This window comes from Rhinolophus sinicus, chromosome 15 (assembly GCF_057876585.1).
Source record: "Rhinolophus sinicus isolate RSI-liver-muscle chromosome 15, RSI-T2T, whole genome shotgun sequence".
NCBI classification, from domain to species: Eukaryota; Metazoa; Chordata; class Mammalia; order Chiroptera; family Rhinolophidae; genus Rhinolophus; species Rhinolophus sinicus.
Window position 1 is genome coordinate 133,433,761 of NC_142515.1, and position 121,896 is coordinate 133,555,656.

General features: G+C 45.4%; 3 protein-coding genes across 9 annotated transcripts; 1 reads left to right on the forward strand and 2 right to left on the reverse strand.

Moving 5' to 3' along the window:
- Positions 1 to 23,383: 23,383 nt before the first annotated feature.
- NEUROG2 (neurogenin 2) lies at positions 23,384 to 25,086 on the reverse strand. Its single transcript, XM_019723586.3, has one exon. It carries the CDS (start codon positions 25,084 to 25,086, stop codon positions 24,349 to 24,351), a length of 738 nt encoding a protein of 245 aa, XP_019579145.2. The 3' UTR covers positions 23,384 to 24,348.
- Positions 25,087 to 40,354: 15,268 nt separating this feature from the next.
- ZGRF1 (zinc finger GRF-type containing 1) lies at positions 40,355 to 101,877 on the reverse strand. Of its 3 annotated transcripts, none has more exons than XM_074338577.2 (30): positions 101,539 to 101,877; positions 98,742 to 98,831; positions 97,539 to 97,619; positions 91,508 to 91,567; positions 89,916 to 90,101; positions 87,714 to 89,379; positions 82,697 to 82,770; positions 80,502 to 80,567; positions 78,866 to 78,949; positions 77,266 to 77,427; positions 72,654 to 72,759; positions 72,474 to 72,571; positions 69,299 to 69,422; positions 66,917 to 67,545; positions 66,100 to 66,238; positions 65,225 to 65,409; positions 63,948 to 64,144; positions 62,760 to 62,899; positions 57,751 to 57,894; positions 56,436 to 56,550; positions 54,821 to 55,083; positions 52,900 to 53,059; positions 52,208 to 52,285; positions 51,430 to 51,577; positions 50,660 to 50,787; positions 48,409 to 48,532; positions 42,642 to 42,818; positions 42,387 to 42,521; positions 41,424 to 41,685; positions 40,355 to 41,265 (listed from the first exon to the last, which is right to left on the reverse strand). In XM_074338577.2, the coding sequence occupies exons 2-30, from the start codon at positions 98,760 to 98,762 to the stop codon at positions 41,108 to 41,110; spliced, it is 5,910 nt and encodes a 1,969-aa protein (XP_074194678.2). In that variant the 5' UTR covers positions 98,763 to 98,831; positions 101,539 to 101,877; the 3' UTR covers positions 40,355 to 41,107. The 3 variants fall into 3 exon arrangements, with proteins under 3 accessions (XP_074194678.2, XP_074194677.2, XP_088648764.1); XM_074338576.2 differs by having other exon boundaries at positions 87,174 to 89,379; XM_088792638.1 differs by lacking the exons at positions 97,539 to 97,619; positions 98,742 to 98,831; positions 101,539 to 101,877 and adding an exon at positions 91,657 to 91,931 and having other exon boundaries at positions 87,174 to 89,379.
- A 174-nt stretch (positions 101,878 to 102,051) lies between these two features.
- On the forward strand, positions 102,052 to 119,138 carry LARP7 (La ribonucleoprotein 7, transcriptional regulator). Of its 5 annotated transcripts, none has more exons than XM_074338578.2 (13): positions 102,052 to 102,187; positions 107,398 to 107,601; positions 108,150 to 108,250; positions 108,323 to 108,406; positions 108,543 to 108,707; positions 108,788 to 108,881; positions 108,969 to 109,322; positions 109,407 to 109,551; positions 111,142 to 111,290; positions 112,085 to 112,206; positions 115,077 to 115,236; positions 115,500 to 115,591; positions 118,793 to 119,138. In XM_074338578.2, exons 2-13 carry the CDS (start codon positions 107,400 to 107,402, stop codon positions 118,871 to 118,873), a joined length of 1,749 nt encoding a protein of 582 aa, XP_074194679.1. In that variant the 5' UTR covers positions 102,052 to 102,187; positions 107,398 to 107,399; the 3' UTR covers positions 118,874 to 119,138. The 5 variants fall into 5 exon arrangements, with proteins under 5 accessions (XP_074194679.1, XP_074194682.1, XP_088648765.1 ...); XM_074338581.2 differs by having other exon boundaries at positions 102,057 to 102,219; positions 112,088 to 112,206; XM_088792639.1 differs by having other exon boundaries at positions 102,076 to 102,219.
- The last annotated feature ends 2,758 nt before the right edge of the window (positions 119,139 to 121,896 follow it).

Genomic DNA, 121,896 nt, shown 5'->3' on the forward strand with positions numbered 1-121,896 from the left:
GGGGACAGGAAGTCTCATGCTGATGAATCTGAACGAGCTACATTGTCTCCTTGCCTCTTCCTCCATCCGTGCCATCCCGTGTGTGAGCACCTGTCACTGCACCTCTGCCCCCCACTTCGCTGACTGGGCCTCCCAACCCTGGTCACCGCATCCCCCAGGTGGTCCCCTCTGGCCCTACCCCAGACCTGTGGGCTTATCTTACTTTAATTATTTCCTCTCTCAGTCTCTCATTCACCCAGCGCCCTGGTCACGTCATTGTAACTGTGTCCCAAAATGCTGCATTACTTCCTCAGGGTTCACATTGGTTTTTCTCCTCAGAGACGCCTTCTCGCCAGCACTATTCTCCCTTCTTTAAGGTGGAGACTGTCCTTACTTTTCCCATAATCTTTTCCTTTTCCAGCTGAGTTTGCAGTTTTGTACAGTGGCTATGTTTTCTCAAGTAATTCCTGGACTTTCTGAACTTACACAAGTGAGACAAAATTAGGGTGTCTTTAAATGTGGAATCTGGGCCCTGGACTTACCGGGAACCTCTGAGGTGAAATTATTGGATGTGCTTCTGTCTGCGTGATATGGCGTGGGTGTAGCCTCTGTCCCCTGCAGCCCCAGATAATTGGAATTGGAAAAAGATGCAAGCAGGTAGCCACTGTACAACATGGTCTCTGGGCTCTGCTGTTTAAAAAGTTTTCTGCTCCACTGCTTTCAGACAGAAAGCCTGGCCTTATCTTAGTCCCTTGCCATCACAAATGAGAGGTTCTGTGAATCAAAAGCTATTCTTCATTATATTGGTAAAACTACTTTCTTATTGTACTTCACTAACTTCCCATTAGTAGCCATAGAAGGGGCTAAAATTTGAGAAATGCATAAAGAACTTGAAGGTTTCAGATAAACTGGATTAGGACCTGTGTTATTTCAACTTTATTCATGAATTGTGACAGCCTTTAGAAAATGGAATCCATTTTTATCTTTTCTTCCAGATGCTCTGTTGTTGAAATATTCTAAGAAATCCGAATTGTGGACAGCCCAGGAAACTGCTGTATATTTGGGGGGCTGCCTGAATGTGAAGAAGAAAGGCAGAGAAAGAAATGCGATTTGGGTTCATTATCTTCATCAAGAAGAGACTCTGGGCAGGTATTGTTTGGAAGCATAGATGTCACTAATGCAAAACGGGCTGATTTCCTTTCTGTTGACACAGCTGAACCCCCATCCACTGTTCTGCTCTCTGCGGTTTCAGTTGCCCCTGGTCAACCATCGTCAGAAAATTCCAGAGAGAAACAATTCATATGTTTTAAATTGCATGCCATTCTGAGCGGCGTGATGAAACCTCACGCTACCCCACTCTGTCCCCCCGAGACGTGATTCATCTCTTTGCCCAGCGTGTCCCCTCCCACCCGCTGGTCACGTTGTAGCCGCCTCGGTGATCAGATAGACGGTCATGTTTGTGTTCAGGTCGCCCGTATTTTCTCAGTAATGCCACATTCACATACCTTCTATTACAGTGTATTGCTATCATTCTATTTTACTGTTAGTTATTGTTGTTAGCCTTTACTGTGCCTAACTTATAAATTAAACTTCATCACAGGTGTGTGCATGTAGGAAAAATCACAGTATACACAGGGTTTGATGCTGTCCCTGGTTTCAGGCGTCCACTGGGGTTCGTGGAACATGTGTGTCCCCCCCCCGTTACAGAGGGACGACTGTAATTATTTACAAGGTTTTGAAAAGGCTGAAAAAATTGGCCAAAATATATGCGTTTGGATTTCTTCTCCTCTCTCCTCATCATTACTTAATTGGTGACAGTTACCACATATTGACCAACGTTGCCAGTGGTTTGGCATATATGCGTAACCCCAAACCCATTAGGAAAACATTAGTATCCCAATCGAAAGATCAGAAAAATGGACTTTCTGCCACATGGCAGGACAGAGAACATTCTACTCTCACTAAAATGCTAGAAAAAGTCAGTGAAACCACATTAAACTATGAAAGCCACACTTTGAAGTGAGTGAATGAGACTGTAGAAAAGGCAGAAAGACCTCTGAGGCCAGAGACGACGCATATCAAGGTAGATACGGGAATGTGACCCCTAAGATGCCTCCACGGCAGCTCTGGGCAAAGCAGGATGAGGGAGAAGCTGGTGACCCAAGTTCTGGTGGATGTGAACAAGTTAGGGACCAGTCCCATGAACGAGGACTCAGGAATGGCTTACAAATTCCACCCCACTGAGGCAAAAGCCTGGAAAACATTCTTGGCCCTTCATGACAACTTTAAGCAAAAATTTGCCCCCAAAAATCAGTGACCACAGGTAGTCCTCGTTGGGCTTGAAGCCTAACTTTACACCATTTGTGTATTTTTAAAGACCTGTATGTCAAGACTTTTAAGTAAGCCCTGTCTTTACCCAAATCCAACTCATATAAAAGATAAATAGGAAGAGAGAGACTGGGTGACCCTCAGACAGTAGAGAGAGTTTATGGATGGGAAACGTTAAGAAATTTGCCCTAATCACATGTTTACGTGGTGCGGCCAGGTGTTGTGGGGTGAACTGTGTCCCCTGAAATTCCCATGTTGAGTCCTACTCCCCAGGATTTCAGATGTGACCTTATTTGGAAATAGAGCGGTTGCAGATGTAACTGGTTAGGACGAGGTCACACGGGAGCCGGTGGCCCCAATCTACTACAGTGTCCTTGTAAGAGGGGAGCCTGGACACAGACGTGCCTGGGCAGAGGGTCAGGCAGAGACTGAAGCCAGGCTGCCCCCAAGCCTCAGAGGGAGCCGGCCCGCTGACACCGGGACCTTGGACTTCCAGGCCCCAGAACTGGGAGACAGTCACTTTGTGGTGTTTAAGACAATGTGTGGCACTTGCTGATGGCAGCCCTAGGACACGAAGACACAGCACAGAAGAATCTAGATGGTAAATAAACGAGCTTAAGACACACAGAAGACGACAAGCGCCCAACATGCATCTGATGAGAAGCAGCAAATAGAGAATTACTGTTGGAATAGATAATTTCCGATAATTTTCCAAAATCGCCAAAATACATTGCTCTTTACATACAGACGGCTCCTGACGGGATGATTAGACCGCCGTTTCCCGCCTCCCGACGGTGGGGAAGCGGTGGGCATTCCGGGACGCAGCGGGGCCAGCTCGGATGGCGGGGGGTGGGGGGGGTGGGGGGGGTGTTAGGCGCGTTTCCGCTCCTGACGGCTGATTGCGGACGTGGCCCCCCGGAGGTCCAGGAGCGTCTGTGGGACTCGGTGGGATAGAAAAGGGAGGAGGGAAGACCGGGGAGGGAGGGGGGCAATCAGGGCCCCTGCACAGAGGAAGCCGCAGAACGCCAGGGACAAGCAACAATCCTAAAAGCAGCGGCCTCACCACTGACAACTGGCTGCGAAAACACGATCCCAGGACAACGGTACAAGAGGCCCAAGGAAGGGCCGTTCCCAGGCCGGTGCCGCGACCCCCGGCTGCAGGCCCCGGGACGCCCAGGAACCGGAGGACTCGCTGCACGTTCTCAACCGGCTCGGCCTCTGCCGCCCAGATGCGTCTCCGTGGCTACGGCGCGGGAGGGGCGCCCGCAGGCCCCGGTCCCGTCCTGGTCCGGCTGCAGCCCGGCCCTCAGAGCCCTTCTGCCCCTCAGGATCCTGAAGGCCAAGCTGGATCCTGAAGGCCGCCAACCTGTTCCATTAGTGGATTCAGAAGTTTCTGGAGAGCGCCCACACTGGCCGCGGTCTGTGACTCTGCCAAGTCCCTGTGAGCTTTGGACGTCACTCTGGACCCGTGAATTACCATCACCAACGCGCTTATAACGAATAGAACCAGGTCAGAACACTGGGTCAGGGTTCCGTTTGTTCCTCGGCGCCCTCCCTGCGCGCTCCCTGAAGCCACGCGTGAGCCGTGCAATGCCCACGTGAGCCTCACGCTGCCTGACCCCAGGACCCGCACAGAGTGTGCCCGCAGCAGGTGCGGCGGGACAACAGGTGTTTGCAGAGAGGAAGTGACCGTGAAAGGACGGAAGGCTGCAGATGGTTTAGCCCCGCTGCCTGCACTAGGCCGCCAAGCCAGCCCTCTCCCGTCTGACCCAAGAAGCCGCGGAACTGCCAGTTAGCGACACTTGATAGTCAGGGTCGTTCTGGGTCAGTGTTAGTCAGGGTTCTCCAGAACCAACAGGATGTACATGCAGAGACCAAAACGCATCATCGGGATTTGGCTCGTGTGATCTTTGGAGGCTGAGTCTCAAATCTGCAGTCGGCAAGCTGGAGACCCAGGAAGACCCAGCGCTTCGTCCCAGTCCATGGGCAGGAGGAGACCTCACCCCAGCTCCCCCACAGGCGGACTAGAGGGTCAGACGTTTGGTTCTATTCAGGCCTTCAAGTGATTGGGTGAGGCCCACCACACTGGGACGGTCGTCTGCTCTACTCACCTGCTGATTCAAATGTTAAACGCACCGAAGGACGTGCTCAGAGAAAACCCAGAATAATATTTGACAAAATGTCTGGGTCCCCGTGGTCCAGTCAAGATGACACTAAATCAACCCTCAGTCGGCTGGCCTGCATGGTGTCCCACTGTTCAGGTGGCTCTAAGAAAATTATTTGAGTCATGAGCTAAATCAGGATAATTAACATTGATGGTCTAGGGCAGAGACTGATGACCATCTTTCAAGCATTTTTGCGTCCCTTTGGTCTCGCCCTTCCCCCGTGCTGTACGTACAGTCACCATCTTGTTTCTCTGTGTGGCCGTGCCCTGTCTGCAGGTATGTTGGGAAGGTGTGCTCCTTCACGCAGGTTTGGGGGCAGCTCCTCTGTGATGTAACGTACTAGCAACCCAAGGGGGGCCATGGGAACCTCAATTTATGGCCTTTCAGACAGAAGTACAGGTGTCAAGCTGGGACGTAGGGGCTGTGTTGTGGGCCTGTGGGCTCTGACGCTGACCCCACCGAGAGGGGTCAGCCCTGAGGTGAGCTGTGGGACTTCCCACTGGTGTCAGCTGTGCTGAGGGCAGTAGAGGCATCTGTGAGCACAGAAGGGATGACAGAATTAGCAGCCACCACATCGCACGCACCCTTCAGTGAAATAATGGACCTGGGCAAAGACCACCCGTAGCTGCTCAGCGGGGAGGACAGCAGTGCGTGGGGCCCTTTCGAACGGACGGGGCCTGTCGGCCGGTGCTGCTTGTACCTTAACAGCCCTGAGTGGGTTAGTGAGCCAGTGACAAAACCACATTCGGGGATGATTAGGGATTTTTAGTGTGAGCTGGCTGTTAGATAAAATTAGTGAAGTGCTATCTTAAACTTGTCTAATTTCCTCCCCATTCTTTAATGTTTATTTCTCACAGTAAAATGGATACTGGGAAATTTTCAAGTAATTTTTAGTAAAACTCCATTATCATTTTTATACATTGAACTAAGTAATTGATCTTAATTTTAATTTTTTGCATGTAGTGTTGTAAAATCACAATATTTAAAAAGCTGAGTGTTGGGAATCGAGTCCAGTTTAAAGAGACAATTCTTGGCCTTTCAGACATCGGAAATGCCAGGCTTCTGTTACCGTCTGTCAGCAACACTGTTGCTGTGAAGGCGAAATGTGCCTTCCGCAGTTTGGAGGCACACGTCCTCGGCCTGGACAGCTCCGTACAAACTAGGTGTACAGTGCAAGGAGCAAGAGAGAGTGGGAGAAACAAACAGATCTCTCTGTGATGGGGCCCAGTCCTCCAGTGAGGGAGCTCTGCAGCTGCACGACGAGAAAAATGCTTCCGGAGCGCTAACGCCAGTGCGAATAATCCTTTCTCGAACGCCCCAGCTTTGTCAGGTGAACGCTGGCCAGGCCTTCAGACTTGCGGTCCCCACTGCACACTCTGTCTGTCCCCTCAGGGCACACAGCATCTTGATTGTTGAAAGAGAACAAGCCATCCATCATTGAACCAGGGAGTCCCTCTCTATAGAAAACTGAAATCAGCTGTGACACTGCTCAGCCCTCCTGTTTTGCAGATTAAAATGATACATGGCAGCTCACGTGTCACGAGGAAGATTAACTCGGTCATCTTGTTCTGCGGCCCAGACAAAAGAACTCCCCTCAAGCAGTAAAGTGGGAGCTCTACAGAAGCCGGAAAAGTTGGACTCAACTGTCCAGTGTAAAACAGAGAATTTAACAAGAAAACGGAAAAGACTGTTACTTTCCATCATCGCCGCCTCAGAGCTGGGATGCACAGAGAGCCACCCTGAAGTCTGTACAAGGCGCTGCCGCTGGAGGTGCCATTTTGTCACCAGAGATGGGCACACAGCTATTGTGACCACTTTCGCGACTGATTTGAACGTGGCACAGTCACCAGGCAGCCGTACCCCAGGGGCTCGCAACGGGACGGTGGCCTTGCATCCTGCAGCCCCAGCACGGTTGTTCCATTGTGAGGCCTGCACAGCAGTTATGAGCCCTAAACGAGTCTCTCGTACAGAAAGGAGCTCACGACAGCAGGCCTGTGAGGCCCCAAGCCAAGGCAAATCGTCAGATGACAGAAACTCGTCCTTTGTGAATACATGAATCTGTGACTGTGCTATATTTGCTTTTGAAAGTGATTTTCAAAAGGAAGAAGAAAAATGAGTATCATAGTGTTTGATTTTATATTAAATAAGTGCATTCGTTAAAATTAATGTAAGAAAAATCTTTCTAATAAAACAATTTTTAAAATTTACAATAATTGTAAAGTTTCCTTTGCGTTCTGCAGATTAGACCTTACACTGGAAGTGACACAGGCAAGAAAGAGAATTCTGTGATTCTCTCGGCTTCTCAGGAGCTCTTGGCAGCACCGTTACTGGAAGTGCCTCTGCTGTGTACACTGTGTGCGTCCTTCATCACACCTAATCCTTTCTAGAAGAACAGACCATTACTCTAGTCTAAGACAAATGTTACTTCGCAGTACATTTTCGGTTGTTGCTTATCAATAGCTGGCTATCTGCTGTGCAACTACGGATGAGGGCTCTGGAGCCTGTTTTCTCTGCCAAGGCCTGACACCAGTTTTCACCTTCTTTTCCTACACAAATCACTGAAAAGGAGAGGGGCTATTTCAATACGTTTGTCACCCATTTGCCATGGTCTCTTCCCAATGACAGGACCCATGGCGACGGGCTCTCCAGGCCACGTGCCCAGCATGTTTTCAATGGGGGCATTCTGTCTGAACTGGGCACCTGGTCCTGTGCGGGGTTCCCTTGGGCTGGACGGGACGGTTCTCTCTGAGCCAGCTGCATCACAGAGGGTCTGGATGGGGCCGGAGCCTCTGGCCAGCTGTACCTTCCCCAGCCGCCAGGCCCAGCCAGGCCAGCGCACAGGCACCCATCTGAGTGGCCGGCCTCACTGCTCACCACAGACGGGTAGGCAAGACCCTTCCATGGGTGCAGATAGAGGCTAAGAGCATGAGCCCAGGATCTCTGAGGCTTGCCTTCTGGGAGACGCAAAGTCATAAATTGTTCTGACGAAAGCAATTTAAAACAGCAAAGTCCTAGGGCTTTCAGACAAGCGTCAACGAAAAGAACCTGAGACTGGGTTGGGTATTAGAGCCCCGCAATGCAGCTCGACCTCACCCTGCCACACCAAACAGGCCTGGCTTGTCCCCCCGCCACTTGTGGCCCTCGTCCCCACTGCGTGCTCCCTGCACTATCTGAGCTGAGCCAGGACCCACACAACAAAAAAAGCGTGTTCCTGAGCATCTTGACTCAGGAATCCTGAGCCAAATCACATGTCACATCTCCAAATTACATTGCCAAGTGTCAGCGTTTATGACATTCAGCCCTTGGTGACCAGAGGGGGATGCCCAGAGCAATGCTGAGGACTGCTGTGTATGACTCGCCCTAAAGAGGCCTGCTGGGCTGCTCGCAGCTGACGGTCAGGACGCAGACAGCTCCAAAGGCCCCGTGTCAGGACAGTGCCTGTTTTTTCACCAAGAACTTTAAAAACTCAATTACAATACAGACCAAGATGAATGAAGTGCATTCCAAGCGTGTGACATCCTAACGGTGCTGGCAAATATGCCCAAACGCTGTGCTGAGGAGATCTGCCCACCGGAGAGGGTCTCAACCACCAAGAGGCGGACTGAGCAAGTTAGGGTTTTATACACGTCAACAGTCAGTCCAGTTAGCAAGAAAATCTCGTTTCAGGAAGCCTCTCACAGTTCAGAACAGCTGACATGCAACTGGCCGCAGCCATCCCTGCACTCACTGGAGGATCTTCCCTCGGAAGTCTAAGTTCACGTTCCCTCTGTTGAAATGGCTTCCCTTTGGCCCCTGCAAAGGAACCCTAGGGTAATTTTCTCTTTCCACCCTCAAAAAAATTGTATGTTTCTTCTGAAAAGAGGAAAGATTCAGAGGCACAGGCACCTGACTGTACATTCACAAGTGGGACCTTTAAGGTGATACACCCACCACCTTTGGTTTTTTTGAGAAAACTTTAAAAAAATCCAGACTGTGGATGGCTGCTTCTCAGCAGGAAAGGTCCCTCTGAATGCACCGTCCCTGACATTAGCTAGAAATGACCGTTATCATGGCCGTCAGCATGTGGCACAGAAGAAACATATGAAAGGACACGCCCGAAAGATGGTTCCCTGAATAGGCCACTTGGATGGCAGAGGAGATGCTGTGTCGTGGCCGCACGACCTCCTGAGGCTTTGCTCCCACATGTCCGGCCCTGTGCTGGTGGCTCCAAGGGCCATGGTCGCTGGGAACTGCAGTGTCTGAACTGGACTACACGCCCAAGTGACCTCAGCGTTTCCCCGCTAAGAACCCCGGCAAGGTGACCTGCCTCAAATGCAGCTGTCGTAGACTCTTGATTACATCCTCCTTTCTATACACGTTTTTGGGGAATAAGCTGAGGAAAAGGTTGTCATTATACACTGTCCCCACGATCTCCCTGCTGTGCAGCTGTTTCGGAAAGGACTTTGCTAAGCAGAATGGGCTCTGTTCTTGCAGAAGAAACAGTTAAATTACGAAGTTGGCTGGCGGCTTGCCTGGAGATCGGGGAGAAAAGTGTGCCTTCCCTGGTCTTCCCGTGTCACCACCAAACTGCTTCTTATACCCCCCATCCTATCTTCTTCCTCCTTTCCCCCCACCCTAAGCCCACAAAGATTAAAATGAAAAAGCACAGACTTCTGACACTGAGGTCACGCATGGGGCTACACCCACTTTCTGGCCTTTCCACTTCTGGGCAATAGCTTTGAAACATCAGCTTGGGGTCAGGGCCTCCTGGTTCTACCTGCAGTCACTCTCCTTGGGTCCTTGAAGGGCCTGGGGCAACCACAGGGGCCCCCCTAGCTCTCTGCTTAAGAAAGAGTGGCGCCCAGCCCCTCAGAGCCTTGGGGTTCCCACACATCAGTGGGTGGAAGACGACCCCTTGGGTGGAGCTGTGAGGATCAGAGCTGACACTGTGAAGGACCTGGCATGGTGGCCGGCACCTTCTGGCGTTCAGTAAAGGATAGGGTTTCAAGCCATTGTAACCCAAGCTCCTCCCCCCAAGGCAGTCGTGTGGAATTCATTTTCCCGTTCTCACTGTCACTAGCTTTGGTGGCCAAGACCACTTATCTGCATGTAAGCTCAGAATCTCCCCGGACACAGGGGACAGGCATGGTCGCAGGGAGAAGTGATTTGTGACTAGGGTGGGGGAGGGAAAGCAGAGTGCCATCACCAATAGTCACAGGTTCAGTTCACGTAGCTCATTCGTTACTGATCTACATTCAGCATTATCATGTCACCTGGAAATATTATTTCAACCACCTATCAGTTTGCGTTTTTGTTTTGTTTTGTTTTGTTAGTCAAAATAGCCTAATACTGGCAAGTTCATAGGGTACAACCTAAATGACACTCAAACAGGGTCCTCTCATTATCAGGTAGTCCCACAGCCTCCCTGCCTCACCTGGGAAACTCTGACTTGTCCTTCGAGACTCAGCTCCAGTGTTACCTCCCCTGACCTCCTCCTCCTGCCCTGCAGTAACACACACACACACACACACACACACACACACGCACGCATATGCACGCTCATGCACTCACGCAGAGATGTCATTGCGCCATCACAGACCTTCGTGGAAGAACCTCAATTGCACAGTAATCACTTGTTTACGTATCTGCCTCCCCATTCGATTACGGGCACGTGAAAGCAGAGACTGTGAGTTGGATTTGTCAGCCCCAGTGCCCTGCCCGGCACTTGGCTGGTAATAAGGCCCTGCTGAATGAAAGAATTAAATCATTAAAAATCACAAGATTAATTAAGAGTGTAGTTTCAAGGTTGGCCCACTGTGGCACAACTCCTGCTGCAACACTGTTTAACACAGTGCCAGAGCACGTGTTCCAAAGGTTTGGGAGCTGAATGGATGAATGATGGCAGGTGAAAAATCTCTTAATTAGATGAGAGGGTCCTCTTTATTTGTAGGACCCGAATAAGAAAGGCCTTCTCAGACACTGAAAAAAGCTATGCCGACATCTTTGTTTTACAAAAGACTCATCTGAATGATAATGACTGTGGAAAATGGATTAGCTCCTGGGCGGACAGGGGTTTTTGTTTGTTTGTTATTTGTTTTTGTTTTTTTGTCTGAGGAAAGAAGTAAAAAAGCTTGAGTGCTTCATTGCTTATGGAGATTCAGTCCCCTCTTATTTTCCATGATTTTGATTTTAGTGCTTATTTAATAAAGAAAAACTATTTGTGGCACACAAGTTCAAATAGGTAAAAAATAAAAATTGTTCTTAGTATTGTATTAATGTTGATTTTTATCATTATTTTTTGTATCTGCAAATCAGATAATCTGGAGAAAGTGATTACCATCTGTTTTTGGCCTCCAGTGATGAGCATAATTATCTCTAGGAGTACCTTACTTCAGTGGCCAAAATGTGTTAGTGATCTAACTTTCTTAAGATGATCAATAAACGCTGCTACCCTACATCATATACATTATTACTTACTATGCGTCAGATAAAGCATGAACTATTTTAAACATAAGTGATAAAAAAGGCCTAATTTATTGGTCTTGGCTCAGAAGCCAGGTGTTTTTAAGTGGAATAAAAAGGGTGTTTTTCAAGTTTCATGTATTAAAGAGTGTGGCTCCTCCTTTAGACAGACAAGCATTGCTGAGACTGAGGGCCCGTCCACCAAAAGGCAACACAGGCACATAACCTTCCCGTAACCAAACCTCTGCCCTCATTTACTATTTCTTCCCTCAATCTCAAGATCATTCTTTATTACTACCACCCCAGGGTTACGAGAAGATTGACAGGATCGCCCTAAAAGACTTAGAAAGAGACTGGTGAGGAAGCTGCAGAAAGAAAGTTTGAAGCTAGCAGAGGTTTGTTCACAAGGTTTAAGGAGAGACGTCGTCTCCATAACATAAAAGTACAAAGTGAAGCAGCCAGTTCTCCAGATGTTTAGTAAGATAATTCACAAATGTGGCTGCACTAAACAACAGGTTTCCAATGTGATGAAGCAGCCTCATATTAGAAGAAGATGCCATCTGAGACTTTCACAGCTTAGAGAGAAGTCAATGCAAAGCTTCAAAGGACAGGTTGACTCTCCTGTGAGGGGCTCATGCAGCTGGTGACTTGAAGTTGAAGCCAGTGCTCATTTACCATTGAGAAAATCCCAGGGCCCTTAGGAATTATGCTCAGTCTACTCTGTCTGTGCTCTGTCAATGGAACAAAAGCCACGTCTGCTTACAACATGGCTTACTATTTTGAGCCCACTGTATAATTTGGCTCACATATATAGAGACCTACTGCTCAGAAAAAAAGGATTCTTTTCAAAATATGACTGCTCAGTGACAATGCACCTGATCACCCAAGATCTCTGACGGAGACGGACAATAAGATTAATGTTATTTTCATGCCGCTAATTCTGCAGGCCAAGGACCAAGGAGTACTTTTTTTTTTTTTTTAAAGATTTTATTGGGGGAGGGGAACACGACATTATTGGGGAACAGTGTGCACTTCCAGGCCTTTTTTCCAAGTCAAGTTGTTCTCCTTTCAATCTTAGTTGTAGAGGGTGCCGTTCAGCTTCAAGTTGTTGTCCTTTCAGTCTTAGTTGTGGAGGGCGCAGCTCATCTCCAGGTCCAGTTCCCGTTTCTAGTTGCAGGGGGTGCAGCCCACCATCCCTTGTGGGACTCGAACTGGCAACCTTGTGGTTGAGAGGATGCGCTCCAACCAACTGAGCCATCTGGTAGTTCAGTGGCAGCTCAGCTGTGTTCAACCTTATTTGCAGGGGGCGCTGTCCACCATCCCTTGCATGAGTCGAGGAGTTGAACTGGCAACCTTGTGGTTGAGAGCCCACTGGCCCATGTGGGAATCGAACCAGCAGCCTTAGGAGTCAGGAGCAGGGAGCTCTAACTGCCTGAGCCACCGGGCCGGCCCCCCAAGGAGTACTTTTGACTTTCAAGTCATATTATTTAAGAAATACATTCCGTTAGGCTACAGCTGCCATGGACAGTGATTCCTCTGATGGATCTGGGCAATGTGAATCAAAAGCCTTTGGGAAAGGACTCATCATTCTAGATGCCAGTAAGAACATGTGTGATTCATGGGAAGAGATCACAATATCAACATTACAGGAGTTTAGAAGTCAGCCAACCCTCATGGATAACTTTGAGGGATCACAACTTCAGTGGAGGAAGTAACTGCAGACGTGGTGGCAATAGCAAGAAAACTAGAATTAGAGCCTGAAGATGTGACTGAACTGCTGCAATCTTGTGATAAATCTTTAACTGATGAAGAGTTGCTTCTTACGGATGAGCAAACAAAGTGATTTTTTGAGATGGACTCTACTCCTGGTGAAGATGCTGTGAAGACTGTTGAAATGACAACAAAGGATTGAGAACTTAGTTGATAAAGCAGAGACAGGGTTTGAGAGGACTGACTCCAATTTTAACAGAAGCTCTACTGTGGGTAAAATTCTGTCAACCATCATCACATGCTGCAGAGAAGTATTTGGAGAAAGGAAGAGTCCGTCAATGCGACAAACTACATTGTTGTCTTATTTTAAGAAATTGCCACAGCCACCCAGCCTTCAACAGCCACCATCCTTACCAAGGACCACAGGCATCCTGAAAGGAAGTCATGGCGTCACCCGCAGCTAAGCTCTCACGCAGGGTAGTGAGGGGCTGGCTGGCAACGCTCGACATCAGAAACATTTCAGTGACCAGGTGGATAAATGCCTCATCCTCCTCCCGAGCCACACGTCTGAAGTCAGGTCGACCCGCTGCTGGCCACGGCTTGAATTGTATCAGCTACAGTTCTTATCTGTAAAAATGCCGCTCTGAAGTCAATGGTAGTTACGATTATTCTGATTTCTAGTGATCTGGATTTTTCTTTGATACTTCAAAGAACTCATGTTATTTTTGAAATAACTAAAAATATAAACCTATAAAATTCTTATAGTTAAACACACCATGTACATTAGATACTCATCTATTTCGAGAAACTAATAAATAGCAACCATTTATCGGGACTTAGTCTACACCAAGCACATGACCTGTGTTAGCTCAGTTAACTCTGTTTAGACAGAACTAAGGCCAAAGTTGAGGTGCTCCAGCTCACCCAGCACGTAAACACCACAAGTGGCACTAGGACCCACACTGACGGATGCCCAGGCATGTAATCCTCAGTGTATTCAAGTGTAACTTTCCTCTTCTGTTGTGATAGAGCAATGGAAACCAAAGCTCAAGTCCGTTTCAATACTTGTAAAAAGCAATTATTCTTGTCTCTTAATCTATTCAAGCAATTGTGTTTATATAGAATATATTCTGAACCCCTAACTCCTACCTCATCCAGTACCTCACAGAATTATTAAAGTATGTTCTTCTCAGCGGTGGAAACTTCTGGGTGCAGCTTGAAAAGATGAAGTACTGTATAGAGAAATGGTTGTTTAGGCAGATCCGTCTATGACAAATTTGGGGGAAGGGCCAACACTTGAACAACCTTCTTTCTTCTTATCAAAGAAAAAAAGGGTCACTGAGATGTGTCTTAATTGGGTCTGCATATAAATAGGAATTGAGAACTGATTGTTCTGTGTCTATGAAAAATTCCTTCATTCATCAACATGAACTCAACAAGTATTTGCTGAGCTCTCACTGTGTGGGAGGCATGTCGGGTGTTGGAGACAGCAGCGTGGAACAAAGCTGGAGCTTCCCTTCTAAGGAGGGATCATGTGAACACGAATGAGACGCTCTGCTTGGAGGTGGTGAGTGTGGGAAAAGTGAGGATGGCCGTGCGTGTGCAAAGCAATGTACCTCACAACTGGACAAGAGTACAGGAATCGTGTGCACCCCGTACTCTGTCTCTAACTAAAATAATACATAAAAGTAAGCCATATGCTTATAAAGGAAAAGGTCATTTGCTGACTTGGCTCTCCTAACGTCTGTGTGTCACATGCTCGCTGGAAGATCAATGCTTTCTACATGCTCTGGAGCTCAGTGACAGAGCAGGACAGTCCACCCAGCCTTTGGCACGATTCTGAGGCATGATTCTGAGACAGTACCAGGAGGGCTCTGGTCTTGCTGTGGAGTGAAACACTGCTGCCTCCGTGTGCTCTGAGCTCCCCACCCCCAGCAACCAGACGTCATGTTAATAAGCCTCGATTTGTAAATCGCAGCTCCCTCGCGCCAGCCCAGCCCCCTTGGCCAGGCTCCTACTCTCCGCTCAATGGCACAGATGCGGCTTTGAGCTGCCTGGGATCAGGCAGCTATTAGCAGCAAATCCAGTGAGGGAAATTAATGAAGGGGACAGCTAATAAAAGACAGCTCAGGACGGCCAGACTAACTTGCTCCAAGCAGTAATTAACTTTTTTCTTTTTTTTTAAGCTCATGAAGGTAAATATGCCATGGGCAGTGGTCCAGGCCAACTCTTCTTTATTAAGAAGGCGAGGGCAGAGCCATTCACGGGAGCTGAGGCTTAGGCTGTCCTGCCCCGAGAAGGACAATTTTCAGTCAGGGTCTGATGTGTACACAGGGTCAGGAGCCCAGAGCAGAGGCACTGTAGTATGAAGGAAGAGGGGGGCCTGAGTGTGAATAGAGGGACGGTCACCCGATGACTGAAAGCAGCTTCACACGGCTTCTGCAAGTTCTTAGTATCTTTCTTAAGGTTTGCTTTTCTTCCCCACCTAAAACAGTCAGTGCAAGTGCCAAATGAAAACCAAGACTGGATTCAAGGTACATAGCAAGTCCTAGGTGTTACTGAGCCTGAGCCTGGTGTGACAGACAGGTCCCCTGCCTTCCCCAAGCCCAATTTCCATCTTTAAAGACACAGCTGTAAAAGGCAACTTAACACTTGGTTTTTCCATCTATTTTTTGGAAAATCAATATGGCTCTTTTAAATCTTTCTGAAAATGCAAGGTGTGATCAATAAATACAGTGAATGTTTAAATTTTAAAAGACACATTACCATTAACCCCCTTCAAAACACTCCCCCTTGCTTTGAACACTTATCCCATCATTCCTGCTACTTTCTGAAGCAGTTCTGGAAGTCCTCTTTCATGAGTGTCTTTAGTTACGCTGTCATGGCTGCCTCCATGTCCTGAATCACTTTGACTGGGGAAGAACCAGAAGTCACATGGTGCCAGATCCGGTGAATAAGGTGGATGAGGATACACTTTAATGTTTTTATTTGACAGAAGTTGCTGTACCAGAAGTGATGTGTGACATGAAGCCTTTCCATTATGATCACAAAATACAGTGAACACTACAGCCGAGTGCCGTCCAACAGAAAGGCAGGGGGATCTTCAATATGGGAAGCAGTGGTCAAACCTTAGTAACAGTATGTTGTCGCGTCCAGCGCAACACGGGCATTGAGGGTGTGAGAAGGGGCGGTTTGGGTTAAGTTTTTAAGAAAGAAAGAAAGAGAGACTTAATGCAGTTAAATCTCTCAGAAGGCCAGGGGTCTCAGTCTCAGAGGACTGGAGCCCAGAACAAGGCCGACTGAAGGTTTTTATTGATAGGTATACAAAACAAGAAAGTAACATTGTTTCTTACACGGTCTGTGAGACTCATACATCATAATAGAAAAACGTTTATTCTAATCACCCTTTGTCTGTCAACAGCCGAAGGACAAGGTCCCATGATGTCTTACCTAAAGTATGTACCATCTCAGGGTCAAGTCTCTCATATTGTAACAACTCCGTTGAGCTAAGTGGAGAGAACCGATCTTTATTGTTTTTGTAACTTCTCTCACAATTAGGTGAGAGGGAAAAGGCAGAGCCGGCAACAGCTTTTCCCAGGCAGGGGGAAGGGGAGGCAAGGCTCCTTCCCATATTCTTCTAAGGCAGCTCATTGGGGGTCCCCACTCGGTTCCGCCTGGCTTAGGTTGTATCTCCCGTGAGATATCTTACCTGTCTTTGGCTGAAAACCATCTTTTGGGGACCAGACAGAGAGGCACAAGGTGTAAACACAAGGATGGAACAGAGTCCCAGAAAGGCACAGTCTCACAGACTCTTCTTTCCTTAAGGAAAGACACGGGGGGACAGTTGGCTAGGCTGTTGTGTGACTACAGTATGTGACAAGTTTCTACTTGTTCAGTGCAGTCAATCAGGTGTGAGCTATGGTTGAGAGAAGGTGTATTTTAAAGTGTGCCGTAAATCATCCTCCATCGTGACAATGCTTTATGTCACACATCGCTTCCAGTACATGGCAATTTCTGTCAAATAAAAACATGACGGTGTGTCCTCATCTACCTTATTCATGAGATCTGGCACTGTGTGACTTCTGTCTCTTCCTCACAGTCAAAATGACCATGAAAGGTAAACTTTTTTTTTTAAAGATTTTATTGGGGGAGGGGAACAGGACTTTATTGGGGAACAGTGTGTACTTCCAGGCCTTTTTTCCAAGTCAAGTTGTTGTCCTTTCAGTCTTAGTTGTGGAGGGTGCAGCTCAGCTCCAGGTCCAGTTGCCGTTTTCTAGTTTCAGGGGCACAGCCCACCAACCCTTGCGGGAGTCGAACCAGCAACCTTGTGGTTGAGAGGACACATTCCAACTAACTGAGCCATCTGGGAGCCGGAGCCATCCAGGAGCTCAGCGGCAGATAAGCTCAAGGTGCCGTGTTCAATCTTAGTTGCAGGGGGCGGAGCCCACCATCCCTTGCGAGACTCGAGGAATTGAACTGGCAACCTTGTGATTGAGAGCCCATGTGGGAATTGAACCAGGAGCCTTAGGAGTTAGGAGCATGGAACTCGAACCGCCTGAGCCACCGGGTCGGCCCCAAAGGTAAACATTTTGAATTGATTCAGGACATGGAGGCAGCCACGACAGCACAAGTAAAGACACTCAGGAAAGAGGACTTCCAGAACTGCTTCCAGAAAGTGGCAGGAATGATGGGATAACTGTGTTCAAAGTGAGGGGGAGTATTTTGAGGGGGATTAATGGCAATGTGTCTTTTACTGTAATAAAATTTTTTTTAATTTAAATATTCACTGTATGGTTACATCACACCTCGTATATCAAGATAAAATGGTTAGGGTTTGTCCAAAAGTGTTTCCAAAAGCAAACTATCATATTTTATAAAAACATTGAAAATGAGACCTAAAAGAGACTTTGGAAACATCTAGTCTTAGGTCAGGCCTGTGAGTCATGGTCACACAGCCGGTCAGTAACAGGGGACTCTCACCGTAAACTAAGCCTCTTACTCAGTGCAGTGCTCTGGCCTCTCCAAAGTGACAAGGCCACCACTTAGCCTGAGTGGACAGGTCCTTATCATACTTCAGGCAAATGGTACTTGAGTCACACTGTCCCCTTGTAGGCTTGGGCACAACTGGAGCAATTGACATTAATTATCACAGTGAGTTTGGTCCATGCTGTCCCAGGAACCGACTCCAAACCAGCCTCCAGAACCGACTAAAACAGCTCGCTCCCATTCAGGAGAGAATCAGCTCCCTGCAGGGCTCCCCCAAGGACAGGTGCCCACGAGTGGGTGCTGTCTTGCTGACTGCCCCGAATCAGAGATGGTACAGGACAGGCAGCCACCTGACATTACTTCCACAGGACAGCAGCGAGGCTGTGTGACGTGTGACAGAAATTTACATGTGCTTGCTTCCATGTCAGCAGTGTGGAGAAATGGAATCAAAGTTTGTTACAGGGAGATAGAAGGAAACGGGGACAGGGGCACTATTAAAAATAAAACACCTTTTATTATATAAGGTATGTAGGGGAGTCAAATTCATAGATACAGAAGAATAGGGGTTTCCAAGGCCTGGGGAGGGGAAGGGGAGTTGGTTGATGGATAGAGTTTCAGTTTTGCAGAATGAAAAAGTTCTGGAGATGGGATGCAGGGCTGTGTGAATATACTTAACACGGCTGAACTCTCTACCTAACAATGGCTGCAATGATTTTTTTAAAAATCACTTTTAGGATAGTTATAGACTTGGAGACATTAAAGCTTTATTGCATAGCCAAAAATAAAAATAGCTGTTTTAACAGAATCTTCAAATTCTTCAGATGTGAACCACTAAGTTTGGGGCAATTATAAGCCTTTTTTTCCTGCTACAAATAAGTGATATGGTCCTCAAACAATTCTGCATCCGTGTTAATTCAAGTAGGATGTTACAATACATGACAATCACCAAATGTTTCTGGCTTTTAACTCACAAGGTTTTTCTCCCTCAGTCAACACCCACTGTGATTTTTGGGGACTCAGAAGGACTGCTGCTCCTTAGATGGTCACTCAGAGCCGGACCATCTCGACAAGAGGACACGGAGACCCCAGGAGGCCCCAGCAGGAGCGGCCTGTGCATGCCCATTAGGGCTAGCCCGTCACGTGGAGACATGGAGACGAGCTCCATCCTCCACAGACAGCAGCGGGTTCTCTGGGTCGGAATGAATGAAATTGCAGGCTTTGGACATGAGCTGCAGAGGAGTGACAATGACATGTGTCCCCTGGAACATGCAGGAATATTGCCTCGTGTCAGGACAAGACAGTCCTCCAACAGCCATGCAGGGCTCAAGGGCAGCCATCCACAGCCGCCAAGGTCATGGGCTGGGGAGGCACGTGAGGATGGTGTGGGGTGCTCAGTGTGGGTTGGAGACTCTGACTCCCCTCGAATATGCCAACAAAATGTCTAAAATTCAAGTGTGCCATGAACGCAAGAATCTGAAGCCTGATGTTTACCAACACCCCGTCTCAGATCTTGTAACAGCACTTATTTTCCAGGGGAGGAAAAGAGAGCTATGTATAAAGAAGGCGCAACTGTGGTCTCCTTTGGGGGCCGTGATAGGCAGTAGCAGCTACCTGGGCAGGTGTGGCCACAGGGATTTGCTCCCGCGGCTGCATGTGCTGTGCTGTTCCCACCTCACACATGCTGGTATGGAAGGCTCGCTTGTCGGAGAGCAACCATGAGGCCACTGCGAGGAGTGCTCAGCGCCCTCCCCCATCAGCGCAGCTTCAGCTTCTGTAGTGTAGAACCATTTTGCGAAGGAAAACGCTAGGAAGTTTAGAACGCTCTCCCCAGTGCAGCAGAGCAGAATCTCCTGAAATTCCAGAGCAGTTCTGTTCAAGTAGAACTGAAATCCTTTTTAAATTATTTGCTCACAGAAAAATAAAAGTCACTTTGACTAGGCTCTTTCTGATGCTGACAAGCATGCCCCTGGAAGCCTGGCCTGAGCACACACCCAGGGTCCTGCAGGTGTGGTCACCGCATTTCCTTGTAATTCAAGAGAAACCTAGACTTGAAACCCAAGACCCTTCGGTTGCTTTACTGCTCTACCAGCAGAATCATGTTTTCTTCCTCGTCTATTTCTTAGCTGCTGCCATGCAGTTTTGAGAGTTAAGAAAAATATTTTAGTTTAGATAGCTTTGATTAAAAAAAAACATTTTTGACCATTCTAGACACTGCAATAAGAAAGAAGTATGAATGCATTAATACAATACTTGTCTGAAGTTTATGGTTAGACTTCCATCCACATAGTTTCAAAGATATGCTTCAGGTTGACCTCATTTGATTTCCAAAATTACCTGGAAACTAGGGTAAGAAAATAATCATAACCTCACAATGAATCAACCCCGTGTATTGTATGTGGTGTTTCAGTAGAAGTAAAAGAAAAGGTTGAAAAAACAAAATCACGTTAAAGTTATCGTATGAGCCCTCATTTTAAAACTATTTCAACGCATAGCAAGTTTAGGTCTCGCAGGAAGAAAGCTCCGGCCGCTCTGGGCGCCTCCTGTCCCCCTGGCACTGGTCTGTCTCCTCTCAGCTCATCCTACACCAAGGAGGCAATAAACCCCCCGAGAGCGCAGCGCTGCCCTGGAGCCCTGACAGCGGCGAGAAGCTTTATGCCAGAATACAAAGCATGAAGCGATCATAAACACATCTGGAAAGGAAGATGACCTCTTTGTCACAGGAATTAGGCTTTACCGCAAGCCGCTGCCATGGGAACCAGTCCCAGTTCTCTGCTTATTTTGACGGTTCCCGTTTCCATTTTACGCGGACTTCAGTACTTTTGCTTAGTTGCTTCTCATCAGATAAAGTCGGTGAGAGGTTTGGGTTCTTTGCTCCATGGTTTGATGCCCCAGGTGGGGAGGGGGAGGAGCGGGACAAAGAGAAGGCGACGATGGGATCATTAGAAAGGAAGGAGAAAGGAAGGAAACGCGCGGGGACACGGCCTGCTCTGCACTCAGCGGGATCACACGCGGGACACGCTCGTCACGGGCCTTTGGGGGCTAGCTGCAGCGCAAGCGGCGGCGTGGGGATGCTCGCTTCCTGCCTCTTCCCGCAGTGTCCACCCCGCACCACGATGTCACGCGCTGCCCCCAACTCCAGCGGAAAGGAAAAGCGAGAGGGCGCTTGGGTCAGGAGCGACCATGGATCCCAAGCCGTTCTATTGCTTAAGAAATACGACTTTTCGAGAAGCGTGATGCGAGGAACCCGAACGCTTACAGGGGTACAGCCCTGAGATGTGAAAGGGAAAGATGAGCGAAAAGAGCGTCGCTATTGAGGGCAGGACGGAGGCGAGACACCCCCAGTGACCCGAGCTGACTGGTCCCCTCGCGCTACAGTGCCTCGAGAACCGGTGCGAGGGCTGCCGGCGCCCTCCCTCCTCCCGCGACCCCGGCATAGGCGGACCAAGAGCCGTCAGGGTCTAGCCCCCGTCTGTCCCTCGACTCAAATCACCTGTGGGGGATTAAGAAGCCCGACGACCCTCTGAAACGACCCAGGCCGTTCCCAGGGGGCCCAGACCCCAGGACTAGGCCGCAGCTCACGTCGGAGCCCAAGTGACACGGATGCTTGGCGCGCGACAAACGCCACCCGGAGGAGGGCGGGACGAGGGGACCCCGGGGCTTTGGGGACGAACTGCGGGGACCGGCGACCTCGCCCGCGTGTCTCCCCTCCCCTTTTGGGGAACATTGCTTAAGTTTAATCACTAACGTGGATCCTGGAAGAAAAGGAGGCGGCAGGAGACAGCACTCAGCCCGCGACGGTCCGTCACACGGCGACCCCGCCGGGTGGGACGCTAGATGGCACCGCACGCCCCACGTTTCTCGGTGGAACCTAGCTGCACACGTCCCTTCGCGAACTCTGCGCCCGGGGGTGACACCCGCCGCCTCTGTCCCCGTGTGGCCCGCGGGCGGGTCTACTCCGAACCCGGGGGAGGGACGAGCCGTCCCCTGGCCCCGCCCGGACCAGCCGCCGAGCATGACCGACGCCGGACTGTCACCGCGAAGCACCTGCGCCGCTGGGTCAGAAACCTCTGGAAGGGCAGTGGCAGGGCAGGAAGAGCCCGCTCGTGGGCGCGACGTGGGTCTGGGACACAGGAGCGGCGACGACGGCCCGGCCCGGGTGGGGGAACGCGCGCGACGCGAGGCAGGTCCCCGAGGGGCGACCCCCCGCCGAGTGTGACGCGCGGCGGACATGCACGCGACCAGCGGGGAACCTACCTGCCAGCTCCGCCGAACGGGCCTCCATCCCCGAGAAGCTGCCGGGCGGCCGCCGGCCCCACTCTGCAGACCACGGCTGCGCCGTCAGAACCACCGGTGGTTCTGCGTGGGGGAGCGACTGCACCTGGGGCGGCCGCCACACCTGTGCGCGGACCGTTTCCGAAAGACGCTCGCGGCGTCGTCATAGCAGCGGCCTCAGCCGAAGCACAGTGGTTTGACGTTCAAACTGCTGTTTTAAAACGCTCCTGCTGCAACTGCTTTGCTCACTAGCTGGGCTTTTGAAACGCCAGTGACATAAGGTGACATAAGGGAGGTCTCACTGCGCTCACCAGAAAATCGAGAGCCTAAGAATTACAGTCTTTCCACTAGAAGGGGTTTCCAGCAGGTCTCTCCCACTCCAGCCGTGGAAACCTCACCCGGGGCTGCTGCTTCCTTCGATAAAGCCGGAGTCCTGAAGACGTTGAACACAGCATTTCCCAGGGACCGAAAGTTGCTGCAGAGACGTCTCAGGGAACAGCACCTTCCTTTATGCGGAGGCCCCGAGGGCTGACCCCAAACCAGAAGCAGATAGAAAGCTGGGGGCGGGAGCCTGGGAACCACCGACTTCTCTGCGCTAACGTGATTTATTTTTAGCTCGTGTTGTCATGGACACCCTCCCTCAAGGGGCTTAAACCTAAAGTGTGGTCAGCCTTCGCTCGGTCATCTTTGACCCAAAGCCAAAGGTCATTGATTTCTGCTTGGGAGATTGAGGCGCAAGCTACAGTGACTATCTTGGAGATTACGAAAACATTTTTGCTTTTTCTTTGAAGGGGTTTTGACTAATCATTTTAACAAAAATTGAAAAGCTCAGCGATTCTTTCAGTTCACTCTGAATATTGTCTTTTCTCTGGGAGTTTGCTTTTCAAACCAACAAGCTTGTTAAAATGGCTGATACTTAATCAGCTTCCAATGATGAATTTACAAAGGCTGAGCTGCCTCACAGGTGTTGGCGCTGCTCCGGACCCTCAGAGACCTCTGAAAGGTTAAGACCTTTCAGCTTGCAGATGGTGATTGAAACTCTAAGAAGTTAAGTGTAAGGACCAAATTTCAACACACTTCACCAAGAAATTTCAACTTCACTATTTTTTAAAGTCAGTGTTTCTGAACTTAGGAGCCTATCGTGACTTAATTGTCATTTAAGTCCCCCCTTTTTAAACGAGTCTAGTTTGCTCAAGTGTTGTTTGTCCCGAGAGTTACACTCATGTCAGTGTCAGTGTCTCAAAAAATTTAGCTTTTGGTGATTTCTTAGGCCTTATGCATTAGTGAAATTCTGCACACACACTGATGAAAAACGCAATGTGGTATAGGGAAAATTTCAGAAAAACGCAACTCATTCTTCTAAAAACCACACAAGCAAGGAAAAGGTTATAACGCAACACAAAAATTATGAAAATTAGATATTTTATTTAAAGTTTAATCACAAGAACAACTTTCTCGTGTTTCAAGAGGTAAATACGTACTAGAATAAACTCTGTAGAATATACAAAAAATACATACTTTTCCCATGAAAATTTTCTTTATAATAAATAGAAGGGAACACGTGTAGCTGATCGGTCGGTGCTTGGTGTCTGCGGAGGTTTTCAGGCTGTTGATTTATTTTTAGTCTCTTGAAAGAATGGGGGAGTTCCTCTCCCCTACAAGGTCGAGATAAATAATGCATGACGCACCCCCCCATTTTCCCCTTTTCCTCCACATTTTTCCTTTTGATAGAGAGTTCAGCCTCGATTTCCACGCTTGCATTCAATCACTACAAAGCTTACAAATTATACAATGACTTCTAACCTGGCCTCTAACAAAACAACTTTTTTCCCTATAAATCATAGGAGACAGATGGCAAAATGGAGGAGGAGGGACAATAGGCCTTGCGACGCATCCGGGAGGCAGAACAAAGTGCGCGTCAGAGGAAAGTTTGGTTTGACGGGTGAGATTCCCACAGCCCGCAGACGGCAGTGGGAAAAAGGCAGATGCCCGCCGCTGCGAATCTGCGGACAACGTCATTACCAGTCGCGTCGTTCAGATGCTAAGACACTTCTTTCTACGGGACGTTAACATGTCTATGCAGAAGCAAAGGTGGAGGACCGCGGGACCCTCTCCAACTGCAGAGTCCTCGGTGCTACGGCGGGGGGGGGGCTTTACGGGGCGGGGGACGTCACCACCACGCAAGCTCTCTAGACCCGCCACCTGCACGTCTTCCCAGCGTCTCTGTAGCCTTAAGAAGCGCCCCCCAAATTCTACCATTCGCTTTGACAGTCAGCTCCATCACACCTTCCACAACTCAGAGCTCGCCTGAACAAGGAGGCCCTGAGCCAGGGGACGCCACACGCAGCCGTGGAGTCGGGGAAGCGAGCCGTTTCCTGGGGGTAGAGGGTGGAGGAGCAGGTGGGGAAGCGGGGGCCGCAGAGGGAGCCCAGCGGACGAGCCGGGGGCGCGCGGCGGGGACGCTGCCCTACATGCAGTCCCTGGGCACTGGGCGGAGAGGCGCGCAGCGGCGCTGGTCTGGGGCCGCCGGCGGCCAGCAGTCCCCGTCCGAGCCCGCGGGGCTGGCGGGGGAGAAGGCGCAGCTGTAGGGCGACGTGGACGCGGACGGCGCGGGGCTGCCGGTGCAACTGCAGGTGGACACGGGCGACAGGCTGTCGGCCACGCTGCCCAGCGCGCCAGCAGGGCTCAGCAGCGCGGCCTCGGGGCGCAGCGGGCCCGGCAGGCCGGCGCCCGCGCAGTGGTCGGCCAGGCGCAGGGTTTCCGTGAGCGCCCAGATGTAGTTGTGCGCGAAGCGGAGGGTCTCGATCTTCGTGAGCTTGGCGTCCTCGGGGAACGTGGGCAGCACGTCGCGCAGCGCGTCCAGCGCGGCGTTCAGGTTGTGCATGCGGTTGCGCTCGCGGTTATTTGCCTTCAGCCGCCGGCTCTTCTGCAGGCGCTGCGCCGTCTCGGCGGCCCTGGTGCCGCGGGGGACAGCCCGCGCCCGGGAGGGGCGCCGCCGGCACTCGGGCCCCAGGCCCGGCAGCCGCGCCCCGGGCCCGGCCCCGCGCGGCCGACGCGCTCCGCCCGACGCGGCTCGCTCCTCCTCGTCCTCGTCGCCGCTGGACGACAGCGGGGTGAGCGCCGCCGCGCCGGGGGAAGCCGCGCCCAGAAGCACCAGCACCTCCCCGTCCTCCTTTACCTCCAGGGCCTCGGATTTGATGAACATCCTACGGAGAAAGCAGGGAGGGCGGGGACCAAGCGAGGGGTCAACGCAGCAGCGGGGGACGTTCCGGTGTCACCCGGACGTGTTCCTGCGCGCGCCCAGAGGACTGGCTGGGAACGGCGCCCAGGAGGAGCCCAGATGGGGAGGAAACCCCGCCGGCGCTCCCCAAACCCAGGGCGCTCCTCGTGGGGACCCCGCCGCCAGCCCGCTGGGTGCTGTGTCCGCGTTGGAAGGGACTGAGGTTCCCACGACAAAGATCTGCGAGACAAAGGGCGTTCGGACGCGGTGGGAAGGAGGGCGGGCAACGGCCCAGAGCTGGAGCCGCGCGCGGACACTCACTTAGCTCACTGTCCTCCCGCGCGGTCCCGTGCGTGCGCTGGTGGTGCGTGTCCGCCTGTCACTCAGCCCCGGTCGGCGGCTCCCGGCACGCGACCCCCGGGCACTCCAGTTAAAGCGGAGCTGCTTGTGGTTCAGTGGCTGCGTGTCTGGCACACGACTCTCCTTAAAACCCCTTATATACCCCCCGGGAAACAATCGGTCTGCCCCGGGGCCGCCGCCCCCGCCCGTGCCTCCCGCGTCTCCTTTTCATCGCATTATCATCACTCATCCTCCCCACCCCCCATCCCGCCTGCCATCCCTCCTCCCCTCGCGTCGTCCCCCCGCCCCCTTTATCTAATCAGCAGAAAAAGGCTCTAAAGCTGCAGCCGGATTGCGGGGCCGGCCGGAGCCGCTGCGCGCCCGGATTGGTGGCTCGCGCTCGGCTGGAGCGTGCCGCTAATTTATTAATGAATGGAGGTCGCGAGGCGCAGCTGGCCAATCCCGGCGCCCCGGACCCCGGGAGGCCCGGGAGCCACGCGCACCGGAGCCCGCTCCCTTTCAGCGGCTCGGCAGGGGCCGGGACGCCAGGGGGGGAGGGAGACCCGGGCACCGACCCGCGCTCCCGGCCCGGAGCTCCGGACTCGGGGTCCGAACCCCGGGAACGCGGGCAGCCCCCTGGGAACTGCCTCGTACAGTAAAAGTTTGAAACGTATTCATTCTTCCAAGGGACGAATGGGTGCAGGTGGCGCGCTGCGGGCACGTGGTAAGCAAGCGTGTTCGTTCCCGAGACCGACGCCACTGGGTGCAAGACAGGACGTCACAGGATTTGTGGAGGCGGCTCCCGGAGGGGACTCGGACAGGGCGCGGTGCAGGGGCTTTCTGAGGACGTGTGACAAACTGAGGCTCCGGGCCCGACTCGGCTCTTCTTTCTCGGGTTCACTCCAGTCGATGGCAGGGCGGGACAGCAAGGGAGCCACCTTTGCGCGAGGGTGGCAGCGAGCCCAGCCGAGGCGCCGTCGGCTTGCTGTCCCTAGAGCTCTGGGGCTGCACTGACATTTCCATGACCCCTGCTCCGCGCTGGGGGCGTTGTAGGGACATGGGGCGCGTCCTCCCGGTTCTCTGGCCTTTCAATAGGAAAAAAGAGCTCAAGAGCCCCTGGACTGGGGAGGAAGCTTGTCTGAGTTGCTCGCCGGCCCTCCCTCTCCAGCCCTCCCCGCGCTCACACCCACCCTCTGGGGCGCTGGGCCGGGTGGGGACGTTCGCGAGCCAGGCTGCATCCGGGCTCCAGCCGCTCGCAGGGCAGTCCCTTGAGATCCATTTTGCAAATTAAGTTTAAGCCAGGCGCACTTGGAACGTTAGGAGTTGAAAAGTGGGGAGAGAAAGAGTATTGTCTGCAGTCTCGTCTCATTTGGTCTGTAGGAAGTGGGAACAAGCGGTAGCGCAGAGAAGCGGGAGGAAAGCGGCTGTGGTGTGTTGGCATCCCCTGGATTTGTGTAACGTTTTCTGCAGGGAGGTAACGAGCAGGATGGAAGGCACGAAGTAAAATGAAGGTTACAATCCCGGGAAAGACACCCGAGCCGGCGCTCCAACCGCCAGACTTCCTTCTGTCGTGACCTTATTTGAAAAGTGCCACGACTGTCAGTTTCCTGGTCTACATTTGTGTTTTGCATCTCCCCCCACCCCTTTAGAAACCAATTCCCTAACTTTAAAAGCATTATTCTTCCAGCTGTCTACGAATCCTTTCAGAACAGCTTGTTTTCATTTGTTAGAAGTGCAGAAGTTTACAAAGAAAGGCGAGACCCATCACGCACCCCTGTCACACTCGTCTGGGTCTGTCTGTATGGTGAGCCTGCGAGTCAGAACTTCACAGAAGACTTCGATCAGCAAGAGACATGTCAGTAGCGAGACAGCCAGCAGTGCTGGCTCCGCCCCGTGCACTTTATTTTACAGGCCATGAGCACTGATCACACACAAACAAGTAAATACTCTTCAGGCCCCCTCAAAGAAAACCCGCAAGGTGTTGGCGAGCTGGGGAAAGATTGAAGGAGCATGTGGCCCTGCGTGCAGGACTTTTGTGTCAATTTGAATGAAACAGTGAAAGAGAAGCTAGATTCTGAGGAAAAGATCAAAGACTGCCGAAAATAAATACGGGGACGATGGCAGGAAGCATGAAGTGTCCCCTTCGGATCTCTACATCTCAGCTCAGGTGTTCCCTGCGAAGAAAGACAAGCCCATAGAAAACAAAGGAAGGCTTATTGTACCTCTTTGCACTGGCTGTGTTAAAATGTTGGTGTAGCTAGCAAGTGCTGGGTTGGTTTGATGTTGGAATATATATCGGGAAGAACAGAATGGGAAAGCAGCCAGGAGGAGGCCTAAGGAAAACCTGACGAGCCTTGTATAACCACAGACCCACCATTACACCAGGTGCGATGCTCAGTGCTGGTGAAACACGCAGTGGAGCTCTGTCGTTGGTTGTTAACAGCATTTGGGCGTCTGACCCCCAGTATTTACGTTCTCCCAATATTTTATGATTTTATGATGCACTGAAAGGTACACGCTTTCCTTTGTTAAAATCCAACCTTCTACGCAGTCTGTGAGTACGAAGTTTATAATGAATATGCCGTGCAGATATTTAGCACTGGCAAAATATTATCAGGGTAAATTGCACGTTTCCGCCTCTGGAAAGTTCCTTCAAAAGGAAAAAGTATGCCAAGAAAGTTAAGATCGTGCACATCCTCTAACACGGGCATGAACCAATCTCCATGCAAATATGAAGATATCGTGGAGTTTATAGCATTTTATTTTTAAAATAAGGGCTTCTTCGCATATATGCAGTGTTGTTTGTTAGGTTACTGTGCAAACTGCAGGTGCCAAAAAATCACCCTCTATATCATGAATTTGATTCTAAGAGTTTGGGTTGTGTGTATTGTAGCTTTCAAGAGAAGCATCGTTCTTGCTGACAGAACACTTCTGGAAATAGTTCCTACCATGAAGAGTATTATTTTTTGAAAGAAAAGAAACAACGCTAGTGCAACCCAGAAGCCAACCATTCACTCAGTCAGAATTCTATTTGTTCAGCATTTTGCTCGGTTTTGCTGAAAGAAAGCAGTTTGGGTTTGTTCTCAGCTTTGCGACGACGTGCCCAACCCCAGTATCCTTAGCTGGACGCTTCTGGCACTCTTAACTTAAATTCAAGAGGCATTTGTGTGGTCTAAAAGATTGTCCAGATGAAACGAGGCTGAAATGTTATGCGAAGGGGGAGGGGCACGTGAATAGCCTCAGCGAGGGTGGTGATGAGGGCGCTGCTGTCCACGGCGTGAACTGTCCCAAAGGGTCAAGCTGTTCATCTTCAGCCCCTTTCACTGTGCAATCCTACTTTAAGAGAACAAAAGCTCAAAGCAGGCAGTTATCAAGAAATGGGAAGACAATGATTTAAACTCATCCCCAAGCCTTAGGAAGAAAGGGGGCCGAGTGCCTGTCCCCAGAGAAGGGGGAGGGGTGGGGACCTTTAGAAAGCCTTTGTCGCTTCTAAGAAGCTTGAACTTTGAGACGACCCCAAAGCCCTAAAGTTTAAGGTAGGTGTTGTTGTGGGGCCACACGCTACATCCCATCCACACTTCGACCTCACAAGTGGCCAAAGAGGACAATGGTCCCTGCGCCAGACTCTGGCTGTTTCAGGAGAATGGGGAGTGGGGTGGGGGGAGCGCCCCCCCCTTGCACTTTCCTTGCAGTACAAGCACAGACGTCCGCCTGCCTGCGAGCCTGTCCCCAGTTCACAAACCGCGGGAACCGACGACGCGCCAGCGTGGGCTTTGCAGACCCCGCGGGTGAGCGGAGGTGGCTGGCCCCGCGCGGCGGGAGCGGTGTGAACTCGCAGTTCGGGCGCGAGCACCAACCCGCGACCGCGCGCGTGCCCGCCTGCGCGCTGGACCCCGCGGGCTGCGCTGTGTCGCCCTGCTGTCCCCCGCGGGTCCTGTCGGGAAAGGGTCTGCCGGGTGCTGCGCCGCCCCTTCCGCGTGTCCCCGTCCCTGAGTCCCCCGTCCCCGAGACCCTGCCCCAAGGCCGCACAGCGCGCTTCTACCCCCAGGAAACACTCAGGGCGTCGGTCTCGGGAGGAACAGGAGGCCCCTTCCCTCTGCGACCCGCTCCCCAGCCCTCATTCTTTCCCACGCAGGAAAGAAGTGGCTGCAGGAGACTTTGTCACCCCCATCCCTAGCTCTCCGATTGTTCCCTCTGGTGACGGGAGGACGACCCGCTCGGGATGAGGGCTGGGGGGCCACCAGGGAGAGGAGGCCCGCCCCCGTGCCTGCAAAAACGGACCAGTGGTCGCAAGCCGTACACAAACGCGGTGGCCGCCCCGCGCCTGAGTCAGAAAGTCCCGCCGGCGCTGGGACGCTAATCCCCGGAGTAACCCTTCCTTTGCGTGTGCGGACAGCGCGGCCACAGAGCTGCTTTGTCGCTTCTATTGGCGTCTAATAACCCAGCCCGTGTTGAATGGGCAGCCCAGTCTGCGATGGTAATTAAGTCCCCATTTCAGTGACCCGATTGTCCCGGGACACAGCGCAGTCCCGCTTCGTGCGGCGCGGCCCCGCTCTCCATCAGCGACGGGAACGCCTCCTTTTGATGTCATTCAGGCGCTTGGCTTGGGCACCTTCTAATTCAAGGCCCTTTTCTTCCTCCGCTTCTTGGAAAGTGAGAGCTTGGCCTCCGCGGGAGCAGCGACTCGGCGGAGGCCCCGGGCTCTTGTGGGACTCGGGCCTCCGCGCCGCCGCGACCGCCCGAAAAGCCCAAACACCGAGTTCTTTCCGGAAGTAAACGCACCGTTTTTCGCTGCCGATACGAATACAAAGCGCGCGGTGGGTAAACTAGTTGGACTCGAGCAGAGAAAGTTGTGTCATCTGTGCCTTTGGGGACAGGACATTGGGTGACTGTGACACGTCCCCGCAGTCCTCCTGCGCCCCACCCACACTGGCCCCGGTGAGTAGGGTGCCCCGCACGCGGACCTGACACGCAATGAGCGGAAAACTAGGTCGCGGGTGCTGTGTGGACAAAAACGCAGGCGGCGTGAGTGTCTGCACCAGCGAGGCCACCTGTTACTTTCACCGACCCAGAGCATTCGGGGTGGGGGTGGGGCTTGCCGCTGATTTATTTCGTTCTTTCGTCCCCAAACGTTTTTCCAGAGCCGCCTGTGTGCTAGGCGCGGCGTGGGCCACTGCTGCTCTTGGGTCCGGTCACTGTGATGACGCAGCAGCTGACGTCACATCGCGTGTGTGATACCGCTGACGTCACGCTCCGGGCCGCCAGCGCGGCGTCTGGGTCCCCAGGCCCGGGGCTGGGGGCGGCGCGCGGCGCACAAGCCTTTGGAAGCTGAGCTGAGAACTGCGGGCTGAGCCACGTGGCCCGGGCGTCCGCCGGTTTCCTCGGGACAAAGGGGGCCCGAGACCAGGGAAGGAGAAACGCCCCTGACCTGAGGCGGCGACCCCGAGTCTGCAGGCTTCATCCGCTGGGACGCGCGCCATTGGCGCGCCTCACCCATCGCGGGCCACGATCCCTGCCTGTCTCACCTGAGTGTTCGGGTAGCGCCGCCAATCGAGGAGGCGGGGCGCTCCCCTCGCCACTGCCACAGACCAGACTTGGGCGAGCACCACCTCGCAGTTCCCGGGATCCTGCTAGGGCCTTGAGCGGGGCTACCCAGCAAATGCGCCGCCTCCGGCCGCGTGCACCCTTCCGACTCCAAAACGGCAGTGGCTTGCGCCCGGGAGCCGCAACCCAGGAATAGAACAGCCGCCCAGCCTGGTGGCAGCAGTTTGAGAGCGAGAGGGCCTGGGTCCCTAGACCTTCGCTTGAGGATTTCGCTGTTCAGCGCTGGAAACGACGCCAAGACGCGACCACAGGCGCGAAGGGACCCCTGTGTACTTAGGTGTAGACTGTGTCTATTATGTAACGTGCATTGCTACATACTCCTCACCCACCCACAGCCACTCTGCACACTCGTTCTCAGGCTGCGTGGTCGCCAGCCTGGTATCTTTATTATCTTCCTAAGTGGCAGTTGACGCCCATTTTAGCAAGACGTCACAGGTGTGAGATGGGGGGTGAGGCGCACAGTGCGGTCGCCTTGGGCCCCACCCCTGGATCCAGATGCCCCAACTCCTATTTCCGCCTCCCATTTTCATCTTTCCCGCTAAAATTTACGTGTCCTTTACTTTCTCAGGCAAATTGTATTTTCCCACGTGTCAAAGGGGACTTAGGGACTTAGACTTCCTACACTTTACCTGGGAATCTCGAAGCTGCCACATGTATCAATCGCGACCGCCTCGTACATAAGTTAGAACGCCACAGTAACAAAATGCCACGCAGACTTTCAAATATCTTTGATGGATATTTAATTTGAAGACTCATATGATGCTTAGTATGACCCCAATTTGTAGACAGTATGCATTTCTGAGTGATGGAGGGAAGTGTAAACACACACATTCTGGAAAGAAAAATATAGTGCTTATCTTTTTGCCATTGGATAGTTGTAATTTAAAGTTTGTTTTTTGTTTTCCAAGTAAATTTTGGAATATTTATAATCAGAAACTATTCCTTTAAAAACACTGGCCTTCTCTTTTGTAGTCTTCATCAAAGATTGGAAGTTTCAGATCAGGTGTCTGAAGTGGGGGGAGTTATATCATACAACTCATCCAGTTAGAATTAGGGCTTGGGAGTTGGACCTTTGGGTCCACATAGGATACTGTAACTTAAAAATAAACATTTAAAAATTGTCCTTCGCGCCGGCCTGGTGGCTCAGGCAGTTAGAGCTCCACGCTCCTAACTCCAAAGGCTGTTGGTTCGATTACCACATGGGCCAGTGGGCTCTCAACCACAAGGTTGCTGGTTCAACTACTCAAGTCCCACAAGGGATGGTGGGCTCCGCCCCCTGCAACTAAGATTGAACACGGCACCTTGAGCTGAGCTGCCTCCTGGATGGCTCAGTTGGTTGGAGCGCGTCCTCTCAATCACAAGGTTGCCGGTTAGACTCCCGCAAGGGATGGTGGGCTGTGCCCCCTGTAAATAGAAAAACAGCAACTGGACCTGGAGCTGAGCTGCGCCTTCCACAACTAAGACTGAAAGGACAACAACTTGTTTTGGGAAAAAATAAAAAATAAAAGGCCTGGAAGTACACACTGATCCCCAATAAAGTCCTGTTCCCCTTCCCCAATAAAATCTTAAAAAAAAAAAAAAAAAAGTCGTTGAACTGGAATAGAAACATAGTTGTATAGGACAGAAACATTCAATGCTAATTTTAAATTTTAAGATTTTGTTAAATCACAATTCCTGGGATGGGAGAGAAAGGAAAGCTTCCAGTGCTATGATTTTTATGTTCTGGTTAATCACATCTACTTTTCCAGAGAGATCACATCATAGGGTTCTGACGGATTTCTAAAGGATTTCCCCCCAATGTCTCAAAGGAACATGTTCCCTTATTTAATAACACTTGCTAGTGGGAAATTCTTTGTGTCTAATCTTTCTTAAATGTGTTTCCTCTTGACCTGTCCTCAGTAGTGATTAAAAACTTTCCTCCCCTTTCATTCTGTGCTTCAAAATACAGCATCTAATACTTTCTATTTACAAAATAATCAGGATCCAGAAAATGCTTAATTCTGAGTTTTGCTTTCCTGTGCTTTTAGGCTTTGGCTTTCTCTGTTGGCAGAAGCCATCTTTCTCCTGAAGAAGGCTACTGTGAGTTTCTATTTAACTGCATTTTTGTAGCACCAATCACAACACAGACTATGTTGTATTAGTATTGAGCATGAGACAGCAGGACTGAGAATAAGAGAAAGGATTTGCAGGAGGATAATGGCATTCTCCTCGGCAAATTCTCCTTCTCTAGGGTTTTTATGTTTGAGGATTTGAGAGTTCATTTTCTCTTGAAGGATAAGAAGGAATAATTTCACAATACAATATTGTGCAGGAAAATCAAGAGATGTTTTCATGGTAGATGTGTGTAAGAAATTCTAAAAATAAACAAAATAGCCTGGAAATTAAAAAGTAAAGCTCTATGCTAATATTAACCCAAACCCGAACTCCTGTTGTTATCCTAAATAGAATATAGCTTTCAATCTCCTTTTTGAAAATTTCCCAGCTGGGGAGAATCTAAATGTGCCACCAAAAAGTGGAGAAAATGCCACTTAATTATTTGCATGAATCTGATTCTACAAATGACGTTACATCGGACTTGAGACCAACGCTGTTCCTCAGAGACTGAGTCACTGGCGGCCTGAGGAAGCCGTCTCGGGGCCAAGTGCGTGTCGCTCCCTAAGTTAGTAGCACGTGGCTCCCGCAGAGCGACGCAGTCGTTCAGTTTCTCCTCCGAATCTCCCGTCGGCCTCACGCTCATGGAATTGCCATCAGCAATGCTCACTTTTCCCCATTCTGACGCTTGGAAACAATTCATTTGTTCAAAATAAACTCAAACATCGCCTTCTCCTTCCCTCGGTTCCCAAAAGCTCAAAGTGTTTTTCTCTTTCTTAATAAACTAGGGATGAAATAAAAAGCCACGCAGAATTTTAAAATAATACACACACAGATGTGCAGTCTAATGAGAAAGCAGGGATACGTTTCTCGGTTCCACGCACCGGCCAACAAAGAACGCTAGACAGGGATTTCAACCCGTTTGCTGGCAACCGGAAATGCTCTTTAACTCAATATTTTAAAAAGGCGAACGAGTTATACGATCTGAAGAGAAACCACAATATTTTAACTCAACATTTAAGAATAAATCTGGAGCTACAGCGCACAGAGTGAATATAATCACTGTGGCGAGAAGAGCCAAGCCCAGGCTTAGGAGGACACGGCCTGCACAGTGCGAGGCCGCCACATGCGTCACTTCCGCCCGCAGGGCCAGGCCGTCACTTCCGCCCGCAGGGCCAGGCCGTCACTTCCGCCCGCAGGGCCAGGCCGTCACTTCCGCCCGCAGGGCCAGGCCGTCACTTCCGCCCGCAGGGCCAGGCCCGTCACTTCCGCCCGTCCCCATAATGAATGCTGATTGGACAGCGCGTGCGTAGCACCCGTGTGTGCCAAGGCCGTGTGCATCAGCCCGTGCCCGGACAAAGCTTCGAAAAGGATGGCTTCTTTTGCAGTTTTCCTCCACTTAGTCCCGCATATCTTTCAGAGGCAGTGAGCGGTCGGGGCTTCTGGAGCCTCCTTCAAGGCCGGTGGGTGGCTGGTGCCCGGGGAAACTGAGGAAACAGAACTACGTCCTGTGGAGGGAAGCGGCCCAAACGAGCGGGCCCCGTACCAGGCAGGAGCGTCGAGCGCGTCATTTCCTGCGTCTTCACACAAATCCCAGGGAGCACATGGCGGGCTTCACAGAGGACCAAACTACCGCCCACGGCCACACGCAGGTCGGGGTCCTGAGCGCTGTCTCGCCCTGTCACACTGTGCACCCAGACTTGACGGTTCCAAACCTGCACCCTTTCCGGGGTAAAGCAGAGATTCTCTGTGGCCCCTCAGTGCACAGGCCGTTATTATGATGCTACCTAAAGATGTGCACATATGCATCTTGGTGTAAATTCCTAATGGCCATATCTCATGCAAGACAGCAGCATTTGCAAGTAAAACACAAATGTAAAGGCAATTCCATCCAAGTGAATATTAACTTGATGTGACAGATTACACACAAACACGTATTTTTAAACGACCTAAGACACAACACAAATTTTACACAACCTACTATTGTGAAATTTCAAGCTTGGGTGCCTTTAGTGTCACATCAAATATGGTATGTTGTCACCCACCACTTTTCTCTGCTAGATGTTTGAGAAATGTTTGTACAGCATCATTCTCTGTCATTAAGTTTCAACAAATAATGTACATATTAGGTTGCCTTTGTTTTCTTATTGCTTTTAAAGCACTACTCTAAGCCAACATGATCAGAAACATAAATGCAAATAGGGCACTAATATCTCATGTAACCAGTGGCCACAAAGAACCCGTGTCCCCACAGACACCTGCCCTTAGGTCCATAGCTCCACATCAAAGCTGGGACTCACCCCATGGGATGGTGGGAATAGCACCACCTGAGTCTGTCTGGACTTACAAGGAAATAGATCCATGTCAATAAGATGAATGGGAATGTCTCTAACATGACACTTGGGGAAGAGACTTCCAATGGGCCTCCACTAGTCGTCTTGTCCTTCTTCTCTAGTGATAGGATCCCCAACTTTTAGCTGGACACATAGCTGCCTACAGTAAAGACTACATTTCTCATTTCCCTCGTAGCTAGAAGTAGTCAGCACAACCCAATTCTAGCCAATGAGATGTAACAAGAAATGGTACAGGTACAACTTCACATCCTTCTCTCTCCTTTTCTCCCACCTGCTCCTTGGAAGATGGATGTGACATCTGGATGTCTGTCTTGAGTCAAGAGGAAGAGCACACCTGGAGATGGTGGGACACGGATGCCAAGCCAGCTCTCCATCCCTTACTTCCAAACTTGTATGCCTGAGAGGAAATACTTTTCCTTAGTCAAGCCACTGTGGTTTTGGGGTTTTCTGTTACTCAGAACTGAATCTAGCAGCAGCTCCAAACTCCCAAATCCATGGAAAGCAACAAAGGAGATTTTTTGCCTCTCTCTCAACCTTACCTTGATTGCTGGACAGTTAAAGGAGGTAATCTTGGTATTGGAAGAAGGTAAACTAGTGAACATCTTAGGTGGCCCTCACAGTTTTAAGCAGGGCATCCAAAAATACCTAGCAGGCTATAAAACTGGAGATGAACTAAATGAGCAGACGGAAGAATGCCTCAACTGGCATGGGAGAATCGCTAATGAAAACCTTTGTAAGTTTTAAGAATTTGAGATGACCTGAGAAAGGTTAGATGGCACTTAGTAGCTGAACAGAAGCAGAACGGTGAAGAGGCAAAGGTAGACTCCTTTGGGGGAGTCGGAAATTACAAGCACAAGCTTAGAAATGAGTACAGCCGAGTCTTAGAAGAAAAAGGGTGCATTGGTCATTTGCTTGGGGTTTTTTTAGATGAGATACGTTACGTGAAATAGATCACCCCATTTTCATGTATTTCTATGAGTTTTGACAAATGTCCAGACCTGTAACCACCACCACAATCAAAATATAGAACAGTTCATCACTCCAATCCCTCCCAACCCCCCCATGCTGCTTTAGAGCCAGTCCCCCCACCCCCCATGGTCCCTGGCAAACACTGACCTGTTCTCCATACCTGTGTATTTCCCTTTTCCAAAGCGCCGTGTGAATGGGGTCATACAGAACGCAGCCCTTTGAGTCTGGCATCCTCCGTTTAGTACAATGCATTTGAGATTTCACATGCTGTGTCACTAGTTTTCTTTACTGCTGAGTATTTCCCTGTATGGATGTATCCATTTATGTATTCACCAGTTGAAGGACATTTTGGATGGTTCCGGTTTGGGACAGCTATGAATAAAGCAACCATGTGAAAGTTTTCATATGAACATAGTTTTCATTCACTTGGGGACAGGAGTGGGATTGCTGCGTTATTCGGATACATGTGCATTTATAAGAAACTTCCAAACTGTTTCCCAAAGTTACTGAACTCTTTCTATTTCCATTAGCGGAGTCTGAGTTCCACATGCTCTGCATCCGTGTTGGCACTTGGCATTGTCAGTTTGTTTTTTAAGTTGTCTGTGTTAAAACCACAGTGGTTTTAAGTTACATTCCATTCACGACTAATGGGATTGACTTTTTTCATGTGTCTATTTGCCATTTCTGTCTTTTCTCATGAAGCATCTTCGAATCCCGTGCCCATTTCAATCACTGGGTTATTTGCTTTCTTATTACCAAGTTCTGAGATTTCTTTATATATCCTGGAAACAAGACCTTTTCCAAATTTTTTTTTCTGTGTATTCCTTGTCTTTTTATTCAATTAGTTTGTTTTGAAAGCAGAAGTTTTAAATTTTGATGAAGTCTTATTTATCAATTTCTTTTTCTATCGATAGTGCTTTTGGTATATTATCTAAAAAAGTCTTTAACCAAATCAAGGACACAAGGATTTTCACTTATGATTTCTTCAAGAACTTCCATAGTTTTACATTTTGGTCTATGACTCATTTGGGCATATGGTACAAGGTATGGATAAGTTTGATTTCTTTGAATATGGGTGTTAATTTTTATAGCATCATTTGTTGAAAAGATTCTCCTTTCTGCATTGAATTATCTTTGCATCTTTGTCAGAAATAAACTGTCCTTACTTGTATGGGTTTATTTCTGGATTCCTTATCGGTTTCCATGTCTACGCTTTTGCACAACTCTCTAGATTACTGGCACGGGGAGGGGAAAGGAAACCTTTTGAATACGTCAGCATAGTCTGTTTTTAACAAGGCCTGCCACAGGGCAAACTAGCTAACCAGAACCTGTGGGAGCCTGACTGACCTGGGGAAGGGAATCCCCAGTCCCAGCCCACGTTAGCCATCCTGTCCCACCTGAGGGGGAGAAAAACTGGGAAACACAGTGAAGCTCACCACCCAGGGCCCTAATCACAGGCCACAGAGCGCGCCTTCCCTCACATCTCACCACATCACTGAAGGCCTCTGACCCCGGCCGTACACCATGTCCGCTTACCAGGAAATGAGGACAAACCACACTGGAGTCAAAAACCAGAGTTTGAAGAGACAGAGCAGCATCAGAACCAGACATGGCGCGGATCTGTAATTATCAAACAAGGAATTTTAAACAACTATGAGTAATGTGCTAAGGGCGCTCGTAGGTGACAGCTTCCTTATGCAGTACGCCTGGTGCATAACCAAGCCTCACATTGCAAGGTCGACACTCAGTTACCCTGGACTGCTGTTCACTGCACTTTGCCGGCGCCCTGAACTGTATTCATGTGATGTCACCATGTGGGTCAGAAAGGTCGTTTTCTCCAAACACTGGGGAGAGCCTATGACACCTGAAAAGTTACAGACCAGTGAGATGTCATCTGGACACACACACACACACACACACATGCAGACACGTGCACATGCACACATGTATACACATGTACACACACACTCCATCTGTGCTGAAAGACCTGAGATCTTTTCATGCCTCACAATTTGTCAACTATGGGCCTTCCCCTCCATGTACCTCCATGCATCTCCATCTCTGTCCTACTTCTCACTACCTCACCTGGTCCCCAGGGTGTACCCTACACCCCAAGCCTGACACTGACACAGAGATAAGGAACCTGAGGACGCAGGAGGCAGTGACCCTGTGCTCCCCACATCACCAAGGCCACGTCAGTTCTTGGTTTATTTACAAGAACACACCCTAATAAAAACTGGTCAAAGCAGCCCGCTTTTCTCACCTCAAGAATTCCCCCAAGATTTTTCATCAGGGAGAGCTTGAGCTTGTCCCACACAGGGGAGGGCGGTGTGTAAGCAGCTCATCTACACTCCATGCCTGGGCTGACAAGTGAAACACGCTGCACACACGTGTTCCAGAAGACTGAACCAGACTGCTCACCACATAACACGGGCAGCCACAGCACAGATGTGAAACCACGTCCATCACGGTTCAGCCGACAGAGTAAATGGATCCCAAGTGTTTGTTTTAAAAGGAGCAATCAGTGCCCTAAAACTTCACTGAGGAAGTCTTCTGTGCTGGTTCTTTAACCCCAATGATTTTCTGATTTTCACACACACACACACACACACACACACACCTTCCACTTACTGTATTGTCAGGACCAGATTCACCCGGAAGTACAACAGTAAGGAAAATCAGTAATTAAGAGACTAATAGAAGAGCTGAAAGCATCAACCTAACTTGTGTTTCAGGGTAACAGGAACTCCGAGACTGGCAGACACACAGGGTTGTATTTTTCCTTTACTTTATAATCAACTTATGCTAATATAAACCAAAAGCACAATTTGAACTAAACATACATTTCACTCATGACTAATTACAAAGCAGGCATTTCAAATCAGCGTTGAGCTCATGTTTTTAGAACAATTATTTAATTTTCAGGGTCCAGTATCTGTCAAGTAAATCACCAATTTCCACTTAAGTCTTATTCAATACAAAGAAATTGAGTTAGTACAAAGCTATTTCACAGCTGTCTTTAAAATCAAACTGCCAAAAACAAGCAGCATTTGGGGTTTGCTTTGGCATCCCCAAACCGAACATTTTTGTTCCACTATTAAAGAACAATACCAGAAGTTACATTTTATTATGAAGTTTCAAGCTGGGCTTCAAAATCTCAGATTTTAAACTGCGATTTTTCACAAATATTGAAATGTATGTTCACAAGGATAGAGTTGGCTGCAGAGCATGAAACATTATTTTAAAATATAAACATGTATTTTTAGCTACTAATACATTTTTGTTAATCAGTTTTTCTTCCAACAAGTAGCAAACTGGATCTCCTACTAGCAAACACAGACCTTCAAAGAAAAGACAACAACCCCATTTCTCTAGTAAAATGTATTTACCAGGGAAGTACAGACTGCTCAAATAATAAATGATTAATAAATTGTTACTAATAAATTAACCAAGGCAAATTATGGGGAAGTGAGTCTGGTTGGTTGGGTCAGACAGGGTTGCAGGATTTGGGCATCTGTCACCTGTTGGTGACATAATTGAAAGGAACTTACGTGCGGGTATGCAGCACAGCAGAAGCACATCAGTCGGAGCGGGCTGGGTTCCAGCCCTGCCTGGGCCTAGTTCTGGTGGATCACTTCCATTCCTGGCCCTTGGCTTCAACATTTCTAAAATGGGGAAAGCACCTGTCCCCATCACTGGGGATTAATGTCATGCTTGTGAATCCTGGAAAAAACCCAACACGCTTACCCTGTAAAGCAAAGGCAACTGATGAACAGACTAAAGCCTAGAAATTTCATTCTATTGCAATGTGATGCAGAGACCTTTTCCGTAAATAAAAATCTAGAGAAATGATATTACACTGTTATATAATTCTATCACTTCCTGAACACTGAATGGAAGACCAGTTTTAATACTGTTGCCATCTACAGAATGCGAAGGGTCTAGTTGTAAAACTGGCTTCGTACTTTTGAGTGTAAAATCATGAGATTTGTTGATTGAATGGGATACTCCCAAACACTCAATTTGAGCCATCCGGCTGCCCCTCTGGAAGCTCACCGGCAGTTTGTTGTCTTCAATCTAGTTGTGGAGGGCGCAGCTCACTGGCCCATGTGGGAATCGAACTGGCAACCCTGTTGTTCAGAGCTCGTGCTCTAACCAACTGAGCCATCCAACTGCCCCCCTTTTGTACTTCTTAAGTTTTATTGTGAATAGGTTTTTAGTTATAAAATGATCAGGCATTATATTTATTTTTAGAAGGTTCTGATGGAGCTGCAGCTCAGAAGGAGTGTGTTGGTGTATCAGTGTACCACATTCTGGCAGATGAGCTTTGAGATCCACGGATTTTTGAGGTAACACTGAAAAAGCATGAAGGCTTTCCCCCTGCCCCTTGTGAAATTCATTTTCTTAGCAAACACAAGCCATGAATTTTAGAGAAAAAGAAGTATTTTCATTAGTAAGATTTTATAGTACCTTCAACATCTGCCTATCTTAAGTAATGTACCCTTTAGTGAAGAGCAAATTTTTAATATGTATTTAATATTATTTAAGTATCATAAAGCATGTTTTTCAATAACAAGTGTTTTGGGGTAATAAAAATATAAAAAATACATCATGGAAAATGAATCTGAATTTCTATAAATACAAAAGATCTATACCATGCCTTTTTGTAAATGAGTTTTATCTTTACATTTGTCTTTTTCACTCTTTTTCTTCTGTTTTTCTTCTGCTTGTTTTTCAAAATAATCCCGAAGGAGGTGGTCCAGCTGTGCTTCACACTGTCTGGCATGCTGCAGTCCATCTTCCCTTCCTTAAAAAGACACAAAGCATGAGACAGCTAGATGTCCTAATGCCCCCATTGGTCAGCTCAGGGGCAAACTCAGCCGTTCCTACCTGAACCCCTCCAAGCAGTAACCCAAAAGTCAGTTTTAATTCAAAATGCTTAACTGAAACGCCTTTTTATTTTACCTTCACAATGCTGGATCACACGCCCCCATAGGCGGTTTTTTCTCAGGCAGGCTAAATTGCCCACGATCAGTAAGTGCCTCCTTCCTCTGGTCAGTGCAACATTCATTCTTTTTTCTGAGTCGATGAACCCTACTTGTCGTGTCCTCACACAGGACAGAATGATGATCTCCTTTTCCGCCCCTTGAAAAGCATCTACTGTGGACACCTGTACAGCTCTCACTTCAGGCTGGTCGAAGTCCACCGCGCTGAGCAAGTGACAGAGCTGTGAAGGAAAGAGGGATGGGTCACGCAGCGCAGTGGGCACGAGCACCCTCAGCCCGACCTTCCTCACAGCAGCCACCCTACATTAACAGTGGATTTTCATTTTTTCTCATGATGTGTGTAGGTTTGGTTAGCTTCTCAAATGATAGGTAAATAACAGGACGACAATATAAACCATGAAACACAATCAATTGATGATTTATCAATTCCTGGGGCACTCTTTTGGATATGCTAATTTAATTGACAAATAAAGTAATAATGAAACATGAAAAATATGAAAAAATTTAAAAAGCATAAAAACCAGTTATAAGTAACTGGCTCACGTGTACACTAATATCTGGTATCTATCTTTGATTTGCTGATAAAATGTAATAATAATGAAAGAACATTTTGGGAAACACAGATTCATGCCATCTGTCCCCAAACACAAAGCATACACCACATGTTCTTCCCTGTAATTTGTTTATTTGCATTTGTGCCCCAACAGCTGTAAACTGAATTCAATTAAACCTTGTTAGGTTTACATTTAATTATACAGAAGAAAAGCCAGACCAGACAAAAGTCAGAATGTTTCTTTTTTAATATATTAATTACAGTCGGGAAAGTTTTTCAAACACCAAACCAAACTATGGCACATGTATCAAACACTGCAGTATAAAGTCGTAATATTTAATATGACCTAGTCACCTATGTAGCACCAACCTTGTACATCTGGGCTTTGTATAATGTTATCACACCAATCACAGAGCCCGCCACTCCACTCGCGATCAGTGATTGAATCAGCTTGAGTGTAAAGGCAGCCTCTGCCGCATTATGAAAGCTGTTACCTCTCTCGATCTGGAATAAAAACCAGATCCTAATCACATTTCCCAGAAATGCTGCGGAAGGACCCCGGAAACCGCAGCAACAGGAGTAACCTCGGCCGTGCTGACGCGCACCAGCAGTGATGTCACTCACCTGCTCGGCTCCCGAAACGTGGTAGAAGCACAGCGTGGGCAGCCAGGCCAGGAGGGGGCCCCTCTCTGCCTCCGACACGCCGTTCCTGAGGTTTCCGGCGTAGAACAGATCATTAGCGACAGCGCTGATTGCTGGGTGACAACGGTACTGAGTTCTCAACAGAACTGGCTTGTGACCCTAAAGAATTTCAATGCATGCAGAAAAGTAAGAAAACCGCATTTTTTTTCCTAATGAGAAAAAAAGGTAATATTTTAAAATTTAGAAGTATTGCTTTATTGTCTCTTAGTAAATGAATTATAAACATGACAAAATAGACTATAAATAAAAAAAATTTAAATTACTAAAAATCCTTTCATGGTAAACTACTATTATACCACAAAATTATAAAATATAAAACAAGACTTATCAAGTAAGTTTGTTACCTAACAATCTGCTTTCATAATCTATGTGGAGTTGGCCTAACATTCGACTGGAAAGGAATCTTTAAAAAAACTATGAAATGTTGTTGATAACTCATTTATTAACTTTCCCCCTTGGGTAGAAGCCATTTTCATTCTGAATCTTCAAAGAAGTTCCCAGTTTTGTTCATGCATCATAAAGTCCCATCTACCTTAGGGCTCTTCTGGGGCATGATCTTTCTTTTAAAAGTGCTCTGTAGCACTGTTTGAACATTCTGAATAGTTATCAGGTACTCTAATAATAATACATAATAAAATGCAGGATTAATGATCATAGACAAGGTACCGTCTATGGGAGAAAAGCGTTTAAGAAAAGAATAAATTCTCAGTCCCTTGAGGGCAAAGTCTGTGGATAAGTCAAAGTCAGGGGCACATGAAACCTCCAACAGAAAGCTTTAGGTATAAAAATGCTCAAAGGGGGGTGGGGGTGGCCAGTTAGCTCAGTTGGTTAGAGCGTGGTGCTAATAACACCAAGGTTTCCGGTTGGATCCCTGTATGGGCCACTGTGAACTGCGCCCTCCTTAAAAAAAAAATAATTAAAAAAATAAAAAGTAAAAATCCTCAAAGGATCATTCTTTGTAACTAGAAACAACTAAACATTCAATGTTAGAGAAATGACTAAATTATGGTATATCCACACAATATAATACTTAGTGATTAAACATATTTATGACAACAGTGATGATTATAAAGCTATAATAACACAAGGACTGATTTATTATAATGCAAAGTTTAAAAAAGACAGGATAGAAACTATATATTTATGGGATGGTCTTGACTATGTAAAAATACATATATATTTTCCCCCCGTTTTATTGAGACATAATTGACATATAACATTGTATAATTCTAAGGTGTACAACGTGTTGATCAGATGACATACATTTGCAACATGATGACCACCAGCGCCTTAGCTGACACCCCCATCACCTTACATAATTACCCTTCTTTTCTGTGGTGAGGACATTTAAAATCTAGTTTCTTAGCAACTTTCTAGTATACGCTACAGCATTATTAACGATCAGCACCATGCTACCTGAGACCCCCGGAACTTACTCATCTTCTCACTGGAAGTCTGTACCCTGTGACCAACATCTCCGCTCCTCCAGTAACCAACCACCACTCTAACTCTCTGTGCCTATGAGTTTGGCTTTTTTAAGGTTTCACATATATGTGAAGTTACACAGTATTTGTCTTTTCCTGTCTTAAGGTCCATTCGTGTTGTTGCAAATGGCAGAATTACCTTCTTTTGTATGATTGAATATTCCATCATATATGCCATAAAAATGCATGTATTTGGCATATGCATACACCTCTAGGATGAAAGCTGGAATGAAAAATACTAAAATATTACAAAGGGTTTTCTCCTGGGGGTAGTGAGGTTATTATAGATGTATTATTTTTTACCTTTTTACTTTTCTGTAGTTTCTACACTTTCTATAAGGAGTAATAGATATTACTTTTATTTCTTTTAATTAATTCAGAACCAATTCAAATATACAGAAAAGCCAGAAAATATGACACCTATTTAACCCACCACTCAGAATGACATCAGTATTTCATCATCTTCAGATCTCTCATCTGTTAAGAAATAAAACGTGACGTATGTAGCTAAGCCCAACCTCATCTCTCTCCTACCTCTTCCCCAGAAAGAACCTCAACGCCTACTGCATGCCCATGCAGTTTTGTACACCGACTACACTGGCAAGTACCTATGAATAATATATATTATTTGCGTACTTCTGAAATTCACATAAAGGGCATTTTACTGTAAGTGTCCCTTCGTGCCTCACTTCTTTCAACATATGTGGTTTTAAGAACTATCTGGATATGGGATACGTTAACTCACCTTAACTGTTTTCTGTTATTCCATTCTGTCACTAAAGCCCTTTTTAGTTTAGCCTTTACTTTCCCTTTTAAAATTCCCTGGAAAAAATCTACGTCACATTTTAAGCGACGGACGGCAGACAGTGAAAGAGGAAGGGCGTAACAGCACATAGTCAGCACCATTCGTGAACATGGACGACAGTTCATGCACTTGCTTCCATGGCATAAATTATCATCAGGAGGGTACAAGAAAGACACAAGAAAGATGCCAAACACTTCCAGGGACAGGAGCTGAGCAGTTGGGGGACAGGAGGGGAAGTCTTTTCACTGTCTCTATACTTTTTGGTTCCTCTTGAATTTGGAATCATGTGACCACGTTACCTATTCAAATCTTTTTTAATAATTTAAATAACTTTTTAAATTAAGATTTTAAAAAGCCATTCAAAAGACCTGATTCAAAAGAGGTTGGACTCTGATTTATCATAGAAGGGGTAGAAAGTTTTGCTTTTCAATTCAGTTACAATTAAAAATTCAAGACAAACGAGTTTGGGTCTTTAAAAAATTGTGTGCAACTCAACTCAAAACTCACTGCAACTTGAAACTCACTGTTAAGGAGGAACTTCGATATTAAGAAGGTAGAATAAAACTGCCTTGCAAAATCTATTCTCTAACATCTAAAGGAACAACAACAAAATCCCACTAAGAACAACAGCAAAGAAAAATTCAGCAGGGATGCAACAAAGAAAGGTTTACAGCCACCCCAATCCCATAAATTGTTAAAATGTGCTTGTCAGCAAAGAGACAAGACTCTGGGTGGAAGTGAGAAATACAGTACAGTGAGATTCCTAACGTCTCCAGAAGTCGCTTAACAAATGGCTCCTGAGAAGAAGCCTGAAACAGGGAAAGTAAACGGAACAGTTTTTAGTGGACGTGAAAGCTCTGAAGACCAAACACTGAGCTGATGGGATGTGCATCTGAGTCCCAAGAATATCCCCTCATGCTACCTAGCTCTCAACTATGGCCAGTCAGCTCAGGTAAGAGAAACCAAACACCTGGGCTACAGCGCCAACTACTGACAAACAAAAGAAAGGCCTCTAATTTCCAACCTGTTCAACAATTAGAATCAAAGTAAATAAAGCTTCACCTGATGCACCAGCAGAGGAACAACTCATCAAGTAGCACAAAAAATCATGGTTACATGGTTATCACAAGAAGAAAATGACACTTCTTCAGAAACCAAACTCAAAGTCACGGAAGACTGTCATCTAACTGACAGAGAATTCAAAATCACTGTCATGATGAGATACAAGAAAACTCCGCAAGGCAGCTCAGTGAGCTCAGGGATAACATTGACGAACAGAAAGAGGACTTCACCAAAGAGATCGGAACTCTAAAAGAGGACCAACAGAAATTCTGGAGCGGAAGGCTCAGTAAGTCACATGAAGACGGCATGAGAGGGCATGGAGACAGAAAAGCAGAGATGGTTCGGGTGGGAGAGAGAGACCTAAGGTTCGCAAAAAGCAGCAGCTGTATGAGAGCTGTCCCGCTCCGTGAGGAAGGGAAGACAGGCAAGATGCCCAGGAAGAACAGATGGGTCAGCTCTGTGATGAACTCAGTGTGTCCCCCACACAATTCATGTGCTGAAGCCCCAGGCCCCAAAGTGGTGGCGTTAGGAGGTGGGGCCTCTGGAAGGTGACGAGGGTTCGATGACATCATGAGGGTGGAGCCCTCATAGATCAGTGCCCTGTCAGAGAGACACACATCAGAGCGCTGTCTCCACCAGGTGAGGTCACAGCGAGAAGAGGGCCCTCACCGGGGGCCGGTCAGGGCGCCTTGGCCTTGGCCTCCCAGGCCCCAGAACCGTGGTACAGAACTGTCTGGTTTGTCTGTGGTGTTTTGTTATAATACCTGAGCGAAGACACTGACAGAGAACTCAATAAGCAGAACCAAAAAGAACAGAATCTCCAGTGTGAGAGAACTTCTACTACAGGATGAGTAGGTACAGAATGCTTTAAACTGAGATAGTCTATAGTCAATTTATAAACTTGAAGGTTATAGAAAGAGTTCTTGCATCCAAAGAGAAAACAATCAATCATTACAAGGGGAAAATACGCAGGCTGGTCTATAGTCTGTGCAGCTTTCCAGCAAGCCAGAATGCCATCTCCATTTAAAGGCAGCTAAGACATTGAGACATGAAAAGAACTCAGGAAAGTAGTCCTCTACAAGCCATTCTGGAAAAAACACATTTTTGATGAATCATAGTCACTCAGATGAACGAAGAAGCTAAGTACTGAATCTCTGAAATACAGAACTGATTCCAAATAACTGTACAAATTATGAATGTAGAATAAAAATAAAAGTGATGTAACCAAGAAAATAGGAGGTGACAAGAAAGGGGGGAAGAAGCACGAGAGCATGAACATCTCTGCCTGTTAGCAGAGCCCTCCATCCATTCCATCTGAAACCTCTTGTGACAGGGAGCTTTTAGGAAATAATATCTCTTATGGGTGAAGAACTATTTATTTGAGATTTAATAATTCTTTAGTTTCACTTCAGTTTTTCTTCCTCTGTTAATAAAGAACAGATTATTGAAAGTTTAAACAGCAAAATAATTGCTTAAATGCAATTTAAGCTAGCAATAATGAACAATTTTTTTTTTTTTTTTTTGCCAAAAGATTTTTAAAAATTCTTTTGGCTATAACACTTTAATCTTGTTTATAAAAATGGCATGATTTAAATTATTGCATCAAAACAACGGTAATGATGAAGAGATAAGCTCATGTGGCGTGTCCACATAGATTGTCCAGCCATGAAGAGTAAAGAGGGCATACAGACAGGAAACAGAAGAGAGGGCTCAGAAATAAACTCCCACAGGTCAATTGCTTTTGACAAGGTGCCAAGACCACTCGACGGGAAAGTGGATATCTGCATGGAAAAGAATGAAGCTGGAACCTTACCACACACCACACACAGAATGTTCTGGAAAAGGACAGAGGTGGTGGTCGCAAGGCACTGGGAATGTACTAATTGCCAGAACTGTTCCTGTTAAGATGGTTAATTTTATGTTATGTGAATATCGCCTCAATTTAAAAATATGTTAATGATTAATTTAAAAAATTCAAAGTGAAGCAGAGCTTGACAAAGGAGGGTATGGACAATAGAGACATTACAGGTTTTCTTGGTTTTAGAGCAAAAGCAGTATGCGTACTATCTACTACTGAAATGCAAGGGAAAAGATTCATTTTACAAAGAGGCACTACAATGACAGGGTTCTACTTATATTTGAGATGAGTACTTTCTAAACTCCAATTAAAATTACATTTTAGTTTTTTAGACAGGGACCAGTCTTCCAACATTTGCATTTTTTTGTTTGTTTTGATGTTATTTATTTATTTATATTTTTTATAATAAACATTTGCATTTTCCATCAACCTACAATTTATAATCAATACATGATAACGGTGTGAACCTAGCGATAGTACCATTAAGCAAAGTCGATCGAACAGCGTTTGTTCCAGTCCATTCTCATGAGCCGCTTCAGAAGCCTGGATAGTAGGCGGAAGCTGTTTGGGGTCTCCAACAAGAATCAGCTTTTCACACTCAAACCTAAACACAGAATTCCAGAAATTAATCTCAGCGGTGGGAAAAGCATGCACTGACATTCTCTACACCATTTTCTAAAATGTATTTCAGAGAAGTCACACACCATGAAGCGCTCTGATAAGTGACAAGGCTTCCAAGTGCCAACAAATGGATTACAAGGCTTTGAAAAGTCATGCAGTAAAGAATCCGTTCTATAACTTTATTGTTTCCACAGAAAGCCTATTAAGTGTCCCCTGCCTCTGCATGAATTAGCATTCACAGAACACACTAGCAGAAGCAGTGACTGTTGGAATCTATAAATGTGCACTTCGGAGCTTTCTTAGAAGTCATTTGGCTTAAACTCTTGCTTCAGAGATGAAGTAAATTAGGCTCTCAGGGGCTAAATAGCTTTCTAAATAGGAGAAGGATAGAGTGGGAAAACACCCAAGTTTTATTAAAAAAACTGCAATACTGTAATTTATAAGAAACACATATTTGGTCATTCAGATGACCAAAATCTATTTGTCACATATATTTGGTCTTTAACCCGTTTCTGGCTCATAGCTCTAGAAACTCTTGGAGAATGATGAAACTGCCTTTGGTCCTGTGAATGAGGTGACTTTTGGACACAGGTAAGGATGGGGGCTGGATGCCAGGGGAACCCACCACGTGATTAAAGGGTTGGGATTTTCCCTCCCAACCCTGAGCTCCGGCGGGTGGCGGGGGCTGGAGGCTGAATGAGTCACCATCTAAGTTCATCGGTGCTGCCTGTGTGATGAAGCCTCCAGAGAAACCCAAAAGGACGGGTTCCGGGGGGTTCCAGGTTGGTGACCGTGTGGAGATGGGAGAGTGGTGTCTGGAGAGGGCACTGAGGCCACGTGCCCCTTCCCACACCTGGTCCAATGTACCGGTCTCTTCCATCTGGCTGTCCTGAGTTACATCCTTTCACAATAAGCCGGTGACCGTAGGTGATGTTTTCTCTGAGTTCCATGAGCTGCTCTAGGAAGTGAAGGGAGCCCAAGGAGGGGGACGTGGGGACCCTGATTGACAGTCAGTGGGACAAGAGTGCAGGTGACACTCTGGACTTGGGATTGGCATCTGAGTGGGAGGGGTCGTTGGAACCTCCCACGTGTACCCAGGTGGTCAGAAGCACAGGTAAGAGCCTGGGCTGGTGGCTGGAGTCCAAAGTGTGTGTTTGGGGGTGAGGAGCGGTCTGGTCAGACCGGACCCTTAACCCGTGGGGTCTGGTGCTGTCTGTGGGTGGGTAGTGTCAGAAGTGAGTTGACTTCTTGGCCACCTAGCTGGTGTTCTGAGAACTGCTTATGAGTGTACTCCCCCACCCCACATTGGAATTGGGTCCAGGAATCCCTATTTGAAAAACCTCATGCAAACTGCAGCTCTACTATATTGTGTGGACACAGCCAGCTGCTGAATCTTTCCAAGCTTCAGCATCTGTATCAGTGACTTGGCTGTGACAGCACCTCGCACGGCTGCATCTGTCTGTCACGTGTCCAGTGTAAGAGTGAAACCCTTGGCCCTCCGTGCAGGGCCATCAAGGTCCTCCAACCCGGCCCCTGACCAGGCTCACCAGCTGTCCCATGTAAACACTGAGAGTCCCACCACGCAGGGACCCACCAAGCCCAGGCTCAGCCATGACATGGACCCTGCTCCTTGTCACCTGGCGACAGGCCCAGTGAGTCCAAGTCTAGCACTCTTCCCCCCACCTCAGCATTCTCCAATTAGACTGCACGGTCTTCTACATTTTAACACAGATTTTCATTTTCAACTTACTTTTCTTTATATACTTTATATCCTTTCATAATCTAAAACTTATTTTCAGAAACTAAACACATGAAGGTAAGGCAACTGAAGAACATTCTTCAGTAGAGTTGGGTTCTCAAACTACGGCTAGAGAGGAACCTTTCGTCCAGTTAGAAACCTGCAAGGTTCTAGAAGAATCCTAGCATGACAGCTGTCAAGGCTTTGAGGATCATGTGACCCAGGCATCTCAACTGCGATCTAACAAAATTTCCCTCTGGGTTCTTTTAAAAAATCCGCTTAACACTTGACTTGCTAAATTCCGTACGAGTTGGAATTGAGTTAGTGATGGGAGTGGCCGTGGCAGCTGCGTGCCCTGTGCAGGGGCTTTACCTTGCGATGGGGAGGAGGGCGGTGGGTTCCGTCATCTGGCTGCATTCGTCCAGCACAACTATAGGAAACTTAAGGTCGTTCATGCACGGGAACGGGCAGGCTGCACAGGTGACTCCAACGACGCGAACCTGTTACAAGAAGACCGTTAGTAGTTACCTGCTATTTAAAACAACAAGAGGACACATATACCAAAGGCCTTGCAGGCTAAAATCAGAAACGAGCTAGTCTTAATTCCTGGCAATCCGAAATCGTAGGTCACCTTATTGCCATGTTTTCCTTATTCCCACGTAAGAAATGGAAATCACAGAATACGGCTATTTACGCCACAGCCCATTAATATGGAGAAAAGGCACATTTGACATTCAGAAGGAAGGAATGATAATATCCAGATTTTAAAACTACCAGGGGTAATGTACATACTTTTTCCTTATAAATGGCGCTGGATAAAAACAACGCAGGCCAAAGCTCTCGCAAAGCGCGCTGAACGTGCTACCAAAGTACTTGGCATGGCCTTCCAGCGGATGCGCACTCCGACGCCAGGGAAGGTGGCTGCTAACTCGCACAGCCGCATCACAGCGCACGCACCTGCAGCCTGTAGGTTTCCCTGAGTCTTACAAGAATTGTGTATCATACCAGAAGACCACTGATCTACCGCAAAAAGCCTGATAAAAGCTAATGTTCTTCTCTGGTACTTACTATAAACAAGGGGAAAATCGATGAGTTTTCTAACTGGACGTGCCGTTGGCGGCACGGAAGTTGGACCCCCTCACCTGCTTCAGCAGGGTCCTATTGGTCCCCAGTTTATGCTGCTCGATACTTTTTCTCACGTAGACTCTTTCCACAGGAGTCAGGTCTTCTTTCATTAGTGCATGTAGTTCTTTTAATTGTTCACTTGCATTTTCTGAGCCAGCATGCAGACTAAGAAAAAGAAATACACAAAAGGGGCAGCCAGTTAGCTCAGTTGGTTAGAGCGCAGTGCTCTTAACAAGGTTGTCGATTGGATCCCAGCATGGGCCAGTGTGAGCTGCGCCCTCCACAACTAGTTGAAACAACTACATGACTTGGAGCTGATGGGTCCTGGAAAAATACACTTAAAAAAAGGAAATACATAAAAGAATGCCCCTCTTTATTCCATTTTCATAACATCACAGAAAAGTTAAGTACAGATTTTCTAAGTTAACCAAGATAAGGCTTTCTCCACTCTTCTTCAAAAACCTAATTTAAGGACGGCGGGATGGCTCAGTTGGTTAGAGCGCCAGCTCTCAACAACAAGGTTGCTGGTTCAATTCCCGCATGAGATGGTGGGCTGCACCCCATACAACTAAAGATTGAAAAACAGCGACTGGACTTGGAGCAGAGCTGTGCCCCCTACAACTAGATTGAAGGACAATGACTTGGAGCTGACGGGCCCTGGAGAAACACACTGTTCTCCAATATTCCCCAATAAAAATTAAAAACGAACAAAAAACCTAATTTAAGGTAAGACATATAATAAAATTATTATACTTCTGTGAACATTCTGTGACTTTTGGAATTTAGCATTCTTACCTGTAAGGTAAAACTGGCTTGGCAATCTTCCTGACACTCCCAACTCTGACAAATTTTTCAAATCCAAGACTGAGAAGCCTGTAAAGAAAACAAGGTAAACGGATTCTGATTATTTAGAAAGGAGAACATAAAACAAAGTTTCATATACTATTTGTCATCAAAATTAATTTTGTGTAACAGTGTATTTTACAGTTATAAAATTGAATGTGAAGTGCATAAACTTAAAGTAAATACAGTGCAGCTGAGGGTGTAATGTACTTATTCTATAGAGAACTGTAAAACACAGATTGTCTTCTGTTGAGGGCCCGTTACATGTTACTAAAATATCGATGTTAGTATTTATCACAAATAAAATTGCCCCTCGAGACACAATAATACGGAAAGCAATAGCTACCATATATTTAGCACAGAAATTTATGCGTATTAGAAAGAGTGTGGCTCTTTATCTAATAGTAATTACAGCTCTGCGAGACACATCATCTTAGAGATGAGGACACCGAGAGGCAGGCGGGAGTCAGCCATTCCTGAGGCCTGGCGAGTCTGGCTGACCCCACGCCATCTGTGATCACAGGCACACGGCCCCAGGACTCGGGACAGTGCAGGCCGCTCAATGTGAAGTACGTGGTCCTCTGAAGCATCAGCCACTGCAATAAACCTAACCCACAAGCTACTGAAACGCTTGTCACTCCTACCCGAGAAGGACTCTGTCAACGGCTACGTTAGTGGAAGAAGAGAGCAGAACCTTCCAAGGTCTTGAATTTCCAACTGTAGGAGCTTCACTCTTTTCAAACAGCTGCACAAAAAACAAAATCACCACCGCCAACAAATAACTCTTTCCTGCTCCAAAAACACCTAATTATTTTGAAGGGGAAAAAAAATAAAGGCAGTATCATAAATTTCTGAAAGAGCAAGAAACATTTTCCCATCTCTGTGCCTCTCCTTCATTTAACTAATCTATTTAAAAACAGTAACTGGGTGTCCACAACGTGCTAAGCACCAGGATAAATAGGTAAATAACCAAAGGCCTCCACACTTAATGAGACCAGCGTGTACTCAGGAAGACAGACCAGTAAAGGAACAGTAATATAATAGCGTGGTGGGGGAAGGTGGAGTGGGTAACGCCGTGAAGCACATGACGGAAGAAGCGCCTTCCAGCGGCGAGCACACAGGTATGAAACTATAATCTTGTGCACCTAGAAATTACACACTGTCACCCGAGTAAATTAATAAGAAGTAATGATAACATGGTAAGCTCTTCAGAGAGCGAACACAGCTCTCCGCCCTGGTGGAGACGGGATGCTTCCTAAAAATCACCAGTAGCAGAGCTGTCTCCGAATAAAACGCCCAGGCTGCTCAGAGGGGTCCTTCTAGGCAGCGGCAGTGAGGCACGGAGCTGCTGAGTGTTTCTACGCAGCCTGTGACAAAACAAGCAAGGGGTGCCTCACAAGAGTCCTCCCGCTGGGCCTAAAAGACTGATTTCGGCCCTAAAGGCCCGGGAAGGTCACTGAAGGTTTAAGCAGTGGAACTGACTTGGTCAGATTATTTTAGAAAAACTCCTTCAGTGAAAATCTAAAGAAAGGTAAAAGTAAAGGGGACGCCATTACAAGCACTGGGACAATCACATCACCCACATGCCAGCCTATGGAGTGCTTCACAGGTGCTGGGACCGGCCCAAGGCTTCACCTGTGTGAGCCCAGGTAAACCGGCACCCCCAGGCAACAGGAGCCGCTATGAAGCCCACCTTACAGAGCAGGAAATTAAAGCAGATGCGTGGCTGCCCAAGATTGCCGAGTTGGTAAATAATAGACAGGACACAAATCCTTAATTCCAGCTCTGAGGCCCACATTCACCCAGAACGGGAGGGGGCTTGGAGGTAGGTGTGAAGGGGCAGGGCTAGGTGTGGAGGGGGCTGGGCTAGAAGGTGTTGAGTGGGCGGGGCTAGACGGTGTGGGGAGGAGCTAGAAGGTGTGGGGAGGGGCTAGAAGGTGTGGGGAGGGGCTAGAAGGTATGGGAGGGGCTAGAAGGTGTGGGGATGGGCTAGAAGGTGTGGGGAGGGGCTAGAAGGTGTGGGGAGGAGCTAGAAGGTGTGGGGAGGGGCTAGAAAGTGTGGAGGGGGATGGGCTAGAAGGTATGGGAGGGGCTAGAAGGTGTGGAGGGGGCCAGGCTAGAAGTAAGGTGTTGAGTGGGTGGGGCTAGAAGGTGTGGGGCGGGGCTAGAAAGTGTGGAGGGGGATGGGCTAGAAGGTGTGGGAGGGGTTAGAGGGTGTGGAGGGGGCTGGGCTAGAAGTAAGGTGTGGGGAGGAGCTAGAAGGTGTGGGAGGGGCTAGAAGTAAGGTGTGGAGGGGGCTGGGCTAGAAGTAAGGTGTGGGGAGGGGCCAGAAGTTGTGGAGCGCAGGCACAGGGGCGGGGCTAGGAGAAGGAAAGCGGGGAGGGCGCTGTGGAGGATGGAAGACAAGCTGACTAAGGGTTTCACAGCAGGTCGCTCATCCAAGCAGGTGCCGGTGGTGGACAACGGTGCGCACTGTCCCTACCCAATGCGAACGCTCCGCGCTGTTACCCAAGTGGGAAGTTAGAGAGTCACAGGCGCCCACGAAGCCGCCTCCCCGCTTCTCACCCTGGATGACCGTGATGGGGGGCACTCGCGTGGGTGGCCCGCTCGTGTCTTCGGCACTGTTGTGGGATGCCATCATGTGGGCTATCTGGGTCAGAGCGGCGGCTTGGTCCAGGTTTAGCGTGTGTACCCGAATTAACTCACGAGCTACCTGCAACGTCGCTCCTAGGCTGAGTACTTCCAGGTTTGTGTGGATAGTTGACAAGGCTGGTGGGATAAACTTTCTCTTACTGACTCTCTTGTTGCTAACTGTAGCTGACGAAGACCTAGTAAAAGGCAGCAAATGAAGAAAACGAGGGGCTTTTGAAACAGGTGAGTAGACCTGTTCATAACTTAACCGTCACTTTATAAGCATCACAGAGAACCTTTTTTTGCCGACACAAATGTCTAGTACCTGAATTTGGGGGAGGGTGGGAGAGAAGAGAACCACGCTTGATGAATACCTACTCCGAGGGAACACTAAGCATTTTACATGTTATTTGACGTAATCTTCACAACAACGCTAGGAAGTAATTTACCCAAATAGAGATACAGAAGATATAAACATTTTTCCCGAAAAGCACACAGCTTAGAAGTGGTATACTGACTTTAAAGCCTATGCTCTATTATACAAAGCTGGCTTAGATAATTAATATAGCCTCTGTTTTAAGTAAAACGTTGATAAATTGTTTTTATTTCTATAAAGACTGAATTTATTTCAAAATAGAAAAATAACATAATGGATTTTTTTCACCTAGGACTTCACTGTGTTGAGAAAAATGAAACACTACTAGATAGACCATAACATTCCAAATTAGAAACTAGACCTTTTCTGTCATTTTAATGAGTTTAGTAAAATACCACTTCCAATTTTTTAAGAGGTGGTATGGTATTTGAGAAATTAAAAATGAGATGCAGGTTATGTCAAGAATAAAATTAATATCAATATATGTACTGGACTCAAGCTGTAAAATTATGATTTAAAATTTTAATTGAATAAATTTGACATATGACACTAAGGTATACAACTTTGATATTGTAAAATGATTCTTGTAAATGTTGAATAATTTGTGGCATAAACATACAGATGAATAAGAAAGTCAACACTCAAAAGATCCTTAAGAAATGTTCCGGGATCAAATATATGGTGATGGAAGGAGAACTGACTCTGCGTGGTGAACACATAATGTGATTTATAGATGATGTAATACAGAACTGTACACTAGAAATCTATGGAACTTTACTAACAATTGTTACCCCAATAAACTTTAATTAAAAAAATAATAAATAAATAAACATATTTCCTAAACACAAAAGAGGCATGTAGACAATATCTCCTTTAAACAAATAAATAAAATTAAAATTAAAAAGAAATGTTCCCTGACAAAAGGAAAAAATCTGCAGTAACATTTACTAGCCCCAACCACAAAAAATAAATAAATGATGGATTGGTGAATGGACGGACTGATGAGAAATGATGCATAGTTCCCTTTCGCTTTTGATTTTCAACGACCGACAGACAATAATCTCACGGTCTCTGAGAGGTAAGTGAAACTGTGTTGAGGACATTTACGTGATGTGCATTTAGTGCACTTTCACAGTCATGGGTAATCGCTGCTTCTGAACAGCCAGGACTTACAGTGTCAGCAGGTGCCATGTGAGAGGCAGGGTGGCTGGATTAAAGTGGTCCTCAATGTTCTTCAAAGTGGTCAGCTCTGTGCTGGCATTACAGACCAACAAGGCGTGGACCACTGCTGCAGAGGAGGCAGAAAACGAAATTCCATGTAAGACAGGCCATAAGCAACTCTATTAAATGTCCACGTGACTCAGGCCAGTCACTCCCGCAACGTGAACCCTGAGGGCTTGCAGGGGTCCTTTCACTCGGTAAACCACACTATCATCTGCTCCATCACACTTCACAGACGGGTCCCCCAGACTCTGCAGCCCAAGTCAAATCTGGACTCCGCACACCAGCTCGTGGATAAGAGCGGCTGTGAGTCAAGCTTGGTGACACTGCCTGCAGCTGGCATCCTCCCCTACAGTTGGCATACCATGTGTGCCTGCAGTGGGACCTATGTAGCTTCTGGACATTTTCTTGCATGTCTTCCTCAATAATTTTATGAAAATATATGGAAAGCAGAAAGCTAGAATGCTGATATTGGTGAGGAAACAAGTGCAACTAACATGAAAAGACGCATCGAAAGTGACAAACGCTCCCTTAACTGGGGTTACTGGACTCAAGCTGGTTGACTAGGACTAACAGAACAACCTGACAACCTGACAGAAAAATATCAAATTAAAAACATATAATACTTGAATGAGTCATTAAATGCTGTGTGTAAGTGGTTATGGACCAAATTCGAGCAGAAGTTCCTCCCGACATCGAAACGCATGGAGAGGCCCACGCGTTCCCAGGGTGGATGGGGCTCAGCTTCCTTTACTGAGAGAAAAACAAGCCGCAGCCTACTGTCTTCCTGAGAACTTCCCAAGGCAGACGATAAAACACCCTTGGAACAAAAAACACACTGTCCTTCCTGCTCAGCTGCTCGCAAAATCTCTCGTAAAATCTGTGAAACCTTTTTGGTGTAAAAATAAACAGTTTGATTACTAAATGCACCCTATTAAAATAAAAATCAAGAGAATCGAATAAACTAAGAGAATTAGAACTTGATACAAAACATTATTTGAGAAAGTTCTTACACGTTTAATGTTTGTATTTTTAAAAATCAGGTATATGCCGTGTAGAATTCAACTTTAACAAAATACTTGAGTGAGGGGTCAAGATTTTGTTGCTAGCCCTCTGGGACTTGCACTGCAGAAATATTCCTATATTAAGTTTCCACATGCACCATCAGGAACACACTGTACACAATGTGGGAAGGAGGGGTGGGTGTCTTCGTGGGCCTCTGACGTTCATTTTTAGTGTACATGAACCCGGCCGTGGTGACACTTACTGTTGGTGGGCCAGTTAGAGGGGCAGTAGCCTCGCAGAGGCAGTATCTCCAGCTCATTGGTAGATGATGGTCCAAAGAAGGCACTGCAAGCGATGAAAGTGTCCAGTTCAAAGTCCAGGGTTTTAGAGACCACCCAAAGGTCATCTGAAAAAACAGACATTTGGCAAAGGGCTCAGTGTATGCTCAATCCAAGGCTATTTTGAATTCTTTATGTGCTTAGTCCTACATTATTTCTGAAAACATTATTTCTCTTTGTTTGCTGAGAAATATCTGCAAGATTCCATCCAAACTAAGATGACCTGGACAGAAAACATTGCATTTCCACGTTTTTAATTGGACTACTTTTATTTTATATTTATGAAAAACAGTAAACAAAGCAAAGACAACACGTAACTCATCTTTCTCTTATAAAATGGGTTCTAGCTATGCCAGCCTTTCCAAGGTGGGCTCGGACATGTTTGGTTGCCACGCTCAGACAAAGCCAGCAATGCGTTGGTCCAGCCCAGGTTCTCTTAGTAGGCCTGATGCTCTGGGTTAAAGACGGGCGTGCTTTCTCTGCGTAATGCGCCTACCCACCTCCACAGCACACTGAGCCCGCGGAGCCAGCAGGCGACTTCCCACAGCACCTGGGCACCGAGTCCACCCCCAGCTGAGTTTACACTTACAAAGTGTCAACTGTATTGGTTCTAAAATGTACTTACACCAGCCCTGTCTGTTATTATATAATTCAATCACGGGGTATTGGAACCATTATGAGCATGAAGAAAAAAACTGTTTTAAGAAAAACAACAATTTAGAAAGACGTAATTAAAAAAAAATAAAAAAGCCCAAAACACAAAAAACTGCTCTGACTCAAGTACAGATGAGATAAATGTAAAAGACTAGAAAAGAGATTTAAAAAAATTCAAACCATTCTCCACTTAGATTGCTTCACAAGTGTCTTTAAGTTCTTGGTCCATGTTTACCAATTTGAAACAGTGTATCTATATGGGCAGCGCATGTGTGGGGATTGTTATCAGAAGAAAAGTGCAAAGGATCTCCAGTCAAAAGGCATTCTGGGGCTAAAAAAAAGGAATGGATTTTCCCAGCGAACTCCCAGCAAATCCCACTCTCGCCAACCACAGGAGGAAGAACGGTGGGAGTGGGACAGGTGGGCCAGTGACCGGTGAGGCGACAAGCCAACACTCGTGAGCAGCCGACTCCAGTCTTGCGCTGAGGCTGAGCCTGGGAGACAGCACGGCCTGAGCGGCAGGAAGGGGAGGCAGCCACAGAACCAGAGTCACGGACAGGGCAACAGGTCAGTCCACGCAGTCTCGGATCTACGGGAATCAGGTCACGGGTGAAACATAATAACCTCTGTCATTTCTGGGTCAACAGATACTTTGAAAGTCAGACTGGTACTATTACCGTGTTTCCCTGAAAATAAGACCTAGCCATCAGCTCTAATGTGTCTTTTGGGACAAAAATTAATATGACCTGGCATATTATGTTTGATATCATATTATATACTATGTAATGTTATATTATATTATATTATGCTATGTTATATGATATTATTTTATACCCGGTCTTATAGTAAAATAAAAGCAGGTCTTATATTGATTTTTGCTGTAAAAGACGCATTAGAGGGCGGGCCTGATGTCAGGCAGTTAGAGCTCCGTGCTCCTAACTCCGAACGCTGCCAGTTCGATTCCCACATGGGCCAGTGGGCTCTCAACCACAAGGTTGCCCCCACAAGGGATGGTGAGCAGCGCCCCCTGCAACTAGCAATAGCAATTGGATCTGGAGCTGAGCTGCGCCCTCCACAACTAAGACTGAAAGGACAACAACTTGAAGTTGAACGGCACCCTCCACAACTAAGATTGAAAGGACAACAATTTGACTTGGAAGAAAAGTCCTGGAAGTACACATTGTCCCCCAATAAAGTCCTGTTCCCCTTCCCAATAAAATCTTTAAAAAAAAAAAAAAAAAGATGCATTAGAGCTGATTGTTCGGCGAGGTCTTATTTTCGGGGAAACAAGGTACTGTCACCACTTTATAGGCAAAGGAAGACGGAGGCCCAGAGAACTAGGGTAAGTCAGCCACGCAAAGGCTGAAAAGCGGCAGCTCTGGCACTGAATACAAGCCCCTGAGCTCTCTGCAGCTGCCCAGACCGGGGCCACCCTCCCCAGAGGCACTGCCAGGGAGCACAGCGGATGCCACCAGGGAAAATTACTCCTCGGCCAAACTAATGAGACATTTAAGGGGCACAAAGACTTCAAAAGAAAAACGTACTAGATTATAGAGTGCTTCTACAGGAAAGGAAACACCAGAACAGATGGACAAAGAATGCAAATTCAGCCTGGCAAAGAGATTCACTGAGGTAAGGAAAGACAGCAGCAATGCAAACTCACAGCGAGAAAATATGAAAAGAAACGAACAAATATTATTTGCAAAAATATACTTGAAATAAAGTTATAATTGATGGGATAAAGAGCAGAGTGGATACATTTGAAAAATATGCAATTTAGAAGGGTATTGCCCCGAAAGAAGGACAAAAACCCAGAAAATATAAAGGAAATGTGAAGAGATTTAAAGGAGTCAGGATTTAGAGAATACATTCAGAAGTGTTAACATCTGAATAATAAAAGTCCTAGAGAGAGAAATAAAAAGAAAGGGTAAGATTATCTGAAGAAATAATGGAGATCAATTTCCGAATTAAAAAAAAAAAAATTCACTGGGGCTGGCCCGGTGGCTCAGGCGGTTAGAGCTCCATGCTCCTAACCCCGAAGGCTGCCGGTTTGATTCCCACATGGGCCAGTGGGCTCTTAAGCTCAAGGTTGCCGGTTCAACTCCTTGAGTACCGCAAGGGATGGTGGGCAGCGCCCCCTGCAACTAAGATTGAGCATGGCACCTTGAGCTGAGCTGCCTCCCGGATGGCTCAGTTGGTTGGAGAATGGGCTCTCAACCACAAGGTTGCCAGTTCAATTCCTTGAGTCCCACAAGGGATGGTGGGCAGAGTCCCCTGCAACTAAAGATTGAACATGGCACCTTGAGCTGAGCTGCCGCTAAGCTCCTAGATGGCTCAGTTGGTTGGAGCGCGTCCTCTCAACCACAAGGTTGCCGGTTCGACTCCCACAAGGGATGGTGGGCTGCGTCCCCTGCAACTAGTAACGGCAACTGGACCTGGAGCTGAGCTGCACCCTCCACAACTAAGACTGAAAGGACAACAACTTGAAGCTGAACGGCACCCTCCACAACTAAGATTGAAAGGACAACAACTTGACTTGGAAAAAAGTCCTGGAAGTACACACTGTTCCCCAATAAAGTCCTGTTCCCTTTCCCCAATAAAAAAAATAAAAAAAAATCTTAAAAAAAAAAAAAAAAACAATTCACAATGCATATGTCAACCAATGATCATGCTGTCCTTCTTACACTTATACAGAGAACTGGGGGAAAGAATAGAAATGTTCCCTGACAAAGGGAAAATTCTGCAGTAACATTTACTAGCCCCAACCACATGCACATGCACACACACATGCATGTGCACACAGACACGCACACACACAAAACTCCAAGTGGGCTGACAATTTTCTCAAGCACCATGCCAATAAGAAATCCTTAATAAACTTGAAAGAAAAAAATGATCAAACACAAAACTTTAAAGCAATTAATAAAAATTACAGGTGAATAATTTTAGACCTGAGCATAGGGATTTTTAAAACAAGACAGAAAAAGCATTTCATTTTTGACAATGACTATTCATCTGACTATATTCAAAAAGAATTTTTGTTTATCTAAAGATACCTTCAATAAGTGAAAAGACATGATCCAGACTGGGAGCAGATAGTCATGATATACATGATGAACAAAAGATTAACATGTACAATAAAAACGATAAACAAATAAGTTACAAACAGCACAACAGTAAAATGGGTAAGAACCCACATAACCAACACGCATATGAAGGAAGAGCTACTCACCACCACCGGTGGGCAGAAAAATGCAAACTAAAATCAGTGACATCACCTTAGGCCCATCCGAGTGGCTGACCCAAGACAGTGGGAGTACAAGCACGTGGGACATCAGTGTGGCACTGTGGCGTCTCCATCCTGTGTAATGTCCAAAGAGACCCCACACTTCACAGGAGATACGAGAGCATTCACATGCACTGTCCACACAGCGTGGAAACAACGACCACAGGGAAGAGTGACAGAATGAGCTGTGGTGCAGTCACAAACTCACACTCACACACACGCAGCCCAAACACGCCATCTAGATGCAGATTTAGATCACGCCCACAAGCTATATACGTTGCAGCAATATGCTGTGAAGAGACAGAGGTAAGTTCCAGGAGATACATACAGAATTGCATCATCTTAATAGTGTTAAAAAAACAACATTTTAAATGGTTCTTTAGGAATTCATGTATGTGAACCTACAGACAAAGGGAAGATGCTGACAAACACAGGGATTTAAGGGACAGTCACCTTAGGTCGGGAAACAGCCAGGTAGTGGGGTTACTGTGTATGAAATGCATGTTGCTATAAAGGTTAAAGCTAGGTGACAACCAGTGACAAGAACAGGTCATGAAACCAAAGATGATGATTACCCAATTTAGTGCATCTAAAGGCTTTACTAAAAAATGTTTTGGATTTTATTTCCAAATCCACAGAATTTGGGGTCCAGTGTTGTTAAATTGTGCAGACAATGACAGAAGTATTGATAAGCTCATTACATTTTCAGTTTGTTTTAACATTAGGTCAGAATGCAGTTGAATCAATATGCTTATTTATAGGATGCCGATAACATTGTGACTTTTTAAACAAAATTAAACAGTTATCCGTAGTCTTTAATAGATTTTTAAAAACCAAAAATGTATAACATGCTTTGTGAAATGGTCCAATGTACTATACAACTCACAATATAACTCTATTAAACTGTACTTTAAAAAGTCTCTCTAATATAGAGAATTCAGAGCGGCATGAGAATTCAGAACAGACACAGGGCAGCCCCTGCCACCAGCTCACCTTTGCTGTAAGTCGAAGAACTTTCCTTCCGACTCAGCTTAAGATAAAGTTTGCTGTTAGGCTCACTGTAAAATCCAGGATGTACAGTCGTGAATCTCTTTAATTTGCCAGACTGTTTTCTCTGAAAATCAAATCCTTTCCTGCAAAATAAGTAAAAAGCAAAAATGAATTTGAATACCGCAGTACACATTTTTTCTTAGTTGAGATATAAGTGACATATATAACATTATATTAGCTTCAGGTGTACAACAGTGATTCAGCAAGTCTGTTGTGAAGTGGTCACCATGGTAAGTCCAAGTAACATCCATCACCACATAATTATAAATTTTTTCTTGTGATGAGAACTTTTAAGATTTACTCTTTTAACAAATTTAAATATACGATACAGTATGAAACACAGTCACCTGCTGTACATTACATCCCCAGGACTCATTTATTTCACAATCAAAAGTTTGAAGATACAAATGTTTTTTAAAATCTTTAAGGAAAATCAAAGAACCAAGGTCTCTGTGTGTTTATACACTTTATACAGATATACAGAATGAAGACATACTGTGTCAAAGGAAGAAAACAGCAACCCTCAGAGTTATCATTAAATGTTTTAAGAGACTGTGACAGGAAACCTATCTAAAACCTCAGCTGCTATAACTACCAAATGGGAACAAGGAATTATCCCCATTATTTCCGTATGTCATAGGTAACTGTGATGATTAAAGGAAATAATACATGCAAAGTGCTTAGAAGCCCCCAGCTCATGTTATTCTTACATTATCACACAGATGCTCATGACGTCTGCTTCTGGGGTGGTCCTGTTCCTATGGGACATGTTCCCAAAAGGAGAATTTCGTTATCCCGGAAACTCTAGCCCGGGCATGTGAATGACCATGACCCTCCTCTCCTGCACTGATCAAAAATATTCTTGTGGTTTGTTCAATATGGTTTGACGTAGGACACTAATGACATAATAAGGGTCAGAAAAACTGCATTCCTGCCAGTTACCTGCTTGATGTTTAGAGGGGCCAAAAAATAGCTTCAGAACATCATTCCCATGTTCTAATTAGAAAAACTGAGGTCCTCTACTTTTTACATCTTTTTTCTGTCACAGTCTCTTTTCAAACTAATGATAATCTGTGAGGTTACTATTTTCTGACCTAATTAGAGGCCATTATTTAGCATCATAACACAAACCTCACCAACAGCTGGCATTCCTCATAGAGGGGTATGGTTTGACTTCTTAAGTACAAGCCGATACTCTTTATGTCACTTAAAACCATACTGGCTGGAGATTCTTTCTGCGTTAAATTTCCTGGGGTCATTTTTTCAAGCCACTTGAAAAAGTTACATCGGTCAGCTTTGGGTGCATCACAGGTATAAAAAAGACGGCCCTGAAGGGAAGAAGATACTAAAATTTAGTGAGAAAAACATTGATCTAAGTTTTACTGTTTCTGTGTTATGTTTGTCAAAACTTTCATAAAGTTTGCTCGTCATCATGTAGCCTCAATAAGTTAGTCCCTAAACAACCTAATCTCTGTTAATTTAAATAATAAATTAAAATTTAAAACCACCTTGTTTTCCATCTGTTGTCTCATCATCAAAAAAATTACATTATCCTGAGACTATAAGCTTATTTGAAACATAAAATGTATTGTTTTTGATTTAAAATGGTCACCACCGCCAACCTGAAAGCCGCCCGGAAACAGCGCATTTTGTGCTCCCTTTTCTCTCACGTAAGTGCATGTGCGACACACAGAAGGACACACGTGTGGAGTTGTTTCAAAATGAAACTCAGGCAACAACACATTTCCTGTCACCTCAGCCTTGTGCCCAACAGCACATCGTGTATGACAACCCTGTCGTCAAACAATCTTAGGAAGACTTTTGGTGCCTCTAACGTTTCATCCTACGGTTCTAATGACTCATGGGCTCTTGCTTCTGACAATTACAGTTAAGGTTTCCACACTCAGCTAAGGACGAGGCAGAATGCGCGAACAGTGGAGGAAGCTGTTGTGACGCATGAAGCGCCGTCTTCCACTGAGGACACGCCGTGAATCAACACACAACACACACTAACTTCCTTCACAATAACACGCGTTCAGCACACCAATGCAGTCCGGACGCCTGTCTGTCCCTGGCACTGGGGGCCACCGAGAGCTCCTTGATGCTGGGCTGGCACTGCGATGGGCATGACCCCCTCCGCCCCCCGGCTGGAGGATCACACAAGGTCCCGTCCGTGCTGGTCTCTGCACCACTGGGTGCATAGTTAGTGCTGGGAAACCTGAAGGTTGATCATCAGTCCTGTTTCTGTACCCTGAGCACAGGTCGCCCTCCAGGAACAACGCGCTGTGAGCATGTTTGTTACTGAAGGCTCCTGGAGACCTCTTCTTCTGAGCTTCTCACAAAGCAGCAGGCGCCCAGCCCTTTACGAGACAAGCGGCGGTGGCACAGGAGGCGAGAAGGAGCCGCACCTTGTTGGGACCGTCCTTCTGAACCATGACAAGCTTGGCAGGCTGATGATGATGGCAGGATGGCACACTACTTTCTACATTTTTCAGTTTCTCTCCTTTTGACGACATGTAAAATGATATGTCAACTTTCGAAAGAGCTTTGTGCAACCTTTGTGCCAGCCCAAACAGCAATATATTTAGATGTTCTACAAAAAAAGATACAGAGGAAAATTAAATACAGAATAATTTCGTGTTTGGATCGCACATGTGCTATTGGTTAGCTAAATTTGAAAACAGCCTTTTAACAGAGTAAACTATAATCTCATACTAATACCCACTTTTTTTTAAACTAAAGTTTATTGGAGTGACAATTGTTAATAAAGTTACATAGGTTTCAGTTGTATAATTCTGTATTACATCATCTATATATCACATTGTGTGTTCACCACCCAGAATCAGTTTTCCTTCCATCACCATATATTTGACCCCATTTACCCTCTTCTAGAATCCCCCTCCCCCTTACCCTCTGTTAACCTAATACCCACTTTTTAAAGGCAAGTTTTGCCCTCTACAACAGAACAAACTGTCAAAACTAATCATGCATCATATTCAGTATTTCCTACTTAACAGAACCATTTGTGACACTTCTACTTTAAAAGAAAATGAAAACTATCACTGGAAAAAGATAATACTGTCATTTCCCACTTTTGAAACTCAACTTGATCTGAATTAAGGTAAGTTACTGTCAAAAACTGGAATGAACACACAGAACATAACAAATCTCAAGGAGAGACTTTAGTATGGAAATCCACAAGTCATCACACTCTTTCACAGCTGTATCTACCACTTATTTAGTGGCGGTCAGTCGTAATGGAACGCAAAGGTAACAGTCATACCTCTGAGACACGATGCAAAGACCTGCTTGTACTGAGCAGGAGACTGAAAATCGGCTGGTATGCGTACGTGCCTTTGTGGGAGGTGAGAGGATTTTATCTTCTGCCCACTTGGGAAGCACAGCTCAGAGCTACTTATCTCCTGAAATGGAATAATTCAAGTTATTATAATAACTACAAAAAAATGCTGTTGGCTAGTGAGTAAATTATTTGCTATAGATATACTTAAGAAAATAAACAATTAAAAAAAATTCCAGAATTCTTTAAAATAATTTTTCAACTTTAGATGAGAAACCACTATAGCAAGAATAGCTATGCATGACACTTATTAACAAGTAAGACTAACTGTCCCTTCGTAAGTGTTTAAATAGTTTTTGCCAGGAAAAACTCAAACTGATGTGAATGAATCATTACGTATTGCTCTTTCTGATTACAACTATAGTAAGAATTGCTCACAACCAACGTATAGAAAGATGTACTTTACTGATACTGATCTGATCAGCAAAACTGAACTGATTGTGTGAAATAAAACCAATGTCAGTGACAGCAGTAATGAAGTGGCTGTGGGACCAGGGGGAGCTGTAACGAATGACCTGTTATGGGCCAAATACCACACCACACACTTGTAAATACAAAATTTCACTTCATGGTCACAACTACTAGGAAAGATCTTAAATCAAAGATGTGACTAGCTAGAGTCATGGAAATTCTAAAAAAAAAAAAAAGAAGCCATTGGCTTCAAGAGTAAAATCATTGCTCTCACTGAAATTCTGACAATAACCACTGGAAAAAATGTAGAGACACAGGTATGTTTCCTCACCTGTGCACCTCCTGTTACATTGTGCTCATAGCGGGCAGGCTCTCCCGACAGGTTGGGAAGTTCCTCCATCTTTGAAGTCTGCTTTAAATTCAAAGACAGTGCTTGCTTTCTGCAAAGTGGACCCTGGCCGCTAAAATGCGGCTGCTGTTGACGGAGCACGCTTTTGATCACCTGCAAACGCACGGCACCTAACGGGCTTCCCTTCACAGCATCGCCGTGGCGATCACCCGTGTCACCAGAACATGGCCCAGAAATGGCCTCGGCAAGGAAGCCGTCTGTGAATTGCCTATCAGCTCTGCTTGGAGCCATCGAGTTGCACTGGGGTAAGTTCTGATATTTCAGCCACTTGCTTTGAGAAGACACATGATCAAGAAGTGAAGTGTCTGCTGGTGTCACCTCCCTGGATTCTCTGGTTTCACTCTGGTCCTCAGGCCCAAAGCTGAAGGAAGGTATCGTTGCACCTTCATACACAACTGTGGGAGCAGCAGAGGCTTCCCACTTGTCACAGCCGGTTGCATGTGAACGAGGACCCACGTCAGCTGGCCCAGTAATAAGCGGGAGTCGCGTCCTGCTTACTGATAGAAGCCTCTGGAAGTTCTTAGTCTCCACAGAACTGAATTGTTTCATCACTGAAAAACAAAGCCAATTAAATAAAAACATATTAAGGTCATTATCCAGGCTCTAGAAAACGAGTATCTATGCAAGAGAGCAAAAAGTACCAATTTGCATTGGGAAAAAACAACAACAAAAAGAAAACACATAATTTTGAGGCAGCTGGATGGCTCAGTTGGTTAGAGCGCGAGCTCTCAACAAGGTTGCCTGTTCGGTTCCCACACGGGATGGTGGGCTGTGCTCCCTGCAACTAAAGATTGAAAATGGCGACTTGACTTGGAGCTGAGGGGCCCTGGAGAAACACACTGTTCCCCAATATTCCCCAATAAAAATTTAAAAAGAAAAAAAAGAAAGCATATCATTTTATTTCTTTTTTTAAAATAAAAAAAATTTAATGGATTTAGTCTCAAAAAAGAAAATCACATTTCAGAGCTTAATTAATAGACTGAAACTTTTCTAAGGTTAATGAACTTGAAACCATCCTTTTCTTGTCCCCGTTAGCTAAGGACTTGCCCCCAATTACTATGCCATGTTTACTCAGCACTCAGGTGTTCAGAGTACTTTGAGCCAAGAAGCCCACCCGCCCGGCGCCCCTCACTGGGCAGCGAGAGGTGAGGCCTGGAGGTGACAGGACCGTGGCTGGCAGCCCAGTCTGGTTCCAAGTTCACACCCCTTGTCCAGACTGCGGCCATGCTGTTTGCCTGGCTGTCACACTTCTATTCCGTCACACTTCTATTACACTTGTGAATTAATATTGTTGACTTTCAGGGTCAAGGAGGTTCTAGCCTTATTTTGATCTATTGATGTGTGATAAGCATTCAATCCTGGTCAATATGTTTTGGCCAATTTTGGCTGAGGGTTAGTAACAGATATATTCCTGAAAATGTAAAAAGCAACAGTAAGTGTTGGTTGATGAAAAAGTGCATGATTGATGCTGCATGGGAACGAGCAAGCGTGAAGTTTTCACCTGCTTTGTAACAACGGACCTCCCTGGCAGTATTGTCTTTGTGGGAAATAAATTCGAGACCACAAGGAAGCTGCCAGAGCAGCTGTGAGCCAATGACATCCTTTTATAAAGTGTCAGGTTGTGATTCTAGTGAGTCCACCAAGCAACACTGACAGGACAGGTAAAACCCCGCTGGCAGGAGCTCCACGGAGTGACTGAGAGTCGGCACTTGACACAGCCTGCATCCCACGGACTCACTTCCTGTACCGGGCAGACCACTCACTCCTCTGCAGGCCGCTGAGCCCATAAAGGACAGAGTTCTTTATCACATCCACCCAGGACAAGTCACCCTACAACCTCACCCACCATGACGTCAGGATGGGGCGGCGGTGCGGGAAGCACAGAGGCCTGAGCGCACGGCCCAGCCAGAGGGCTCCCTGACGGGGTGGAGAAGGGGAAACTGAGTGCTTCGGCTAAGGCCAGCCAGTGGTGCAGCCCAGACATCCGATGACTCACTCTCCTCGGGCCAGAGGGGCCAGGCTGTGGCGTTACAGCCGTGACAAGCAGTGCGATGGAAGAGACACTTGGGAGGTCTGTGAAGCTGAGAGGAGACAGAGGGACGAGAGCCGGAAGGAGTGCTGTGCTGGGAAGTGAGAGCCACCTGTTACAGAAAAGCCACCAGTGAGATGGGGTGGGAGCTGCAGGGGGTTGTGTGCACAGAATCTGGCTCCATGGCATTTTAGTAACAATCTTTCCAGGAAAGCCTGCACTGCACGGACAGGTAGAAAAAGCGACGTGGGAACAGTCCCCCGCTGAGAGGTCACCTGGCAAGGTCCTTGCTTTCAGGGCGTCCGCAGAGAGTTCTAGCACCAAGTCTTCATCTCTTGAGTCCAAAGAAACAGTAGACACAGGGCTTACTAGTGACATCTTTTGTTCTGGTGACGTCACCTATCCAGACAGAAACAAATATAGACCAACATCATCTTACTGCGTTTCCCTCCCCCTCCCACAGTGTGAATGAATTTAGAAATCTGCATGGTAAAAATAATGCTCCCATCCGGCCATGTAGAGCTGCAGAGCCAACGATTCTCCCAGTGATTGGACAGAACGAAGATACTGAGATCCTGAGCATGGAGCCCGGTGCGCTTATTTGGATGGTGGGGTGTGAAGACCAGTGGCTCAGGCTGGATGGAGCCGCGTGTCTGCAATAGGAGGGCCTGAGCACAGAGCAGTGTCCCCTTATGTCCCCAGGTCCAGTTCACCTGCAACTGATCTAAACTTCAAAGCATCACTCCCAAATGAGCCAGCTTTCGCAGCTGGCCCAGGCCCGTCACGTTAAACTGCTTTCTTAGAAGAGTCTTGAAATCTGCTCCTGCTTCCAGAAACTAATCTTAAAAATCTACTATGATGATCACATTTAAGTCCATATTTGTATAAGAATAGCATAAAAGAATAAAAGTTTGGAAGAAAACACAGCAAACTGCTCAGAGTGGTTTCTAACGGGGTGGGATAGAGGAAAGTGTTCTTTCACTTGTAACTTTATACACTTCTGAGTGGTTTGAAATTGTAAAAATGTGTTTGTGTGCATTTTTTTCCTGAGTAAATGACAATAAAGATAAAAAGTTTACATGCACATTTACAACATTTCTGACCCGCCCCTCGGTTCTCGGTGCTGTGCTGGGACCTCAGGACAGGCCCAGAAAGAAACAGACAGACAGGCGGGACACTGCAGCGCAGCCGGGGCCACAGAGGGCCTACTGTGCGCAGGGACAGCTCAGGCCCTTCTGTCGTTACCCTACATGTAGTGCTCACCGCAATGGGAGGTGGGCACCCCACTTCCTCGTGCTACAGCTGAGGGATGGACGGCAGCAGCTAAGCAGTTACACTGGCTTCAGTTCATGCAGTGTATAAGCAGCAGAGTGGGGTTCAAACCGAGGCGTTCTAGATCTCACTGCACCCCCAACAAAAACGACGACAAAGGGCGAGACTCACTGAGCATCCATCCCACTGGTCACCACAGGACCTGCTCCCCACACCGGCCAGTTCCTGTTACTGCAAGTTCAGTCACTTCACTTACTCCTCTCCTAAAACTCCAACAATCCCCAGTGCCACAGCCTGTGCCCTGCAGCCTGTGCCCCACAGCCTGTGCCCTGCAGCCTGTGCCCCACAGCCTGTGCCCTGCAGCCTGTGCCCCGCAGCCTGTGCCCCGCAGCCGTGCCACGCAGCCTGTGCCCTGCAGCCTGTGCCCCGCAGCCTGTGCCCCGCAGCCTGTGCCCCGCAGCCGTGCCCTGCAGCCTGTGCCCTGCAGCCTTGCCCTGCAGCCTGTGGCCTGCAGCCTGTGCCCCGCAGCTGTGCCATGCAGCCTGTGCCCCGCAGCCTGTGCCCCGCAGCCGTGCCATGCAGCCTGTGCCCTGCAGCCTGTGCCCTGCAGCCGTGCCCTGCAGCCTGTGCCCCACAGCCTGTGCCCCGCAGCCTGTGATGCAGCCTGTGCCCCACAGCCGTGCCATGCAGCCTGTGCCCTGCAGCCTGTGCCCTGCACTGTGCCCCGCAGCCGTGCCATGCAGCCTGTGCCCTGCAGCCTGTGCCATGCAGCCTGTGCCCTGAAGCCACCCTGCGAGATCAGACCCTCATCTCGTCAGTGTCCACTCACTCACTCTGAGGCTCACTCTCTGACTCACTTGCTAACCCCTGCGCCTGGACTGCTCCTCTCCAGACACCCTCATGGCTCTCCATTCAGATCCCTACTTCACTGTCACTTGGTGAGAGAGGCCTTCCGTTACCCACAGAACACAGAACTCTGTCCCTCTGTCCCCTCACACAGCTTTATTGTTCCCCTGGCACCCAAAACCCTTGGCAGGACCTCTGCGTGTTTACCTCTGGCCCCCTTCACGAGAACCCAGCTTCTGTGGTTCTGGCAGGTCTGGTCTGCGGCGCTCACAGGCTGAGCTCCAGCCCCTGGGCCAGGGCGACACACGGCGGCCACTCGAGTATTTGATGCGTGGACGGCTGACTAATGTGTGTGTCCACACATACCACCCCCACTCTCTCACCTCTCACTCACCATTCAACCCACTTTAAATTGGCCTCCACCCTCCCTGCTTCAGAGACTGCTCTCGCCAAGGTCATGACGACCCAAAAGGTGCCGAATAGACATGCCTCTGCTGTCACTTACTGGATGTCTGCGCAGTTACCGACAGAACGAACCCTCACCTCTCCTGACTCTCGAGAACGGAACATCAGGGTCTCTTCTCTCATCTGTAAAGGGACCCACCCTCTCTCAGTGCTTTCGGCACCTCTGTGTGCACTGAGAGCACACAAGCTTCTCCTCCGAGCCAGACCATGGACCCTGCTCCCTCCTCAGCACCTCTATCCGGCGTCTCACGGCATCCCTTCTCTAGCCCTACATGCTCACCACACACGCTCCTCCCGCTGTGGGCTGAATCATGCCGCCACCCCCAATGTGACTGTGTATGGAGACAGGGCCTTTACGAGGTAAGAATGGCTGATGAGCTCACGGGAGTGGGGCCCTGACCCGGAACCATCTGTGGCCTTAGAAAAAGCGATGCCCCCACCCCCCTCCCGACACACGTGCACACCTCAGGATAGGCCATGTGGGGACACAGTGAGAAGGCAGACATCTGTAAGACAGCAAAAGAGGCCTCCCCAGAAAATACACTCAGCCAGAACCTTGATCTTGGACTTGTGACTATCTCTTACCTTCTAATTAGGTAGCCTGTCATTTCAGGGCATATTGCAAAAACGGAAACATGTCAGAATAACAAAGATAGCTGTCATCCCCATTCTGTTACTTATTCTATCAGAAATCACTCCTGTTTCACCACTAAAACAATGTTGGTTGGTTGTTGATAAACTTTCTTAATCATGTTAGAAAAATTAACCAGTCTTAAGATGTTTACCTGTGTAGTTTTTAATAGATTCATTTTTTAAGAGTACCCAAACTTTTTACTCCCAGTTATTAAAACTTTGTTTACGTGATACCTTATTTGCTTCCCATGAAGTCTGCTCTGCCGACTTGAAATCATAATCCAAATGGTGGTGTGAATGTCGTGGATCTTTCAGAGGAAAATCTAAAATTGCTGGAGGAAAAAAACATGGGACTTTACCTATATCTGTTCATTGTCAAGTAACTTTTAATGTTCCATTTTACTTATAACTTACTTAAATCCTTTTCAATTGAGTCCTTATTAGACTCAGTGATCGCTTGAAAATGGTCTTCAATATTAAAACTCGTACCTCCTTCTGGAAAGTTTTCTTCATCTGGGAACTAGAAAGCAGAGATCCATTTATCTGTTTACGTGGTAAAAAGAAAAGGTGTGTGTGTGCCCATATCTGTCCTTAGCTTCCTATGTGTACACACACACCTGCAGTTCATGGTCATAGCTGAGACAGAAACAGTACAGGAGTGACAGCCCCCGCCCACCCCACCCCCGCTGCCACTGCGGGTGCACAGCCACACGGCCACTGAGCTGCTGTCACTTAACATGCGCTGTGCATTGGTAATGCTACGCGTGCTATGTAAGTGTGCTGCTTAAATGTCTTCAAGAAAATGACACTGGTTTAGCACTGAACCAAAGTATATTGTCACAGAAAGGCAAGAAAACAAAGCGGTGTGATGTACACGGAGAATGTACACCCACCTAAATTTAAAAGACTTCAGTCCATAAACGTAACATGAAACAGCTAAGTGCAGGTGGAAAAGTTCTGGAGACCTGTTTCATCACAGTAAGTAAACTTCACATTACTGACTGTACGCAAAAGACTAGCTAAGACCATGCATTTTATGGTACGTGTTTTATACCCCAATAAAAAAGTTTTAACAAGACCTCTGAGTGATAAAACACAATGTAATGCTAACTGACTGCTCTTCTGTCTCAGAGCGATATAGTGGTGCTGCTTACATCAGACAGTGTCTTCTTAGAACTTGATGAAATACGGGATATTTTTAAAGTCCAGACACTGCGATGTGCAAGGAATCTGCAGCACTGATCCTGGAAACTCATCTCTGTTGGCAGGTCCAGTCGTTTCGCCTTAGAACATTTTTTATAAACTCAGGATATGAACATGACCATACCAATGTTTGGAAAATAACCAGAAATAAAACAAATGGACTGAGTTTCTTTTTGCAATACAGTCTTCTTTCCAAAAACACAGGAAATGAGAAACAAACATCCTCTATATTTGATGACACTAAGGAACAATGGTAACCATGAACTGCAATATATATGAAGAGGATGGAAAGTATAGATTTGGCAACATGGGAGAAAGTCAAAACTAAGTACCTGCTACAGGACAGCGCAGTGAGAACTAAGCTGATTTACCCCCACGACCATGGAAAGGCTTAGAAACTGGACGGAGTCCACAGGGGCTTCTGACAAAGTAGGACAAAGGGCTGAAAACATTGGATAGAAGTTCTAGAAACCAAGAAAATGGTGAGGAGGAAATAACCAAAGAAATAATTAAAATTTTTATAGGACTAGTGGACTTGTACCTGGGGGATGAAAAGATTCACCCAAACGAAGGAAGGTACATGACTGTGAAATTTCAGAAAACCAGGAATAAAGATGCTAAAAACTTCCAGAAGGAGAAAGCACTGTTAAATTTAAATTTAAAAGAAAAGAGCAGATCACATCCTAACTATACTCATGCAAACTACCAATCAAGTATGAGAACAGAATAAAAACATTTTCAACAAGCAAGTCCCCCCAAATTTTATGTCCCACACCCCCCTTTCTTAGGAGATACTCAAGATGTGCTCCAGCAAAACAAGGAGAAAAGACATGGTGTTCAAGATATAGGAACCCAAGCTCAGAAAGTTCTCAAGATGTCAAGTATAGAATGGAGATTGGAGCAGAGATGGAGGACCTAGGAAAGACAATCGAGAAAAAAAATGAAGATTATTTGATAAGTTTGTGTGGATTCCTGTATTAAAGAGTATTTCATAAAGCTTTTAAAAGGTGTGAAAAATCTTTATCCCAATATTCAGAGAACACTGAGCAAATTTTTGAAAATGAGACAATTATAAACTAAGGGAGAAAAAAACAAAAATTATAAAAGAAAAAAATGTAAATATAGTTTACCAATTGGCTCAGCAGTGAAATATAAAAACATTTATAATAATGAAAATGCTGAATGTGCATTCATCTAAAAACTGTGAGATAGCAATAACAGGAGTCTGGGAGAGTATAAAGAGGGCATTCAGAAATAACTTATTTTACTTAACATAGCCACTGAAATCACTAGCTCTTGCTAAAGATAGTGCAAAAACCATGATAATAAGTAATAAAAGCATCAAGATTTATTTTAAAAAGGTCTAAATGAAGACTTAAGAGTTTTGGACCAGAAATCATAAAAGAAAACACTGAAAGAGTTGCTTACATAAATAGTCAGTATTTATTGCCGGGAAAAATCATAAGCCGAGTTACAATAGTGACCAGTGAGGGAAAATGCCGACAGGTTAGTTTTTCTAACGTAGAAAGAGCTCCTACAGGTCCACGTGTTGACCCGGGAACATCATGTTTGAGCTGCATGGGTCGTTACACACAATTGTTTCCCATAAGCATATAGTGGCCTCCACATCCCTGGTTCAGCAACCGTCTATCCAACCAACTGCGGATCAAAGAAAGTATTTTCGACTGATGGTTGGGAATTGCAGATGTGGAGGGCTGACTGTGCATTTTTCTAGACTGTCCTATGTAAAGATTTTGGTATCCACAGGAGCCCTGGAACCAATGCCCTGTGGATACTGAGGGAGTCAGAAGTTCTCTGTGGATGTTCGACTGTGTGGGGTGTGGGAGCTCCTGTGCTGCCAAGTGTCCACTGTAGCACCTGGAGGATCTCGGTACGAAACCTGTGAAACGTTACTGCGAGAGCTGAAGCTGGAAAGAGGGCTGCATTGTTACAGTACTGAAAATATATCAATAAGATACTGTAGAAGTGTTCATTCTCCCCAGATTCATATACACGGTGAAATTCCAATCAAACTCCCCCATGTTCACATGTGCAAATTGTTACACTAATGCTAAATGCACAAGGAAATGCAGAAAGCTAAGAACAACGTGGGAGGATTGAAAGATGCATGACAACACATACTTTATTAAGCTGTAACGACTTCTAAAACTACAGACCAATGAATCAGAAGAGAAGCTAAAAACAGACCCAAAATACATGGACATCTGATTTATAGCAAAGGGGGCAATAAAAAGGAAGGGAGAAAAGAGAGTTTTTTCAATAGGTGGTGCTAAGTCAACTGGGTATCCACCTGGAAAAAACATGAAACTTGGTCTGTACCTCAATACATAAAGTCCAGCACCGGTGAACTAAGTGTAGACCCAAATGTGAAGGGTAAAACGAGACACCTTCTACACGATGGCATGAGCGAATAGCTTCACGACCTTGGGGGAGAGGAGGAATTCTTAAACAAGACAAAAAGCACTAATCGAAAAGGAAACAATAGATAAATTATATTATGTTAAAAATGATAAACTTCCATTCACCAAAAGGCACTATTAAGAGCTAAAGATAAGTCAGAGTTAGGAAGACATTTGCAAAGTATACAACTGACAATGGAAATGTATCCAAAATATATAAAAAGTTCCAAAAATTAATTAAAAATACATATGCACATCCATTAGAAACTGAGGAAGAAACCTGAACAGACACTTCCCTGAGGAGCACACAGAAGGGTCCCCACCTGTGACCTCCTGAAAGTAGAGACAGGTAACCCCAAGGCCAGGCAGCGAGACTAACACAAATGCCCGCAGCAGACTTATCCTTAAGAGCCTCATGCAAACAGCCGGTGAAGCACGGATAAACGGTGTTCTCACACAAGGGGACACCACACTGCAGTGACAGTGAGCACCGATACCCACAGGCCACACCGGGGTGAAGTGCCAAAGTGCCACGATGAACAAGAGAAGACATGAAGTACACACTGTGTCTTATTCGTCCATTAACTAAAAATGTAAAGCAAAACTAATGTATGTAAGTCAAGACAGTGGCTATCTTTGGGGGGATGGGAGAGGTGGGGCCAGAGGGGGCAGCGGGGAATTCTGGGAGGTAGTTACGCTCTGTTTTCTAAGAGTGGAGTTCACTTTCTGGTAGTCACTGAGCTGTGTGCTTACGGCCTGTGTGCTTATTTTGTACGTGTATTATGGCTTAATAAAAAGGGAAACATTTTTAAATCTCTTTAACAGATACTGGTTCAAATATGTGCTTATCGTTCTCTCTCTATGACATTGATTAGGTAGCAATGAGGGTACCTGGTGTCATTCGAAGAAAGTCTATGAGCTGTTAAACATAGTTTCTATATGTCATCTGCCTATCAGCTCCTGTCATAGATCTTAGTCTTCTCGAAGTGAAAAGTAACCCTTCAAAACCATGCCCCTAAAAAAAGCAAATCTTTTCAATAAAATGTATTTGTCTTATTTAGTTTGATTTGAGAAGTTATGTTTCTTGTCAATTTACTAAACGTTGGGGCAGCCGGTTAGCTCAGTTGGTTAGAGCGCGATGCTCATAACAGGGTCGCTGGTTCGATCCCTGCATGGGCCACTGTGAGCTGCACCCTCCACAACTAGACTGAAACAACTACTTGACTTGGAGCTGATGGGTCCTGGAAAAACACACTTAAAGTAAATAAAAGTTTAAAAAAAAAATTTACTAAACACCTTTTTAACTTACAACTATACAAAGATTTAAATAGACTCATTTTACAAAATTTAGCACTGACATAAGAACATGATTTGGCAAGATGCAACTATAAAAACATTTTTACCTGCAAGAAGTCAGCCTGCATGTAAGTGCTAGGCCACTCTGGTGCCAAAAAACAAGTGTCAGGCGTGCAGTTGTCACATTCGGCCCTTTCTGGAATCTGTCCTCTGATCATCACGGCGCTGCTCGCTGATCCTTTCACTCGGTGCCCTTGAAACTCAACAGGCTATAGGTTAATAACTCAAAATGAGCACTGCGTAAGTAGATATCAACACGTAGTCACAACATACGTGTACATAGACAATAACACTACATGTTACTAAATGTGAAGAACTACTAAGGGATTACGTAGTACTGAAATACTCCTACAACATGTTAAGGGTAACTGACTTAAAGTGCAGAGTTCAGGTTCAACATTAGTCAGCATGAATTTTTTACTACGCACTTGACAAGTGCAGTAACAATGGGCCAATTCAGCCAGGAAGACATGTCTGCCCCCTTCTCTTCGCCTCACTGTACACTCGTCATCCGCTCCATCACAGACCTGTCACATTATGCTACCAGGAAGTCCCTTCTGTCTGAACACCAGCTGCGAGCTCCTTGAGCTCCATCAGGGCACTGAGAAGTGCATTCCACACCAGCCTGGCATAGAGGAGGCCACAATGAACCACGGCGGGAAGGGAAGACAGGGAGGGCACAGGAAGCCTCTCCCTTTGTTGAAGGGTTTTGGAAACACTGGGGCGGGGGGGGGGGGGGGGGGGGGGGAGTGTGGAGGGCTGGCGGGCTCTGCCTCTGCCGCCCAGAACACCAGAGAGTAAAGGCCTGAGTGTGATCCCAGACTCGTTGGCTTCCTGGCTTCCAACGGTTTGCTCTGCTGCCCCCTTGAGGGTCCTAGGAGTGTTACGCCAGCGGGTGACAAGCCTCCCCAGAACGTGCAAAACTGAAGCTGCTAATAGAGCCAAAGGGATGTACATCAAGGATGAACTTGTTTCTAACTGATAAAATGACAATAATGCATAGCTGAATATTCTCTTATTTAAAAACGAATATTCTAAATCACACATTTGAAAGGAAAATAAATTCTAAAATGCTCCCTATACAGGACTTTTGTTGGAAATATTATTCTGAATTTTAAAACATACACATTTCAATGTAAAAAGTCTCAAGGACTGAAGGCTGTCTATTCCTGCTTTGTTGAATGGGGAGTACGCTTCCCCAGAAGCAGGCAGATGCCCCTTCTTCAGGCTGCCATGCGTGCTGTTGGGTTTTAGCCCTAGAATCACTGTTAGGAAACCCAGCCACCTGTCCGCTGTTGTCTGTCATTTCTGGTGTGGAGTAGGCAGCACTGCTTGGGGCCTGGGCTATGTCCACTTTCAACTCAGAAGCAGAGGGTGGGTGGCTATGGGGAGACAGGCTACAGAGACTGTAGCTTGTTCTGCACTTCACAGGCCGTCACGTCCAGGCCACGGTGTCTACCTACACATACTGGTTAGCTGAGCAGAAGCAGAGGGGGCTCAAGACCAAATGGGGGTCGGAGTCCTCATTTCTCTTGTTCTTAAAACCAGGTCAGTTCACGATGCTCCCTAACCCACGGATGAAAACTGATAGCTGTGTGAAAACAGCAGGAAAACATTTAGAAAACCAATGTTCTTCACCACGTTTACCTTAGGGTCACAGGCTTTTCTCTCTGTTTGTTTAGGGAGAACAGTTGCAAAAGCTGTCTCTTCTTCACTTCCCAAGGAAAAGAACTAGAACAAAATATCAAAAGTGAGTTAGCTCAACAGTTTTGTAGGAGGTGAATGAGTTTGATGGGAAAATACTCCCAAAACTTCAGGTTCAGTTTGCCCTTTGTAAACATGCTTGTTTGTCATCTCGCCTTGCTTCTCTCAGCACACACACAAGCCACCAGGCAACGGAGTGTCCCAGCGAGAAGGGACTGTGCCACCAAGTTAACACCAGGCATCTGACACTTTAATTCTAAAACTTTAAGTGAATCTTTTAACACTAGAAAAAATTGTTGAGTACATTATAAATCAGCCATCAAAGTTAATGCTTATGTCAATGCAGATTATTTAATCCAAAAGTTAGTATGAGACTCAAGGAGAAAGCACTGTAAACAGTGTAACACTTTATTTAAAGAATGGATCATCTAGCAACCATAAAACGCAAGATCCAGATGACAGCAACTAGTCATTGTCGGTTCAAGTAACCACAGAAAATAACCACAATTTTTAATGAGTTAGACTTAGAAAATGAATTCATCTGTAGAAACAATTGTTTTGTTTAAAAATATGGTAAAAAAAAATCCTCAATAGCAGAGGTAACATAGTGTATTTCTTCAAATAATGGTCACTTTCCTTTAATAACACAACTGTCAACCAAGTAGTTTTTAAAAACATTCAACTGATTATCTTAGAATTAGAATCCCCTAATCCAGTGAGTTTTAAAAACTAATTAGAAGGTAACTTCTCTGCTGATGGCTCCTTTGCTATGTGTAGCTGATCACACAGAAATAAGGTGAAGGCGGCATGTGAGGTACCCTCAGAGGTGCACCCTAACATTGTTTGAAAGTTCCTTCTACCACTAATAGTCACCATGAGTCTGTCTTAGAGGGGCTGTGAGAAAGCCATTACAAACACAAATGTCTTCCTGTATCAATGCTAAAAAGATTAAAATATTTTTGCAAGACTGTAAGACCTTTTTCATTACTGTGAGAGTACAACAGATTTTTAAAAAATATGTGACATTTATTTCGAATGGCAACTCATTCTGGAAGAACATGCAGTGATCGTGTTTATCTGCAGTTTATGCTGTGACAACTGTCCTTGAAAAAGTTTGAGCCCTATTTGTTCACATGGACAAACCCAGTAAGTAGGCGGTCATCTGCCAGCTCCACTCTGCAGTTGCAACTGCTTATGACCTTATATTTGAACTTGCTGTGTCAAGGTGATAAATGATTGAGTCCCCGTAGCATGGACTTTGTCTGTCTTGTTCTGTTCCATTTTAGGCCACAGACCTTTAAGCCCAGCTGTAGCTGTCAATGACAATTCTTGGATTAGGTGATGCTTGCAGGTTTGCAAAATCTGCTTTCTATAAAAGATCCGTTATTTAACAAATCTTACAAACCATACAGGACATTTATACAAAAGGCAGCAGGTTCATCTAAATAAGTATAATGGGGTAACTAGTTGCAAACGATTTTGAGAGCTGACAAGATAAAAATGCAGACATAAAACCATCGGCCATACCTAGATACACAACTGTGACTCCTGGTTCCTCCACACTCTGAAACTAGCTCACCTGCAACGACTGCAGTGGTTCACCGGCTTCCATTTCATTTGCTTTGACCATCATGGAACTTGAACACTAATGAGACAGACCAAAGGCAAGAGCAAGTTACAACATGAACATAAATTTTATTAGACATAAATATAAGAACACCATACCCAATAATCAAAGAAATAAAAACTCAATGTTGATTAAACATTCTGTTCACTTTGCAAGAATTTAAAAAGATCTTAACAGTACTGGTGAACATGAAGTGACACAAATGTGCCTGCTGTGAAACAGTAAGATTTTTAGATTTGACGAGATTTATCAAGAACCTTAAGCAAGCTGTTGCAAGCCTTTCAAGTTATCAGTCCCACTTCTGGGAATCAGATCGAAAAAAAAAGAACTTAAAACGTAAACAATGATTTATGTGTAAAAACTAAAGTTTTTATATAGCAAAATGCTGGAAATAATCTAAATATTCAAAAATCATGAACTCTTTGTCCAGAGCATAAGGTATCCATAGGATAAAATGTTAACTTTTAAAAGATGTATTTATGAGAAGTTTTTTTTTGTTTGTTTGTTTTTTTTTAGATTTTATTGGGAGAGGGGAACAGGACCCTATTGGGGAACAGTGTGTACTTCCAGGACTTTTTTCCAAGTCAAGTTGTTGTTCTTTCAGTCTTAGTTGTGGAGCGTGCCATTCAGCTTCAAGCTGTTGTCCTTTCAGTCTTAGTTGTGGAGGGCGCAGCTCAGCTCCAGGTCCAGTTACCGTTGCTAGTTGCAGGGGGCGCAGCCCACCATCCCTTGCGGGAGTTGAAACTGGCAACCTTGTGATTGAGAGCCCGTGCTCCAACCAACTGAGCCATCCGGGAGCTCAGCAGCAGCTCAGTTCAAGGTGACGTGTTCAATCTTAGTTGCAGGGGGCGCTGCCCACCATCCCTTGCGGGACTCGAGGAATCGAACTGGCAACCTTGCAGTTAAGAGCCCACTGGCCCATGTGGGAATCGAACCGGCAGCCTTCGGAGTTAGGAGCACGGAGCTCTAACCTCCTGAGCCACCGGACCGGCCCAAAAAGTTTTAAATAATGTGAGAAAATAAAATATGACATGAAGGGGAAAGGATATAAAACTATTGATACACATCAGTCTAACCATATGTTTAAAAATAGGCCAGAAAAAAGCTGGATTATCTCTGAATGGTAGGGTAAGTTTTATTTTTTCTTCACTCTTTTCCTGTATCTAAAGGTAATGCAGGGGTGGGGGTGGGGGTAGGGATGGGGAGGAATCAAGATTCTTAAAAGAAAAAAGAAGACTGGAAACATTGAAACTAAAGTAAGATACAAACTTACTAGAGTAAGTTACTTACTTAATTACTTACTTACTCACTCTAGTAAGTAAGCTTGTATCTTCCTCTAGTTTCATTTCAATTTCTTTGTTGCAGACGGTCTGCTAGAAAGAGCAGGGCCATGTAATGAAAGGACTGTCCCAACTGAGAAGTGGGGACCTGGGTGATTTACTGCAGAATTTCTGCACCTCATTAGTGCTGTGACTCTGAGTCCCTGCCACAGTCCCCAGTGTGTAGGCAGCAAGGGACTTTGGTGCCACAGTGACAACGGGGCTTCACAAGGTGCTTGAAATGTGAGTGAAGTAGAGTGTCTCTGGACATCTGTCAGATACCAGACAAACTGCTCAGCTCTCAGCCCTTCCTTCACCGACTCCTATCTTTGTGAAGCTGGGTTTTCAGAAATTGCTATAAAAATCAATGAACAAGGGAAAATCAATGTGGAACAAGAAATCTAATCTATTCCAAGGTTCGAGAAGCTGGGCGTGCCCATGGGCACACGTACCAGTAATGTGTTTTCTCCACAAGATACTGCTCCTGGGGATCATGTCACCATATCCACACATGTATCAATTATATCGTATTGCTTACACTCATACATTGTCATGTCAACTATTTCTCAACAAAAGTGGGAAAATAAAAGCAAAATGCCTAGTGCGTTATGAAGACACAATGCTTAAGTTAATACAGCTGAGTACGTAGTATGTGGAACTGGTAGGTATTTCTTTTGGCCGAGGGACGCAATGGAAATATTACTGAGTAGGAGGTGACATCACAGACCTAGATAGCTTGGGACCCTCTGTTTTGTTACAGCCTCACTGAAAATTACAGAACATTCTATATCAAAATAAAAGACTATACTGATAGAAAAAACAACATACCTGCTGAGAATCCTGGTTCAGACGAGGGGATCTTGGTCTAGCTCGTGGAATTACGGAAATCCATGGTTTCCCAACTGCAGTGCACAAAGCAAAAAGATTTTATTCACAACACACTGAACAGTGCTCTTAAACTTTTTAGAACTTATTTCTAAAATGAATGCGACAAGTAGCATAACTTCAAGATGTGGCAAAGTCTCGGTCACTGTTGAGAGAAACCTCAATCTCTTTCTACGCTCAGCGGGCCAGGCCCTGGGGAAAAGCAGTGAAAGAGACAAACAAGACCCCTCGGAAAGGGTGGGACACAGCACACAAATAAACCAGGCAAATTCATACTGACACCAGTGTTTCACATCCATGGAGATGGGATGAAGAAATTTTAGCAGGATGGTTAGGAAGAACTCTCAGGGGATGTGACATTTCAGCTGAGGCCTGACGACCAGGACACCAGTGGTGCTGAGTCAGCATCCACTGAACAAGGGCAGGACAAGGTCACAGGAGAGGGATGGGTGCCGAGGCCGTAACACTTACTGGTACCTGCTTATGAATAGAATTGTTTTCTTAAAAGAAAAAGTTCATATTCCATCATCTCAATTTCTTCTACAGACACCAAGAAAACTATCGCTTTAAAGCAATTATTACTGTAAAAAATCATAGCTGTATCTGGTATAAACTTCACTTTTCAGCAAATTTGTTTATTTCTGGTTTCATTATTTTCCTGTTAAAAACTGAGAATACATTAAATGAGCCAAAAACAAGTGGATTTTGGAGCTTAATGTTATTTCTAAAAATAGTTTTAAGAAGACACTGGATGAAAACTGATGATTTTCCTTTACTGCCTTCACTCAAGAACAGAATCCTAAACTAACATTTCTAAGGTAAACTCAATCATCTCACAAAAACTTTCACACACTGGAGAAAGTTCTGTATAAAATTTTGTGAATTTGTTACATCCCAATAAATAGACACAATTTTCTGACTCTCCAGAAAACCAACTCAATCCTTTTTAAAGAAATATGTTTATATCAGAAAACAAATAGTCAATCCTCATTATGCAGATTCTGCCTACTAAACTTTGTGTAACCCCAAGCCAGTGTCCTGAGATCACGCTGCTGTGGGGGCCGTGGGAGCCGTGGGGGCCGTGGGGGCCGTGGGAGCCACCAATGACTCGCCAGTGGCTCATCCCTGGAGGGAGCGAGGCAACTCTGCCTTGTCTTAGCTCTGACACTATAACGTGTCCTTTTTGTGGTCTACTTAGCACATTTTTCACATTCTGGGGTTTCTGGGTGGCTTTGCTATTTAAAATGTTCTCTACGCACAGCACTGTGAGTGGCTGTGATGTCCCGTGGAGAAAACGTGTATTAGGTAAGCTTCATTCAGGGAGGAGTCACAGACAGAGCTGTTGGCCGAGTTCAGCGTTAATGAATCAACAATATAAATCAAGGGCGGGCCCGGTGGCTCAGGTGGTTAGAGCTGCGTGCTCCTAACTCCGCAGGCTGCCGGTTCAATTCCCACATGGGCCAGTGGGCTCTCAAACACAAGGTTGCCAGTTCAACTCCTCGAGTCCTGCATGGAATGGTGGGCTGTGCCCCCTGCAACTAAGATTGAACATGGCACCTTGAGCTGAGCTGCCTCCCAGATGGCTCAGTTGGTTGGAGCGCGTTCTGTCAACCACAAGGTTGCCGGTTCGACTTCCGCAAGGGATGGCGGGCTGCGACCCCTGCAATTAGCAATGGCAACTGGACCTGGAGCTGAGCTGCGCCCTCCACAACTAAGACTGAAAGGACAACGTGAAGCTGAACGGCACCCTCCACAACTAAGATTGAAAGGACAACAACTTGACTTGGAAAAAAGTCCTGGAAGTACACACTGTTCCCCAATAAAGTCCTGTTCTCCTTCCCCAATAAAATCTTTAAAATCTTTAAAAATATATATATACATATTTTTTTTTTTAAATATATATATACACACATACATATATATATAAAGTAAGATGTCTTTACATGGAAACACATAAGCTTTTGTACTGACTGGGGGATACAAATGCTCTGCCCAGAGGTTTGCAGCAAGCTGACCCTGTGTTTCCCCTAAAAGCACTGGGCACTGGTTCCTGGAACACGGCTACTGCAAGAGAGAGTTGAATCGGACCCTCTTCTCCAACTTGATGAGAAAAAGAGCGATCCCCAAAACTGAATTCTATAATTCCTAAATCTTCATTGTAGGAATTTATATCCTGATATGACATTATATAATTTTATCTACCCACATTTATTATTCAAGTTTTTCCCTTAATTTTTTAGAAAATAAACTATAAAAATCACAATCAAATTTAACTATATCTTAAAGAAACATTTTAGTAGGTACAATAGTGTATTCCTATTTTCCTCAAGAATCCTTGAGATAGTCATATGAGTTCAATTTTTCCCCCTTGTTCTGCCTCCACCCCCCCCACAAACACACACACACTCAGGTTCAAGCAGTTGTTTGTCAGTCTAGTTGTGTAGGACACAGGGACACAAATCCCTGGCCCATGCTGGTGTTATGAGCCTTGTGCTCCGCCCCCCCCCCCCCCCGAAGCAGTTGGTCGCCGGTGGGCTGCTCACGGCAGCTCTCACCAGCTGCCGGCCACTCACGCTGGCAGCCAGCTGCTCATGGCAGCCCAGCTCCAGGGAGAGCCATTATTCACAATCTTAGCTGTAGAGGGCGCAGCTCACTGGCCCATGTGGGAACCAAAAGCGCCATTAGCAGCATGGCGCTCCAACCACCTGAGCCACCGGGCTGGCCGTAAGAATTCAATTTCACCTTTTCTTTGAGTATCATCAAGTACATTGCTCATTTGCATTCATGTGTATGTAGTATTTACTCCTATCTTCTATATTATTTTTCTTTTGGAAAATGCTGTTGGCAACATACCATAAGCAAAATTAAATGACCAGTATGTCATACTAAAAGAAAATACTTGCAACATATACCAGAGGTAAAGGGCGAAAATCTCTTATATAAAGAATTCGTACAAATCAAGGAGTAGGAAAAGACCAACGACCATTAAAAAACTGGACAAGGGGTGGAACAGACAATACATGAAAGAGACACACAAATGATGATTAAACATATAAAGAGAAGCTCAATTTCACTTGCAGTCATGGAGATACAAATTTAAAATACACGAATGTCATTTCTCGTCTATTAGGTTGGCAAAAATTACAAAGCCTCCAACACAGTCTGTAGGCAAGGCTATGGAGAAGCAGGCACTCACACCTTCCCAGTGGGAGTGAGAGGGCATGGGTTCCTGCGGAAGGAATTCTGAAGCATCTGTGAGGACACACTTTTACCCAGCAGCCATGCCTACGGCTAGGAAAGTGCCCTGGAAGCCACCTCCAACACTATGTAAACACCTGGGTGTTTATACAGATAAATAAGGTTACTGCAGTCACATCGTCTGTAACAGCAAAATGTGGCAGGCTGGTGGCATCACTGGCTCATCCACCCGGGAATCTTACACGCTGTAAACATAAGGATGCGTCTTCTGAAGATACGAAGCGATGTCCAGAATACACTACAAGGGGAAAAGCAAGGAGCTAAAGAATGCAGAGTATGGGGTCTCCTGTTGAACAAGGGAAACAAGAACTTATACATGGAGGGGTTTGTGTTTGCCCAAAGAAAAGCAGGCATGCCATGTGGTTACCTACAGTAGGTAGGCAGGAACAGGATGAAGGCAGAAGGAGGGACCCGAGTGTACACTTTTATATGGCTGGCGTATGAACCAGGTTAGTATTTTCCACTCAGAAATAAAAATAAATCAACAAGGATGGCCCCCAAAGCCCTCATAGTAAATATAAGCAATGAACTTCAAGATACATCAAATGGCGGCTTAATCGTTTGAAGGGGAAAAAGTAACCCAAGGACGTTGAACGTAACGTAATACTCATCTCTATACTGTCAGTAGGATGTATTCTGAATACAAAACAAAAAACCCCAGAGGATTTGTGCACGTTACCCACTGTTTCTGCTGGCAGAGATATTGGTGTAACCATCTGGTATGTCCGGTAGAACTGAGGAAGTGAACAGACTGATGTGACTGGGGACCCAGGGCCCTTTCTCAGTGTGGGAACAAAGAAACACAACTGTGGAATGCAGCAGAGTTGGAATTAGAGATGATCAGCACGAACTCATGATTTCTTTAGTGTCTGCTGGCCCTTGTCCACAAATGTGTGCCAGGAGTGCATCGTGCATGCACACCCGTGGCTTACAGGTGCCCTCACATGCGAGGGGCACTTCTGGACGGAGACTGTGGCTCTGAGGGGCGGGCTGAGGGCCGGTGACAGGAAAGAGACTCCCCGCCCACTGCTCTCCTGTTAGAGCTGACTTTACCAAGTACAGGTACTACCCATTGCAGTGCGGTTAATGCAGCCTGCAGAGCAAGCACCTCTCACCCGTCAGCAACACAGAGAACCACCCCAAACAGACGTGCCACTCTAACCTCCAGGGCTGCTCTCCGGCTCGTGTGTCTGCACAGCTCCTAGCTGCCCAGAGGCCGTGCTTCTCCTTCTCAGTATTTCCAAGCCTTCCAAAGCTGTACTGTGTTCAGACAATGACTTTAAAAGGGCAATGTTATTTCCCGACCCAGGAAGGTCTGAAGAATTCCTGGCGGCAGGCCTGCATTGTGTGCTTTCTCCAGCAGTACCTAGTCCAGAGTGGTCAGATTCAGAAATACGTGCTTGTCTGTCTCTGAAAATGGGATGCCTTCTTCCCCCAGGGCAGCACAAAGAGCTGGAAACTAAGGGGCTTGAGTGATCAAGGGCCGCAGCATATGCGTCGGAGTGACTGTGAGTGGCACTCAATGGAGGGGCCCTGTCATTACTGCCAAGGCCTGTCGGGAAAGCCTGCTCCTCCTCTTCAGCTGCGTCACTTCCCATGGTAGAGGGCTGAGGCTGGGCCCGCTCTGAAGGTCGGCTGTTCTCAGGGCTTTGATTAGGGGCCATGTTTAAAAAATGAGGAAGACGTAAATTTGAGGTTTTACCTTTAGGTTGATTCGGGAGAGAAGCAAAATCATAGTTCATTCCGACTTTTTGGACAGGTTTATTAGCATCTTCATCATACAGACCCCCAGTCCACTCTAAAGCTGAGTCAGAACCGCCATCCTCCTCTGGTTCTTCTCCAGTGTTTCCAGATTTCCAGGCTCCTAGGTCAAGACCTACACGAGTCTGACCACAAAACTGGGCCGGCAGAGTCTCTTCAACAGGAAATGCCTCTGCAGGTTTACCCCCAACGGACGTTAAGTGCGGCCAGTGCTCACTGCCGATGGCTTCACGGCTCTCGTCCTCACATCTCCTCTGAACACCTGGCCTGCAGTCATTACCCAAAGTTTCCTGTACCCAACGCCCTGACTCCTGGGAAATTTCATTGCTTTCCTGTGACTCCTCCTCAGTGTCACTGGTTTCAAAATTGTTCAGGTTAAAAGTCACCTCCAAAACTGGTTGTGTGACATGCCTCTCGGGTTCACGAACAGTAGGAAGACTTCCACCAGCAGCATTACTTGTAGAAAACACGTCAGTGATGGCAGCAGACATGCTGGATTGCTCACGTAGTAAAGACACGCTCTGTAGATGTTCAGGTCCTGCCAGACCACACACAGCCTGTTTATACCCCTTTCCTGGGGCTCCACACAGATCTGCCTCCCGAGCGTCTTCTCTAGTGAGAAGCGATCCTTCCACGCACATCTGGTCATTCTGCTTAACAGGCATTTTAATATCTTCTTGAATGTCAGAGTCTGATAATGAGCCATCATTTTCTACATTGCCATGGGCAACAGGTAGGCTGTTGCTTTCACAGAAGGAAGTAATTTCTAATGTTCCTTTCTGACCCCAGGATTGGTAATTATTATCTACTAGCTTGTCTTCATTAGACATTTCTGCATTTTCAGCACATGTTTCAAAGAACTGGATCTCTTTTTGTACCAAAAGGTCTTCCAAATGTAAATTCATTCTATCTCCCGGAGCCGTGGGTTTCCTTTCTGGATTATTTCTACCTGCAGGAGAGTGGACAGGTGAGCTCTGCGAGGATGAACGCACGGCCCACTGGCTTCCGCTTTTCACGGTACTTTCTGACTGACGCTGGTCGTGTAAACTTTCTGTTCTCACCTCCGCACACTCTTCCTGCTCGATGAAGCACTCTGGCTTCGTGGTGATTTTCAAACCTCCTAGCGGTTGTCCCTGAGGGAAACGCTCTGTAACCTCAGGCTTCACTTGCTCGGACTCGCCCGCTGACGTGGCCTTCAGCAGCGCTACTATCTGTGCTTTGCTTCTGGTGCTCTGGGAGACTCCCAAACAGGGAGACGCCAAACTAGCTCTTTCCGTGGGCTCATTGGTCAGTAAAGAATCTGAATGCTTATTTACAGAACTGACAGGAGAGCAAAAGTGATTTTCTTCACACAGCGTTTCTGGGCTCGTCCTGCAGGATGGAGCAGAGGCCACTGTGGAGGAAGGTCGGCCGCTCCTGGCGCCGCTTCTGCAGGTGGCAGTGTCCTTGGGGTCTGTCGGCACGCTGCCAGCAGAAAACAGAGGAGAGGTGCTATAGAATGGAGAAAGAAAACCAGGGCCGCACATCTTAGCCTCAGCCGACGCAGCTGATGCACCATCCTCCGTAATAACCACTTTCTTTGGCACTTGATGTGGTCCTTGGACACCCTAAAAATAATAAAACAATTATTAGCTGTTCTATTGCCTATAAACAAAATGTGAAATGAACTGACCAAAAAAATACAAAAGGTAATAAATAAAAAGGAATGTGTATGTTTTGCAAGGTAAACTAATAATAAGATATAAAGTTTGCAGGGTTAAAACGCAAGCTCAGAGGCAGCCGGTTGGCTCAGCTGGGTAGAGCACAGTGTTCATAACACCCAGGTCGCCAGTTCGATTCCCACAGGGGCCAGTGAGCTGTGCCCTCCACAACTAGATTGAAAACAATGGCTTGACATGGAGCTGATGGGTCCTGGGAAAAACACACTGTTCCCCAATATTCCCCAATTAAAAAAAAAATTTAAGAAAAATAAGTGAAATGCAAATTCATTGTCATTAACATCTTTCTAATGAGGGAGTACTTTCTTTCCACCTGAGCATATACTATGAAGTACCGTATGAATGATAGAGCACAACAGCTTCAACATTCACTACCTGATTTTATAAATACACATTGACTTACTATTTTCAATAGAGACACTTACAGCAAACTTCCTTTTCAAGCCTGCAGGCCGACATCCAAGGGTGCGGCCGGAGGGAAGACACCGTCTTGAATTTGAGTCTGGTGCTTCTTTAACAACATCCTGTGGAAGAGCTGTGCTTCCGGCAACTTGAACCTCCTCGACTGTGATTAAGTATCGATCACTTTCTAAGCCATCTCCAGGTTTCACCTAAATGTTAAAGAATATATGTTAAATCCATATACGTCTAACTATTTGATCATGTGTTCCAGGAAGCTTTCTAACACTAGCAAGACACAATGGATATTCGATGAAGTTACTGAATGAATGGATCAATAACTAAATTGTTTATTTAGTATGCACTAGTTAACTACCAACAAGCACAAAAAAGATAATAATACGACAAAAAGTTTCCCCATTTATTCAAAAGCACATACTGGGGACCTCTATGACGCCATGTTCCATGCTGCCAACACCAATACAAGCAAGAAAATATGCCTCCTCTCAAGTTCATTTAGAATCTACACAAGAATTGTAATTTTTAAAAATTAGAGCTATTAAATATCGATTGTCTTCATAAATTAATGAGAATTACAAACTCATAATTACCATAAACTTAATATTATTATAAAGTATTAGTTGCTTACACAATCATATTCAAAAAAAGCATTTTTAATCACCTTGCAAAACAAAATACAGCACTTGCCACCATCTCTGACTGCAGCACAAAAATAAAATTATCAACCTACGGTATAATACACAAAACCTGTGTATTATCAGATAATGTACTTAATCTTTGTTAATGGAATGATTTAAATGAAATAATAACAGTAATTACCATCAATTAAGCATCTTATAAAACAGTGCTTCTCCTACACCCTCTTTTGATAAAAGTAAAAATACTAGAATCACTATTAATGTCATCTAGAATTTAAAATTAAATGCCATGGCCAAAATCAACACAATGGGACTAAGAACATGCATCTTAACACTTCTAGAGTCACTGCACTAACCTGCCCTGCAGTCTACAAACTATTTCTAATCTTCAGACCAACAGCAAAGTCTGTCGGCGGTCTGCATCTTACAGTAGAGCAGACAGGCCCAGGCAGCACATGGAAGTGGGAAATGAACGCTGAATGAACAACTCTAATATCCTTACTCTTCACCTTTACAGTGAAATATGTCTTTAGTCCCCTTCCTTGCTTTCTTCACTGGGGAAAAACACAGAATAAATGTATGAGAAAATATTTTAACTAGGAATGAGTTCACTAAATATTCCCACTGTGGTTCTGTGCCTGTCACAAGCATGGGACAGGGTTAGACTAGAGCCACGTCCTGTGCTCCGCCCCAGCCCACACCTGCCACGCTGAGCGTACGCAAGCTCCTCATCCGTGTGGCACTCTTGATCTACATTCCCAGGGGTGCTAAGATTAAATGAAACAATGTCTAAAAGCGTTTAGCACAGAGTCTGGCTAATAACAAATGCTCAATAAATACTAGCTGTAATTACTAGTATTCGTACCATGACGATACTATTTAACATTCACAAAAGGATTTAAAGAGACTTCTTATCAGTAAGCTAAAAATAGGGTAGACACATTAAAACATTAAAATACCTTAAGGCATTTGAGAAATAAACTCTCCAAACATTCTCCTTTGTCATCATATAAAATTGCCTGTATTAAAACAAAATAAATGTTAAAACAGACACAATGTAATTCTGCTTTTCTTAAACATCTTGAACAGCAAATCAAAGCTGCCTTACCCGTAACGCATGTGAGGAAAGCATGACCCACCTCATTAACGGGGGTCAGCAGTGCATCCCCCTTAATGTTCACTAACACCTGCCTCTTCCTGCAGAAAGCAAACGCATGCTCACAGCGGCTCAAAAACTCAGCCCCTCCTGGGAGCTGTGGGATGGAGCTGGGAAGCAGGCAAACTGCAGTGTGGGATGGCAGCGGGAGACAAGGCTAGTGAGGAGATTACGTAACAGGGAGCACAGGGGTCAGGGTGACGACCCGTGCTTGGAACACACCATCAGCCTGGGGACAAGACGACTGTCTGCGAGGTGTGTGACAGACGGGGGAAATAGGAGGCTGGGATGATTAGAATTTTCTGGCTTTCTCCTTGTGTCTCCAGCCATTTCACAACAGCTTCTCCACTAGCCCCTTACATGCTGCTGTTTCCATGACTTTGGAGTTTGGCAGTTCCTTAAAAGAGTAAACGTGGAGTGACCACATGGTCCAGCAGTTCCACTTTCAGGCAGACAGAGAAATGACCAACATGGCACACAAGTGTTCCTATCAGCATTATTCATACAGTTAAGAAGTGGAAACAACTAAAGCGTCTATCAATTGATGAATTGATAAATAAAGTGAGATAAATCCATACAATATTATTCAGCAACTAAGGGAACAAAGTGTTGGTAATGGTTCAACATGGACACACATGGCAAGCGCACTGAATGAAAGAAGTCACCCACAGAGTGCACATGCTGCAGCACCCACTCATGCAAACCTGCTGCGACAGCAAGTGGATTAGTGGTGCTTAGGGCTGCGGTTGCACACCGAGTAGGGACTCCAGGGGGTGTGGGATTTCTTTCTGGGGTGACAAAAGTGTCCTAAAATCACATTTTGGTGATTGCTGCAAAACTCTGTGAATATGCTAATACCCAGTGAATTATATACTTTTCATGGGTGAACTGAAAAGTGTGAATTGTATGTCAACAAAGCTGTTAAAAATCAGTGTTTCCACAAAAGAACAAGACAAACAAATGAAGAAACAAAAACTCATAGACACATACAGTAGTGGTTACCAGAGAGTGGGGGGAGGGGGTAGAAGAGGGTAAAAAGGATCAAATAAATGGTGATCGAAAGAAAAATAAAAGTCCGTGTTTCCAAGGGATCCGCCTTTCTTCCTCTGCTCCTTACACCATGACGCAGGAGCCCCCATACAAATCAGGCCAGGCCCCGCCTCCAAAGCACCCACCTAAGAACAGTACCCGGTGCCCAGTGGGGCCTCACCGCTCCCTCGCCGCAGCCTAACCCACCACACACACCTCCCTGAGCTCACTGGCCTGGTCTCCTCACCTTATGCCCATGAACTCAGGGATTTATCTGTTCCGGTCCCTGCTGAGTCCCTGACAACAGTGCACAACTCACAGCAGACGCTCAAAAATCTTTGTTGAATGAACAGCTCCAGTGTGGGAGCTTCGCGTGTCATCCGAAGGCCAGCACTCCTGGCCCACGCCAGGTGCCAACTCTCCTGAGGTCCAGCGAAGTTCAGGAAGTTCAAAACGGAACTCAGAATCTTCACGGTTCCCTCCAAATTCAGTTTCTTTTCTGAGATACGCTACCTAGGTGCCATGATCATAACGCAGAAACCTGAAACCCACTTCGGATTCTCCTCACCTTCCATATCTAAGACGCGAACAGTCTACCGTAGTTTCACAGTCCCTCTCTTCCCTCCGTTGTCACTGCGAACGCCTGTGGGGTCAGACCCCCAACATTTCACCTACATTACTCCTATAGCCTCCTTACTACGGCCGGCTTCCTAAACCCAAACCGACTTTCATCCCACAGGATCAAGTTCCCTGAGACCCCGCTGCCACAGTGAGTTTCTAAAATGGAAACGAGACGCTGTCAGCCTTCTGCTCCAAGTCTTTGCGGGCCTCCAGGAGGCGCTCCTGCCGCCCCAGAGCCCAGGAGCTGCCTTTCCCACAGGGCCCTTCCTTCCAGCCACTAGTGCCTGTAGTTCCCCAAAAGGTCCCCACTGCCTCCCACCTCCAAGTGGTAAGAGCTATGACACCATGTTAGCTCCCCACCCTCCAACCTATCAAACACTCAAGAGCACTCTTCATCTGGAAAGACTTCGGAGCCAGAGTCACATTTTGATATCCCTCCTTTGTAATCTCATAGAATCCTAAGCATATCTCTGGACATATTATAATCCTTCTGCTCTTAGATACAAATCAGATAAAAGTCCCTTGAAGACAACAGTCACCACTCAAGGCATGCTTACAGTGTGCCCGGTGCTGTAGACGGAGGTTTCTGTTTTCTCTTTTAACACTCAAGATGACTTTATGAAGCATGTTTTCCCCACTTACAAAGAAGGGACTAAGAGGCTTTGAGAGGCTAAACAATTTGCCAGATTACCCATCCACTCAGTGAGGAACCAGGACTGAAATGAAGTCTATTTGATACGCGCTGCTCTCTTACACAGCCTCCATGTCCTGGCCTGACTGTTCCCACTGCCTACCAGCAATATGTTTGCTGGGCGATCACTCAGGTGATGGAAGAGGAATAACCTTGACGGTAAGAATTAGGATAGAGAAAAGGCAGTACTACGTAGCAAGAGAAACTGAGTAAGCAGTGGCTTGGATTTGGAGAGAGGACACTATTTAGGATACAGTGATATTACTAATTCCCGAATCATGGAAAATCTCTGGGATTAACTTGAATTTATCTTGTTTTCCGATAACCTACCATTGTGAGGTGTGTAATGGATACACAATAAATGTATATTAATACAATAGTTGAAGATAAAGCTGGATAATATCATTAGTTTGACTTTTATGATTTTGTACCAGAAGACACAACGGATATGCAGGATCCAATCAGGTGCCTTTTTTTTTTGAGGGCGCAGCTCACAGCGGCCTATGTGGTAGTGTTATCAGCACCACGCTCTAACCAACTGAGCTATCTGGCCACCCCTCAGATGTCTTTTTAATATAAAACAAAATCTGTAAGACTTTGAAGATGTGTTCCTAACCAAATAGGAAGAATATGAAAAAAAAAATTACACAGAATTGCATCAAACAGTGACTGAATTTAGTTTAAGACAAGTGACTAAAAAAAAAAAAAGGATGGGGACAGGCATTGATATTCATCTATTCGAATCAGAAGAATTAAGATGATGACATGACTGACTCTGGGTGGTGAATACACAATGGGATTTATAGATAATGTAATACAGAATTGTACACCTGAAATCTATGTAATTTTACTAACAATTGTCACCCCAATAAATTAAAAAAAAAAAAAAGAAACACACCTACAAAAAAAATAAATAAATAAAACAGCTCATGAAGATCTCAATTAATAACAGCAACAAAACAACAGTGAAAAAATAAACACACATGGAAAAAAAAAAAAGATGATGACATGACTGGAACACAGAGACATCCACCCTGAGACCAACCCTCTCTATAGCCATGAACTCGGACGTGCAGCTGGACACAAGGCTCGATGTGCCATGATGACACTACTGCTGAGTGACTGCCTGCAGCCTCAGCCTCAAATCCAGCCCCAGGTCTGACTAGTGAGCTCAGCTCCCTGCACAGTCCAACTTATTCGGAGAGTAACATTCAAGGCTGAATAATGATAACGAATTAATTCAAACTAAAGAATCAGTCCTTTTGAATTAGGATCATGAATAAATTTTAATAATCAGACAATCGATGAGTTTTAAAGTATTTGTGTTTTTTAAAAATTCTATTCTGTTTTAAGAGGTAGTTGTAATGTTTTAGACAATTTACATTTTAAATGTATCTAACAGATTAGCTTTATGATTTGAATTTAAAATGTATAATTGAGAAATTCATTTTGGAGTGTGACTTGTTAATTGAAAGGAAGGGGTAGGTAAATTTTACTACTAGCTTTATGAACCATATTAGAATGCTTAAAAGGCTTTAAGATTAACTATGTTTGTTTACAATTTATTAGAATTACTAGAAGGATTTAAGTCCTCTGGAGGCTTTTGTTTGTTAGGGCAATGTAATGCTAAAGAAAGAAAATAAAATATATTAAATTTACAAATTTGATTTAAAATATTTAGGATTTTGTCAATAAACTGATTTAATAATATTAAAAGTATCTACCTTGTTCAACTCCACTGAAAGTGAAACTAAACTAAGTTTATAAATTTAATAGGATTTTTAAGTTGAACTTGAAGCTTCAGGAAAAGCTGGTTTTTCTTTTAATTTTGTTTTAGTAAGTTACATGTTAATTTGAAGGATAATAATAACATGCAGCCTTTCTACACTGAAAGCTCTGTTGTGCTAACTTCACAATGACAGATGTGCGGAATAAAGACAAAATGTGGAGACCCCTAAGTGCTAGGCCGCGGATGGTGGGCTTCGCTGAGAAGGCTCTAATATCACTGGTGTGTCAGCTCATCTGTAATAAAGGTGTTCTTTTAAATCAGCAATATTAAGAGAGATGGTAGAATGGCTGGGATACGGGTTCTGGAGCCAAAAGCCTAGATTCACGTGACTCACCTCTTGGGGGTGGGATCTGGGGACAAGCCACTGCACCTCTCGGTGCCTCCGTCTCATGTCAAAGATAAAAACAGAACCTAACAAGTCAGACAGTTGTGTGGGCTAAGTGCACACATTTAAAGATTACACCTGGCACATAGTAAGCACTTCGTAAGTTTAAAAAAAAAGAAGAAGTAGAAGAAAAAGGGGGTGTTGGGGCTGGGCGAATGGGTAAAGGGGATCAAAAGGTACAAACTTCTAGTTATAAAATAAATAAGTCATGAGGGTGTAATGTATAGTAATGGTGACATTAATCATACTGTGCGGCATATTTGAAAGTTGCTAAGAGAATAAATCTTAAAAGTCCTCATCATAAGAAAAAAATAGGAAAGTTTTGTGACTATGTATGGTGACAGATGTTAACTAGATATACTGTGGTGGCCATTTTACAATGTATACAAATATCAAATCATGATGTTGTACATGTGAAAACTAGTATCATGATATGTCAATAAAAACCATAAACAAACAAAGCAGACTGCCCTCCCAATACGTGAGTGGGCTCCATCCAACCAGTGGAAGGCCCGAAGAGAACCAAAAGGCAGAGACGGGTTTACGGATCTTACGTTTCTCTGTACGTCTCTACATGAGTAGGCAGGACTGAGTCCTGTGAAACGTTACAATTTGGGACGACAGTGAGCCCACAGAAGATTCTGAGAAGTGGCCAGAATGCAGCACCAGGAGCGTGTGATGTTGCAGAAGTCAAGTGGAGAAGAGGGGACGTGAAGAATGGAGGATGCAAGAGTGTAAAGATCACGAGAACTGACCAGAGGACAGCGAGATCTGGCAGACAGATAACAGGCGGGAAAGGAAACCCTGAAGGGCCATCACGTCTAGTACAGTGAGAGATCACCTCTAAATACTTCTCTCAAGACTGACAGGATCATGTCACAACCAAAATGACAGATTCAAGGAAAATCTGTAGAGAGAAAAGAAGAATTCTATGCACAATTTGAGAAATTGGCAGCTGTTCTAAAATGGTCTGTCAGCTCTCTGTGCCTTTTCACTATGAGCATGATTGTGTTAGAAATATATTTCAACAGGGAGTTGTCTCTGTAGAGTTATACTCTTATTACCTTTAAAGCAAAAATGTGCCCAAATTCCTCAAGTTTCAACAAAATTTAATTCAAAATCAAAACAAATAACATTTACTGAATTTTATAATGCACAAATTAATCGCTATGATGTGGGAATCATTCGGCAACTTGTTTTCACATCAAGTCAGCTTATGAACACACCTAACATTGTACCACCGACAAAGTTTTCTTCACACCCAATGAAGAGGTAAGAACCTAGCTCTTGGGTTCTGCTGTCAAGTGTTTTGCACTTACTTTGTTTCCTACGTGAGGGATCTTCAGAATTCCATCTTGCCACACTTTTGACTTCTTCATCTTTTGATGAGTATATAGCACCTTAATTTCCAACAGTACAAAGTAAAAAAAATGGTTTCCATTTATGCGTCTTAAATGTTAGATATTTTATACCCTTCTACAAACAAAATATATTTAAGACATCTTTTGGCAAAATAAAAGCACAGCTATCATAATAATGACCAAAAAATCAATTAAAAAAAGAAAGTGGGTAGTAAAAGGCAAGTGGGGGAGAAAGGAGAAGTCTAAGAACTGAAAAGTTAACTGAGTAACAAAAATGACTGAGCTTCTTAGTCATCAGTGCAGGAATGTGTGGGGTGACACAGTACTCGTGATGGGCAGTTCTCAAAGTGGCGTCCAGGGACTTGTGGAGGTCCCCAGGACTTTTTCAGGGGTCTGTGAGGTCAAAACGATTTTCACGACGTCATCTTCCTTTTCACTCTCACTGCTTCGGACAATTAGGGTAGAGTTATGTACAGGCAACATTGCAAGATTCAATTTCAAACCGAATCCAGAAGCAGATCTGAGAATTAAGTCAAATGCTAAAGGGATTTGAAAAAAATGTAGAGCAATGCTACTCTTTTCAACATGTTTTTTTTTGTTGTTATTGTTTTGGAAAATACATCTACATTAAAAATGTAATTTATTTTAAATGTAGCGGGTTGTTTTTTAATGAATTAATAAGCATTTAAAATTTTTCTGTTACAATTTCTACTATGAAACACATCAATAGATCTAAGCCCCACAATCAAAAATTCTTTGGGGTCCTCAATAATTTTTAAGGGTAAAAAAGAGTCCTAAGACCAAGCAATTTAAGAACCGTTGATCTAGACAGAAGAGACATGCCAGTTCTTCCAGAGAAAGAAATGATTTCCTGGTCCCCAGCCACCCACGAATTTGTTCTAAAGGACTTTGGATAACAAATGTGGATAGTAGACAAGAGACAGAGTTGCAAGATAAAATACAGGGCAATATTTGAGACACACACACATATACTAAAAATTTCTTCACTGTTTTACTTGAAATTCAAATTTAACTGAGTGTCCTGCTTTTAGGGTTTGTTTTGGGGGGGGGGGAGGTTTTTATTTATTGCAAAATCTGGCAACTCTAGCAACATTTATGAAATGTGGAAGAAGAGGGAGGAAAAGAGGAAATAAGACTTACGATAAACTCTTGGCTTTCCATCGTTTCTTCAGAAGTTATAAACCAGTCAGTCCAGAAAATAGTTAGCGGTTATTCAACTATTTATGTAACCTAAAATGAAAAGTGACAAAGAATATTCCACCCTGATGAAAAGAATCAGTATTAAATAAAAATTTCCCCACAACTCTTGACAGGAGAGTGGAATCTAAGAGTTCCAAGACTGTAACGACCAAGGGAAACACAGTGCAATCAAATTATCTGCCACTGAGGACACAAGAGTGACACCACATTGTGGAAAACAAATTTCCCCAGTAAAGAGAAAACTAAGTAAAATAGATAAATAATTAGTCTGCAAACATTTTTCTAGGTGAAAGAGCTTTGATTTGTGAAGTTTTCAGAATTGATATGGTCACCACAAGATGGCCCCCTTGCCTTTAAATTTTTTCCTTTTACATCTTAAAGTCAACATACCATGGTACCTAGTACCAATACACCTTGTAATACCGCTACAAGGGAAAAAAAGTCTTTTCAACATCGTTGCAATGAGTACTGTACTCTACACTATTGGATAACACTGTCATTGTGGGCAAATTTGAAAATCTAAACTCACTGATGGTAAATTGAAGAAGTAAATAGAGATGTGAAAGAAAAAAAATTTTTCCCTCAAAAGCTGTGGTTCTAAAGCAGGGGTGTCCAAATGTTTTTCACCAAGGGCCATATATGGTAAAATACACAAACAACCGGGCCACTCACTCGAGGTGAAGTACGTATTGCCTCACCTGGTTTATTTAAGTAAACTAAATCTATTTTTGGAATTTGCTGCGGGCCAATTAAAAATGGATTGCAGGCCACGGTTGGCCCGTGGGCCGCAGTTTGGATACCCCTGTTCTAAAGGTATGACAGCATGAGTTGGAAAGTAGTTAGAAATCAAATTCTTGGGTTCCAGCCTTGACCTATTAAATCAGAAAGTCTGGGGTGGGGACCCAGTCATTGTGGTTTAACAAGCCTTGCAGGTGATAGTGGTACATGCTTGAGTTTGAGCATGGACCCTGTAAGACCTTGGGGTGGGGGTCAATAGAGCAATAATTTGCAATTCTGGATTCAATTCCTCATTTATAGATATAAAATAGGCCACCTACATATTATTTATAAATTACGTATATGTATGTAGTCCTTACTATGTGCCAGACCAAAAAGCCAGACCTTACTATATGAGACAAAAAAGAAAATACTATTCCCAGTCTCAAGGAGTATTGAGAAGTGATGAACAGTAATTACAAATATGACAGGAATAAGCACAGGAGGGGCACCCAACTCGGCCTAGGGCATCAAACAAGGTTTCCCAAGGACATAATAGCTAAGCTTTAAGATGAAATAACCTCTAACCAAGGAGAGATGCCAGGAAAGGAATTTCCAAACAGGAATCGATACGGATCAAGGCCTGTGGAAGACACAGGAAGGCTGGATCAAGGAACACGGAGCAGTGCAGTCAGGGAGCCAGGTGTGAGGCAGTGCCAGCACAGACTGAAAAGGAGCAGTAAGAGGATTCTGAGGGCCTCCTGCGTGGGCGGAGTTGTGTGGACTTTCTGTGAGACAACAGGAAGCCATGGCAGGATTTTCAGGATAAAATGGCATCATATGACTTGGGATTTTACCAAGATCGCTCTGGCAGCCAGTGAGAGGAAAGACGGGGTGAGGGCTAGGCGAGTGAGACGAATACTTGCCATTTTATCTGTATGTGGACTCGAGATGATATGGTGTGGACAGCTCTTGGCACGTGGCAGTTGTTAATTAGACCTCTAACAACAGTTAGCAGTTATTCGGTGCAATTACATGCAGACATTGTTAAGGTGTTTAAATGCTCAGAACCTCATGGTGCAGATCATAGGTTTTACATTCATTTTACAAAAAGGAAACAGCTATAGAACAAGAAAGTAATTTGCCAAGATCGTAAAGTAAATAAATGGCAGATTCAGAATTCAAAGCCAAGTAGTCAAAGCTGGTGCTCACCCTCATAGATACTACATTATAAGACTGTTATATAGTACCTGCGATGCCAGGCGGGAACTAGACTAGACGCTTTACATATCATATTTGTCGGCCTCATAATCCTGAAGAGCAGGTATTTTCATCACAATTTATAGATTAGGAATACAGTATTTGCTAATTCAGGATTGCTTACAGGCTATTTAGGAATTGCAAGATAAATTCCCCCTTGTTTTCCTAAATTAGCTGTGAGATTTACAACTTAAAAGAAATTGAGAAGGTCCAAACTCTCATAAATGGTAAATCAGATTACAAGGATTAAACCTAAAAAAATGGCTGACTGGATTTTAAAATATTGAGAAGAGTCCTAACTTCATTAAACAGGACAAATGGATTTGGCCAACAGCATCATAAATTTAAGTGAAGTGCAAGGAGAAGCCGTTTTCTGAAAGTCGTCATCCATCCACACCTGTCAAACAATTCACGTGTTGACCCACCTCTACGGGGTGGAAGTTAAACGTGCAGAGACGTTTTTAAAGGGGTGAGGAGACCCCAGCCGGTCCGCGATCATCACGGAAGTGCAGACATACACGCCTACCTGCACAGCACACAAACATTGCTGTGCCGTTTATACCCTGATGTGTGAAATTCGGCCTCCTCACTAAAATACAGCCATTGCTCCGGGAAAGTACGACCAGATGTGTTTGGTCTTTTTGTTTTGGAACGAGCAGGATCTTTCGAATCCCTGAAAAGGTTCACAGGTTGAAACGTTTCAGAATCACAAACCCAATATGCCGCGAAGAAACCGTCCAAATAAGCAAAACAGGCCCACCTGTCATTTGCCAAGGTTCTCGTGACCACAGTTCTGTGTAGAAACGACAGCAGGCCTGACCCTCTGTCCGTCCTGAAAGCAACCGGCAAACCCCTCCCTGGTCTTCAAACGCCTGCGGGAACTGCAAAGCAGGGGCCGGGGACGGCGGAGAAGACGCGGCCCGACCACACCGCCGCCGGGAGTCGGAGCACGACGTGACGGTGACCGTCAGTCCCGGGCCCACAGCGTCTCACCGTCCGCTCCGGCGGAGCCGATCCCTTCGTCCCTCCGCCCGGAATCAGCGACGCCGCCTCCCGAAACCCGGGAATTAGCGCACTTCACCCAGCCATTACCAAAACTCACTCTCAAATTCTCCCGCGAAAGACTGTGACGTCACTAACCCGGGACCGCGCCAGACTCAGCCCGGCACTGTCGCCGTCAAGCCGCCAATCAAACTCCTCATTGGCTGCGAGCCCCCGCGGCCCCGCCCCCGAGCCGCCCCTGCCTGGGACGTCGCGGCGGCGCAGCGCCTCGGTGCGTCTTTCTGAGGCGTCCGGCAGAGCCGCGTCGCTCGTCGTATGACGCGGATACAACCACGACGGTAAGAATCCGAAGACGCGAAAGGCTCAAGGACGCAGTCTCTGGCCCTGTGTTTCGCGGATTGAACAGAGTAAGTTCCGAGTGGACTCTAGGGTCGCTCAGGTGGGTGCGGCCAATCCGTCCCGTCACCTGTCGTCCCTGCCACCCCGCCCCCCCTCGAGCCCGTCGGCGCGCGGCCCTGTTTCTCTGCGCACGCGCAGGTCGTCTGGCCGCGCGGGAGTTCCGGTTGTTAGAGGCGGGGCCCCGCGCCGTGTTCCGTGGCCGGAGGTTCGGGGCCCGCCGGCGCCGGCGCGGTGGGGCTGCTGCTGACAGGGGCGGTCGTCACACGCGAAATGGTTACTTCACACATTTGAGCTTTGGCGGCCAAAGGGTAGCGAAAGTGAGGACTTGTGTTTTAAAAAAATTAAGTCTTTTTTTTTTCAGGATGCAAGTCCTTGTCATCAAACAGCAGAAACTCCAGTTGTGGGAGGGCTAACAAGTACCGAGTGCTGAGTACTCGGGTACTGACTGCGTGACTAAGAGGAGGGGAGACATGAGCGTTTCGTTAGGGGCGACGTGCTGGTGGGAGACGGCGCTTCACCTGGGCTTGAAACGGGGGAGAGGTTTGTGGGCGCGTGAGACAAGACTCTGCAGAGCAGCGGCGCGGGGGCAGGAGGGGCGCCCGTGAGTGGTCGGCCGCGGCCCCAGCGGCGTCCTCGGCCTTGTGGCGGACCAGTCCCCGCGCGTCATAGCTGTGGACGGGCTTCCCAAAATGCGTGGACACGTCAAAACATCTCCGTGTAACTTGTCGGCAAAAGTTCCGAGGCTCTGAAATGGGCGAGAAAAAAAACACTGGGTGTCGTGTCTGGGTGTCGCTCTTCCAGGCTATCGCTGCCTGTCCTCGTCATTGAGCTGTTTTACTGTTGTGCACGTTGTAGGAAAAGACCACAATGGAAATGGTCTTGCAACTAGTTAATCTTTCAGTTACTGCCCTGGCCGGTTTTGCATCTACTAACATTTATTTCCGTGTTCCTGAGTGTTTATGTATGTGTGTCTGCTTTTTAAATTTTCCTTTGAACTGGTTCTTAACACTTAGCTGGTTCCTTGATTATCTTAACTCTTTGGCATGCAGTCATTTTTTGTTTGTACAAGATTCTCGGTTTTACCTTTTCGTTAAAATTTATCTTTTAACAACTTCATGATATTCACAAGAATATTTGAAACCCACCCAAAATCCCATGGACTGCTGGGTGAGAATTCCCGAGTCGGAACGTGGAACGAGTGCATGGTTATGGGTAGCGAGAGGTTCTAAACCACGGGCAGCGTGGCAGTCAGGCCTGAGCTTGCTTAGCTCGTAGCTTCGACCAGGTCTCTTAACCTTTGAGCCTCTGTCACAAAAGCTGGGAGAACCCCCAGTGGGATGTGAGGATTAAAACAATGGATGGAAAGTAATTTGCATTGTTACACTAACTTTTATTCTTTGTTTAAAGCCCCTGTTTAGACCCCAGTTAGCGGTCACTGGTTATTTAACAATTTTCTTGAAACGTGTGTCCTGTTCCAACAAGATGCTAAGGAATTTCTAACGTTGAGAATTTTGTATAACATCAGAGTCACAGAATTAGATCTGGCCACACACGGGCTCTGTGTTTTAGACACGTTAACACGGTTTCTGTGAAGAATGGGTGACTACTAGAACAGTCTATAAACTGTTCCCATGTTATAGTGACACTGGTTGTGGAAAACACTGGAGATAGCTGTTCCAGAGGCGGAATTGATGGGACTCAGTGCTAGGTTGTTAAATGATAAAATAATAAGTAATTTTTACGTGTTAATGAGTGTGCTGTATAGTGCCGATTTGAAGTCTTTATTTACATTACTTTGATTAATCTTTCAAAACCCTATTATGTAGGTATACTTTTTATGCACATTTTATAGACCATAGAGAGATGCGGTAAATTGCTCAAAATCCATACAGCTCGTAAATAGCTCGATGAGCTCAGTGGAACGTGGCATCCTTAAGTCAGAGGAGGTGAGAACAGGCCTGGGTAAGACAGGTAGTGAGTTTGATTTGCAGTGTGTGCACTGACCACACACAGCCTGGTCACCACAGCATGTGGAGAAAGACTGAGGACCAAGAGTGTAAGGAGATTGTAACTGTCTCATCTTCTCAGCCGTGGTGTAGCAGGAAAGCTGAATTGTGCTACATCTTCTGTGAAATCCATGCTTTCCTCTAAATGAAGGTATGTTTGATTAGCTACAGAATTTATACTATTTTTAAGATGTCAATTGCAAACATGTATTATACACTCCAGGTAAGAGTTTCTGAATTTAATGCTCTAAGCCACAAAAATAATCCTTCAGAGAAGCAATGGAGGAGAGAGTCTCTGGGCTGAGATATGAGAATGATGGGGAAAGTCTGGTTTCTGGGAGAATTGTGACTCTGTGCATATGCAGTTCTGTCCACTATTTTCTTAGATGGTAGCTTTGACAAGCAAAGGAATTGGAGAGCTGGTAGTCACCCTTTATAATTTGTAGTTTTTTTTCAAAAGGGAAAGTTAGCAATGGATCCTGTTATAGTGATAATCATAGCCATGCTTGTATTTTATTTATGATCCTACTCCCTTACAAAAGGACTTGAAATGCTTAACACTTTACAGCTTATAAGATCCTTTTAAATACATTAATTATTCAATAAATGCATCAGTTGTGATCAAGCTAAAGTGCCTCCTGCTCTTAGTGACTGAGGGGGTGGGTAGGGTTAAGGTAGCAAGGGGGGAGTGGTTTTTAAGATTGGGTCAAAAAGAAAGCCTCATTGAGCCACTGGTTTGCAAGACCTGAATGAAGAAGTAATCCCTACAGATGTGGTGGAAGGTAAAGAGCAGCAAGAGCAAAGGCCTTGAGATGGGAATGGCCTTGGCATGTTACGAAGAGCAAGGTGTCGTGTTGTGTTTGGGGTGGTCTGCTGGGAAGAACTCAGGAGCTGGAGTTAGGTAACCCCTGACCAGATGGAGCAGGGCCTGGAGTTAAGTCACCCCCCTGCCCGCCAGACAGCAGGGCCTGGTGGGTCACAGAGAGGACTGGGTTTATTCTGAGTGTGATAAGAAACCTTTGGAGGATTTTGTGCAAGCGGTGAACATGACATGGCTTCAGCTTGTAAGTGATGACTGGTTGCTGACTGAGAGTTGATGACGATGGAAGAAATGAGAAGCAGCTGTGTTAGGATGTGGTGATTGAAGCAGACGCAGGGACAGCTTGGACGGGGGTCTGAGGGGAGAACTGCAGTGTTTGTATTCAGGGTATAGTCGATGAAGGTAAAGGTAGAGCTAGCAGGAGTGCCAGTGAATGGGGGGGAGAATTAAGGATTCATGTCTCTGCCCTCTCTGCGCTTTTGTAATTGGTGTTTTGTGAGATGTGGTAAACTAGGCCAAAAATAGGCTTGTTAGAATTTGAGAGTTTAGTTTTTGCCATTTTAAGCTTAAGATCTACTTTAGACAGACAAGCAGAGGTGTCAGACAGTTGAATTGGAGTGGGGAGCTAATGGGAAAAGTCAGGACTGGAGAATTTAGACTGGGAAACATTGGCATAGAGCTGGGACCCTCAGAAAGGATGAGTGTGGATAAGGGCGCCCAGGACGGAACACACGCCTAGGCGCATGGGAAGGAGAGGAGGTGGAGATGGAGGGAACGCTGCTGGAAGCCGGGTGGACAGTCCTGCAGGGTTACCAAGAGCAGATGCTGCGGAGAGGTCAGTGGTACAGAGTCGTGGAAGGACAAGGGACGCCCCACAGGACAGTGGGGGAGGGACGCAATGTGCATATGCACAGATGGGTTTCTAATGACAACTTCCAGGGTGTAGCTCCATTTTATGTTATGCTAACATCATCTAAATACTTCATTATGCATATATTTTCCAAATTCATACACGGCTGATCAACTGAAGCCTGTTAAAATGCCAAGACTCTTGTTGACTTTGGTGAGAATGCACGTTTGGTGGGAGATTGAAGAGGGCTTAGTGCCCTCTTCCTGGGTCACTTTGAAACATGATTTCTGTTACTGTCTGCAGTGTCAGCGCTGCAGCCAGGTTCTACCTGACAGACCCAGGAGACACAAGGCTTTCCTGCTGTTTACTGAGCTTTAACGTGTGGGGACAGCATCTTCATGTCATCTGTAGGCCTGCCCAGCACTTCCGAAATCCAGCAATTAACCCAAATCCACTGCCTTTTTTTAAAAAACCCTTCATCTCAAGTGAGACTGAGCTTATTCTCAGGCAGGCCCGCTTGTCCGAGGCCTGATGGTAAGCCTTGCTCATGTCATTTTTGTACGAACCTCTAGTGCTTTAAGATGACACAATATAGTCAACAAATAATCTGAATGACTGCTGTGTACTAGAACTGGGGATGGATGCATCAGTAAATAAAAGACAAGTCACTGATTTAATCAGCCCTACATCCTAGGAAGGATAAGCAACTACAATAAATTACGTGCTAATGTTAGAGATGATGTGTGCCATGGGGAGAAAGATGTTTGTCCAGAAATTTGTGATTTTACATATAGTTGTGGGAGAAGACCTCCCTGAAGTGACATTTGAACAAGACTTGAGCACATCAGGGAGGGAGGCGTGCCCTGTAGATGGGGTGTGAGAGCAGCAAGCTCAAGGGGCCAGCTTTAGTGCAGGCTGGTGGGAAGACGCAAAGTCTGAGGGAGGGGGAGACAGGCCAGCTAAGTGAGTTGAAGGAGGGGGTGGGAATTCTGCCCCAGAAATAAAGACTGGGCTGGGCAAGTAACCTGAAAAAGGCTGGCTCTACAACTTATTCCAGCTGAATTCTGCTTAGTACAGAAATTAACATTAAAAAACCAAAATGAAGAATCGTTTTTCACTGGAGTTTTTGAAATGCAAATAACCTTTTTGAGGTCTGTTGAGAGGAAATGACCCTTAATCTTACACTTAAGTGACTATAAGTGTGATTTGGTGACAAGATTTTATAGACTAGGATAAGCTGGTCCTGCCATTTAAAAGGGCGTTAAGTAAAAAACTAAAGCTACCTATATGATTCATGACCTGGGAGGTGAACTTCCTCTACAAGTAAAAACAAGGCCGATGGAAAGTGAGCAGGGCCGAGCTAAACATTTTTAAATGAAGCAAAGCCAATGAAAGCTGATTGTTGGAAACGTCTGGGAAGTGTTCTTCTGAAAGACTGGCCTCTGGCAGTGAAATCTGAGTCCCACCATTCCTTCAGAAAATTGAAGACGAAATATTTTTCTCTATTACCAGACTTAAATATTTACCTTTTTTAATTCACAGGAATGGAAACTGAAAGTGGAAACCAAGAAAAGGCAATGGAAGAGGAAAGTACTGAAAAGAAAAAAGAAGTAGAAAAAAAGAAACGGTCTCGAGTTAAACAGGTGCTTGCAGATATTGCTAAGCAAGTGGACTTTTGGTTTGGAGACGCAAATCTTCACAAGGACAGGTTTCTTCGTGAGCAGATTGAGAAATCCAGAGATGGATGTAAGTTTGCAAAAGTCCAGGATGGAACCGGTGGAGGTGTGCTGCCTTAGTTACTAAGTCACCCAGTTCTACAGCTGTATATCTGCACTGTATTATTATAGTCAATTATGTATACACTGCATATTATCTAATATACATGTATCATGTCTTCATACACTGTAGTACATTTGTTGTATACATATGTACATGTGCACGTTATATTTTAATTTTCAGATTAAATATTGCAGCTCATGACGTTATCACTAAGTGTAAGGACTCAGTAGGATTCTGCAACTTCAGACCAAAGCAGTTATTCCAAAACCATTCTAGAAAGTAGTTATATTAACAGTGCATTGATTGATTTGTCCTGTGTATGTCAGATGAGTTGGGAAGCAGTGAAGGTCTGTGCTGGGGGAGTGAAGTTCAAGATCTAGAGAGCATTTCACTCCTTCTAATACTAATTCTAGTAGGAGGGATGAGTGTTCATTTGTGAAAACTCGAACTCTTAGCTCTGGCCGCACCTGCCTAGAGACTGCATTTTTATTTCCTCACTTTTGCATTTCCATTAGATGTTGATATATCACTCCTCGTGTCTTTTAACAAAATGAAAAAATTGACCACTGATGGGAAGTTAATAGCCAGAGCATTGAAAAGTTCAGCTGTTGTAGAGGTAAGAATTCTTACAACTTTTTTTAATCACGCAATTCAATTAGATTGTTAACCGTATGTCCTCTTTTTAAAGCTGGATTTAGAAGGGACCAGGATCCGGAGGAGGAAGCCGCTGGGAGAGAGGCCACAGGATGAGGATGAGCGGACAGTGTACGTGGTACGTAAGCCAGCTTTCTAACAAAAGCCCCGAGCACCGCACCCAGTCAAAAGATGAAACTCTGTAATGTTCAAGTAAGAATTTATTGACCTTGAGTAAAAATCCTTATGTGTAGTACGTTTCTAATTTATTCTAGGAATTACTTCCCAAAAATGTCAATCACAGCTGGATTGAAAGAGTGTTTGGGAAATGTGGCAATGTCGTTTATATAAGCATACCGCACTATAAGTCTACTGGAGATCCAAAGGGATTTGCCTTTGTGGAATTTGAAACAAAAGAACAAGCAGCAAAAGCTATTGAGGTAGGTTCAGAACCTAAAAGGAAAAGCAAAGATATTAGCAGGTGTTCTAAATGGCAACATTTTTGCTGATTACATTTCAGTTTCTTAATAACCCACCTGAAGAAGCACCAAGAAAACCAGGTGTATTTCCTAAAACGGTGAAAAATAAGCCCATTCCTGCCTTTAGAGTAGCTGGTGAGTGACTTCATGTTGACATTTAGGGAAAGTATATTTTCACTAGATGTAGTTGGAGAAAAAAAACTAATGGCAGCCTTGTTACAGAAGAAAAGAAGAGGAAGAAGAAGAAGAAAGTGCGAGTGAAGAAGGAAGATGGTCTCCAGAGGGGAGAGTCAAATATGGACGCGGGCAAGGAGAGCGACGGCTGCACAGGGAAGAGGCCCGGGGCTGCATCTGAGGGCTCCGAGGGAGAAGCTGCTGAGCCCCAGAAGCCACCCTTGAAGAAGAAGAAGAAACGAGAAAGAGCGGAAGTAAGCGGTTCACCTTCAGTCAGAGCCGGGAAGAGAAAGAGAAGCAGGTCAGAGGACGCAGAATGCCTCCCCCCCAGGTCAAAAGTCAAAAAAACTGCTCAGAAAGACAACCTTAAAAAGGCACCGGAAATGTGCAAGGAATACAAAGGTACTTGTGACGCAGAGGTTGGAATTTGGTAGATAGGTTATCTCATTTCTTAAACTAAGTCTTTCTCGTGTTTATTTCTGAAAGACTTAGAAGTTTCCACTGAAGAGGAAAAGGACGCTGGAGACGTAAAAGATGGGTCCCTATTGAAGACGAAGAGGAAGCACAAGAAGAAGCACAAGGAGAGGCACCGGATGGGGGAGGAGGTCATCCCCCTGCGCGTGCTGTCCAAGTAGGTCCACGGCGTCCACAGCGCAGCCCGTCACCATTGCTCAAGTGCAATTCCACGGTGCGAACAGAGTTGCACGTTAGCAACAGTAACGGCCTGAGCCCTGTCTGCACACGCGAGTGCTGCACGACTGGGTAGTGAGGAGGAACCACCACACTAAAACATGGAAGCACTTACTTGTCAGGTTCCAGCAAATGCCTCCATGTTGAAGTGGCGGGGGTTCCTAACGGACTGGCTGCTTAAGTTTCGGGGTGCAGGGCAGGTCGGGGAGCTGCCAGGAGGGCCTTACCGGCACTAAAACATGGAAGCACTTACTTCACCGGTGTTAGAGCAAGTACGTCCATGTTTAAGTGACGGGCAGCCCAGTGCAGGAAGACCTTGGGGTGAATCGTGAACATTTTTAGGCTGTTAAGTTAGAGAATTTGTGTGTTTGGGGACACCTCCACTGAAACATGGAAGCACTTACTTTTGTTGACGCAGCAGGTACCCCCATGTTAAAGCAGAGGGGATCCCCATTGTCTCTAGCGAGGTTGCCATGCTGCATCTGGAGAAGCATTTGGGACTCACTTCGACTAAAACATGGAAGCACTTACTACTTGAGAAGTCTCAGAAAGGGCTTCCATGTTAAAGTAAGAGGGAGGCCCGACGAGGGCAAGAGCCAACACAGGGGAAAGCAAAACGCGTACCTTTGGGCAGGAAACTTCTGGACCCTCCAGGTCACTCTCGCCACGAGTCCGTCCCCTCTGGAAGGTTAAAGGGCAGGACTCCAGGCCTCGTATTTATAGTCTCCTTAACTCCTGAATTCCTCTGCCTTTTTATCTCAAAGCATCTGTAAGAGCCTTTTGTTATTCTAATGTGTCAGCTCGCAAGGAAGGGACGATCCTGGGTGGGTCTGGGTCCTTTCCAGCCCTCCGCTTTTTTTTTTTTTTTTTTTTTTGGGAAGTATACAGATGTCAATGTTAACAGCTAAAACCATTACCACAAGATATCCTCCTCTAAAAAAAATGCCTATCTACTTGTTTGATGGTCTAGATTAGGGGGAACAAAGAGCCCTGGCTGGAGCCCGAGCGCCTTTGTGCTTCTGGGCTCCGGGCTCTGGCTGTTTGAAGAAGCTTCTACTTGTTAAACGTATGTAAATGGAGAAATTGCTTCCAGCGGGTTCTTCCTTCTTAGACATTCCTTTTGATTCGAGTAAATACTAAGGAATGTTATCTCTGAAATTGGAAGCACCTTAACTACATAGTAATGTTTAAATTTTAATCTCTCATTTCCCCCCCAGAGATGACTGTGGTAGTAAATTTACTAGTTAATTAACTAGTTCAAATCTTTTATTTTCAAAAATTCAAGTAATTGAAGTATACTCAAGAATTGAATTGCAAATTTAAAACATTTAATCTGAATGTAGGGGCAGGGGAACTCCCCTTTGCTTGTTTGCTGGATGCATTTAGAACTCGGAAAATAATTGGAGTGTGTGTTTAGCAAAGAGATGTTGGGAGGAGTGCTTGCAAGTCACTGGATGTATATGTTTAGATATTTACTTTTCATTTAATCATCTGTTACCACTCTTTCCCATGCATGTGTTTTTAATTACAGGAATGAATGGATGGATTTGAAGAAAGAGTATCTAGCACTGCAGAAAGCCAGTATGGCTTCTTTAAAAAAAACAATATCCCAGCTAAAATCAGAGTCAGAAATGGAAACAGACCAAGGAGTGAATAAGTCCGGAGTGAAAAATGAAACAAGTAACCATCAATATGAGTTTTTAAGCATTACATTGGATTTACATACTAACATAGTATTTCCGGGTTGTTATAGTATAAACTTGAACTGTTACACTGGTCATTTATTAGAGAATTGGTGATTTGGCAAGTTGTCCAGATGTGATTTATTCTTGATGTAAGAATATTTCAAGGGCTGATTTAAACAGTATCTTTTTTAATCATAGCTGTTTGTTTTCATTGCAGTTTTCATTGTTAGTCACATTTAGTAAGAAGTGCCTCACTTAGGAATTGAGCAAGTTTGTGGAAACAAAGATTGTCATTTCATTCCGCAATATTAACCACAAGCACAAACAAAACAATTTTTGTGTTATCTTCTATGTTAAGATACATTTTAAATTCCTGTAATACAATTTTCACATCTGAATTATATAGAATATTCTTCTATATTATTCTCTGCCTGTTTATTTCTTCATTAAGCGTAGAGTCCTTTGTTACTGGGCTCCGGCTAAGGGGGCTTTTTTTTTTTTTTTTTTTTTTTTTTTTTTTTAAGGTTTTACAAGTGCTTGTCTAACAGTCCCAGTTAGCATTTGATAAAGATCTTGTATTTTATTTCATGGTAATCTGTAATAAGCAGTATGACTTATGTCTGGAGACCTGTCCCAAGCCCCAAAAACTTACAATATTATAAATTACTTAAATTGTCCGTTAAATTTGAAGTTAAGTAACTTCATCCCTTTACGCGGTCTAAGAAATGATATGATGATGTTCTTCTGAAGTGCGGGAGATTTATTTCTGGCCTTTTTCTTCTCAACCAGCAGCAAACAGTGCCAAGTGCTGTCCCCCAGAGAAGGCCAGCGCCGCTGGACCCCAGTTTGTGAGTGGCGTCATTGTGAAGATCCTCAGCACCGAGCCCCTGCCTGGCAGGAAGCAGATCCGGGTAAGGCGTTTCCGCCCCAGGGAGCTGTCCCTCTTGCCCCTTAAGAGCTCCCCGGTGTGAAAATGTTCTGAATATGGAAAACGAAGCAAATCAAATTGGAATTTGTTCCTCTGTGGCGAGCTGCTTGTCAGGTTTGCTTCCAAAGTAACTCTGAAGTTTGATGTGAAGCAAAATCGAAAGACTGAGCTCCTCACTGGGTCAGATGTGCTGTGAGCCCAGTTCTGATCCTTCTGTAGGCACGCTGCAGTGTGTGCCCACTTGTATCAGTGCCCTAAATGGTTGGTTAGTTGTGTAATGAGTGAGGGGACCTTACTGCTGTCGTCCTAACTGCAGGAGTAGAGAGACTGAAATGCTTTCCCAGTAGTCACTCTCTTTTCTGTTTTTAGAAAAAAATGGATTTTAGAAAAATGCTTAGCGCCAAAAGTGTTTTAAAGATTTAATCAATATTAGAGTTGGTCTAAATGATTTTAAAATTGTAATCATCTGCTGTTGTCAGGCTTTGGAGCAAACTAGATAATTTGTAATTTGTTTTCGTTGGTGCTCTTAGCTTTCAATAGATTCCTAAAAGATTTTGTGAGCTAAAAAAATTAAAAGTTATTTTGGAATTAAAGAGATAATATAGTTATTTTTTTCTTACCATGGATTTAGTTTATTTTTGCCTGTTAATGAATACTCTTGGAAATTGACATTTTTTCCTGAAGGAAACGCAGGGTATTCTGGAGAAAAGAGCCTTTTATAAGTTGATGTTTAAAATTTTTTGGTATTTTCAATCCGTGCTGTTTATTTTAAAAATTTGAAACAATTGCAGAAAGGTATAAAGTATTTTTAAAAACTACAAAAAATTTGCATGCGTGTGTAAATCATACGTAATTTACAAATTGCTGTTCATACTGTATCCAACAGCCTTTTGTGCAGCACTATTTATTATTGGCATACTCTCGTGGGGGAGCGCCATATTTCATTTACCCTTGCCCTGTCGTCCATTTAGGTGAGACGCTTCCTTTTCTAAACTGTGTAAAATACTCTTATTGTATAGCAAACCTGTCTGATTTCTGCACGGACTCCAGCACTGGCTTGTGGGTTTTGGTTTTGCAGCTCATTCTATGACATCATAACCGTTGAGGAAGCTCAACTGTGGTCGTGTGTACACACTATGTCACTAGCACGTCAGTTTTAGATTCTTTTGTGATACTCATGAGGGATTTGGTTAGACCCAAATTATATTGCCAGCTTGCAGAGTACTGTAGCAATGTAGAATTTGGGTTAATAAAAATAAAATTAAGGGTGTAAATAAGGCTGTGGTCACTTAGACTGCAAAAGATTTAATAGAAAAATTACTCAAAAGTTTGTTATTTGGAATGACTGACAGTTAATTAAAGAGCTTTTACATTTTAAGTGGTAATTATGTTAATTACAAATTCTTTATTTATGATCATAAAGTCATAAAGTGACTAGTAATCAAGTTAATAGTTCCTTACATTTACTGGAACAAAAGTGAGCTATGAAGATGGTGACTTCTGTGTGTGTCTTACCCGGTGTGATTACCAGGCTAATTCGTCATTCGAAGAAGGATTTTAAATGCAGAGGTTACCTTGAGATTATAATGGATATTTAGTAAATATCTTTTTAATTGCAGCAATTTAATCGGGCTGATAACCCATGAATAGAGTCAGATTTTATCAACTTGAAACTGGTTATTTTTCTTAGTACTATTAACTACAGAAATGGGAAGAAGTGGCAAATTTTGTCTCCAGTTCTTTTTGTTATTATTGAATTAGCAAACATTTATTAAGTGCCAGTTCCGTGCTAGGTAGCATGCTGAGTGTTAGGGTGAGTGGAGACATATCCCTTGCTTCTGCAGACTCACAGGTTTTTACTACTTAGGCTTTGCTATTAACTGATCAGCTTCTCTTACTCTGTGATAGATTTTATTTCCAGGTGTTGCCCAGTTCTTCCTATAATTCAGACTATAAAAATCCAGCATCTAAAAGTTCTCTAAATGAATTCGGTCTTGAAATTTTGGGTCAAAACTAAAGGACGAGAAGGGTGAAGCGATTTTTTTCCAGTTGGGAATTTCCAGTTACTTCTTTAGCTTCGTGAATGGAAGGTGATGAATTAAGAATTAGTGTAACATTCCTGCATAATTGCATCGTATTTACTGTAGAAGCTGTTGTGGGGGAAAAAATTGATTAGGAATGCAGGAATCTTGTTAATTTGCCTTCACAGCAGGCTTTCTAGTAAAACTTTTCCTTGCTGGGTTGTTTAGAAGAAGTTGCTTAGGTATTTTATCAGGAAGTAAGAGCTTTTGGGCTATATTCCCATAATCCGCCTGGGTACCTAGAATTTTTGTAGATTCCATGAAACTTCATTTTTCTTGAGTTGTTATAAAAAGTTGACCGTTTTTACATAAATGTTTTAAGTCGGATGTGATTTTGTATAGGTGAATGGAAACACACCTTCTCCCTCAGTCCGTGTGGGTTTTTGTTTTGTTTTTAATTTGACTCCTTATTCTAGCTACATCCACACTTGGAATCTTTTCTTGAGTTGTGGGTGGGGGAGTATTTGTACACCCTGCTCTACAAATCTGTTGTCCTTAAGCAGTATTTCCCTTCCCCTTGACATTCTGAGGATGTGGCAGAATAAGAGAAAGCAAGTTAGGATTCGAGTTTTTGTGAAATTGGTTCTCAGCTTTGCCCGTGTCCATTTTCAAAGAGCATTTGTGTGCATTTTAGCACTGTTTAGGTAGGACAGTTCTCATTTTAAGCTTCATGTGGCTCCCACAGAACACGTTCTGACACAACTGTGGGAAGAGTTTTAGAATCATCGTGAAACATTCTCTGTACTTGACATATCTCTAACCCCTGATGCAGGACACTCTGGCAGCAGTGTCAGAAGCTGTGTATGTCGACCTGCTCGAAGGGGACACGGAGTGCCATGTTAGGTTCCGAAGTGCTGAGGATGCCCGCGCAGTCTTGGAGGCACAAACGGACATTAAAAAGAAACACTGTTGGGAACTCGAGGTCCTTTCTGGTAAACGTCACAGAACCTTTCTTTTTAACAAGGTTCTTTTTAACAATTCTTATTGTGGGGAACTGTGTTTTCTGAGTTTGGCTAATGGAACGAGAGAGAGAGAGAGAGAGAGAGAGAGAGAGAGAGAGAGAACGCTCTTACAGTCAAAGTTGCATTAAGTATAATTTGACAGCTGGTCTGGTTCTGTTACTGAGACTAATGCTTTGACTATGTCTCTTCTCTGCCCTTATGCTCAGTGATCAGTGTTTTTGTTTGTTTCTAAGGTGATCATGAACAGAGGTATTGGCAGAAAATTTTGGTAGATAGGCAGGCCAAACTTAATCAGCCTCGGGAGAAGAAGAGAGGCACGGAGAAGGTAAGCAATTAATGTTTCCTTTGTTTTACTTTGGGGTTTTTGTGGTTCGTTTTTTGTTTTGGGTAGCGTTTTGTCAGAGGCTGTCTTCTAAAAGGAGTGTGCAGTCCTGAAGGAAACTTGTTTTTGCTGTACATAACAGATTAACAGGGGACACTGTGTTTCCAATTGAGAAGAATACTTAAGTCTCTATAGTACACAAAATTAAAAGTGCTTTCCCCACAAGGGTACGTTATTTTAATTTAGAGTTTTCTGTTTCTCATTTGTTTTTAAACCAGTGGTGTAACTTAAAGCAGTCTTGATTTCTGGTTGCTGTGTGTGGTGGTTGGGTGGTAAATGATTATTTAAACATTGTCTTAAGGGTAAAAGCACAATGTATTTAGAATGTGGGTTTTGAAGATATGAACCTCCAGAGATAAGATTGAGAGATTTAATGTATAATGGTCCCTATGGCAGTGATAAGCTTTATTTTTATCTAGAATAGTCAACAAGTGATATAAGCAAGCTTAAATACGTTAAATAATTTAAAGCAAGCTTCTCTTTCTGTAATTTTATTTTAAATGACACTAATTTATTGAATCGTTGCTAGTGAGCTGTCAAGTTTATTCTTGTGAAACAATAATGATACATGTAAAGGTTAGTACATCTTAAAGTGCTTAGAACAAAGTAGGGCACATAATGACTGTGTTGCTATATCAAAAATTTTAAATTACGAAAGTCATATAAGAGTAGGACTTTTGTATTTTATATAGTATAAAAGTAAGAAAAGTCTAAAAAGATGTGCATCCTTTTATCACTGGTTAGCATTTAGAAAGTTATACTTTCTGTATTTTAGGTTTGTGGATATGGGGTCGTATTTATAAAATTCTTTTTTCTTTTTAAGTGTTTTGCACCAGCCTTGCATCACCTAAGATTCACTGGGTTTAAAGATGATTTGGGGGGAGGTTTCCAACTGGGCTTTGTTAATTCTGCTGCCTTGAATGCAGACAATTTGCTCAGATGGGGGCCTCCTTCCTTCCCCTTTCAGGCCTATGAGGTGTTAATTTGAAAGCCTGCTTGAGAGTATTTAAATGTTAAAATGATTAATCCAGAACTCAGCACTGAAATGAAGTCACTTGTTAAATGATACTTACCCTTTAATTGGTGTGTGATTCTATTTACATTTTTTATATTTGTAAAACTGGGAATTAGTGATTTTGTTTTTCAGAAAGACTCCATTCCATAAATTAAATTTAAGGCCAGGGAATACACACTGACTAGGGAGTTTTGTAAGTTGGCTTGGAGCACAGTGAGTAGCTCTGTCACTGAGTTGGAGGGTGCTTTTCCTGATCATGTTACTTGTTGCACCATTAGGCCTGTCACTAGCATGTGTTTGATAAAGAGAAATGTCATAAAGGAGAGGCTCCTGGCTGAGGTCATGGAGGTGGCTAGCTGGCTCCTGTCGTGACATGAAGAAAGGGCCACACAAAGCAGGTTCTAAAGAGGTTTTTAGAGGAGAGGGACAGACATCTTTAGTTTGTCTACCTACTTTTTGGTTAATTTAGTTACTATTTTTGAGTGCCCATTGGTGTTAACCACTGTTTAACAGCTGGGGATACAGCCCTGAGTGACAAAGTCCCTTCCAGGAAGCTAAGAGATAAGCACCATAGTCGGGGGATGACAAATGCTATGCAGAAAGACCTCATTGGAGGTGCTGTGCGACAGCTTCACATCAGATGAGTTTGTCTGGGAGGTGGCATTAGAGCTGACGTTGGGCACGTGAGTTTAGAGGACAGCTTTGCAGGCCGCGCGGGCAGCTTGACTGGGAGGGCCGTGGTCAGGGCGTGTGGAGAAAAGGGAGCCGCCCTGAGTGGGACAGATGCCTTTCTGACATGACAGCCGGCAGGGTTGCCTTTGGTCCATAACTGAATGAAGGAAAAGCACTGATAAAAAAATCCTGGCTCCTGATTTTCACGTTGTGGAGTAGGGTACTGGGGCCAATTCCCTGAGCCCCGTCACGTTATACAGAATTAAAAGACAGAAAAGGAAGAGGGAAAGAAATTTCATTTTCTACATTCGTCTTCTTCCATACAAAAGTCAGGTACAGGTACATAAATGAAGACCTCACAGACGGTCAGGAAGGTGCTGGAAAGACCTGCCACGGGATGGGTCTCCCATCTTCCTGCCAGACGGAGTCAGGGACCAGCTGCTGCAGTGAGGCTTTGCGCATCTTTCTTTGGCTTTTCAAGCCCCTTAAAGCATATTTTAAAGCTTTTCTCTACAAATTACTGATATGTCAGACGGTCGTCCGCAGGCAAAGGCAGAATCCATGGCATTTGCAGAGCAAACACATGGGTGTGAGTTTCTAACCGTTGACTCACCTCACTGAGGAGTAGGTTTTTAGTGTAAACTCAAGTCACTTCCTGCCCATGGCCATGGCCACATGTCACCAAACACTTCAAAGAAGCAATGTTAGCAATTGCTCGATAAAACCTGTTTTTTAAGAAAATAAGATTTTTTCTTTCCTCCAAAGCTAAATGCAGTATTTAAAATTTTTCCAACAAGAAAGCTTTTGTAATATGTAGACATTTAAATGGTCTTCTGCTTGCCACATAATTTCACTTGCCTTCTTTAACCATATTCAAGTGTTTATGTTAGCATGTAATAAACAGTAAGTACTCTTAATAACAGATCTTTATTTGGGGTATTTTAATTTTCAAATTGGTAAGCAACTGTAAACACACCTTCGTGTAGCTCTCAGCCCAGAATAGGCCCAGAATGTTGTGTTCAAGTAACATGGCTTCTGAGGCATGGTACAGTCTCTGAGAGCCACAGCCCTAACGAGGTGTCTTGGCAGTTGATACTCGAGCGCAAGGGGTTAGGAAACGACTAACAGGTATGGATCCTGAAACTGAACCCTCCTAAAAGGTAAACAAGATTGCCAGCACGGAGTGGCTATTTTTAATTGAAACATTTTTAGTAATCTGGAACTAACATTGGGAGGGTTTTAAATAATTTAAAAATTTAGTATCTATTATACGTGATAAACCATAATCTAGACAGTTCTTTCTGTAATTGATTTGACCAAACTTAATTATTTCATTTATCTACCTCTCCCTGTTTTAAAAGAATTCATTCAGACTCATAGTTGTCAAGTTTCTCTAGTCATAATTATCTTTGTTTCTGGGTATCCAATACAGTAATCTCTGATTTCTTTCTCTATAGTTAATCACCAAAGCTGAAAAGATTAGACTGGAAAAGACTCAACAAGCAAGTAAGCATATTAGATTTTCTGAATATGATTGAAAAAAGCTTTTGGTTCACCTCTTGAGATTTCACTGGATTCTTGAGCTGCTTTTAGGAAATCCATCTTCATTATGATAGTAAATGCCTAATGAATGTTCTTTAAAACCTGTATTTACTTACGTACCTGTGTTCTTTGTGGATAAGACTTCTTTCTAGAGATGAGTACATTGTATAGCACAATTTTTCATTAAACATTTTATTTGTTGAAATTATCTTATATAAATCAACCTCAAAGTGATTTAGTGAATAAATGTTTTGAACATTATCATTAATTTTGTTGTTTAATATTACTAAAAATAATCAGTACCACATAAATACATGGCTTAGGAAACAGGGTTAGCAGTAGACGGTCACTGTGCTTGTTGTTTTGTAGCTTTTCCCATGTCACAGCCCCAGGTATCCTGGGTGTGTTACTACCATGTTGATTTGTACAAAGCCTTACATGTGCTCTTTCATTGTGACTGCGCGCTGCTTGTCTGAGCCTCCACGAACAGACCACATGAACTGTTCCCAATTAAATGTTCAGTTTTAAAAGTACTGAGTTTGTTTTCCATAAATGAAGTTAAGACAAAATAAGAGGCAGTGAATGCTATGAACGCAGGAAAAAACTCTGGGAATCAGCGATGTGATAAGCGAGGTCTGTCATTTTATTCCGGAACATCACCAATGGCGCATTTAGGCCTTCCCAGGGCTGGACGTCCGGTGTCTTACCCCCGTCCAAACATCAGGAGAGAGCTGGCTGGCCACGGCTTGCTTCCTGGCTCCATCAGTTCTGCCCAGAAATGAGGCGTGATTGGGCCGTACTCCTGGGTGTCGTGGAAGCCTGCACCCAGGTGCTCACATGGAGAGAGAGGGGTGACAGGCCTCTGGTGTTGGCGTGACAGCAATGTCACTGCCTCCATGGTGTCCTGGCAGCTCACTCATTCTTCTCTCTCCCTGAAGGAAAGCTAGCATGCACGCTGTCCTGGAGGAAGAGAGATCTATAGAGAGTTGCTAAACCTTGTCCTGAGGATAATGACGAAACGCACTCCAGCTGACCCAGAACAATCAGAAGTGGGTGTCTGTCCAGATTTCAGCTGTCCTCAGTGAGGACTGTCTCAAGGTGACTTTGGGGAGGTTATCAAGTGAAATTCCAGAAATTCTCCCCCTGGCAGTTGTTAAGACAAGATAAGCACTGATCCAACACATGTCTGTGTTTGGGCACAGTTGTGCCACGGGAGACAGTGGTGAGGCAACCAGACAGAGGCCCTTCTCCCTTGCAGCGCGCTCCCTGTTGTCCCAGTGGTCGATAGAGACAATAAGCAAAAAGGGGTAAAAATGAGTCGGTTGCCTAAGTCGTAGGACCAACAAAAAGGTGGAGGAGGAGAAACCTGTTCACGCATTCTTTCTTTGGGTCCTTAGTTCATCTAATTAAAGGGATATTATTTAGCCGCTGCTGCCATAAGACACTGCCGTTAGAAGTGCAAAGGAAAGGTAAGGACCCCGCTGTTGGGGTTCCAGCCCGGGGAGGCTGAGGAGGCAGCTTCCTTATGGGCCCGGGAGGCCTGCAGATGGCCAGTCGCGGCTGTGCTGCTCCTTCCCTGTCCGGTCAGGGCCCTGTGAGGGGCAGTGTGCAGCCTCGCACTCTGCAACGCTGCGCACTCAGCAGCTGCTCCCAACTCTTAGTGTGATGGACTTCAGTGAACGTGAAGCACAGGTCTGGACTTAGCTTCCTGAGGACATCTCCTCTCCCTGTGCTGATCTCAGCACTGACTCCCTCTGAGCCAGCACCTGCTGGGCTCCTGTCTCCGCCTGCCCACCCCTCCTGGGACTCCTTCCTAACTGCAGACTGACTGTGAGCACCTTGCAGTATAGCCCTGCACCACTTTCACAGAAGCAAGCCTGTGCCGCTGGCTGTGCTGTGCCAGCTGCATCCCCTCAGGGGAGTGGGCACCTTTGTTGTCACCACTGTAAAATGGAGAAACTGAAGCCTCACCCAAGGTGGTGACAGGTGCTGCTCTGTCCTGGGAAGCCAGCACTCTGAGTGACTGCTCCCTTCTCCCTCCCCCTCCCTCCCCTTCTCCCTCCTCCATCCTTCCTCCTTCCCTTTTTCCTCCCTCTTCCCCCTCCCTCCCTCCTCCCTCCCTCACAAGATGGCGTTATGTCTGCTGCACTTGGCCCTGCCTGCTCCCTGCTGCTGAGAGCCCTGCTGGGCAGGCACTCTGGCCTCCCCCTGGTCCGTGTGGGTGTGTCAGCAGAGATTTGGAGCATGAATGGCTGGAGCAAAGATTACAGCGTCACTGAGCTGGTCCACAAATATTGTGCAAACTTGTAGCAGCACTACTTATGGGTGCAGGTGCGTTCTGGGTTTTTTTTGCACTGAACTCTCATTGATACAATATCCAATCAGTCTTTCTCATTTCCACGTTCTAAGGGGTGAAGATGCATGTGGTTACATTCATGTGCGTTTCCCTAATTATGCCTGAAATTGAGTACTTTTCACACGCTTATTATGTGTCTGTGAGTCCTCAGTGAGGCCTGTCTCCGTTTTTCCTGGGATTGGCAGTTTTTGGTGATGGTGTGCAGGAGACCTTCATATATACTTATTAACATATCCTTGTGCACGTTTCCTCCCACTCACTCACCTTTCAGTTTGGTTTGTAGTGTAGTTACTATGGAACAGACATTGGTCTTCTCACAGAGCTGTATGTTTTTATCTGCTTTTAAAGAAAATGGTTTCCCGGTCTGGGTACCAGGGAGTCCTGTCTGTCTGGCCTTCATTCCTTATTCTCTGATGTCCAGAGTTTGAGGTATAAGCAGTGATCTTTCTTGGGTTAGCATGAGTGGGTTTGTTCTCTGTAGCCAAATACAGTCCTAATTAAAGCAATACCTTTCTTAAAAAAAACAAATCCCATTTTATTTTGCAACTACCTCGGGAAGTTTATAATGCAGAAGAGCAATGAGGATGGAAAGGGGAGGTGTCCAGCTAGGAAGGAGGGGGCACTGCCCCGGCCCTCGTGCCCCGCTGTGATCACAGGTGGCCC

What these genes read in the sequence shown, in the direction of transcription:
- NEUROG2 (XM_019723586.3), bottom strand. Translation starts at nt 25,086, where the DNA reads ATGTTCATCAAATCCGAGGCCCTGGAGGTAAAGGAGGACGGGGAGGTG.
- LARP7 (XM_074338578.2), top strand. Translation starts at nt 107,400, where the DNA reads ATGGAAACTGAAAGTGGAAACCAAGAAAAGGCAATGGAAGAGGAAAGT. An exon ending in ATGAGCGGACAGTGTACGTG is followed by an intron (nt 108,407 to 108,542) that starts GTACGTAAGCCA and finishes AATTTATTCTAG; the next exon opens with GAATTACTTCCCAAAAATGT. An exon ending in CGGAGTGAAAAATGAAACAA is followed by an intron (nt 111,291 to 112,084) that starts GTAACCATCAAT and finishes CTTCTCAACCAG; the next exon opens with CAGCAAACAGTGCCAAGTGC.
- ZGRF1 (XM_074338576.2), bottom strand. Translation starts at nt 98,762, where the DNA reads ATGGAAAGCCAAGAGTTTATC. An exon ending in AGAAGGACGGTCCCAACAAG is followed by an intron (nt 64,145 to 65,224) that starts GTGCGGCTCCTT and finishes TCTTCCCTTCAG; the next exon opens with GGCCGTCTTTTTTATACCTG. An exon ending in ACATGGCACCTGCTGACACT is followed by an intron (nt 55,084 to 56,435) that starts GTAAGTCCTGGC and finishes GCCTTTTACTAG; the next exon opens with GTCTTCGTCAGCTACAGTTA.